Source organism: Haliotis rubra, unplaced genomic scaffold, assembly GCF_003918875.1.
Source record: "Haliotis rubra isolate DU_JTF1 unplaced genomic scaffold, ASM391887v1 Scf1522, whole genome shotgun sequence".
NCBI classification, from domain to species: Eukaryota; Metazoa; Mollusca; class Gastropoda; order Lepetellida; family Haliotidae; genus Haliotis; species Haliotis rubra.
Window position 1 is genome coordinate 36,802 of NW_025765473.1, and position 123,800 is coordinate 160,601.

General features: G+C 41.1%; 2 protein-coding genes and 1 long non-coding RNA gene across 5 annotated transcripts; 1 reads left to right on the plus strand and 2 right to left on the minus strand.

Moving 5' to 3' along the window:
• Nucleotides 1–37,609: 37,609 nt before the first annotated feature.
• LOC124270526 (cytochrome P450 2J4-like) lies at nucleotides 37,610–57,194 on the minus strand. 3 transcript variants are annotated; one of them, XM_046705546.1, is made up of 8 exons: nucleotides 56,630–57,194; nucleotides 50,869–51,094; nucleotides 48,348–48,474; nucleotides 45,918–46,080; nucleotides 45,600–45,736; nucleotides 44,538–44,634; nucleotides 42,867–42,969; nucleotides 37,610–38,207 (listed from the first exon to the last, which is right to left on the minus strand). In XM_046705546.1, the coding sequence occupies exons 1-8, from the start codon at nucleotides 56,964–56,966 to the stop codon at nucleotides 38,123–38,125; spliced, it is 1,275 nt and encodes a 424-aa protein (XP_046561502.1). In that variant the 5' UTR covers nucleotides 56,967–57,194; the 3' UTR covers nucleotides 37,610–38,122. The 3 variants fall into 3 exon arrangements, with proteins under 3 accessions (XP_046561502.1, XP_046561500.1, XP_046561501.1); XM_046705544.1 differs by having other exon boundaries at nucleotides 42,867–43,073; XM_046705545.1 differs by having other exon boundaries at nucleotides 42,867–43,098.
• A 13,104-nt stretch (nucleotides 57,195–70,298) lies between these two features.
• LOC124270524 lies at nucleotides 70,299–97,113 on the minus strand. The gene is made up of 11 exons (XM_046705543.1): nucleotides 97,003–97,113; nucleotides 95,883–96,018; nucleotides 95,093–95,204; nucleotides 93,832–94,029; nucleotides 91,248–91,360; nucleotides 89,312–89,435; nucleotides 84,863–84,957; nucleotides 84,484–84,560; nucleotides 77,093–77,251; nucleotides 74,015–74,158; nucleotides 70,299–71,671 (listed from the first exon to the last, which is right to left on the minus strand). The coding sequence occupies exons 1-11, from the start codon at nucleotides 97,073–97,075 to the stop codon at nucleotides 71,448–71,450; spliced, it is 1,455 nt and encodes a 484-aa protein (XP_046561499.1). The 5' UTR covers nucleotides 97,076–97,113; the 3' UTR covers nucleotides 70,299–71,447.
• Nucleotides 90,446–117,678, plus strand: LOC124270525. The gene is made up of 3 exons (XR_006896815.1): nucleotides 90,446–90,525; nucleotides 104,871–104,885; nucleotides 117,668–117,678. It is a non-coding gene; the product is annotated as an uncharacterized LOC124270525 (long non-coding RNA).
• The last annotated feature ends 6,122 nt before the right edge of the window (nucleotides 117,679–123,800 follow it).

Sequence of the window (123,800 nt, forward strand, 5' to 3'; positions counted from 1 at the left end):
TGAAGAGGTCATCATGCGACGATACTAAATATACTCGTGAATACCTCTTAAAAGGTGAATATCCTCCGTTTTGTATCCCTTGTGATGAAAGAATCACGGTCAAGCATACCCTGCTTGACTGTATTGAGTATTCCATCACAAGGGATAACTATTTCAAATCACTAACTATGAAGTATATTTTAATAATATCAGTTCTCATTTAGTTATTGCATTCTTAAAAGAAATAGATTTGTTTAATGATTTGTAAATTGATAAATATTTTATGACTGGAAGTTTAATTTAGTAACTCAGACTGTTGGCTGTATCCGCAAAGGGGGTTATAGTACTGTAAAATTATTGTCCTCCTGAGAGGGTACGTAAGTCCCAAAACATTCCAAGTAAATTAAAACAGTGGTTTTGAAACATATGTTTAACTACTCTTGCTCAGTTTCGGAAGAGAAGATGTTTTAAAAGATCAAGCATATGTTTTCTAAATATTTTCCACCATGGCTGCCGGCAGTCATATTTTGTTAACCACTGAAATGACTTAAACACAGAAATACATACAGTCACCGTCTCACCAACCAATATTCAGGCCTGTTATATTTTGGAAATGTGATATCTCTTTTCAAAAAGAAGATGGCTGCCTGGCTGCCATATTGAAACACCAATTTGAAGTCATGAACAAAGTCGAAGCCTTAACTCGATCTTTAACGACAGGAGCTGTTTTACCTTTGATGGAACGCGACCTTCCGAGAGGTATTGATCTCCTTTTTGAATCAATATCAGTGAGGTATATTGATTCAGTGTCGGACTGAGCAAGACATATAGATCGCCACAGGAAACATGGAAAGAGGGAGATTCCTCGTGTCCGTATAGCTTTGGGCGTTATTCTTCAGATTTACGAGAACAGGTGAGAATTGTCAGGGAAAACCTTGTACAAAAATACCATGTGATAGTACCCATGGATTTATGAAAATTTGGAATCGTTCAAGTTTCTTAGATTGGTGTCGCTGATTTGCGGAATGGTTTCGTATACTTCCTCATAACCTGGAGATTCAGAACCAACGTTATAAGGAAAGTAAAGAAAGCGTAGACCGATCTGCCCTTATATGCGATAAGTAGGGCAATATGTCTGTCGAATATGAATTTCATTTCATTTTGGGTTGTCTTTACGATAATATTATCAGAATATATATTCATTCCAAAACTTATGTCTTCAAAACATGTTGATATTTTGAAGGGACTCGCATTGTATTTGAAAAGAAATCTTTATGCAAAATGATCCCCATATTTTGCATTAACATGATTCCATGTGTTATATACCGGTAAACCGAATTTTAATTTCTTGTACGATATAAATATTTTTTACATGTGTTATCGTTGTACTTATCCCATATTTTGCACTAACATGATTCGATATGTTATATAAACCGAATTATCATTGCTTGTACAATATAACTATTTGTACATGAGTTATCAGTGTACTTATCAAAAATAACTTAGGTCCTCGGCCCAGTTTTCCAAAGCTCCCGTAGCGATACGGCTGTCGTAAATCTATGATAAAGTACAGTGGACTCTGCAAAATCCGATATCTGAATTCTCCGGCAATCTGTAAATTCCGACATATAGTTTGGCTCCCGGCAGCGTTCTTCTGTATTACCAGTATTTAAACATTGAATTATTGGACATCTGTACATTCCAAATTCCGACAGTTAGTTAGTTATTTACTTTATATAGCGTTGCACGCACAACTACACTTATTAAGAAATGAGGTGGAACAAAAAGAAAAATAAGAAGAAAAATGTGAAATAGGTCAAGAGTAATAGAGATTTGGAATTTAATATAGATGTAGTGTAATAAATGGTTATTGTTATTGTTTAAAAACATATTTATTAAGTGAATAATGATGAACATATAAAAGGTTAAAAAATGAAGTTGAAGTTGAAAAGTTAAATGAACATATATATACATATTTATAACAGTTAAAATACTAAAAAGTGAATTTTTATACCATTGTTTTGGTTACTAGATTGTTTGGTATAATTATGTATGAATGAGATAGTTCGTGAGTGGTTTAATTAATTTGGGATTTGTTAGAATGTGCCTGAGATCAGAAGAGTTGGCATTGTTGAGGTACTGTTTTAAAGCATTGGTAAATGTGTTTCTTTGTTCATTATATTTTGAGCAGTAAAAGATAGTGTGGGCTATTGTTTCAGGAATTTGGCAAGTGATACATTTGCCGTTTGGATGAAGGTTGATTTTGTGTAGATAGTGATCAAGACTGCAATTTGCTAATCTAAATCTGGTTATGGCAGCATCAATTCTCCGTGTTTGGTGATAATTTTTACATTTTGTATTTAGTGTTTGTTGGATTTGGTAGGGTGGATAAGTTTTTTTCCTATTATTTGCAAGTTAAAATTGAATTCATTTATTATTATATTGTTAACTTTATTTGTTAGGTCTGTTTTGGAGTGAGGTATTTTTATTTTGTTTTTTGAGTGAAGTCCAAGTTTGGTAGCTTGGTCTGCCATTTCGTTGCCATGGACTCCGATATGTCACTGGACCCAGATAAAATGTATTTGATTATTCTTATTTGGGTGGTATAGTATTCTTCTGTATATGTTATTTATTAGATCTGGTCTTTTTGTTGTAGAGTAATTTTTCAGAGCTTGTATGGAGCTTAAGGAATCCGTAAAAATGCAGATGGTAGTGTTTGTTTGGTCAGATGTTGTTTACAAGGCCTGAACTATGGCTGCAAGTTCTGCTGTGAAGATAATTGAAGTTTCCTGGGAGATTATAGGATTGTTGAAGGCTTTTTGGGGGGTATGTAGATACTAAAACCAGTATTACCATTTTGGTCCTTGAATCCGTCAGTATAAATGTGAAGATTATCTCGTGGAGTGTAATTTTGTTGTATGAATTCTTGCACTGTGAATTTATTAAGTATATTGTGTTCAGTAAGTTTTGTGTTGGCCAGGATTTTTGACAGTAATGCTGGAGGAAGAGATTTATAACATGGGTTTGTATTATATTCTGCATTATATAAATCAAGTTGTTTGATTTCCTGTATTTTTTGTCCAAAAGGTTTTGGGTATTTGTCTTTATTGATAATGATTTTAGTTATATTTTTCAGTTTTGTTTGTAATGGGGTTGTTAAGTGATCGAGTTACATATTTCATTGTACATCTTTCCCATTCGAGAGTGAGGTCTAGTTCCCCGCATTCTACCAATAATGCTTGGAGGGATGTTCCTGGGAAGGCTCCAGCTATACATTTAAGTGCTTGGAACTGGATGGAACTGAGTTTGTTTTTATGTGTTTGTGCCATATTTTGAAATATTTCGTAGCCACAGAGTAATTTAGATTTTATGAGTGATTTATATAGTAGCAGTAATGTTTGTTTGTTGCTACCCCATTTACTATGTGATATATAGGTATTTAATAATGTTGAGATCTGACTTGCATTTTTCTTGCATGAATTGAATGTGTTGTTTGTTCCATGTTAAGTGCATGTTAGATTAAACCTAGAAATTTTACTGTATCTGATTGCGGTAATTTTTGTTTGTTAATATAAAGATGTACGGGGTTTTTTCTTCGATGTTGTGCTTTGAATACTACAGTTGTTGTTATAGTGGTAGAGAGTTGGAACCCCCATGGGTTGGTCCAGTTTTCAATATGGTTATGTGCAGCGTGAATTTGTTTTTGTGCTTTGTGTATATTTCTTTCATTAACCTATATTGCTCCATAGTCGGCAAACTGGGATTTGTTTATGTTTTTACTGTTGATGAATATATCATCAACCATAACATTGAAGAGGGTGGGTGAGATGATACTTCCCTGGGGTGTGCCATTTTCTAGTGTATAGTTTTGGGAGATTTGATTGTCTATGGAGACCTTAAAGTCTCTGTCTGTTAGAAAGGCTGATACAAAATTTAGAAGTGCCCCTTTGAAACCTTGTTTGTAATTTTTTGATGACACCCGGTCTACAGGGCATATCAAAGGCCTTGGAGAAATCAAAAAAAGGCTGCAAGTGTGTATTTTTTGCATTTTTTGCAGTTCTGATTGAGTTGTGAATATGTGCTAGATGATCTATGGTAGAGAGATTTTTGCGAAAGCCTGATTGAGTTGAATTATATAGATTTTGCGTTTCAAGATAGTGTGTGATGCGGTTGTGAACCATACCCTCAATGGTTTTGCATATGTTAGATGGTAGAGATATTGGACGATATGATTCGGCTTTGTTTACGTCTTGGCCTTGTTTGTGTATGGGTATGATAAGGGAGAGTTTCCAGGCTTTTGGTATTTGACCGTTTATCCAAGCTGTATTATAAAGGTTTAGTAGTTGGTTTAGTAACATGACATAGCTGTCATTGTCTTGACCTGGGGCAGTACCTTTTTCGTGGTTGATTACGTTGTAAAGCTCCACTTCAGTTAAACTTTTATTGTAGGTTAGATGCGTTTGGGGTTTATGTGTGTTGCAGGCTGCTGCTTTTTGAGATTTGTTTTGAAATTGTTGACTGTAATTTGCAGTTCTGTTAACTGAAGCAAACTGGTTGACAACTAACATTCTGTTACTGGTAATCTCTTTGGTCCCAACACTTGCTCACAGGGAGGTATTTAGCAGTGTGAGTCCGTCTGTACCTTTGTTTTTACAAGGTGAGTGGTCAATGTGAGGACCTAGGTATGTTTTGTCAAGCATATGTTGAATGGGCTGTGAAAAGGGATCAATTAATTTGGTGAGAATAATATTCAAGCAAGGAGACATTGAATTATCCGACACTCTGTATAATTTTATTCCGGTCCTAGTGAGTTTCGGATTAAACAGAGTCCACTGTATGGGAGTTACGATCATTTAAAATTAGCCCTACGATCACTTTGTGAAAATGGGGCCCTTGGCCCAGGGCCAACTTGCACAAAGCGACCTCAGTCCTACGATGACCGCATGTCCCATGATCTAACGTAGTGAGTGAGTGAGTGTGTTTAGTTTTACCCACTCTCAGCAATATTCCAGCTATATGGCGGCGGTCTGTAAATAATCGAGTCTGGACCAGACAATCCAGTGATCAACAGCATGAGCATCAATCTGTCTAACGTAGACTTCAGAGAGATAACATAGAGCTTACAGAACGGCCCAATTGTCGTCAGTCAGTCCTAAGGAATACTAGTTACGATCAACTGATTGCTAAGATCGCTTTGGGGATTGGGAACCCGAAGTATGTTCAAAGTGTCTTCACATTCGAAACAACGGTATTAAAATGTGACATTTGCAGTTCGGCCATGCTCAGAAGTTACAGGTAAACAAACTTCATAATTCAATCCACTTCATGACCTTGTCAAGGTAATGCCCCAAGGAACGAGACTTATGTAACAGAAACTTCACATGCTCGTAACAGAAGGTGAGCTACAGAGGCGTGATACTAATTTATTTGTTAAAACAAAGCTAATTTGATAACAATAACATTTTTAGATTTTCTATCATTGTTTTGTTTGAGCTTCCACTCGTTCCGTTCTTCCAGAGTGCAGAAAGGTGACAAATGCTCCCCTACAGAGACGTTTAAGTTCTCACACAAAACTCACGAGTTCAGTATCTATATGGAAACAATGTCTGATGTCCATTCAGTACGTTTGTTCACAAATGTATTACACGACATTGACGATCTCTGTGTTTCATTGTCCACGGCATTGAAGATCACCAGGTTTGCTTTCCCACATGGGTACCCTGTGTGAAATCTGTTCGGTATACTTGAGTATTTCTGACTAATTACAGAAACAAATCTGGCCTTGAACAGGCCAACCTCAGTGAGTTCATCGTTCAGGAACAATAATGGGAGCACTGCTAATGATGGAAACAGCAACGGATACTTTGCCTCTGGAAGCTGTTTTGCCTCTGATGACTGGGACAGCGACCCCTGGTGGCAGGTTGACTTGCAGGCTAATTTCATTGTGAGGAAGATCGAAATCACAAACAGAGAGGATTGTTGTGGTGAGTTTACTAGATTAGAATGTGGAACATATTGACACTTTTGTTTCATTTCTTAGATATTGCATGAACAGACACATGATCTTTCGTGAGACATTATACGTATCTGCCAACTCTCACGCCAAACTGGGTTCAAATGAAAAATATAATTTTGACTACTTAATATCAGTGGTTGTCGCTCCAGCCCTATGGTGCAGTCCAAAGAATGTCTATCTCAGTAGAAGCCTGTGAGTCCCAACCTATGGTGTAGCTCAAAGAGCGTCTATCTCAGCAGAAGCCGGTATTTCCAACACTATGGTGTAGTCCAAAGAGGGTCTATCTCAGTAGAAGTCGTTGCTCCCGACCTATGGTGTAGTCCAAATTGGGTCTATCTCAGTAGAAGTCGTTGCTCCCGACCTATGGTGTAGTCCAAAGAGGGTCTATCTCAGTAGAAGCCGTTGTTTCCACCCTATGGTGTAGTCCAAAGAGGGTCTATCTCAGTAGAAGTCGTTGCTCCCACCCCATGGTGTATTCCAAAGAGGGTCTAGCTCAGAAGAAGCCGTTGTTCCCACCCTATGGTGTAGTCCAAAGAGGGTCTGTCTCAGTAGAAGTCGTTGCTCCCACCCCATGGTGTATTCCAAAGAGGGTCTAGCTCAGAAGAAGCCGTTGTTCCCATCCTATGGTGTAGTCCAAAGAGGGCCTGTCTCATTAGAAGCCGTTGCTTATCTAGTGAGAACTAGACGATCCAGTGATTGACATCATGAGCATCGATCTACACACTTGGATGTGTTATCCAAGACAACGAGCCTGACAACCCGATCCCTTTAGTCGTCATCGGTGTGACGAAAGAACGCATTAACCCCTAGGCCACCACACCGTCCCCGTAACAACACATTTTATGATATTCTATATTTAAACCTTTTATTGTAGGTGAGAGATTGCACGGTATGTCTCTGGAACTTTTTGACGAGGATCTGTCTGCTGAACCCTCGACCCTGGCCAAGCTTTGCTTCTTCATGTCGGACATCGTAACGCGGTCGACACTGACCATAAGATGTACAAGACCCGTGACTGGCAGGTATCTCCGTCTCACCAAGACAAAACAGATAGATCCGTACGATTTGCTGCAATTCTGCGAAGTGAAAGTGTATGGAGGGCTAACACATGGCAATTGTTTGTGTAAGTTTCCTTGTTGTAAAGTCTAGCGGTCAAAATGATGGGATGGCGTATATTACAAATGTGTGAAACTATATGAAACAAAACATGCCACCGTATCCCAGTTTGGTTCAAAATACACGAAAGCAGCCAATGCTTGTCGCGGAAGAGGTCACGAACAGGATTGGGACTTAGTTGGCACTTGTCATCGCATCCCAATTGCGTAGATCGGTACTCATGCTGTTGATCACTGGATTGTCTTGTCCAGTCTAGATTATTTACAGACCACCGCTATATAGCTGAAATATTCTTCAGTGCAGCGTTAAATAACACACATGAAATAAGACATAAATCAAGGCGAAGTGAAGTGTGTTCTATGTACACATAGTCATCCTCGTCAGTTGTATGCTTATTTAGGTTTATTGTATGTTTTCACGATAAAATCTTTATTTATCATCACAACTGTACATGATTCGCGTGTTTCATTTGCATTTTGACAGATGCATGAGATTGTACTTCTGTTACTTGAGGGGGGTGGGATAACCGAGTAGTTAAAGCGCTCGCTCGTCACGCCAAGAGCAGTTCGATTCACCACATGGCTACGATGTGTGAAGCCCAATTCTGGTGTCTCCCATCGTGATATTACTGGAATATTGCTAAAAGCGGCGTAAAACTAAAACCCACTCCCTCACTCTATTACCTGATGGTTAATATCCAGATGGTATTTTCAAAGACATTTAGCACACCCGTATCTAACAGAAAAAGTCAAACTTAAATGCATTGTGTTTACTAACATATTAGATATTGTCAAGTTAAAAAGGATATTATAGAATTGTGTAGACAATGTCTTTCAGATGGTATCATCGTATTTCAGGTGCATCATTTGTACAAACACAAGGATCTCGCTACGACGGTGCCTCCAACATTACCCAAGGGCCAGAGACTAATAGTGCGATATCATGCGCCGTCACCTGTGAACGAGTAGGGACCTGCTTCGGCTTCAACATCCGTTACAACCCGGAAGTCACATGCGTGCTCGTACAAAATCCGGATATGACTCTTGTTCAGGACGCTGCTTGGGACTTCTTTTTGTACAAATCCTGTGCAAGTCGAAGTAACAGTGACTAGCTTTTCAAGACTAAGGGACATTGTCCACTATGGTCGACAGTTTGGCAGACTGAGGCTCAACCTGTGGACGTGTAAGGAACTGCACCAGCTTCAACATCCGTTACATACCGGAAGTTACGTGCGAGTTTCTCCAGGACTGGCATCTGACTTCTGAGTTTTTCGAATTGTCTACGATTGCTCAATCTGTGAACGTGTAAGTAACTGCACTAGATTCAACATAGCGGAAGTTACGTGTGCGAGTTTTCCAGGATTGGGATCTGACTCTTGTACAGGACGCTTCTTGGGACTTCACAAATACTGTTGGAGTCCATGTGTCATTAGATAGCCTGTGAAGACTGAGGGACATTGTCTACCATTGGGGGTCGACAGCTTGGCAGCCTATGGCTCAACCTGTAAACGTGTAAAGACCTGCACTAGCTTGAACATCCGATACATACTGGAAGTTACCGGCGAGTTTCTCCAGGACTGGCATCTGACTTTTCTTGTTCATGACTCTACTTGGAACAACTATTTGTACAAATTGTTCAATTCCTTGTGTCATTATTGTTATTCATTTTTTTAATTTATTATTTTTCTTATTGACAGACAACTCCTGTTACAAAGAAGGAAATTACCGCCTGGGAAGGCAATCCCTTTGAAGTTATAACAGAAGAGAACTATCGTTTCTTCCAACTCGCACTGGCACAGTGACGCACTTTCCCATTGTCAACTGGATGGTAATGTCACAGGCTGATTTGTACATAAAGCACGGCACCCCCTGGCACATTTCACAAATATACATTTTTTCCCCTTACAGCCTGCCATACTGATAAAAGAAAATTGGTTTGATTGCGGTAAACATTATGTCAGAGATATTTGTAATGAAAATGGATTTCTCAGTTTTGAAGATCTAAAACTGAGGCACAAAATAAGAGGAACTTCCCTAGATTATCAACATTTATTAAATAACATTCCAGTGAACTGGAGACAACTTTTAGAAAACAGAATTCTCTGCTTAAATCAATTAAACAGTAATAGTGTTTACCAAGATATGATCTAAACAGTAAAATGTTCAAGGATATTTCTATGATAAATTGATGAAGAACAACATACCCCTAAGATACATGAGCATGGGAATACTATCTTTCAGCATGATGTGATTTGGAATTTGTCTTCAGATATAACAGGAAATGTTCAAATGATTGTAAGCTGTTAGACTTTCAGTACAGATATATTTACAAAATAGCATATACAAAGAAAGAACAATTAAGGATGAAGCTAGTTGATATTGATAATCTTTGTGAAAATACCTCAGAAGATATATTTCATGTATTTTTTGACTGTGGGATAGTTGAAAGCTGTAGGCATAAAGTAGAACAAGTTCTAAATACTCATCTCCAATCTAATGTCACATTTACAAATTTCATTATCGTTTTGGAGTGTGCTCAAACAATAAAATACTAAATCATATTATACTTCTAGCCAAAAGATTCATTTATGTTTCAAGTTTTAAACAATATGCTCTTTTTCTTGAGAGATTGTTTTAAAGTTATTAAGAGATATATATACAACTGAAAAATATATAGTGAGTGAGTGAGTTTGATTTTACGCCGCTTTTAGCAATATTCCAGCAATATCACGGCGGGGGACACCAGAAATGGGAAAAATATATAGCTATGAAATATAATCGCTCAGATCCTTTTATGAGGAAGTGGAAACATTAATCTGCCTTATTATGTATTGAGCATTGAAGCGCGCTTCAAACATCAATTTTCTAGTCTTCCCTCACTACAATCACTACTATAAAACCTTATTCCTTCAATCTTATCTACTAGGGGTGACTATTGAGGGGAAACAACTATTGCGATAGCGATAGTCTATTGCCACCAACTATTGCAATCCTATTGGAATATTTTTTTCTCTCCTTGAATTGTCTTATTTGAAGTCATTTCAGAAATCAGTGTATAGTTTATATGAAATAATATAAACCTGAAGAAGTTTTAGTCTCTTTAAATAACTGATAAGAAAATTGAAACCCAGATAAAGTTCGTTTACAAGGTAACAGGCGGATACTTATAACTGTAAATGAAAGTGAACCAATCTTGTACTTCCTGTATTTTGTACTGCGTACTTATCAAGGGAAGTCATTTACTAAAACTATCGATAGACACACATCGATTGCTTACAATATTTTGAATCGTATATTTCCTCGTCATTTGCTTCCTGTTCGGATTTTAATTAAAGCACTCTGCTATAAACTTCCAGTCTTTTGATCTGCTGATTAGCTTCAAACATGTCCTCCAAATAGCAATTCTGTCAGTGTTGTCAGGTATTTAATATTCATTGAATTTATTCATTACATGTAAACATAGGAAATTGATAAAAACACTCGCCGTACCTTCGGGTCTCGCATTATATTTACTTTCTGTTATTATGTCTTAGAACATGTACTTTACCTTCTCTGTTGAGAAGAATACTTTATGAGACTTCATAAGTAAAGCCATTCACTATACCTTACATCCTTCATTATAACTTAAACACTTAGCTTGGAACCCTTCACTAGACGTTTGAACATAAAGTAAACCTTAGAACACTTTATTTTTCAGAATACTTCTGTACGACATTGAATATGTGCTAGAAGTTAGAACCTCTGCTATATCACTTCAATATACCCTCGGACCTGCACTAAACTGGTCAGTACAACATGGGATGTTTGATATAACTTAGAACCTCTGCTGTATAGAGGAACAATTCAATGTACATTGGTACTATACACCGATATATCTTTTAACCTTGAAAATATGAGGCACTACACTGTACTTTAGAACCCTGCACTCTTCCTCAGAGCACTACACTGTACCTTAGAACCCTGCACTCTTCCTCAGAGCACTACACTGTACCTTAGAATCCTGCACTCTTCCTCAGAGCACTACACCGTACCTTTAGAACACTGCACTCTTCCTCAGAACACTATTGTTCCTTAGAACCCTGCACTCTTCCTCCGAGCACTACACTGTCCCTTAGAACCCTGCACTCTTCCTCAGAGAACTACACTGTACCTTGAGAATCCTGCACTTTTCCTCAGAGCACTACACTGTACCTTAGAATCCTGCACTCTTCCTCGGAGCACTACACTGTACCTTAGAAACCTGCACTCTTCCTCAGAGCACTATACTATACCTTAGAATCCTGCACCTTTCCTCGGAGCACTACACTGTACCTTAGAACCCTGCACTCTTCCTCAGAGCACTACACTGTACCTTAGAATTCCGCACTCTTCCTCAGAGCACTACACTGTACCTTAGAATCCTGCCCTCTTCCTCAGAGCACCACACTGTACCTTAGAACCCTGCACTCTTCCTCAGAACTCTACACTGTACCTTAGAATCCTGCACTCTTCCTCAGAGCACTACACTGTACCTTAGAACCCCGCACTCTTCCTCGGAGCACTACACTGTACCTTAGAACCCTGCACCTTTCCTCAGAGCACTACACTGTACCTTAGAATCCTGCACATTTCCTCAGAGCACTACACTGTACATTAGAATCCTGCACTCTTCCTCAGAACACTACACTGTACCTTAGAACCCTGCACTCTTCCTCAGAGAACTACACTGTACCTCTTTTGTGTGAAAATTTCCTCAGAGCACTACACTGTACCTTTAGAATCCTGCACTTTTCCTCGGAGCACTACACTGTACCTTAGAACCCTGCACTCTTCCTCAGAGCACTACACTGTACCTTAGAATCCTGCACTCTTCCTCAGAGCACTACACTGTACCTTAGAATCCTGCACATTTCCTCAGAGCACTACACTGTAGATTAGAATCAAACACTCTTCCTCAGAACCCTACACTGTACCTTAGAATCCTGCACTCTTCCTCAGTGCACTACACTGTCCCTTAGAACCCTGCACTCTTCCTCAGAGAACTACACTGTACCTCTTTTGTGTGAAAATTTCCTCAGAGCACTACACTGTACCTGTTTTAGAATCCCGCACTTTTCCTCGGAGCACTACACTGTACCTTCGAACCCTGCACTCTTCCTCAGAGCACTACACTGTACCTTAGAATCCTGCACTCTGCCTCAGAGCACTACACTGTACCTTAGAATCCTGCACATTTCCTCAGAGCACTACACTGTAGATTAGAATCCTGCACTCTTCCTCAGAACACTACACTGTACCTTAGAATCCTGCACTCTTCCTCAGAGCACTACACTGTCCCTTAGAACCCTGCACTCTTCCTCAGAGAACTACACTGTACCTCTTTTGTGTGAAAATTTCCTCAGAGCACTACACTGTACCTTTGGAATCCTGCACTTTTCCTCAGAGCACTACACTGTACCTTAGAATCCTGCACTCTTCCTCAGAGCACTACACTGTACCTTAGAACCCTGCACTCTTCCTCAGAGCACTACACTGTACCTTAGAATCCTGCACTCTTCCTCAGAGCACTACACTGTACCTTAGAACCCTGCACTCTTCCTCAGAGCACTACACTGTACCTTAGAACCCTGCACTCTTCCTCAGAGCACTACACTGTACCTTAGAATCCTGCACATTTCCTCAGAGCACTACACTGTACATTAGAATCCTGCACTCTTCCTCAGAACACTACACTGTACCTTAGAACCCTGCACTCTTCCTCAGAGCACTACACTGTCCCTTAGAACCCTGCACTCTTCCTCAGAGCACTACACTGTACCTTAGAACCCTGCGCTCTTCCTCAGAGCACTACACTGTACCTTAGAACCCTGCACTCTTCCTCAGAGCACTACACTGTACCTTAGAATCCTGCACTCTTCCTCAGAGCACTACACTGTACCTTAGAATCCTTCACTCTTCCTCAGAGCACTATACTGTACCTTAGAATCCTGCACCTTTCCTCAGAGCATTACACTGTACCTTAGAACCCTGCACTCTTCCTCAGAGCACTACACTGTACCTTAGAACCCTGCACTCTTCCTCAGAGCACTACACTGTACCTTAGAATCCTGCACTCTTCCTCAGAGCATTACACTGTACCTTAGAACCCTGCACTCTTCCTCAGAGCACCACACTGTACCTTTAGAACCCTGCACTCTTCCTCAGAACTCTAAACTGTACCTTAGAATCCTGCACTCTTCCTCAGAGCACTACACTGTACCTTAGAACCCCAATAATACGCTGTTTTATCTGCTCGGGTGATGAGAGGAGTATGTCGGTTCCGCTACATTTGATCGCAAGTGAGCTATTGAATTACGTTGTGTTCATTGGAATGTGTATCGTGATTAATGAAGTCAGTGGGGCGGTGGGGTAGCCTAGTGGTTAAAGCGTTCGCTCGTCACCCCGAAGACCCGGGTTCGATTCCCCACGTGGGTACAATGTGTGAAGCCCATTTCTGGTGTCCCCCGCCGTGATAGAGCTGTAATATGGTTAAAAGCGGCGTAAAACTGAACTCACTCTTTCACTAATCAAGTCAGTATTGTGTGTAACAAATCTGGATGTGATGTTTACCTGATATTCTTAGCATATGTGTACTTTGATAGCTGATTGTGAACATGTTGTAATAGTTTATTGTAAACATGTATATCATTAACTGATTATGTATTCATTCAGTGGCTGTGTAATAAACTCCTCGTTTATTTACTCAGGTGTTGTGTTGTTAGCCTTGGTCCAAGGCTGTACTGAATGCTGAGCCAATGGATGTATAGTAATTCTAGTGTAACCTGTTTTATCCTGGCGCGGTATGTATGTAAATATTGTTTCCGTATTTACCAATCCAGATTTCGTTTATGAAACAAAATTATGTCTAAACCATCTAATTAAGTCAAAATATACTGGTTTGCAATGTCCTTAAAGCATGTTTTGTGTGTAGTAAGGCATATTTGGTGTGTAGATCTGACATTGTACATGTTGTGTTTCTCTAGATAAGATAGATAGAACGCTATTCGGTTATGTATGAATGGCACAGGATATGTATTGTTCACAAACTTAGGACAATTCTGCCGACCTAATTAAAAAGGAATCTGTCAATCTCTGTGTAATCCGGTTTTCGCCATAATCCGGACTTCTCTCTGAGTCCCGGCAAAATTGTTCTTATTTTATCATTAAAGCTTGCTTTATAATCCGGACTCTCTCAATTACGGATTACGGACTAAAATAACAGTCCCGACAATCAACTTGCTATGAGAACAATGCTTGTAATCCGGACGAAGCTGACTAAAATAACAGTCCGTTGAGTAAACATCGCCGTAATTTCTGTTCACAATGGTTACGTAACACACATTAATTAATGTAGTTCTTGTCTCAATTATAAAGGTCAAGTGTGGAGACAAATCTGTGCCGATTATCGGCTGAAAGTCATTCCACTGGGCGTTAAACAATAAACATACAAACATACAAACAAACAAACAAACAAACACGTTGTTGGGAGTGAAAGATCCGGGTTAGGATAGATCTTCAGTAACCCATGCTTGTCGTACGACCGCCAACTGGATCGCTGACTTGGTAGACAAATGCCATCGTATCCCAATTGCGTAGATCGATGCTCATACGGTTGATCACTGGACTGCCTGATCCAGACTCCATTATTGACAGACTGTCGCAAAATAGCTGGAATATTGCTGAGTGCAGAGTTCAACAACAAACAAAAAATAAACAAAACCACCCAGAATCATTAAGTATATGTTGTTGCCAAATGTAACGGTATTCCTACCATACGAATGTGGCCTGTGACTATGTTTAATGTTAAAAATAAATGTTAATTTAAATTTAATTTGTAGTTTGTCCACATGTTTTTATATTCTCAATTTATGTGCCGTAAATGTATAACTTTTTTGTCATTATATGGCTGAAATCCCTTCCGATGTGACTAGAAATCTTAACTCATTCACTCACTCCAGCCAGATATTGATTAACTCGGTCAAAACACCCAGAGAATAGGTGCGAAGTCAGGAAAGAGACATGGAATTTTTACAACATGGATATATTTATGGTTTATATTTCCATTAATGGTAAAACATCTTTGAACTTTGAGTGTCAAAGTCACGGTTTGCCCAAACTATTCCCGGTTGTCTCGTATCTCGGATAACTCGTACGTATCCCGGATAACTCGTATTTTCCCTTCAACTTCAACAAAAGTTTGTTTGACGACCTATGAAAATACATTGAGTTATCTGAAGTTCGATACAACCGTAATAACGAACCAAGCTTTTACATCGGGCACGCATCAGGTCGGCACAGCAACATCGACACAACCATGTTTAACATAATGTGTTAGAATGAAAACTTACCAATAGAAAATAGAATAAAACATCGATTTCCTTGATTTTGCCATTTTCGTCCAAGAACCTCTCCGGTTTGAACTTGTCTATCTCTTCCCAGTACTTCGGATTCTTGTGGACAGACAAGAACGATAACTCCTGTTTGATTCCAGTTGTCCTTAATATCACTGAAGCACTCGCATATTGTCTATATAGGGTTTTAAGAATCACAAATGGCATCTGTTTGATTGAATATGCAAATACAATAATCTTTTTTTCCAGCTACATTAAATCCCAAAGCACATGCTCAAAAATGACTTCAAAATCTTCTCAAACCGAACATTTGTGTTACCTTGCTGCAATACCGATGGTGGAATTTTCAAATGAATACCTTGAAAAATTTCATGACCCCAGAAACCTCAAACTGAAAAATCCCAGAGATGTAAAATGTAAGCCCAATGTTAAATTTTTAAGTTGTTTATTCATATATAAATATATTGTTTTGAATCCAGCAGCTATTTATAACCTTTATGTCCTAAAAATGTTGGAAAGCGCTCGTACAATCTCCAAATCAAACCCGCAAAAGCGTCAGAAATACATTCAATTGGACCCATTAGCCGTTGTGTAAACAAGCATAAATATTTGAATCTCTCACCGTTCATGGCATTATCCTTATTTAAAACTTCACATTAGACGACACAAGTCTGTTAGCTTTGTTCTTTGTACTTTCACTACGACGATACATAGTTTTCATGATTTTTGAAGCAAACAAATAAATACATAAAATATATAAGTATTCAGGATTAGTTTCATCAAAGCACCGCACTCACTGCGCGCATTCTGGTTGGTTTATCGTGTACTGTATTTTCGTTCATAAGGCGCATCGAGATAGGGACGAGTGTCCTTGGAGGTTACGGGAAAGGGCGAGTGGTGACAAATACAGAATGTTGTGAAGGCTGCCATCTTGTTTCCTACAAAAATATGAACATATAGAAAATTGGAAATGGTAAGCGGAAAGTAAAAAGTAAAATAAGAGGGGAACAAATTAACCTATAAGTCTAATATCCTTCACAAACATCATCGCTATATTGTTTCAGCCGGACCGAACATTGTGGCCGAGATGATGTTGAGATTGTGGGAAAGAGATCGTATCATTTACAGGTGGGCATGCTTTACATACGACGAACAGTGAAGTTCTGGGGTGGTATTGTATTAGATATAGATGTACAAACATGTTCAGGCCGACAAAACTGTGTAAAGGAATTGACTGAAGTATTTATACGCTTTGAATCCATTCGTCACCACTCGCCCCTTTCCGTAACCTCCAAGAAGACTCGTCCCTGTCCCGATGCTTGTTATGTGCGAAAATGCGACAAACCAATCAGAACACGCGTAATGAGTGCGGTGCTTTGATAAAAATAATCCCCAGTACTTAAATCGTTTATGGCATTATGCCATCGTTTTAAAAATCATGAAAAATATATATCGTCATACTGAAAGTTCAAAGAACGTAGCTAACAGGATTTTGCTTCCTATTATGAAGTTTTTAATAAGAATCATGCGATTGACGGTGAGAGATTTAAATACACGTGCGTGCGTTTGTTGACCGCTCTCATGGGTCCAACTGAGTATATTTCTGACGATCATGCGGGCTTGTTATGGAGATTGAACGTGCGCTTCCAACAGTTTTAGGAAATGTAATTATTAATCGTTACGAGTTCCAAAACAATAATATTATATTTGTGTGTGACTAATGAACTTTAATCTTTAACATTAGGCTTATATTTCACATCTCTAGGGATATTTTAGCCTGACTTTTTTTTGTCATTCATATTTTATTTCAGCGAATTCATATAAAATCACACCAGGCTACACCAATGTTCAGTTTGAGATATATTTTATGTAATTTTTGAATATCTTCTTTGGGATTAAATGTAGCTGAAAAAAGATTATTTTATTTGTATATTAAATAAAGCAATTCCCATTTGTCATTCTTAAACCCTATTTAGAAAATTGATATAACTGGAAATATAAGTTGAACAGCTGGTAATAAGTACATGAGAACATGTCTTTAACAAATATGTTTTTCTCCTTCTTTTAGTTGTATCAAAGAGGGGTAAATTCTTTAAAACAAATAGGTAAAAAAGAACAAAACAAAAATAGCAAAACAATGTACGAGGGCTTCGGTGATATTAAAGGTCACATGCAACGCAAAACACAACTTTGCAGACTCTGATACCTTTCGGTATGGACTTGCATTATCAAAAATGCAAATTCAACTTATAATGTTGAAAAATAACGCGATGAAAAAACCCCCGGGAAATTAGAGTTCAAACGAATCACTAATTTCACCCCAGCGCTGGGGAAACACAGAAAAACATGTTGATTGTGATAAGCGGTCTCTGTCACAGACAAACTCAGTGTCTGTTTTATTGACGCCTATGTGTCTGCCTGCCTGTCTGCTAATGACAATATGCAAACACCTTAACTTAACACCTATCAGGCTATACACCATAAACAAAACACATTGATTTATGGCTCGTGTACCTCTGTTCTGTCTCTGTCACATTATGTAATTACACAGACAGGCAGGTGTGTTATTATGTCTGTGGGTTGCAAACAAACTGAATCCATTTTTCTCGGATGACTGGATCGGACGGAAACCGGTGCAAACTCAGATTGTCAGTTTCAAGTCCTGCTTTGTGCTTGGATGAACGACAGTTTCCAGCTACGCAGTAGTTCACCATCTCAGTATTTGTTGATTGGATCGAACGCAAATGAAGAGAGCATGTATTTACAAAACCCAACATCTCTATATACATTCTTTATGGATAACAACTTCTTTTATTGTATATGATGCGACGTTTCGGTATGGATTCTTATACCGCTGTCAAGCAAGAGTGACAACGGTATAAAAATCCATACCGAAACGTCGCATCATATACAATAAAAGAAGTTGCTATCCATAAAGCATCTTACTTTGTTATTACTCACCATACTTCTAAAATGCCAATCAAACATCATCTCTCTATATATATACACACACAATGAGCCCTCGGCGTATCGGCAAATGAACCAGTCAATGAAAAGATTTCGTTACACTTGAGTTCCACACCCACCCGCTCTGACTGGGTTCGGTCTCCCGGGTGCTTCGTTTCGAGGGAAGTAAACCCAAGTACAAACTATTGCACTTTTGATTCGCGATTGTACGCTTATAATTTCTTTAATGTCAAAATTTCAATATTTTATAATTTTCAGTATTACACCAAAGTCATTATTTCAATATTTCAAAGCCTCGGTGGGAATTGTCCTCATCATTATAGTGAAAATAACTGGGTGGGAATTGTCCTAGGTGGGAATTGTCCGGGTGGGAATTGTCCTAGACCCGTGACTAACATAGTGCCGATGCAACGTGAACTTTCCTCTCTCTCACTCACACACTCACCCACCCGACCGGCCATCCATTGGGATACGATGACATTTGTCAACCAAGTCTGAGGACCCGATCCTGTTAGTCGCCTCTTATGACTGGGTTTTACGGCTCATCGGAAACGACCGGAACAGAAAGATGTGACCTCCGCAAGTGTTATAAATACATCGGACTTTGTGAACTTTGTGTTTTGGAATATTGGTGGGATAACACACAAATTATCTGATAATGATTTTATTGATTATATCAAATCATTTCATGTCATTGGAATTAGTGAAACTTGGAGTAAAAATATAGATATTCATAATATTTTCCCAGATTTTGAGGTGATTGTAAATGCAGCAGATAAAATATCTACCTGTGGAAGACTTTCCGGTGGAATATTAGTCTTGATATGTCATCAGTTTTGTAAATATTTGAAACAGACAAAAACAACAGAAAATGCAGTTTTTCTATTATTTGACCGTGCATTATTTGGTATTGACAGAGTTATCCTCTACTCGTGTGTAAACATTCAAACAGAGGCTCGGCATGGTACGATAAACTATATCCACATTGTAAAAATGGAATAATTTTATCTCAAGATTCTTTATTAGATGTTATATCTCAAGTACCAAATGTTTATATTCTCTGTGGTGGTGATTTAAATGCTCGAACTGGCACAAACCCGGACTTTGTAGAGGATGATTTATTAGAATACACAGAAAATAAAAAAGAATCCTATTGGGACTTTTTAACTGACTTTATTAATCTAAAACGTTTTTCCGCCGACAGAACTCCTAAACAATTTTGGTAAAACCTTCCTAGATCTATGTTCTACCTTGAATATCCATATTATGAACGGGCGATGTGGCAGCGATCTAGAAACTAGGGATTTTACGTACATAGGCAATAATGGTACAAGCCTAATAGATTACATAATATCATCATCAATATTATTTGACCTTGTTGGTGCTTTTAGTATACAATCTCGTATCGAGTCAGAACATTTACCAATAACACTATCAGTAAAGACAGATCATGTTAGATATTCTGACGGGTGTGACTCAAATCCAAATAATGCTTATAAGTTTTTCTGGGAAAATGATAAAGCTGAACAATTTAGAGAGAATCTGTTTTCCGATCATGTTCAATCATTATTTGATAAATCAGTTGATAACGCATTCACAAATATTGATGACAGCATTAAACATGTCACTTATGTTCTCTGTTTAGCTGCGGAAAATATGAAAAGAAAAATGAGTACATCGAAGAAAATATTAAACAAATGGTATGATAGTGAATGTGAGAAACTTAAAACTAAACGTTGTAAGCTATTAAATAAGTTTAGAAAATCGAAAGATCAGAGGTCATTTGAAGAATATTGTCAGATAAGAAATGAATATAATGCAGTGTGTAAACAAAAGCGACTTGATTACTTTAAACAAAAGCGGTTAGACATAGAAAATAGCATATCGGACTCCAAAATGTTTTGGCTTAAAGTGAAAACTTTGAACACTTCTACCGTAGCAAAAACAAATATTAGTATGAATGAGTGGCATCGACATTTTAGAAATCTTTTCAACTTAGAAACGGATAATAATACTGATAACTTTGTTTGACGATGCAAATCCGTCAACGTCTCTTGTCTCTATTTTTTCGGTAACAGAGGATATGCTGGATTTTCCTATTAGTAGGGACGAGCTTTTAGACAGCATTACATGCTTAAAACCCAAATAAATCACCAGGCATTGATGACATAATACCCGAGTTAATTAATAATTCGGCTGATATTTTTTAGCACCATATTTAGAATTATTATTCAATATAATATTAGAAAATGGTATTTGTCCAACTAGTTGGACAATCGGTATTATTGTCCCACTCCATAAACAAGGCAGTATCGATAATCCAAATAATTACAGGGGCATTACTCTTTTAAGTATTTTTTTTTTCACTTCTATCATTAACAGAAGATTAGTAACTGTGGGAGAGGCATTGAATAAAATAAATGAATCCCAGGCAGGATTTAGACATGGATATACGACTTCTGACAATATGTTTATATTACAAAGTATTATACAGAGATATCTGAACACCCAAGGTGGTAAACTCTATACACTCTTCGTTGATTTCGAAAAAGCATTTGATTCAGTTGACAGACAAAAGCTATGGTCTAGTTTTAATACCCATGGTCTAAGTCCTAAAATGAAAACATTGATTCAGAATATGTATGAAAATGTTAAAGCTTGTGTTAAGAATAACATTGAATTCTCAGATTTGTTTAACTACAACTCGGAGTAAGACAAGGCTGTATACTTAGCCCATTTTTATTCTCATTTTCATAAATGAATGAGCAACCCAAATTGAAAGCAATTGTGAGCATGGAATACTGTTACACCCTGACCTATTACAAATTTTTCTTCTGCTCTTTGCAGACGATATAGTGCTATTCCCAAGCCCTGTTGCAGGTTTACAAAGACTTATACAAGAACTTGAGAGTTATTGTGACAAATACAAATTAACTGTAAATAGAAATAAAACTAAAGAAGTAGCTTTTAAAAAGGGGGGACATTTATCAAAAAACGAGAAATGGTTGTATAAAGGTAAAGAATTCGAATGCACCAGTTCGTACAAATATTTGGGAATGTTCTTCAGTAATTGTTTATCTTAGACAGCACATGTTAATTACGTTTGTTTGCAAGCACAAAAGGTCATGATAGGTATCTTTAAACAATTAAATGTACTTGGAGACATAGATATAAGTTCATACTTCAAAATATTCGATGCCAAAATTAAGCCAATTTTATTATATGGAGCCGACATATGGGGTCTGAACTATTACAATGATATCGAAAGAGTTCTATTGAAAGCATGTAAAAGATTTCTTGGTGTTAAATCCAATACGATGAATACAATGGTGTATGGAGAATGTGGTAAATACCCGATGCACTTGTTTTCAAATATCAGAGTTATAAAATACTGGTTAAAATTACTGAGGATGCCTTCCTATAGGCTACCAAAGAAATGTTACAATATGATGATGCTATCCGATAAAAATGTGCACACAAATTGGGTTTCTTCTGTTAGAAATGTTCTATTTTCGAAAGGGTTTGGTTTTGTATGGAACGATCAGTATGTTGATTCTGAGGGTAAGTTTCTTTCAGAACTAACACGCAGATTAAAAGATATCTATTTGCAAGAATGGTTTGAAAAGTTATCACTTTCCAGTAAATGTTTGTATTATAAGATGTTTAAATGTACTTTTGACGCCGAAATTTAACTTTCATGTCTAAACGTAAAAAGTATAGGATAGCGTTAAGCAGATTAAGATGTTCTTCACATGATTTATTTATCGAAAGTGTCAGATTTAAAAATGTCAAAATAGAAAATAGAACTTTCAAACTATGTGATCTTAACCAAATAGAAGATGAATATCATTTTCTTTTTAATTTGCCCTGCTTATAATTCCCTGAGAAAGTTGTTATTAAGAAATTAAGAAATGTTATTGTGCCCATCCAAACCTTTATAAATTTTCAGCATTGTTAAATAACAAAAACCATACTATACTTCAAAACTTGTCCATGTTTGCTTACTATGCCATGTTGTTTAGGACAGAATATATCTCAGAACACAATCTAACCTACAGTTGATTATTTTCTCTTCTTCATGTATATTACATGTGCGTGTGAATATAGATTTATAAATGTGTTGTACTACAGGCCTGTGGCCTTTCAGTACCGGAAATAAATATATATATGACAAGCATGGGTTACTGAAGACCAATTCTAACCCGGGTCTTCACGGGTACATGTATAGCATCGATCTACGCATTTGTGATTCGATGACATGCATCAACCCAATCTGACCACCACGGTCCTGTAAGTCGCCTCTTACGACAAGCATGGGTTGCTGAAGACCACTCTAAACCAGATCTTCACGGCTCTCCTCTCCAGGGAGCTTGTGAGGAGAGTTGTCCATATCCGTGGTAGACTCATTTACACGGGAAGAGTACTTGGTTCAGAGCAGATTTTAGCGTGGTGACAGCATAACAGCTGACAGCATAAATGTCAAGTGACGATTTATTGTTTCTGATGATAGGGCTTGCCGGTGGATGTATTTAAAAGTGATGATTAACTTAGCTGTCTCGTGGTCTACTGGACAATCAAAATATATAACAAAACAATAAATGCTAAAATACTGTGCACCGTTGCAGCAAGTAAACAAGACATTTCAATCATTGCTAGGAAATGGATTTCTTTGATCCAATGTTCACGGGACATGATAACACACTGGAACGGTTTTTAATAAAGCATTCATCATCTGCAGGAACTACTCATTAATCATACTTTGCTTTAAGTTATAGCTTATTTCATTCAGCTTTGTACACATTTACGAACTTATCAAAAGCTTTGATTTAAAAAAAGTAGTTTGAATTTTATTAGCCAGAAAGTTCATACAGAACTAATAATTGTGCGTAAGGCGGCCCGTTTTTCTGTCGTTATTCTTGAGTTTACGTGTGACGTGAGATTATAATAAGTTTTCTTATTTCAAATTTCCTCGCTGCTGTTGAAATTCCTTATGTGCTGAGGTGATACAAAAGTGAGTGAGTGAGTGAGTGAGTCAGCAATATTCCAACTGTATGGCGACGTTCTGGACCAGACAATCTAGTGATTAACAGCATGAGCACCAATCTGATGGGATACGATCACAAGTGTCAACCAAGACAGCGAGCCTGATCAAGCGATCCCGTTAGTCGCCTTACGACATGCATGGGTTACTGAAGACCAATTCTTACCATCAAGCAACTCTTACCCGGAACTTCAGAGGAGACAAGCATGGATCACTGAAGATCAATTCTTACCTGGATCTTCACGGATCTATGATACAAAGAATCTTTTACCGGTGCACTGGGATAAGAAACTTGCCATATAAGTAAGTGATAAATAAATCAAAATACAGATGACCTTATTTCATATTGGAAACAAGATTGCATCTTTAAGGCCCAATGACTATAACAATACCGCAATATCTTTGTACAAGTATTATATTATTTTAACTGACATTATCAATAAAGGGCTGCGCCATACTCAAATCAACAATTGCAAGTTATTATTGAAGGATTATTAATGACAGATCAATAAAAGATCAATAAAAGCATAACATTGAAGTAAATAGTGATGCTCACTTTCGATTGATATTAATCGAAAAGTACAAAATCTTCGTATTGTCCTTTGGCAAATCATTATGCTGCCACAGGTGAATGGGCTTAAAGCGGCATCCACAAATTGCAGCTACCACAATCATTATGCCAATAAATATCTAAACACTTGAGAAACAATGGAAAACATTTAGAAAACAACAACATACCAAGCTAATGAAAAACTATATGAACCAATTTAAACATGTTCAACCCTACTACACATGCAGGTTGAAAATAAACTTCAAACCTTGAATAATTACACTGGGATTTCACCATAGGTGGGGAAACATTGGTTTGAACACCTATGGCAAGATTCAGGTACTTTTATTCAGTTTTGGAAGAGACGATGTTTACAAAAGATTAAGTATATGTTTTCTAAATATTTTCCAAAATGGCTGCCGGGAGTTATATTGAGTTTTCTATTGATATGACTAAACACCTGGAAATACATACGGTAACCGTCTCACCATCCAATTATCAGGCCTGTTATGTTTTGGAATTTTTAAAGAGAACTTGACTGCCTACCTGCAATATTGAAACTTCAATATGAAGTCTTGAACAAACGCGAACCTTGGATTACCTTTAACTACATGAGGCATTGACGCAACGCGAGTTTCCGAGGAGTATCGATCTCCTTTGGAATCAATATCAATGGGTTGTATTGATTCAGAGTGTAACTGAGCAAGACATGTAGATTGCCACAGGAAGCATGGATACAGGCTGCAGAGTCCTAGTGTCCGCGTTTGTTTGGGCGTTATTCCTCTGCTTTACGAGAACAGGTAAGATTTAGTCAGGAAAACCTTGCGTATAAACACCATTTGATAGTATCCGTGGATTTATGGAAATCTGGAATCGTTCAAGTTTCTTTGATCGGTTTCCATGATTTCCAGAACGGTTTCCCCTCTTGTTCTGTAAGTGAATTGGCGCTGTATTCACACTGATAACTATTTGAGTATGACAATTTCGTGAACTCTGGTCACTGGGTGTTTTAGTCACTCCTTAGATCGATTTCGCTGATTTCCAGACACAAGCATATTTGTTTTAAAAAGAGAATGCTTTTGCACGTACTATATATGCTCAAATTCGAAATGCAATATAAATCATGGGCGTATTTTGTATTCATATTCATATCAACTACTTAGTATTTCTCAACCTGCGGACTATTGGATGGTGTAAATACTGCTTGGAAACCATGCAGGTCCTCTACACCCCCATGGTATATGGTGGTCTAACCCTTCTTGATAACTGACTATCTTGGCGTTGCTGTAATGCACATACATAATAAATAGAACATAGGAGCAAAGTTCTCACTGGCAACATATTTTCTCAAACACTAATTAAGTTAGAGAAGTTGAAATTTTCACAGTGATCTTAAATGATTTCATATTTAGTAATACACATACATAATGAATATTACATAGGAACAAAGTTCTCATTGGCGACACATGTTCCCAAACACTAATTAAGTTAGAGAAACTGAAATCTTTACAGTGATCTTAAATGATTTCATATTTAGTAATACACATACATAATGAATATTACATAGGAACAAAGTTCTCATTGACACATTTTCCCAAGCACTAATTAAGTTAGAGAAACTGAAAACATGATTTCATCATATTTAGTACACAACATAATGAATATTCATAAGTTTATATTACAGTTAGAGAAACTGGAGTGATCTTTAATGACGTTACACATACATAATGAATATTACATGGAACAAAGTTTTCATTGGCGACACATTTTCCCAAACACTAATTAAGTTAGAGAAACTGAAATCTTTACAGTGATCTTAAATGATTTCATATTTAGTAATACACATACTAATGAATATTACATAGGAACAAAGTTCTCATTGGCGACACATGTTCCCAAACACTAGTTAAGTCAGAGAAAATTTTCACACTGATCTTAAATGATTTCATTTGTAACACACATTCATAATTTATTTCATAGGAGCAACGTTCTCACTGGCAACGAAATTTCTCAAACCCTATAATTACGATGGAGAAATTGAAATTCACTGATTTACATGATTTCGTAAAGTGGTGTCTTTAGGAAATTCCTTTACAGAGTATTGGCTCTTTCTTTTCAACTCAGTGCTCAGCGGGAAGGAGTTTCGTGGATGAAAGTTGTCATTTGGAGAAACTGATCCAAAATTAGGTGCCGCATATTACATTTCTACACAATAACGGCTTTGATCCATGATAATGTAATAAGTGCCCGGTGCTATCAATGAAACACTTTGTAACTTTTTGGTGATACTCATTAAAGAGTATTCTACCTTACACTTTCTTAGGACGTTTTTACCATGTCAGTTATCACTTAATAACTGTTTTTCTTTAAAGAAATAGTATTGTTTACAAAAGTTTCAGTTATACGTCTTGTTGATGGATATCTTTTGCTAGATTTGTCTACAATTGCTAGCATCTGAAGTGATGTTGGTGTAAATTCAGCTAGGGTCCATGTAGGAAACAAAATTACTGTAAGTGCCTATGGTCCCTACAGGTTGTTCAGCTTGACCTGATCAAGTGAATACTAATGCATTGCGTGCCCGTGTCACAACTGGTTGGGTCTATTATTGTGAAGGGGTGCGCCTTTGTCAGCTGATTGTCAACATGTCCGAACAGCCGAGACAAGGTCGCCGTTTGACATCTCAGTGTCGGGAAATCGCCAGCAATGTCCTTACTTTCTTTACACGGTCACACAGGAATCAGGCTACCTCCATACCACGCAGATCTGAACCCAATCGAACTTATATGGGCCAATGTGAAAATTTTGTAGCTGCCAAAAATGTGAAGTGTACTATTACCGATGCTAGGAAATTCGCTGAGGCGAGGTGTCTTGAAATTGGTGTAAACGAGTGGACTGATTGTTGTGCCCATGTTGAAAAATTGGAAAGCGATTACTGGGACAGAAATATTGAACATGAAATAGAAAAAGTGATAATTGAACTGGGTGGAGAGAGTGATAGCGAGAGTGAATCGGATTCTGAAAGTAACTGACTTTACATTGTAAAGTTAGTTAACCAAACTATATAGCATGTGACTGAAAAAACAACTCAGTTAAAACATGAAATGATTGTTTTTTCAGAAGTGTTGTTTTCCGGGACAAGTTCTGTAACGAAGCCATGTATGCATGTTTCGCACGAACGCAACAATAATAACATTCTCTGCTCCCCTATTTAATGAAGTTAAATCGACCAACCGTTTGTGCCATTTGACCTCCCGGGTCATGCATATGTAGAGTAGCTCAGGTCAAGCTGAACAACCTGTAGTATGGTGATCTACCGTTAGTTGTTGGTTATCTTTAGCCTGTTTATATATTGTATAATCTTCAATAGTTAAACAGATTTACTTACTAGGTTTATATAAGATTGTGATATTCGAGTTTGTTTTATTGTCCTTCATGTAACTTCATGTATTATGGGGCGGTGGGGTAGCTTAGTGGTTAAGGCGTTCACTCGTCACGATTCCCCACATGGGCACAATGTGTTAAGCCCATTTCTGGTGTCCCCCGCCGTGATATTGCTGGAATATTGCTAAAAGTGGCGTAAAAACCAAACTCACTCACTCAATCATGTATTATGAGTGTATAACTTGTTTCAATCCGGATATGGCTGGAATACTGCCGATGTGACTTAAAATCGTATCTCACTCACTCATTCAGTTTTAGTAAAGTACAGATTCGTATACTTTGATTTCTTGGGTTTTTGTCCCATCAGGGATTTTAAAGAGATTTTCGTGTTGAATCCCTGATGCAAATCCCTGATAATACACCATGCAAAAACAGCCAGTATCTGCATATATTGCAAGTCTGAGTAAAATGACTAAAACTTGGATATCATCTTCTTGAAAGAAACCCGTCATAGCAGAATTACTTCTATAAAGGGAAATACCGCTATCCGCCCTATGTATCAAGCTGATGTTAATACTGCATCAGTCAATAGATTGATAGGTATAATTATTTATTACTTCTTTTTCACTACTTATTATAGATTATTAGATACTCTATATCAATACTCTACCATTTTCATGTTATTCTTAAAGAGATAGTTCAGGACTATTACTATCTTTAGCTCACCAGAATGAAAGCTTACTGATGGACTAAAGCATATGTCATTCATTGCCCGTTTGTCTATTGCTGTTACGATTGTTTCGAAGTAAAGCCTTGTCTTCTGTGTATGACTTATGTATCATCCTTTTGCGGTTGTCTCGAACTGCGGATAACCCGAAGTATGTTCAAATTCGACAGAACGGTGTTGAAATTATAAATTTGACATTTGCAGTTCGGCCATGCTCATAAGTTACAGGTAAACAACCTTCATAATTCAATCCATTTCATGACCCTGTCATGGTTTTCTGCCATTTTTCCGTTTGAACTTCCACTCGTTCCGTTCTTCCAGAATGCAGTAAGGTGATAAATGCTCACCTATAGACACGTTTACGGGGTTAAAGCATTCTCACATTCTTGCACACTACTCACGAGTTCATTGTCCATATGGCAAGAATACCTGAGGTCCACTTAGTGCATTGCTATATAAATGTATTACATGACATTGAAGATCTCTGGGGTTGATTTTCCAAATGGCAACAATGTCTGATGTCTGTTGAGTAAATTTGTATGTAAATGTATTACAGGACAATGATAATATCTGGGTTTGATTTTCCATATGGCAACAATGTCTGGGGTCCATTTATTGCATTTGAAAAATAACTCTTTAGCACGACATTGTAGACCTCCAGGTTTGAGATACCATATGTGAAATCTGTTTGCTATGTTTTAGTATTTCTGACTAATTACAGAAACCAATCTGGCCTTGAGCAGGCCAACCTCAGTGAGTTCATCGTATAGCAACAATGGTGGGAGCACTGGTAATGATGGGAACAGTAATGGACACTTTGGCTCTGGAAGCTGTTTTGCCTCTCAGGTCGCGGACAGCGACCCCTGGTGGCAGGTTGACTTGCAGGCTAATTTCGTTGTGAGGAAGATCGAAATCACAAACAGAGAGGATTGTTGTCGTGAGTTTACTAGATTAGAATGTGGAACATATTGACACTTTTGTTTCATTTCTTAGATATTGCATGAACAGACACATGATCTTTCGTGAGACATTATACGTATCTGCCAACTCTCACGCCAAACTGGGTTCAAATGAAAAATATAATTTTGACTACTTAATATCAGTGGTCGTCGCTCCAGCCCTATGGTGCAGTCCAAAGAATGTCTATCTCAGTAGAAGCCTGTGAGTCCCACCCTATGGTGTAGCCCAAAGAGCGTCTATCTCAGCAGAAGCCGGTATTTCCAACACTATGGTGTAGTCCAAAGAGGGTCTATCTCAGTAGAAGTCGTTGCTCCCGACCTATAGTGTAGTCCAAATTGGGTCTATCTCAGTAGAAGTCGTTGCTCCCGACCTATGATGTAGTCCAAAGAAGGTCTATCTCAGTAGAAGCCGTTGCTCGCACCCCATGGTGTAGTCCAGAGAGCGTCTATCTCAGTAGAAGCCGGTAGCTCCCAAACTATGTTGTAGTCCAAAGAAGGTCTATCTCAGTAGATGCGGGTGGTTCCCAACCCATGGTGTAGTTCATTGAGGCTCTGTCTCAGTCGAATCTAGTAGCTCTCAAGCGTCCCAATAACGACACATTTTCTGACGTATTATATATAAACATTTTTTGTAGCTGAGAGATTGCACAGTATTTCTCTGGAGCTTTTCGACGAGGATCCATCAGTTGAACCCTCGACCCCGGCCAAACTCTGCTACTTCATCTCGGACATCGTAACGTGGTCGACACTGACCATAAGATGTACAAGACCCGTGACTGGCAGGTATCTCCGTCTCACCAAGACAAGCCAGCTAAATCTTCAAGATTTGCTGCAATTCTGCGAAGTGAAAGTGTATGGAGGGCTAACAGATGCCAACAGTTTGTGTAAGTTTCCTTGTTGTAAACTCTAGTGGTCAGAATGATGGGTTGGTGTATATTACAAATGTGTGAAACTATATGAAATAAGACATGCCACCGTATCCCAATTGCATAGATCGATACTCATCTATGGGATATTGCTCATGGGATATTGCTGAGAGCGGCGTTAAACAACAAACATGAAATAACACATATATCAATGCGATGTGGCGTGTGTTCTATGTAGACAGTCATCCTCGTCAGTTATGTGTTCTGATGACACCGACGTGGAGGCTAATGAAGGATATACTCGATACTAAAATGTTATTTCCCATTACTTTTGAGCGACGTTAACAAATGTCGATGTTAACGTCTAACGACGTCTTATTTACATCATCACAAACACGGCCAGTTATGAATGACATTCATTTGTGTGTTTACTTTAGGTTGTTTTCTTTGCATGTTTTCATGATCAATTCTTTATTCATCATTATATCACAGCTGTACGTGATTTGCGTTTTTCTTATTTGCATTTTGACAGATGCATGAGATTGTACTCTGTTACTTGAGGGGGATGGGATAACCGAGTAGTTAAAGCGCTCGCTCGTCGCGCCAAGAGCGGTTCGATTTACCACATGCTTACGATTGACTAATGCTTGGTCTCTGAATATATATATAATAGTACCAAACAAGCCCATTTAAATTGAAAAGGAGCCCTAGGGAGACCAGAGATTCAGAACCTGAGGAATCTAGACTTGCTTTATTTAGGGCTTTAGCACTGCAGAGAGGGCTTGGTAGTAGGGGCAATAATGTGGTTCAGGGACTGTGAGACAGACTAGGCTATGATGTTTGAAGCCCATTTCAGGTGTCTCCCACCGTGATATTGCTTGAATATTGCTAAAAGCGGTGTAAAACTAAACCTCACTCATTCTCTCCATTACTTGATGGCCAATTTCCAGAAGGTAATTTCATGGACATTCTACACTCGTTATTTAACGGAAAAAGTCAAACTTAAACGTATTATGTTTGCTAACATGTTAAATATTACCAAGTTAAAAAAATATCATGTTGAATTGGGTAGGCCAAATTTGACAATGTTCTCTAGATGGTATCATTGTATTTCAGGTGCATCATTTGTACAAACACAAGGATCTCGCTACGACGGTACCTACAACATTACCCAAGGACCAGAGATTAATAGTGCAATAGCATGCGCCGTCACCTGTGAACGTGTAGAGACCTGCATCGGTTTCAATATCCGTTACAACCCGGAAGTCGCCTGCGTGCTCGTACAAAATCCGGATCTGACTCTTGTTCAGGACGCTGCTTGGGACTTCTATTTGTACAAATCCTGTGTAAGTCCATGTGTCAGTGACTAGCTGAGTCAGTGACTAAGACTAAGGGACATTGTCCACTATGGTCGACAGTTTGGGAGACTGTGGCTCAACCTGTGAACGTGTAAGGAACTGCACCAGTTTCAACATCCGTTACATACCGGAAGTTACGTGCGAGTTTTCTAGGATTTGGATCTTACTCTTGTTCAGGACGCTGCTATAATTGAGACTTTTATTTGTACAAATCCTGTGTCATTAGTTAGCCTGGGAAGACTGAGGGACATTGTCTACCATTGGGGGTCGACAGTTTGGCAACATATAAACGTGTAATGACCTGCACTCGCTTCAACATCCGGTACATACCGGAAGTTACGTGAGAGTTTCTCCAGAACTTCGATCTGACTTCTCTTGTTCATTACTCTACTTGGAACATCTATATGTGCAGATTGTTCAATTCCTTGTGTCATTAGTGTTATTCATTTTGTAAATGTATTTTTTCTTATTGACAGACAACGTACTCGCACTGGCACAGTAACGCACATGCCCATTGTCAACTAATACTATTGCAATAGCTCTGTTTTCTCCTTGAATTGTCTCATTTGAAGTCATTTCCCAAATAAATGTATAGTTTATACGAAATAAAATTAAGCTGAAGTAGTTTCTTTTAATAACTGATAAGAAACTTGAACCCAGATAAACTTTGTTTAAGAGGTAACAGGGGAGGATAACTGTAAATCAAAGTGAACCAATGTGGTACTTCCTGCATTTTGCGCTGCGCATTTATCAACGGAAATAATTTACTAAAACTATCGATAGTCACACATACTATCGAGCCATGGTTTAGTAACCATGAGCTTTGATAATCATGTAAACATGCATAAATGACACAATGCTTGTTTTGCTGTGTAACGTTCCTTCTGAATGTATATATAATGTATCACACACCATGCTGGCAGGGTCATGTAGTTTCCGTGTTACAGGTTAGTGGAACATTAATATTCTATTTCAATTCTCAAATAATTTACATATGACATAAAAGGCAAAATATATGACATCATCGGGGTTTTGTAGGATTATAACTGAAATAGGTGCATTAAATGTTAAAGTTTCTGTAGATATGATTGAAGGGATAAGGTTTTATAGTAGTGATTGTAGTGAGGGGAGACTAGAAATATCAATTGATGTTTTAAGCGCGCGTCAATGCTCAATACATAATAAGACACTTCCTCAAAAAAGGATCTAAGCGATTATTTTTCCTGGCTATTATTTTCAGTTGTACATATATCCTTCAATAACTTAACAAATCCCCCAAAAGAAAGAGAATGTTTTACACCCGAAACATAAATGCATCATTTGGCTAGAAGTATTAATATGACTTAGTATTTCATTGTTTGAGCACACTCCAAACATGATAATGGAATTAGGAGATAAACATCATGTGTTGGCCAATTTCCGGGTGTTATTGAGTATTTGAAGCACGGGAATTCATTTGGAACCGACGGCGTTAGCCGGAGGTTTCAAATGAAACATTCCCGTGCTTCAAATACTCAATAACACCCGAAATTGGCCAACACATGATGTTTATCGACATTGTAAACACAAAAGTAAACCAAAAGGTCCACACACGTTTTTGTGTCTGCACTCATTGACATAGAGTACGGGTACAGCAGTGCAATGTCATCAGCCGGCCGTTTCGGCTGTCTCCCATGGTAGCATCTGGAACTGCTCATTTGTGACGTCATTCGGACTTTACGTCACAATATGATTTGAATGACGTCATCTCTGCTGACGACGTAACTCTACAATGGTGTGAGTGATGTCTGTATGTATTAATACGCAGCGAATTTCCGGGAATCGAATACCATTTGATCATGTTTATCAACCAATCAGATTAAAGAACACAGTGACTTTTGGTTTACAATTCGAAATTGACATCACATTGGAGATGAGTATTTAGAAATTGTTCTACTATATGCCAAAAGCTTTCAACTGTCACAGTAAAAAAATACATGCAATATGTCTTCTGAGGAACTTTCACAAACAATATCGATATCAACTAGCTTCATCCTCAATAGTTCATTCTTTGTATATATTATTCTGCAAATAAATCTGTACTGAAAGTCTAACAGCTTACAATCATTTGTACATTTCCTGTAATATCACTCCAAATTTTATCATGCTTATTGACAGTATTCCAATACTCTAGTACCTTAGGGGTATTGTTGTTCTTAAGTAATTCACTATAGAATATTCTTGCAATTTTAACTTTTGAGATCATATCTTGGTAAACACTCTTAATGTTTAATTGATATAAGCGGAGAAAATTCTTTTCTGTTCACTAAAAGTTGTCTTCAGTTCACTGGAATGCTATTTAATAATTTTCTACCTCTGTTTTAGATCTTCAAAACTGAGAAATCCATTTTTATTACAATTATCTCTGACATAATGTATACCGCAATCAAACCATTTTTTATCATATATGAAGATTTAGAGAAATGATTTAACCGAAGTGGCTGAGCCAAGATTGGATCTTAGTCATCACTGTCAAAGGTGTGCTTTTCATAAAATATTCTCCAAGCAATAAACGTTTAAACACCAGCCCAATGGTCGAGTTTTAATCATGCGACAGTAATGACATGGCAAGGGTGGATAGAGTGAGTTCTTCATACCGTATAAATATTCTAAAAACGTATGCGACATAACCCATTTTATGTAAAACTCAATCAGCGTCATAATGCTGAAACATCGCCGCTCAAATTTCTTTTTAACGCCTGAAATGTTTGGTTACTTCCCTGACATGTGCATCAATACACAAAACAATTGGCCATTTTACCAGTAAAATACCAAAACCTTATTTGTCAGTATCACTATTACAGCCGAAAATAGTAGGAATACTCTGTTTGAAAATATGGTCATACTTTTCGATTAACCAAGTGCGTTGTTCCAAAAAGACTTAAAGGATAAAGTCAAATGATTAAGTATTCTTCTCCCGTACCAAGAAATGTACAAACACTGGCTTCTTTGTTTATTTTGTGGAGGAAGGAGTTGGTTGTTAAAATTCTATGTACAATTCTGTATTGGAGCCCTCTATGTTTGGTTTGTTTGCTGTTTAACGCCACACTCATCAATATTCCAGCTATATGGCAGCGGAATATAGTCGAGTCTGGACCAGACAAACCGGTGATCAACTGCATGATCATCTATCTACGCAATTAAGATACGATGTGTTAACCAAGTCAGCGAGACTGGCCACTATTACTCGCCTCTTACGACAAGGATGGGTTGTAGATAATCAAGTCTAGACCAGACAATCGGGTGATCAACATCATGATCATCGATCCACGTAACTGGGAGACGATGACATGCTGGTTGCTGAAGGCCAATCCTGAAAGTCAAGTGGGTGTATGTTATGGCCTATTTGTTATTCATCCGGAACATCTTCTGAGCCACCACCAGTCCAATGAAGCAGAAACTTTACATCCCGGTTGCCATCAGTGACAAACAACTTGGAGAATAGAATTCCGGATATGGCCGACAAGGCAGCCATATTGAAAAAACTTATTTATCGCCATTGCGCTGTCACTGTCTTCCTAAACGTAATGGGATTGTAATATATATGGTAATTAATTGGGTTAAAAACTATTTGGTTAAATATCATATTTTATGTTTTGAGCTTCTACCAAATGATCTCTTTGTTCCTAATCCCGTATCCATCAGTATCGTGGCACTGCCGCTGATAGTGTTGTTCATGTCTTTGTTTCAATGATAAAAGCTTGTTGTGCCACTCTGTTATATTCATTGTGTGCACTGTTCATATCTTCAGTGGCGATGGGGTAACATTATATTGTGGAGAGCAACAGTGCAGTAGTAAGGCGTCTGCCTATCACGATGAATGCCCGGGTTTGATCCCCGGTGGAGGCACCTAGGTTCGGGTCACGAAGTGGCCCATTTGCGCAGTATCCTTTGACAAGATACATAAATCCACATTGTCTCAGTTCATCCAGGTGCAAAATGGGTACCCGTGAGGATGTGCTGACAATGTGAGTGTTTTGTTCATTACTCCTAACAGGCAGCATGGCTGTATGATCCCCAGGTTGAAAAAGTATCGGAAAGTACGATTGTTGTCCTAAGACCGGGGATAGTAATGTACGTAGCGCCGTGAGTAGGCAATAGTTTAAACGTACGCTCGTCACACTGAACGACGTACCTCCATGGGTACAACGTGTGAAGCCAATACGGAGGTTTCGGATTACGTCCCTTTGTACGTGCTCTCTTTAGAAAAGGCGAAGAAAGGTCGTTAAAGCCAATTTCTGGTGTCCTCCGTCAAGATATATCTGGAATGTTGTTAAAAGTAGCGTAAAACTTCATTCACTCATATCAGATTCTTCAGACGCCTGTACGACTACTGTATTGAGTTAACCTCACAAATGTTCTGGCAGTTGAAAGAGGTCTTGATCATGCGTGATTTCATGTGCAAGCACCATGCGAACAATTGCGTAAATTATATTGGATCTTATATTTCCTCGTCATCTGCTTCCAAGGGAGATTTCAACTAAAACACTCTGCTATAAACTTCCAGTCTTTCGATCTGGTGATTGAGCAGGACAGAATTTCCGACCAAACCATCAGAAATCGAGTGAAGTAGGAATTCGAGCATAGTGACCAAAAATTGGCCCTGTCCTGACACGAGTACACAGACAACGACGCGTCTAATGGTTCAACAGGGTACAGGCATGGAGCCTGGGGAACGCATGGAAAGCGTTTGTTCAGCGATGACTCGCGTTTCCTCCTGCAACGACGGGATGGGAGACAACGTGTCCATCGACGTCAACAAGAACGTTTTCCACCGACATGCGTTGGACAGGTGGACAGCGTTCGAAATAATCGCCGGCCCGGAGGCCCAGCAACGGTTGATACTGTATCGGCCCGGCAGTTTCAAATATTTGCAGGCCCTTGAGGCCTTCAGTAAATTATCTGTCTTTTATTCAACTAGAATCTTTCAAATATTTGTTTCTCTTTATTAACGTTTGGGAATCATCCATGATCCATCAACTTACAGATTCACTTCCTGATATTTCAGCTCTTCGCGCATAAGAATGTCAACACCAGTCTTTAACAAATAAAAACTTCTTTCTTCACTACAGGCTTTGCTAACTGATTTTGTAGAAACAGTGTGAAACTGTGTACCGTGTAGTCTGTTTTGTTTTTATTGGTTTGACTTAAATATAATGCGTCTGCAGATTTCATTCAGGGCCTGTAGATTTTAAAGCCTGCAGGCGGCGGCAGGTCCTGATGGCCAACTGGCAAATTAAAGTATTTCAAACACTGCAGGCGGACAGATTTGGTGGCGAGAGCGTCATGGTGTGGGAGCCATGTCCCACACGTGTAGATCAGAGCTAAAGGCGATCTTGCAGCAGATCGCTGCATGGACCAAATCCTGCGACCTCACCACCTGCAACTTTGTAACCGCCAGAGGGTGTTGTTTGAACACGATAACGCTCGACCCCACACAGCTCGTGTAACTGGTGCTTGTCTCGCCAATGCAAACGTCAGTGTCCTTCCCTGGCCTTCCAAATCGCCTGATCTGAACCCGATCAAGAATCTATGGGACGAACTTGATCGGCGCGCCCTAAACGTCATCATCGTCTTCAGACACTTTCAGAACTTGCCAACGCGTTGTAGGAGGAAGAATTCTCCAAGCAAAAATCCGAGGACTTCGAGCAGTGCAAGGGGTTATGTTACAAGGTAGTGACCTGAACGAACCCTTGTGTTAATGCTGGCAATACCAGCAAAACATAATAATGTTCATCCGTGTATCGAAGCACAATGTCTGAAGCCCATTTCTGGTGTCCCCCGCCGTGATATTGCTGGAATATTGCTAAAAGCGGCGTAAAACTAAACTCAGTCAGTCATCTATGTTCAAGCTTATTCGACGTATGTCACTTAAATACGTTCAATATATTTCCGTATTTGGGACCTATGCGTTTCTACTTTTGAAGAGTGTGTTTCCATACTGAAACCTACTTCAGAAGTTTAGAACCCCTAACTACACGTATATATCGAAACACTTTAACTACGCTTTATCCCACACTATACCTAAGAATGCCCCACCCCTACCCCCACCTGAACAGTGGGGTAGCTTAGTGGTTAACGCGTCCGCTCGTCACGCCGAAGACCCGGGTTCTATTCCCCACATCAGTACAGTGTGTGAAGTTCATTTCTGGTGTCCTCTGCCGTGATATTGCTGGTATATTGCTAAAAGCGGCGTAAATCTGAACTCACTCACTCACTCATACTTTGTACATGAAATTGTATATGAAAAAATTGTCTTTATTGCGGTAGTTCAATTATAACATGCATTCTTCGATGCAGTTGTATACATACATGAGTATAATATGTGAAATGACATACTTGTAAAACCAATTGATTTACTGATTAAGGAGATAAAAAATGACCACTGTCCTTGTAGGGTAAGCTAGTGGTTAAAGCGTTCGCCTGTCACGCCAAATGTCCTGGTTCGACTCCCGATATGGGTAATATTTGTGATGCCCATTTCTGGAGTAACCCTTGTCATATGGCTATTTAACAATTATAAGTCAGTCAATCATTGTTCTGGAAGTGAGCGTATCCGGTGAGTTAAACAAACCTATCTCACATCGATATAACCCTAAAACATGTATTGAATTTTTGAATGATGTTCAAAGCATGGGGCTATTTACACCTATTCATGTTGTCTTCATCTTTTGTCAGCAATCAGTTCATAAGGCAATGGAAAATATGTAGCACCAATGAATCCGTTGAAGTTTAGCGTGGCACCCTCGGGCTTTCTAAAGGTGAAGTTCTGTAGCATATTGGCAAAGTACATCAGCACTTCCATTCTTGCCAAGGTTTCCCCAGCACAAACACGTGGCCCTAAAAAGAAACAATCACTTGTATACCAGGTCATATCTCAATATAATTTGTATAAAATATTGACTATGAGATGCTGCATTCCTAGACTTGCACAAGTCTCTAAGGTAATAAATAATTAAATGTAATTTCTAAAAAATATAAATTAAAAGAACATTTGTCCGTCCAACTGACTGGTGTCCTTAGACTGTCCGCTTATCTATAGGGATAGAATTACTATACATCCATGGGTTTAGCATTCAGTACAGCCTTGGAACAGGGCTACTAGTACAGCCTTGGAACAGGGCAACTAGTACAGCCTTGGAACAGGGCTACTAGTACAGCCTTGGAACAGGGTTACTGGTACAGCCTTGGAACAGGGCTACTGGTACAGCCTTGGAACAGGGCTACTGGTACAGCCTTGGAACAGGGCTACTAGTACAGCCTTGGAACAGGGCTACTAGTACAGCCTTGGAACAAGGCTACTAATACAGCCTTGGAACAGGGCTACTGGTACAGCCTTGGAACAGGGCTACTGGTACAGCCTTGGAACAGGGCTACTGGTACAGCCTTGGAACAGGGCTACTGGTACAGCCTTGGAACAGGGCTACTGGTACAGCCTGGAACAGGGCTACTGGTACAGCCTTGGAACAGGGCTACTGGTACAGCCTTGGAACAGGGCTACTGGTACAGCCTTGGAACAGGGCTACTGGTACAGCCTTGGAACAGGGCTACTGGTACAGCCTTGGAACAGGGCTACTGGTACAGCCTTGGAACAGGGCTACTGGTACAGCCTTGGAACAGGGCTACTGGTACAGCCTTGGAACAGGGCTACTGGTACAGCCTTGGAACAGGGCTACTGGTACAGCTTGGAACAGGGCTACTGGTACAGCCTTGGAACAGGGCTACTGGTACAGCCTTGGAACAGGGCTACTGGTACAGCCTTGGAACAGGGCTACTGGTACAGCCTTGGAACAGGGCTACTGGTACAGCCTTGGAACAGGGCTACTGGTACAGCCTTGGAACAGGGCTACTGGTACAGCTTGGAACAGGGCTACTGGTACAGCCTTGAACAGGGCTACTGGTACAGCCTTGGAACAGGGCTACTGGTACAGCCTTGGAACAGGGCTACTAGTACAGCCTTGGAACAGGGCTACTAGTACAGCCTTGGAACAGGGCTACTAATACAGCCTTGGAACAGGGCTACTGGTACAGCCTTGGAACAGGGCTACTGGTACAGCCTTGGAACAGGGCTACTGGTACAGCCTTGGAACAGGGCTACTGGTACAGCCTTGGAACAGGGCTACTGGTACAGCCTTGGAACAGGGCTACTGGTACAGCCTTGGAACAGGGCTACTGGTACAGCCTGGAACAGGGCTACTGGTACAGCCTTGGAACAGGGCTACTGGTACAGCCTTGGAACAGGGCTACTGGTACAGCCTTGGAACAGGGCTACTGGTACAGCCTTGGAACAGGGCTACTGGTACAGCCTTGGAACAGGGCTACTAGTACAGTCTTGGAACAGGGCTACTGGTACAGCCTTGGAACAGGGCTACTAGTACAGCCTTGGAACAGGGCTACTGCTACAGCCTTGGAACAGGGCTACTGGTACAGCCTTGGAACAGGGCTACTAGTACAGCCTTGGAACAGGGCTACTGGTACAGCCTTGGAACAGGGCTACTAATGCAGCCTTGGAACAGGGCTACTAGTACATCCTTGGAACAGGGCTACTAATACAGCCTTGGAACAGGGCTACTAGTACAGCCTTGGAACAGGGCTACTCATACAGCCTTGGAACAGGGCTACTGGTACAGCCTGGAACAGGGCTACTGGTACAGCCTTGGAACAGGGCTACTGGTACAGCCTTGGAACAGGGCTACTGGTACAGCCTTGGAACAGGGCTACTGGTACAGCCTTGGAACAGGGCTACTGGTACAACCTTGGAACAGGGCTACTAATACAGCCTGGAACAGGGCTACTGGTACAGCCTTGGAAGGGCTAGGGCTACTGGTACAGCCTGGAACAGGGCTACTAATACAGCCTTGGAACAGGGCTACTGGTACAGCCTTGGAACAGGGCTACTGGTACAGCCTTGGAACAGGGCTACTAGTACAGCCTTGGAACAGGGCTACTGGTACAGCCTTGGAACAGGGCTACTGGTACAACCTTGGAACAGGGCTACTAATACAGCCTTGGAACAGGGCTACTAGTACAGCCTTTGAACAGGGCTACTGGTACAGTCTTGGAACAGGGCTACTGGTACAGTCTTGGAACAGGGCTACTGGTACAGCCTTGGAACAGGGCTACTAGTACAGCCTGGAACAGGGCTACTAATACAGCCTTGGAACAGGGCTACTGGTACAGCCTTGGAACAGGGCTACTGGTACAGCCTTGGAACAGGGCTACTAATACAGCCTTGGAACAGGGCTACTAATACAGCCTTGGAACAGGGTTACTGGTACAGCCTTGGAACAGGGCTACTGGTACAGCCTTGGAACAGGGCTACTGGTACAGCCTTGGAACAGGGCTACTGCATACATTAACGCGGACAATCGCTCAACCCTACGGTTAAACATCAATTTGATGTATTGTATCTGCGTGTATACATACTACAGGAATATGTTTACATACAATTAATTAATGTAACCAGTTCTTCCTGGAGCGGTATGTCTGGCCTGTTTACCACTCCAGATTTCGTTTATGAAATTAAAATATACATCTGAACAATCTCATTGAGTCAAAGTACATTGGTTCGCTTTATTTGAAGATCTGACAGTGTGCATTCTGTTTTTATCGTGACCCGCTATATATATTTGGAATATTGCTGAGTGCGGCGTAAAACTCAACTGAATCACTGACTCATTTTATCGTGACAGTTAATATAATATACTCATGCCAATAATGGTTGTCACCCCTTCAATTTTGGAGAGGGGTGTGGGGTGTGCGGGTGTGGTGGGTGGGGGTGGGGTGTGGGGTGGGGGTGGGGTGTGGGGGTGATAACCATTATTGGCATGAGTATATATAAAACGTTGATCGAAATCTGGTCGTGTATGAATGGCACAGATACTACAGGTTCGGAATGTGTTTTGTTAATAAACTTGTAGTAGGTAGGATCATTGTCAGTGCTTCCGACATATTTAGTTGTCCAAATTAAAACAACCCGTGAAGATCCGGGTTAGAATTGATCTTCAGTAACCCATGCTTTGCCGTAAAAGGCTACTAACGGGATCGGGTGGTCAGGCTCGCTCATTGTATCCCAATTGCGTAGAACGAAGCCCATGCTGTTGATCACAGGATTGTCTGGCCCAGACTCGATTATTTACAGACCGCCGCCATATAGCTGGAATATTGCTAAGTGCGGTGTAAAACTAAACTCACTCACTCTGAATTGGAAATGTCAAGTGTGGAGACTAATCAGCCCCAATCATCGGCTGAAAGTCATTCCACTGGGTGTGAAACAATGAATAAACAAACACGTTGTTGGGGTGAGGTGGAATTGGGTTTAACGTTGTGCTGGAGAATATTTCGCTCATATGACGACGTGCATGCGTCTGTATGTGTAGGTGCGGCTGCGTGTACTAGCCCAGACTTAAGCTGTTTTTATAGTGCTAGGTCACTGAGATACCATGCCGCATGAATACCCTGAGTGACATATGCATTTTATTGATATATTTGAATTCCTTACACATTTTTACTATTTTACATAATTAAAAGCCTTAAATACTGTATTATATTATACTTTAGTTTCATTACACTGAACTTCAGGTGGTAAAATGACAAAAAATTGTAAATCTACGAAGAAAAACAATATGTCATTACTCCACATACCACACTGTTAAACATTTTGTTTTGTGAAATTACACATTTATCTTTCTTCTTTACATTGCAACCAGTTTGGGTGAAATACTGAGTATTTGTAGATGGGAAATGGCATTTAAAGGGATGCAGCAGTATACCTGAAAAAAATGCTGAGTCATCGCTTCAACGCCCCCTAGTGGGCTAAAGCCACAGCTTTGATTTGTAAGACTGAAATTTTTGGATTCGTGAGGCAATTTTACATCAGAATACATGTTCAAACCTTTTGGCCTCTCTCGGTACAAAAATCACCCCCGGGCTCTTGGACTACTACTCAGACACATGCTGACTCCGAGCCGACCAGTCCTTGTTGTACCCATTAATGACGAGCGCCAGGCAGGGACCATATTTTAACGTCTTTTCGTATGACGCGGTCGGGGATCGAACCCGCGACCTTCCGCTCTCCGGGCGGACGCTCTAACCACTACACCACGGAGGCGGTCTGTTGTTGGGAGTAAAATGAACAGACCCTTGACGATCCGGGTTAGAATTGATATTCAGTAACCCATGCTTGTAAGAGGCGAGTAACTGGATCGAGTGGTCAGACTCGCTGACTTGGTTGACACATGTCATCGTATCCTAGTTGCGTAGATTGATGCTCATGCTGTTGATCGCTGGATTGAAGGTTGAAAAATTAAAAGGCATCTCAGACAACTCAAATTTTCCCTTTGGCAAAACTTTGTTTGACAACCTACGAAAATACTTCGAGTTATCCGAAGTTCGTTACAACCACATACAACCACAATAGGGTGACGTAGTTTTTATATCGACACAACCATCAGTTCGACACAACCATGTTCAACAGCATCTGTTAAAATGAAAACTTACCAATAGAAAATGGAATAAAAGCATCTATTTTCTTGATTTTGCCATTTTCGTCCAAGAACCTCTCCGGTTTGAATTCGTCTACATCGTCCCAATACTTCGGATCCTTGTGGACAGAGAGCACGTTGACAAGGACGATGGTTTCTTTGGGGATGTTGTAACCACAAAGGGTGGTGTCGGCGTCTGTGCTGTGCGGGATGACGAACGGAACTGGAGAAAAGACAAACTTGCGTGCCTGAGTGGAGTGGAGTGGAGTGGAGTGAGTGGAGTGAGTGAGTGAGTGAGTGAGTGAGTGCGTGCGTGCGTGCGGTTTTACGCCGCGTTTAGCAATATTCCAGCAATAACACGGCGGAGGACACCAGAATTGGGCTTCACACTTTGCACCCATTTGGAGAATCGAACCCGGGTTTTCAGCGTGAGGAGCGAACGCTTTAACCACTAAACTACCCCACCGCCCCTACGTGAATGAGCAGGGTTTCCGAGCATTCTGATATCATATCAGTGTGATTCTTTACATATGTAACTCGTGAAAATCCGCGTTTGAATTGGTCTTCAGCAACCCATGCATGTACTAAGAGACGACTAACGGGATCGGGTGACCACACTCGCTTACATGGTTAACACATGTCAAGAATATCGATGATCATGATGTTGATGTTAATGACCGGATTGGCCGGTCAAGACGCGATGATTCACACTCCGTTGTCATATAGCTAGACAATTGTTTCGTTAAACAGCAAACCAACCAAACATAACAATTTTCATGATATATATAGGGCGGTGGGGTAGCCTAGTGGTTAAAGTGTTCGCTCTTCACGCCGAAGACCCGGGTTCGATTCCCCACATGGGTACAATGTGTGAAGCCCATTTCTGGTGTCCCCCGCCGTGATATTGCTGGAATATTGCTAAAAGCAGCGTAAAACCAAACTCACTCACTCATGATATATATAGATGGTGTCGTACAATGGACTGCTGTTTTTCAGGAGAGATTTCTCATGATTATGGACACGTTTTACTTAAAGATCGTTTTGAGGCGATGGAACAGCCTAGTCGTTAAAGCGTCCGCTCGTCACGCCTAAGAACTGGGTTCGATCCCCCACATAGGTACAATGTGTAAAGCCCATTTCGGGCGTCTCCTGCCGTGATGTTGATGGTATAGTACTTAGAGCGGCGTAAAAACCAAACTCACTCACTAAAGATCGTTTTGAACTTTTGAAGAAGGAAAGTAATGTAATTGTTTATCAACAAAACAAAATAAAACAAAACAAGGGAAAAACAGACCCTGTAATCGCTTTTGCGGATGTGGGATTCGATCCTGGGATGCTGGATGCCGTTTTACGAAACTGTCGTAAGTTTACGATATGGTATAGGACTTACGATCACCATAGCGCAATGATCGCATTGTACGACAACTAGCACACGTCAGGGACGTAACCTTTAAACTGCGATACCACGTGACACCACACTTGCTTCTTAATTCATGTACATGTGTATGTTTATAATCAAATTGAATTCAAATTTGAATAGTATAAATGTTCAAAAGAAAATTCCAAACAGTGTGTTTATCAGCTTTCGTTATATGACTACATCCGACATTTCATTCGCGTTACAAAATTACAGTGCCGTGTAAAAAGGTAACAACAGTCAACTTAAGCATGTATTTTATCTACATACCCACTGGAGAAAGTCTCAATACTTCATTAACGGTTGCTTCAACATAAGGCAGCTTGGCTCTGTCAGAGAAGGTGATCATCCTTCCACGGCCAATATTCTGAAACATAAGTGAATCGTACAATGCTGTGATCAGCTATTCTCTTGATCGTGGGGTAACTGTGTATTGAACGTTTGCCGACGACCCAGGTTCGATCGCATATTTGTAGAATATTTGAAACCCATTTCTGATGTCAACCGCTATGATATTGCTACAAAATTGCTAAAAGTGGCATAATTAAATAACGGGGAATGAGTGAAGTTCAGCACCACTTTCATGCACATTCCAGCAATATTACGACAAGGGACAACACAAATAGGCCTCACGTGTTTACTCGTATGGGAATCGAACCAAGGTCTTCGGCGTGGCGAGCGAACGCATTAACCAGTTGGCTACCCCACCGCCCTACAGTGTCTTAACCAAGTAGTTCAGTTATATGCAAGGTATTGACGTCAAGATAAACCATTTAGAAAAATGATGTTATGTCTCGCAATACAATTACTGTACAGCTTGTACAAATTGAACCAACATTCAGCGGATCCTGATACCTGAAAGAGACATAACACAGCATGGTGTTACCAAACGTGTCCACTTTAAACATGCCAGATATTGCCAGAACGAATTCATGTAGGTTACAACATGTGATATAGACCTTGATCCGCTTGTAATGATATTACCAAGTCCAGTAGGTTGGCTGCTTGGCTCGATGGTTGCTTGGTTGTTGTTTAACGCCGCACTCAGCAATATTCCAGCTATATGGCGGCGTTTCGGAAATAATCGAGTCTGGGCTAGACAATCCAGGGATCAACAGCATGAACATCGTTCTACGCAGTTGTCATACAATGACATGTGTCAACCCAGCCAGCGAGCCTGACCACCCGATCCCGTTAGTCTCCTCTTACCACAAGCATGGGTTACTGAAGATCAATTCTAACCCGGACCTTCACGGATGCTGGCATAACAAGATTGCGTTGAAATCGGCTTCCAACACTCGATACTTTATCTTGGGGCAATGTAACGCTTACGTTGTCAATTTCCTCTTGACATTTTTTCTGTATGTGTGGGTACTTCATCATGTACAGCAGTGCCCAGTTGACCGATGTCGACGATGTCTCAGTGCCAGCCAGGAACAGGTCGACGATGAGGCGCAAAAAGTTTTCCACTGCGAAACACATATCAAAATACTTTTATTAAATAGAATATATAGTCAAACACCGGCACTGATTTTATTGAAGGGGAATAAGCGTTATAATGGGTACCCGGGTCGGGTCGGGTAATAGGGGGTCGGGTACCGGGGTAGGAAATTTGGACCCGTCCCAGCCCCAATATAACATATGTCTTACAGTTGTAGGCTTTGTTGGCCTGTCCGTCGCCGTCACGCATCTGAATGTACAGATCCACAAAGTCCCGGATGTTGCTGGGGTCGTAGGACTGTTCGTGCTCGTCAACCACGCCTTTGACAAACTCACATAGTCGCTTCATGTGGCCGATAGCCACGCGGGCTTTCTGTAACAATCGATCCACGACATTTATCAATGACTCATTTGTTATTTCACAAAACCTTTCAAACCCGTGAATATCCTTGTTAAATTGATCTTCAGCAACTGAAGTTTGTTTTCCGTTTTGTTTAACGCCGCATACAACAATTGTTTTCTAGCTATATAACGACGGTCTGTACAATAATCGTCTCTGGGCCAGACAATCCAGTGATCAACAGCATGAGCATCAATCTACGCATTTGGGATACGGTGACATATGTCATCGAGCCTGACCATCCGTTAGTCGCCTCTTACAAGCATGAGGGACGGTGGGGTAGCCTTGTGGTTAAAGCGTCCGCTCGTCACGCCGAAGACCCGGGTTCGAATCCCCACATGGGTACAATGTGTGAAGCCCATTTCTGGTGTCCCCCGCCGTGATATTGCTGTAATATTGCTAAAAGCGGCGTAAAACCATACTCACTCACTCACTCTTACAAGCATGGGTTGCTGAAGACCAATTCTAACCCGGATCTTCACGGGTCCTTGTCTTAAGAGGAGACAAGCTACATCGGTGTTCAGGCTCGTTGACTTGGTTGACACAATGTCATCGTATCCCAGATCGAGAAATTCAGTATTTCCGAAACGAAACAGCAAAACAACACATGTAAGTAATGAATGGTTGCTGAAGACACTCAAAACCGGAATAGCGTAATTCAGTGTCCGCGCTATTTATTGTCCACGCTTTGTGTCACATTAATACTCATTGCTCGTCATACTACCTGAATGAACAATGGGTCGATTGTCTACAGTGATTTACGTAGGATGACCTATAGACTCGTGACTCAGAATAGCAGATACCTTTCCAATTTATGCATACATTTGTGATAAAGGCAACACGCCCTTTCTGCAGCCACAAAAAGTCTCTGAAAGCAGAGTCGATAACATGATTTTGATTATATCATTACCTTGTTGTAAAGAATCAATATTACTGTGTAATGATGTTTTATTTGCAATAAGCAATGGATATCCTCCCGTAACCACTGGCAACTATCACAAAACATGTCAAACACCAACCAGGATGTGTGTTTCGAACAATATCCTGAAGATAAAGTTATAAATTTATAAATTCGTATAGTATGACATTGTATTTACTTGTCGGATAGTTACACCCATAATGACGTCTGGGAAACAATAGCTATACCTTTTTAATAATCATTTGATCGACGAAAAATTGGCTTTAAATAATACATCCAAGATATGAATTTAAACCTAACCTTCTCCCTTCCTAATTGTTTGATGGGCATTGTAGAAGTTGGTGACTCAGAAATGAAACATACAACTTTATGGATGACAACTTCTTATTTATTGCATAAAGCGACGTTTCGATGTAGATTCTTACACCGTTATTAAGCTTGTTTTATCTTCCTCCCTTCCCTCGTGCACAACTCTATAACATTGACATGTCGGATTAATTCACCCATATATACTAACCGGCGAAAGAAACGATACCAAGTCGAAATCACTGATATTTAAAATCGGTACCCCCAACCCACCCCATTGTGAAAAAGGAAAAGTTTTGCCCATACATCTGTTATCATAATTCACTTTCCTTTTTCACAATGATGGTTTGTCGTTTTGTAAAATCGGTGATTTCGACTTTGTATCGTTTATTTTGCCCCTTAGTTTATTAACGAACCAGTTGGTAGTATTCCTTCATAGGTTGGGGCGGTGGGGTAGCCTAGTGGTTAAAGCGTTCGCTCGTCACGACGAAGACCCGGGTTCGATTCCCCACGTGGGTACAATGTGTGAAGCCCATTTCTGGTGTCACCCGCCGTGATATTGCTTGAATATTGCTAAAAGCGGCGTAAAACTAAACTCACTCACTCCTTCATAGTTTGTTTGGGTGAAAACGTACTAGGTCTTGCATGTGTATATGACAGGTGCCTTCAGTAGAGCACGATACGCTCACCTTTTCCGAAACACCTAGTTTCAGCACAAGCTGCTTGTGATTCTTAAGCACATGTTCATAATCATACAATGCACAGCGGGTATTTCTTATGAACATGGAAATTGTTTTGTCGCTTTTATTTGCATTTCAAATTCGAAATTTCGAATTTATGCAGGATGCTTTAAGTCACCTGTGGGCGAAGTGAATGCCTTGTGAACTGGGTCACCATGGGGGGGGGGAGTGAATGCAGTGTGAATTGGGTCACTACTGAGGCGTTAACTAAGATACCCCACCGCCCTTCCCCAATTTAATGAATCAGACGAATAACAGCAATATATACAATATACCTTTTGCGTTGATGGAAGCATCCTCAGTAACGGTATGGCATAATACGGATTGAGACTTCCAGGCGACTTGACCACGTCGTTAAGGAGACGCATCAGCTTGTGGAACTTCTCATCGTGGTAGTCGTATCTGTATAGTGCCACAAACAGAAGCACTTTTAGGTCGGTTGGTTTGTTGTTTAACGCCGCACTCAGCAATATTCCAGCTATATGGCGGGGGTCTGTAAATAATCGAGTCTGGACCAGACAATCCAGGGATCAACAACGTGAGCATCCTACGCAGTTAGGATACGATGCCATGTGTCAACCAAGTCAGCGAGCCTGATCACCCGATCCCGTTAGTCGCCTCTCACAACAAGCATGGGTTACTGAAAACCAATTCTAACCCGGATCTTCACGGGTTAATGTAAAATTTCTTACAATCAATGTGATGTGAGCAATCTCAACAAATGTCCAAACATTGTTAAAAATGAGAGAATGGTAATACGAAGAGCTGATGGAGTGAGTGAGTTGACTTTTACGCCGCACTCAGCAATATTCCAGCTGTATGGTGACGGTCTGTAAATAATCGAGTCTGGACCAGAAAATCCAGGGATCAACAGCATGAGCATCGATCTACGCAATTGGGATACGATGACAGGTGTCAACCAAGTCAGCGAGCCTGACCACCCGATCCCGTTAGTCGCCTCTCACGACAAGCATGGGTTACTGAAGACCAATTCTAACCTTTACGAGTGTCGAAATTCTTCAAAGGCATTTAGAAGTTGGTGTAGTAATACAAGACAAAGCTTATGGATAACAACTTCTTGATTTATTTTTCCACGCCGTGGATATCCACCTGAAGAAGGGGCAAGAACTAGCCCAGAAACGTTGTGAAAAGTAAATCAAGAAGTTGTTATCCATAAGATTTGTCTTGTATTTTACGAGTGTCACACTAAATGAGTCCCAATTCTTAACTATTACGTCATTAAGACTATAATTCAAACATGGCTGTCAGCATACAAAACGGTTGCAGTGACTCGGTGTTTATTGTGAAACGCAAGCAAACTAATTCTTGTTTGTAACAACTTTAGAGAGTGAGTGAGTGAGTTTACTTTTTATGCCGCTTTTAGCAATATTCTGGACAGCAATATCACGACAAAACCCCAGAACTGGAATTCACACATTGTACCCATGTGGGGAATCGAACCCGGGTCTGCAGCGTGATGAGCGAACGCTTTAACCACTTGGCTACCCCACCACCCGTAGCAAAAACACAGAGGGCATCCGTCCAACGTCTTAGTGTGAGTAGTCACGAGATTACGTGATTGAACGCAGTGTCTCTTATTGCTGTAGGGAAACTCGCCAGGCGTTAACGTGATATCGCATGATCCCCGAGCGGTAATAGCATGGACAAGGCATGATCCGATTGGACTCGCAGTCCGAATGTACCAGTCAGTATTACCGTACCTCTGCGGTGAAGATCATTGCGCAGTACAACCAAAATGGGCCACCCATCTCCCATAACAGTGAGTGAGAGAGTGAGTATAGTTTTACGCCGCTTTTAGCAGTATTCCAGCAATACCGCAGCGGGAAACACCAGAAATGGGCTTCACGAATTGTACCCATGCGGGGAATCGAACCCGGGTCTTCGGCGTGACGAGCGAACGCTTTGACCACTTGGCTACCCCACCGCCCTCAACTCTCATATCTATTACCACATTATTATTTATCATAGTTTTCATTGCATTAGCCAGAGTCAACGTTACACTATAGTCTGTTTGCTGTGAAAACATACCGATGAATTTCACTTTAAACAAAAAAGTAAATCAAATAAAGTGAAATTAAGATTGCGAATCCTCATAATTTTACCTTGCATTTGAAAATTTAAATCTCAGATTTTTGTTCAACTTAGGATAAAAGTTGTTTAACAAACGATCATAGTTTCAAATCGGTATTATTGGTTTGTATTACAAGGGGGTATGCACATTAAATGAAACACCGAGAACAAGGAGGGTTGGTCTAAGTTAACGCTCATCACGTACCGCACGTTCATTTGTTTCACTGTTCCAACTACTGCGCTTACCCCCTTGTAATACAAACCAATATAAGCGATATGATAACTCCTAAGTTGAATAAAAAGCGATATGTTTAAAGTGAAATTCACCTGTACGTTTTCACTGCAAACAGACTATAATGGATGTGTGTTTAGATGCTGTTGTACGAAATTGTGTGTGTGTTTCTTTACCATCGAAATAAGCATTATTCCAGCTGTATGAGGGAAGGGTATACATAATATGAACCAGACAATCAAGTGATTGCAATTATGAGCATTTATTCACGTAAATGTAATTCGATGACATGCATCGTCCATGTACCAGTTCCTGTTGGGCGTCTCTTACAAACCCATTTTGGGTGTCCCCGCCATGACATTGTTAGAATGTTGCTATAAAGCGTCAGAGGTCTAAGTACGATTCCCTACGTGTGTTCAATGTGGGAAGCCATTTTGGTGTCATTCTTACCAAATATTGACAATTCGACTCACCTCTCCCCGAATATGAGGCTGCAGATGATGTTGCCAGTAGCGACGTCCATGAAGTCGTGGAAATGAAACCGTTTACCCTCATTCTCTGAAAGAATGCTGAGGATGGCGTTGACTTCGTCCTTCACCTTGTCCTCCACACTGCTCTTCCCCATCCCGAAGTCCCTCATGGTCTGAAGACTGAACCTCCGTATCTCCTTCCATGTCTGGCCGCTGCTCATGAAGATACCTGTCGGTGATGCAGTTGATTGATTGTTGTTTAACGCCGCAATCAGCAATATTCCAGCTATATGGCGGCGGTCTGTGAATAATCGGGTCTGGACCAAACAATCCAGTGATTAACAGCATGAGCATCGCACTACGCAGCTAGGATACGATGACATGTGTCAACCAAGTCAGCGAACCTGACCACCCTATCACGTTAGTCACCTCTTGCGACAAGCATGGGTTACTGAAACCTTCAAATTCTATCTTCAAGGGTCTGCAGTAGAGTGAGTGGTTGAGTGGTTGGTTGTGGGGCTGAATGACAGAGTGCTTGAGTGGCTGAGTGGCTGAGTGGCTGAGCGGCTGGGTAGCTGTGCGGCTGAGCGGCTGAATGGTTGAATGGCCGAGTGACTGAGGGGTTGAGTGTTTGAATTAGTGGCCGAATGGCTGAGTGATTGAATGGTTGAGTGAGTGCCAGAATAGGTGTTTGAATGAATGGTTGAGTGGTTGAGTGAGTGGTTGAATGAGTCATTGATTGAATGGTTCAGTGGTTGATGAGTGAGTGGTTGAGTGGTGGATTGAGTGACTGACTGACTGAAGATACTTTCTATTCCACTTCACACATTGGACACATGTCGGGGATCGAACAAGGGCCATCTTGAGAGAGTGATTCAAGAAATCAGAAATTGCTTGAACCACAAGGCTACTCCACCACCCCTGAAGAGTAAATGTCTAATTATAAGGAATGAACACATTTGGATATTTAAACATGTTTCCCCACATAGGAAAATATTCATATTTTAAACCCTAGTATGCCTAGTGGGGATTCGGAAATTTCAGCACCTGTTACAATTAAAAGGAATGGATAGGAATTACGCCATGATCAAGCATTTACTTATCAACTTTTGAACGCATGCTTGGAATTCATTGCATCGTGAAAAGTGTGCTTTATACGGCAATATACGATGATCATATATACTAAGCAGCAAAAGAAACGTCAGTTTGGAATTTTTTATCTTCGCAGAAACGGATAACTGTAAACTCATTTGATGTTTTGATTGTATATTTTGGACAACATCTCCAACTTTACCTGAGCAAAGACATTCCTTCCCAAACTCAGAATGGAACCCAGGAAATGGTCTCAAATCGCAACCTGATCTCCGAGATGGTACGGTGTTCTCTATGTTTTTTCATGCAACTCATGCTGCACGTGCTGCTAACAAGGACCAACCCTATAATGCACCCCCAAACCAGAAGCGTGTTCAGAACTGCGAGTGCCCGCGAGCGCTCGATCTTGAGCGCCTATGCCCGTTCGAGCGCCCGCACGCGCACGCGAACCATCCTCACAGCTGCCTCGCCAAGCGAACCAAGATGGCGACCATGTTTAATGTCATTCGTCACCACTCGCCCCTTTCCGTAACCTCCAACAAGAAGACAAAAAGCTATTCGGCTTGTCCCGGAATAACACGGGTTGGTCACGAATGGTTTAATGTAACCAAGCGCTCGCGTCCGTTCAGGACCGATGCGAGCGCTCACTAGAGGCAATAGCGCGGGCGCTCGCGGTTCTGAACACGCCTCGGGTTGAAACATTCACATTACAACGTCAGTAGGATACCGCGACTCACGACAGCTCAGAGAAACCAGGCGCTAGGATGACTTGAAGCTGGCCACTGCACAAGCCGTTGCCAATCACTTCCAGGTCAACGTTCGGACCATCTACAGGTTGCAGCAACGTTTCCGGGCCACCAACACCACAAATGATCGCCCCCGTACTGGCAGACCTGTTGATGCAGGCATCCGAAACAGCACGCCAGACAGTGGGAACACACGGAAGACCAATCAGTATTGATTGTACAGTACGCCGACGTCTTAACAGCGGGAACCTCCATTGCCGTACACCTTACCGTTGACCTATCCTCACCCCTCGTCATCGGGGTGAACGTCTACAGTTTGCCCTACAACACCAAAACTGGCGATACAGGCAATGGAGATCTGTTCTGTTCACAGATGAGAGTCGGTACTGCGTATAAACTGCAGATGGCAGAACAAGAATATGGCGACGACGTGGCCAGCGTTACTCAGACCAAGGTGTTGTGGAAAGAGACTCATGGGGAGGTGCAAGCGTCATGGTATGGGGTGGAATAGGCCTGAACCAGAGAGTGGGTCCTGTGGTGTTCCAGAACCTTGGTCCGGGGAGAGGAGGCGGCATCACAGCGGTGCGCTACATCGACCAAAGCTCTCAGACCCCACGTCATACCACATTTCGCACATCACCGGAACAACATTTTCCAGCATGACAACTCCCATACTGCCAGAGCTACACGGGACTTCCTACAGCAGAACGGTGTCAACATTATGCAGTGGCCAGACCTTAGTCCTGATCTAAACCCAATTGAACATATACTGAGTCAAAAAAGAAACTTCACAAAATGTAATTTGAAAAATAATGAATAATTTTTCTCTGATGATACATCTATGCATCCGAAATGTGATCCCTATCTTTCGACTCTAGAAAAACGTTAGCAAAACCCACTCAAACCCATCCATTCGTCGTGCAAATGACGTTAGTGCCAAATCAGGTTTTGCACGTGCAGTCGATCACGTGATCTTCGCATCGAAGTTTTCTTCATATGCACGTGTTTGCATTGGCCTCAAGAATTGAAAAAAACACTTTTAAACCACAGTTCTAACGGTACTTGAAATGCCACGATTGTCAAATGTGCAACGTGAACGTGCCGTTGGCATGTTGCAAGCGGGAAGATTAGTTATTGACGTCGCAAGAGCAATGGGATGCAGCCGTTGTACAGTGTATGACTTGCGAGGTCGTCTACAACAAACTGGCACCACTTCTGATCGCCCAAGTTCGGGTCGTCCACGTGTGACGTCACGAGCAGAAGACCGTCAAATCGTCCTACGTCACCTACGTGACAGATTTCTGCCGGCTACACGAACCAGGGCTGAGATGTTTAGAGGTCGACTGTCCTCACAGACCATTCGAAATCGGTTGCGGGCTGCCAATCTCCATTATCGACGTCCATATCGTGTGCCAATATTGACGCCGTTTCATCAACGTCAACGTCTGCTGTGGGCCCAACGTCACCTCCGATGGACCCAGAGAGACTGGAAACGAGTCGTCTTTAGCGATGAATCCAGGTTTACCCTCAGAGTCGCGGCAGGCATAGAGTCTGGAGACGACGTCGTGAACGGTATGCCCAATGTTGTGTACAGGAAGTCGACAGATTCGGAGGCGGAAGTTGCATGGTGTTGGGTGCTTTCTGTGGGAACAACCGTTCCCGACTTCTGGTCATTCGTGGAAACCTCACAGCTGCTGCTTACCGCGACCAGGTGCTCACCCCTAAACTCGTTCCTTTCATGGCGGCTCATGGCCCAGGTCTACAGTTCCAGCATGATAATGCTCGGCCGCATAACGCGATGTTGACACGAAATTTCCTTCAAAACGCTGGAATCAACGTCATGGACTGGCCAGCGAGGTCCCCTGACCTTAATCCAATAGGGCACGTTTGGGATGCACTTGGGAGAAGGCTTCGTGGTCTTAGGAACCAACCTCAGAATTTGCAGGAATTTGGCGCTGCCTTGCAAGAGCAATAGAGCAGAATCCCCAACCACGTGTTCACAAGCATCAGGCAGTCGATGAGGAGACGGTGTTTGGCAGTGGTGAATGCGCGGGGCGGCCATACACGATATTGAACTGAGAAACTTCGCATTTTTATTCTTGTGACTTGACATTCTGTATACCCATGTTTTGGAACGGCGGTGTAGCCTAATGGAACTGATTATGGCACTGTCAGTGTATCGAGTACATCACACAGATCTCAGCAATGAAATAATAACAATTTAACCATCTCACCATCTCTTGTTCTTTTATAGTGCCCTGAAGAAAGAATGTGAAGTTTCTTTTTTGACTCAGTATATTTGGGATGAAATTCAGATGCCATACCAAGGCCGAACACAGCCGATTTATTGCGCCTGGGCTTTCTCAGAGTGTGGTTCCAGGTGCCAATGGCCTTCATCAATCGATTGGTGCACTCCTACATGACGCTGTGCTGCAGTTATTGCCGCTCGTGGTGGTCACACTAGATACTGAAGTCAAGAAGCTGAATGGACTGCAAACGCTCATGTAATGTCTTGAAATTCATTGATGTGTCAAGATATTGTACACAAAAATGTTTTTGATCCGCTTATTATGTCCATTTCTGTAATGATTTGATTACAGTGCCTATCTAATTTTAAATTTGTACTGACGTGGGTTTTTTTGCTGCTGAGTATATTTCAAAAGTGCAGGAAATTCAGGAAATATCGGGAAACGTGCGCAAATCCGGTCATAGCAAGTATGTCATACTGTATTTACGTATATTTCTATAGTGTACTATCCGGCTTTTCGTCCGGTGTTTAGAACCGGCAAATGTCCACGCATGCGTGTCGTTGTATAAGAGCAGCGTGACATTAAACAACATGTCTGATCTCACCACTACTTAGGTGATAACAGTCAATAAAGAGGCGAGTATTATCTCTGCTCTGATAAACTCAGCCATACATGTAAGCTGTATCTGCGAAGTAACATTGACGCTACACGTTAGTACATTTGGACTCCGGGATACATAATCTCGTGGTAACTTTGTACGAGTGAACTTACAGTAGTATGTCATACCGTAGATGATCAAGTGTGAGCTCATGGGCACACGTTTTTCAGAGGTCTGGGTAGCCACGTGGTTAAAGCGTTTTGAGGTGTCCCTGTTGGGATATCTCGGTTTTCTTTGTCTTTAGTCGCTTATTTAGTACATCTGAGGGCTAGACTCAGTCACGTGCATGGTTCCTTCTGTGTATTGTCATTTGGTTTTCTAACCCGTGAAGATCCGGGTTAGAATTGGTCTTTAGCTACCTATGCTTTTCGTAAGAGGCGACTAACGGGTTCGGCTGGTCGACCTCGCGGACATATTTCGGGGCACGTCATCGTATCCCAATTGCGTCGATTGATGCTCATGCTGTTGATCACTGGATTGTCTGGTCCAGACTCGATTATTGACAGACCTCCGCCATATAGCTGGAATATTGCTGAGTGTGGCGTAAAACAACAAGAAGCAAACACACATCCCGGTTAATATATAGTCAGCACGTTTGAGGTATCCATGTTGGGATATCTAGGATTTGTTTGTCTTTGGTTGCTGATATAGTATATCTGGGGGTCAATCTCGGTCAGGTGGTGAATTTGGTGTCCTGTCACTTGGGTTTCTGCACTTGACTCGATTAGGGGACTGGACAGGGCGTCGACCAACCAACAAAGGGTCTATCACGACGACATGAAAATAATGTACCTGATTTACCCACTGACCATCGTATGCGCTATTTACGACCAAGCCAGTCAAGCTGATGAAATCGTTGACGACACGGGTACTAAAAATACAGGGGCGGATCCACAGCGGGATGGGTGGGTGGGGAGGAGGAGGATGGGTCGGGGGTGGGTGTGGGTGTCTCGAAACATTTTCCCCTGAGGAGCATTTATGTATTACAACACCCTAGTCATAAAATATGCAAGACTTACCCTCCTTGATTTGACTGACCCACCACATAAAGTTGGGTCGATGACTGAAGCAGCTAGCTTGTGTGACGAAGGCGTCTCGAACCACGTCGAATCCACTGAGAACTACCACCAGGTACCCCCCGACGTACATGCGGAACACATTCCCGTACTGTTTGTGGTAGCGGCTGAACTGCTCCATCCGATTCCCTTTGACCAGAAAGTCCAGGCTGCCGAGGAACGGTATAACAGGAGGTCCGGGGGGAAGGTTTTTCGGCATTGAAACTACATAATACACTATGCAAAACACAATAATAAATACGAGCACAGTAGACAGGTCCATTCCAAGTAGGAGCGCCATGGCTGACGGGTAGAGGCGTACCTGGTAGGTCACTCCGTCTGAACAGCACAGCACTGCAGATCCGACAGGACAGTAACCTGCCTCTCGATATCACTTCACAGCTCAAATGTATGTCACGTGTGATATAAACTATGCTTAATCAGATTTAGTTTCAAGAGAGTTGTGCGACCTTCTACTTTTACAACTCTGCTTTCGTCCTGGTTAGAGACCTGGGCCCCGTTTCACAAAGCTATCGTAGCGCTACTACTAGTCCTAAGTCTATGTTACAATTTGAGGTCGCGGTCGTAGCGCCAAGATAGCTTCGTGGATCGGGGCCCTGACTGCAGCGTTGCAATGAGTTTCACGGAGGCTGTTACAATATTAATAAAATATCGTAACAAGAGACAAACAGCTACTTTAATATGAACAAAAGATTGTATTGTTTCACACATGTTAATTAATAGATGTGCAGGTGGAATGCATAAAGGGACCGCCCATAAAATAGAGTGGTCACAACCCCACAGGTAGATGGATACAGGATACAGGTGTGACCTGTTTCAGATCATGGTCTTTATATACTCATGCCAATAATGGGTTTATACAAATTACAATACAAATACAAATTCTTATCAAATTCGGAAAATAATATATTTCGTAATCCTGATTCACAAACATTTATAGCTAAAATACATGGAATAGACCGATCCAGTCCCGGCCGATAAGCCCCGCCCACTTCGTTTTTGACGTTAGGGGGGACAACCACTGGCAAATCACAATGGCGTCACCGCCGGCGAAACGTTACGTGATTGCGAACGTTGTTGGTGAATTCTGCTTGTGATACTTTGGCATCCGTCGTTTGTGAATGTTATTTAAAGAGGCAAGTTATACGTATGTGATTTTTAATATATTTTAGCTGGCAGATTACAACTGGCGAGTGAAAATGAGTTACATGCCCGATGAAAAAGCATCTCGACTAGCTGCTGAGACTGTAGGAAGCGTAATTTCTTTCGAATCAATTAATCTATCTGGCAATTATTCACCTCCGTCACAGATATTAGCAGGGGAAGGATAACTGAATTTTGTTGTTTGGGTTTAGAATTTTTTTAAAACTCGTGAACACAACCACATGTTCATGTTGCAGATCGTTTCTGTATCTATAAAAAGATTATCAACACTGCGCGTGGCGCCTTTACTTATCCGTTGGCGTTGTTCAAATTTAGTTCAATAATCTGAAAACATGGGTTTCTATCTTTTAATGAATTAAGCGAATGGTAAATAAAAAGCAGAAAATATTTCCCGTCTACTACTTCATGCACCTTATTTGTCTGTACAATTAATGTAAACAAATCAATCACAGCATAACCTATTTGATCTTATTTGGAAATCTGGAAAAGGTAATTGAGCTTGTAAACAATATGTTTCCATGGACGTATCTGGACATACCCAGAAGCAAATATTCAACAGCTGATCTGCAGCAACTCTCAGTAAAGTTTCTCTCTTCAAAATCTGTACACCATGATAAAATGACACTGAATATAAGGAAATCATTTTTTCAATCATCATTTCCATTTAATTTTTCTATATGTACTTTGTTGTGGAATCCTAATTTACATACAAACTTCCACAATACTGGACTTCATGAACTCTCAGCGTTTATGTACAGGTATGTCACAGCACCAGAACACAAAGAAGATCCAAGATACTGTCTGCACCTGTACACTAGCTGACCCATCTTCCAGAAATAGGAAACATGTGATGCAAAATTTTGGAACAGAGATCAACAGTTATCCGATCAATTAACTAGCATTGAAATAGAATGTTACACAAAATACAAATGTAGTCGAAAGTTGATTCAAAATTTGGTAAAAGTCATAACAAAGGTTTAGGAAAACAGACATGAAAATGCCCTGAAGCGTTCACCTCCTACAAACCAGTGTGCAATTTAATATGAAGCTCATTTTGCAAATAACCATCAACAAACCTTGAACAATTTGTTCAAATCCACCATCTTAATAAACACTAGCTTTGGCTCAGTCTTCAAATATTAGTAACCTCCTAAAAAACTTATGATTTATCAGAAGAATTGCATCAAATATGGGTTAAATATATGTTTCAATCTTTATTCCGTTACATGAAAAGTCACCTGAGATTTTTGTAAGTTATTCTGTTCGAGGACTCGATAATGCCTGACCAGGGTTTGACCAAAACGTAGCCTTTGCTTTTTCAATTTTTCTGGATGTTGAAATAACTTTAATGAGTTATGATACTAGCAATCACTTTCAGAATTATCTTTATTAGTAAATGTAGTATTTAAAAAACATCTAAAAGCAGGAGCCAAGAAACTAAGTTAATACCAAGTGATTGTCCTGCCATGATATGTATGGTGTTTGTTTGCCAAGTTCCGCCTTAAAATCTAAAAATCTGATATGTCAATCAATTGAATAATTATTTATTATTGATTAGATTATTATTAATTTTATTATTCTTCCACGTTTACTAAAACAGCAAGATTCTTAAAACATACCTTGCCATCATTTCCAGTGAATTAATCAAAATTACAGTTGTAATATTACTCCTAAAATGTACCATTATATGTGAATAATTTATGTGGTAACAAAACTTCAAATAATGTTCTCGTAATTAAGATATACACTTTATTTCACTCCGTCCAATACTCCAGAAAGTCGATCACTATTCTTCTCATATAGTTTTCGTATTCGATCAACATGGAGGAAGGTAATTCAGTTCAAAGTCCTTTCATGCAACTCTTTATAAAATTCGAAATATTTAAAGCATGGTTTTATAGGCACTCATATGAACTAATTTTGATACTTGATATTGCATGATAGGCAACTGCTGACACCGACAATATTTCCGTTTGAATAAAAAATATTACTCCTCGAATATTTTGCTCTGTTAACAAGATACTGTAGGCCTTCAGATTGTGCTTGTGAAACTTAAAACATCCTACAATGTGTGACAAATTGAAGAATATCTAAGAGCGAAGGGGACAATATCCGCCACATTGTTCTTTCATGTAACAAGTTTTGCTATTTCGGTTGACCGTAACCGAAATGAAGATTTGTTTACATTGTGTCACGGCTTTCTCGCCTGTCTCATTTTGTTTATGGCGTACCAACTCAATGCCTAGTAGTGACTAAAAACGTTAAGCAAAAACAATTTTGTAGTTACAAGAATTGTCCGTGTTTATAACACTTGCAAAGTCTAAACTGCTATTTGTTGTCATCAACTGGTAATGATTTTGCACATGCATGTGCAAAGTGTGGAAATTCGTGCAAATTCTCATCAGCAGGCAGACGTAGGTTTCCTGAACGATGGTGCAGACATTTAACTGATCGTTAGGCCTATCGCGTTTCTTGATCCGCCTCCATTTTTGTTGTCTTGGCCGTAATGGTTTTGTTAAGGTACACATCTAATCGCAGCAATATGTAATAAATATAGGGAGTGTAAATGGCATAATTCGAAGCACATCGCTTCGGATGCATCGTTTGACCCCGGAAATAAGTCTGACAAATCCACACAGCGCGCCCGGCCTGCTGATTGGCCAAAATTGACGCATGCGCCAGTTTTGATTGACAGACTGGATCGGTCTATTATCATGAAACGGCCATCCCATTATCAAAAATTTGCGGGCCGCTGCAAATGATATTGGACCGCTCAACCTTAACGACGGGCCACTATCAGATCTGTTGTCAAGTGACGTCATAGTGGGTGCGTGGGCTTACGGTTCATTCGACATAATAGACCGATCCAGTCTGTCAATCAAAACTGGCGCATGCGTCAAATTTGGCCAATCAGCAGGCCGGGCGCGCTGTGTGGATTTGTCGGACTTATTTCCGGGGTCAAACGATGCCTCCGAAGCGATGTGCTTCGAATTATGCCATTTACACTCGCTATATTTATTACATATTGCTGCGATTTGATGTGTACCTTTAACAAACCATTAAGGTCAAGACAACAAAAATGGAGGCGGATCAAGAAACGCGATAGGCCTAACGATCAGTTAAATGTCTGCACCATCGTTCAGGAAACCTACGTCTGCCTGCTGATGAGAATTTGCACGAATTTCCACACTTTTGCACATGTGCAAAATCATTACCAATTGATGACAACAATTCTCGTAACTGCAAAATTGTTTTTGCTTAACGTGTTTAGTCACTACTAGGCATTGAGTTGGTACGCCATAAATCTCAAATGAGACAGGCGAGAAAGCCGTGACACAATGTAAACAAATCTCCATTTCGGTTACGGTCAACCGAAATAGCAAAACTTGTTACATGAAAGAACAATGTGGCGGATATTGTTCCCTTCGCTCTTAGATATTCTTCAATTTGTCACATTTTAGGATGTTTTAAGTTTCATAAGCACAATCTGAAGGCCTACAGTATCTTGTTAACAGAGCAAAATATTCGAGGAGTAATATTTTTTATTCAAACGGAAATATTGTCAGTGTCAGCAGTTGCCTATCATGCAATATCCAAGTATCAAAATTAATTCATATGAGTGCCTATAAAACCATGCTTTAAATATTTCAGCTTTTTTATAAAGAGTTGCATGGGACTTTGGATTGAATTACCTTCCTCCATGTTGATCGAATACGAAAACTATGTGAGAAGAATAGTGATCGACTTTCTGGTGTATTGGACGGAGTGAAATAAAGTGTATATCTTAATTATGAGAACATTATTTGAAGTTTTGTTACCACATAAATTATTCACATATATTGGTACATTTTAGGAGTAATATTACAACTGTAATTTTGATTAATTCACTGGAAATGATAGCAAGGTATGTTTTAAGAATCTTGCTTTTTTTAGTAAACGTGGAAGGGTGATAAAATTAATAATAATCTAATCAATAATAAATAATTATTTAATTGATTGACATATCAGATTATTATGATTTTAAGGCAGAACTAGGCAAACAAACACCATACATATCATGGCAGGACAATCACTTGGTATTAACTTAGTTTCTTGGCTCCTGCTTTTAGATGTCTTTTTTAAATACTAAATTTACTAATAAGATAGTTCTGAAAGTGATTGCTAGTATCATAACTCATTAAAGTTATTTCAACATCCAGAGAATTTGAAAAAGCAAAGGCTACGTTTTGGTCAAACCCTGGTCATGCATTATCCAGTCCTGCAGGGCCTAGATTTTCGAAGCTCTCTTAGCGCTAAGATATTCGGAAGTGTCATGCATTAACATTAACTTACGACTATCTTAGCGCTAAGCGAGCTTCGAAAATCTAGGCCCTGGAACAGAATAACTTACAAAAATCTCAGTTGACTTTTCGTGGAACGGAATAAATATTGAAACATATATTTAACCCATATTTGATGTAATTCTTCTGATAAATCATCAGTTTTTTAGGAGGTTATCAATATTTGAAGACTGAGCCAAAGCTAGTGTTTATTAAGATGATGGATTTTGACAAATTGTTCAAGGTTTGTTGATGGTTATTTGGAAAATGAGCTTCATATTAAATTGCACACTGGTTTGTAGGAGGTGAATGCTTCAGGACATTTTCATGTCTGTTTTCCTAAACCTTTGTTATGACTTTTAACAAATTTTGAATCAACTTTACTATAATTGTTATGACACCAGTAAGTATCTCAGAAAAGGAAATAGATCAAAATCAGTGTTATGTCCTCTAGGGATATGGTCTCAGATCTAATAAAACAAAGATTATCATTGTTTAATTAAGAAGCAATAATGTCAATATGTAATTGTTTTGACAAAAAGCTTTGGACATAGGATATATTCTTTGCACCTTATTTACACTAGTAGTTAGCAGTTAAACGTCTCTGATGAAAAAACAATAGATCTACATTTGTATTTTGTGTAACATTCTATTTTAATGCTAGTTAATTGTTCGGATAACTGTGGATCCTCTGTTCCAAGCTTTTGCATCACATGTTTCCTATTTCTGGAAGATGGCTCAGCTAGTGTACAGGTGCAGACTGTATCTTGGATCTTTTTTGTGTTCTGGTACTGTGACATACCTGTACATAAACGCTGGCAGTTCATGAAGTCCAGTATTGTGGAAGTTTGTATGTAAATTAGGATTCAACAACAAAGTACATATAGAAAAGTAAAATGGAAATGATTAAAAAAATGATTTCCTTATATTCAGTGTCATTTTATCATTGTGTACAGATTTTGAAGAGAGAAACTTTACTGAGAATTGCTGCAGATCAGCTGTTGAATATTTGCTTCTGGGTATGTCCAGATCTAGATACATCCATGGAAACATACTGTTTACAAGCCCAATTACTTGTCCAGATTTCCAAATGTGATTGATTTGTTTATAAATTATATACAGAAAAATAAAGTGCATGAAGTAGTACACGGGATATATTTTCTGCTTTTTATTTACCATTCATTTAATTCATTAAAAGATAGAAACCCATGTTTTCAGATTATTGAACTAAATTTGAACAACGCCAACGGATAAGTAAAGGCGCCACGCGCAGTGTTGATAATCTATTTATAGATACCAAAACGATCTGCAACATGAACATGTGGTTGTGTTCACGAGTTTTATAAAATTATAAACTCAAACAACAATATTTCAGTTACCCTTCCCCTGCTAATATCTGTGACGGAGGTGAATTGCCAGATAGATTAATTGATTCGAAAGAAATTACGCTTCCTACAGTCTCAGCAGCTAGTCGAGACGATTTTTCATCGGGCATGTAACTCATTTTCACTCGCCAGTTGCAATCTTCCAGCTAATATATAATAAAAATCACATACGTATAACTTGCCTCTTTAAATAACATTCACAAACGACGGATACCAAAGTATCACAAGCAGAATTCATCAACAACGTTCGCAATCACGTGACGCCATTGTGATTTGTCAGTGGTTGTCCCCCCTAACGTCAAAAACGAAGTGGGCGGGGCTTATCGGCCGGGACTGGATCGGTCTATTGGCTTTCGACTGGCAGATATTCTGGGTCAAACAAGTCAAAGCAACCCGAATTCCCACCTTAAATAGCGGTAATATTGGCTTTCTTGTTGGCGCTAACCTTAAAGGTCACATGCAACGTAAAACACAATTTTTGCAGATTCTGATACCTTTCGGTGTGGACTTACCGAAACAAATCGTCAAAAATGCAAATTCAACTTATAAAGTTGAAAAATAACGCGATGAAAAAAAACCGCGCGAAATCGGAGTTCAAACGTTTCACTAATTTTCCCCCGACTTTTCGGGGGAAAACTGGTTTCAACTGCTGGGCTGCGCTCATAGCACGTGCGCAGTGAAATAGGTTCGCGCAGCTTGGAAGCGGGTTGTCCGGTGAATACTCGGTGAAGGCTTTGGTATGAGCTATTTTTCTAATGTTTTGTTGATATCTCACAGGCGCGAGCTTTTTATATGTTATGACAGTAAATTAACTGTTTATATAATTTCATTTGTCTATTTCACCACACGTTCTTCTTACCGAGTCACTTTCTCAGTTCGATACTTAAAAGCAATGTCATTATACAGAATTTCAAACTGTGATATAGATATGTAGTTGTCACAGGCAAAACTCAGTGTCTTGTTTTATTGACACCTGTGTGTCTGCCTGCCTGTCTGCTAATGACAATATTCAATACACAGCTGCTATCACTGACCACATGCAATTTGAACTAATCAGGCTACACACCATAAACAAAATGCATTGATTTATGGCCCGAGTTCGGTCTCTGTCACATTATGTAATTACACAGACAGGCAGGTGTGATACTTGAACACATGACATGTTATGATGTCTGTTGATTGCAAAATGTTATACACCAAAAATTAGCAGGTATTTACAAAACCCAACATCTCTATACATACACACACAATGAGCCGCGAGGGCATCTGCGAAAGAACCAGCCGTTACACTTGAGTGCACACCCACCCGCTCTGACTGGGTTCGGTATCCCGGCTGCTTCGTTTCTTTGGAAGTAAACCCAAGTACACAATATTGCACTTTTGATTTGCGATTGTACGCTTATAATTTTGTTTATATGTTTTTTCATAACCAGCAATGTATATTATATGTCATGAATAAGTGATAATTGTGTTTTAATTATGTTTGATTTCTTGGTTGCATGTGACCTTTAACAATTGCACTATTAAGGCTGTTGATGGACCAAAACCGAACACTGACATAGTTTGACATGTTGCAGGCTATGGTCTTGTCAAAGGCCATGGTCGAATATCGTCAAATTCTGTTGTGACGTCACTTGAATTGTTCGATGACGTAATTGCATTCGGGCAGTCAACCCCGTCAGAAGTTGATTGGGCTAAACATAGAGTCAAATTTCTTCATTGTTTCCTTTTTCTTTTTTAACACAAATTCCATGTATTTTAGCAATAACGGTAATGCTATTTTTGACGGCATTATCATTTGCAGAAGCCCTCGGTCTTTTTCAACTGTCCTCCTTCGTCGGGCAGTTAATGGAAGACCTCGGGCTTCTGCAAATGAAAATGCCCTCAAAAATAGCATTACCCTTATAATATCGTTCACATACTCGTTTATTACGTCTAGCAATGATTCAATGTCGACTGTTACACTGTTATCGAGCTGTATAGCACTGTAAGAATCGATCAAAACGTCGCAATTATTTTTCTATTTCTTGTAAATTGGACAGAACCCCAGTGGTCTTGGGTCCTGCAATTCGCATCCCTTCGGCACACCAGAATCCTTTAATTGTTCACATCAATTATTTGTAAGCACCATACCCGTGATGTGTGTGTGTGTGTGTGTTCCTATAAGGTATATAGAACACTTATCAGAGGGGTACACAAAGTCCGCAGTCTAGACTACCAGTTGTCCGACTTCCATTCTTGTGGAAGCCGCGGTGGCTGAGCGGTCTAGGCGTCTGACTTTGTGTGCTGGCGATTAGGTGCCTGACTCTGAGGGTGTGGGTTCGAATCCCGGATGGGACTCAACCCAAAAAGTACTTGAATCTGTACTTTACTGAGAAACTGTAATCCCAAATATAACATGTTATATAGAACTGGTCTTCAGCAACCCATGCTTGTCCTAAGAGGCGACTTAGGGGATCGTGTGGTCAGGATAACCAACTTGGTTGATGCACGTACCCAGTTGCGAAGATCAATGCTCATCATGTGAATCACTGGATTGTCTGGCCCAGACTCGTCGGAATATTGCCGAGTATGGCGTTAAACAACAAACAAAAGAAAAAGATAAAAAGATGTCAATCACTGTACTGTCTGGTCTAGACTAGATTATTTACAGGCACTCATTATTGCAGAAAAGTATTGTTGGGTGTTTTCCAAGTCTGAAGGAACATTTCATTAAGCATTCCTTTTCAAATCTCTTTGCACCTTTCGACCATTTACAGTAAAACTAAAGTGTATATGGCATGGGGCACTCAGTTACTTGCAAAACTAACATGGATGGACTCCATTCAATGAAAATGTAAACATATAAATATTTTAGAGTTTTATTGATGATGATCTGTAACAGATTAATACAAGTAATTGTATCGCCTGATATACCACATTTAACAGATTGTAAAGTTGTGGTATATTAACATATGTCATCTACAGACGAACTCCAAAACCTTCATGAATATTGGTGAATTTCCAACACTTATAACCCATAGAGATTCAATGACATACATAGTAGATAACCGTTAGTCATCATTGAGTTCATGTGGAAACGCTGGAAAATTACACTTGGATATGTCTGGGATGTACAAAGGGGAATGACTCCATGGCCCATATATCCAGAATTTGTTACCTGGACAATTTTGTCTGGTTGCATGTTGACTGATGGGATTGTTTCTGTAAACAAGTATATCAATATAACCATCAGTCACATCATCATCATCCTCAACACCATCATCATCTGTGTAAAACCCTGAACTATTCATCCAATCAACGGTCTACATGAGCACTAATATATTTGCATGATGTTAAGGGCTTGCCTAGCTAACATGTTATGAGATTCACTTTTACCATTTTAATATTTTTAAGGTGAATGATTTTGACATGAATCAAACAAGCTAAATGTAGAAAACAAAATTGGAGATAGAGAAGGTTTCGGTGTTGTAATGTTCCTTTTGAAGATAATATACAAGTGACGTGTTCATGAAATCAGTTATAATTACTGCATTAAATATTAAATCAATGCACACAACTCTAATGAGAAAAAAGGTCACTTGAAACAAAACTGTATAATGCTTATAGGCTTCCAAAAAGAGATACATTCTAAAAATGTGTGAAATGTTTCAGAGTCTCAGTGCATCTGTGACTGGGGTTACATTCCACAACAGCGGGTCTGCGAAATGAGTTAACATTATCTGTATAACTGTCATAACAACAAGTATCATTCTCATCATTGCAAAATTTCTGCAAAACAGCCTGCACAAAATCATATGTATATATTCTATTCCGCCAGTAGAAAATGGGTACCCGGTGGGATAAGTTATACGACTACATGTATAAACCTTACCCTTACATTGTATGTGCTTGGAGTGGAGTTCAGCGCTATATAATGGCCTTATTATTAACATGCACATAACCATCACCAATAATTACCACTGCAAATTATGAACATAATCATCATGATATACATGTGCTATATGTAATACTAGTATTATTATCATGAATACTATCACCTTCCATGTGTATAACTGCATATGATCATGGCAAAAGGACCATGGCTGTGCTATATGAGGTTGATAAGGTTATGTGCCCATTGTCACTCGTATATCTATCTTACTTCAACATCTACCGTATATCACCTTGAGTAAGGCAAAGTTATCATAACTTATCATTGAGCGTACAGTGTAACTACCAGTAGTACTTGACTGCTTAGTACATTCAGATATGTACATCTAAGTACAAGATCTCCTATTCATTAGATTGACAAGCATATCATAATACATTCCATTATCATCATCATCATCATCATCATCTCCATTCATCTATCAACAATCTTGTGAGAGATCAGCACCAGTTGGAGAGTAAAGCTCCTCAAAAAGATCCAAAACATGTATATTTAGACTATTGTAAAGACATCAAAATCATCAATAACAAAGTCAATACTTTCACAAATACATGTCAGCACTTTATCAATAACAAAAAACATGTTTACTTCAGTTTCAGTCTTTTTACTTTTTTCCCTATATTTGAACAAATATGTTGGAATTTGTTTCCTATATCATAATAAAGGCAAGCGAAAACGACATATAAGGCAAATAACATATTCATAACATGGACATAACAAGAAACTGGTAGATGACTTGAAATATTTCCATAATAAACAAGATTTCTGGTGAACAATTACATAAATATTAAACATTGATCAATTTATCCATTTAAATCTGCCTGTACCATATATTAAATACTTATAGTGAGTGAGTGAGGTTTTGTAACACTTTTAACAATATTCCCGCAAGATAACAACAGGAGTCACCAGAAATGGACTTCACACATTGTACCCATGTAGGAAATCGAACCTGAGTCTGTTATAGGACATATTGGATGGGAGTGTTAATCTCCTCAATGCTGCTGTTGAACCAATTAGACAGAAAAGTAGCATAATGACATCCCCATACATAACTTGCAATAACATTTTACCAAGGAGGATTTACGTGTCATTTGAATGATGTACAGAATGCATAAATACTGTTCGAAAACACTCAGCCTCTTTACAGCACCGCATGCTGAAATTAGTTCAGCAGGCTAAAGGTTAAAGGCTAAGTAAGGTGTTGAGGAAACCACAGTGTTCGGGAGGGGGGATGGTTCCAGCAGTGATACTTCGATGACAGAAGCCACCAGAGCAATGCGTCATCCCGCTATTGGGGACTAACAGATGTTTCCCATCCCAAGATGATCCCCGGGTCTTCAGGGTGGTGAGTGGATGCTTTAACCATAAGGCTACCCCATCGACCCTGGGAACATTAGAAACTTCACAGCAACAAGACAGATCTATGTATTCTCACAGCAACAGGATCTTCCAACATGTGTGACTTAAGGTCAACATCAGGTTCCTGCCAATGAACCTTCACCATCGCTCAAGTAAACTGCAGCAGCTTCAGAAGAGGAGGGAGGGGATTCGTCGAAGGGAGAAAAAAAAAGAAACGTCTGTCCAAGAAAGTGTCGGTCGTCCCCCTTCCTAAACCAAACTACAGTCTACATCAATCCCTGAAACAAAGGAGGAACTTGATGTCTCCTTTTCATCTCCCATGTTGGAAGATCTTCTTGTTGTGAGAATTCATAGATCTGTCTTGTTGCTGTGAAGTTTCTAATGTTCCCAGGGTCGATGGGGTAGCCTTATGGTTAAAGCATCCACTCACCACCCTGAAGACCCGGGGATCATCTTGGGGTGGGAAACATCTGTTTAGTTCCCACTGGTGGGATGACGCATTGCTTGGGTGACTTCTGTTATTGAGGTATCACTGCTGGAACCATCCCCCCTCCCCAACACTGTGGTTTCCTCAACACCTGACTTAGTCTTAAACCTTTAGCCTGCTGAACGAATTTCAGCATGTGGTGCTGTGAAAAGGCTGAGTGTTTTCAAACAGCTTTTACACATTCCATACATAATTTATCTGACATGTAAATCCTACTTGGTAAAAAGTTATTGCAAGTTATGCATGGGGATGTCATTATGCTACTCTCCTGTCCTGGTTCGACAGCAGCATTGAGAGGATTTACTTTCCCAACCAATATGTTCCATAACAAAGCCAGGCCCAACTTTCCATATAATGTAACTAGTGTGGTCTGGTGGCTTCTATCATTGAAGTATCACTCCTGCAACACTGAGGTTCACTGAACACTTGACTGATCTATAATATATGGTACACTGTTACTGGGTAAGCCTTTAACAGTCCCAACCAGTATCTTCCATAACGAAGCCAGGCACCAACTAATCCAAAGTCATCTGCCAATATCTTGAAGGTAATCACTGATTAAACAATTTATATGTAAATGTGGCTGTAGTGATTCTCTGATACCTGTGAGTCATCCATACACTGGTAAACTACCATCCTTTTGTGAGATTGCGCTATGTACAAATAGAACAGGAACTGATGGTCCTGATGGAACGGAATAGTGCCACTGGTGTATATTGAACATGAGGGCCTGGTAATACTGGATGTACCGATAGCATGTATAAGTCTTCAGTTTGGGTTGAAAACTCCTCAATCAGAAAGCTGTTGCACACATATTGTGTGACTGACTGACTGACTGAGTTTAGTTTTACGCCGCTTTTAGCAATATTCAAGCAATATCACGGCGGGGGATACCAGAAATGGGCTTCACACATTGTGCCCATGTGGGGAATCGAACCCGCGGGTCTTCGGTGTGACGAGCCAACGCTTTAACCACTAGGCTACCCCACCACCCCACATATTGTGTGAAGCTGTTCTGTCTCACAGATGGAAATGGACAAACGTATCAACACTTCTGAGAAAACATCCTGCGTACGTCAGTGATTTCATCATTCCTTTCTATCTGTTGCTGTGTAGTGACTTTGGGGTTATCAGTCTGTATCGTATCACGAGATATCAGGTGATACACAGCTCTACAGGCTAGCAAATGTAACCACAGATAAAAGTGTGAACCAGTAAATTGAATGATGTCACTAGTAATTACAACTTTAACACGGAAATTATAAGTTTCTTGTCCTATTGTAACTCATATGTTCTGAGGAAAAACATACATTAAAGACACAATTCATATCTTCATCCATAACATTCATTCACACAGTTCATCATTAAACGCTGAATATCTGAGCATGGTAATAAAATTCTCAATAAATCACCAATGATCATTCCTATGTATATCCTAAAATATTATCAAAGACGCATCACAGATCACTTCGTTCATATAAGAACAGTAAAAAATATATCTGTGTAACAATCAAATCAACAAATATAAAAAAATCATATCACAGTTTGAAGTCAATATCAAGTTCATAACCAAGTCTGTTAGGGGTGATCCTTTCTATCTCCAGGACAGCATTTAGTTAAACCTACATCAACCCCAGGATACAGTCCTGTGGTTCTTGCAATCACAAGTTACCTCCCTTGATTTCAATTTGCCAATTTGATTGGCTATGGTACAAGGTCTAATGTACCAATCAGTATGGAAGTTACAAAGTAGCCTCAATGTCGGGTTGGCAACATCAACAACATAGCAACCAGTCCAACTGATTATGATGGATTAGGGCGGAATTCAAAAATTTGGAAAATTTGACAAGCAAGAGAAACACCAAACAGACTCTTAGATGGAAAAGATGTCTTCATGCCCATTAACACTGGCGCTGGACTGGCTGTTTCTAAGCATTACGAAATTACCTCGTTTACACATTTCCCCATACTGACATTTTAATAACTGGTAGAATGTTGATGAAAATCAAAGGCTGGTAATTCACACTGCAAGAACAGCAGGAATGGATCCAGTGGCTGGTGCAGGTTTACCGAGATGCTAGTCCTGGAGACATGGAGAATGTCTGCAAGCTGTCTACCCAGAGTTCCCCAGGAAGCTGATGTTCTTGGAACTATCATGGGGAACGTGCTTGGAGAGCTTCTTCTTCAGGAAGGTCTGCTTGACCTTGAACGTCTTGTTGGTGCTCACGAGTTGTTCGGGGAAGTAGCCGTATGTCCTCCTCTTGATCAGCTTCCCCTTCTTGGTGTATCCATACACACGTCCGGCAACAGCAGATTCAGTCACATAGATCTTACGTCCTGAAATAGTCCAAATATAACATATCAGGAAAACTGGCAAGCTATTCACTTAATGATTGTTGGAACATGGGCTGAAACTGCCATTAGTCAGTTTGTCTTCTTCAAACAGGAAAATCTTCCTGTGACAACAGAAAAAAGGCGTCCGTGTCTCATAGAAAACTTAGCAAAATAGCAGCCGTGTCCAATAGTAAACTTAATAAACTGGCATCCTTGTCCGATAGTAAACTTAATCGTTTTGCTGAAATATTTAAACATAAGACAACACAGGTGAAAAAAATACAATCTACTTTGATAGTTGGGAATGTCATAGATTTACCACAGTTTGAGAGTGAAAATTCAGTTGAAAAATGAAACACCAGGGTACTATACTTTAACATAGACTTTCAGCAAAGCTTTATAAGTAAGGTGATTGTAACTCCTATACTTTAACATAGATTTACAGGTGATGAGGTGTAACTCCTATACTAACATAGATAAAATAGACTTACGACAGGTGATCGTAACTCTTATACTTTAAAATAGACTTACCACAGTCGTGCTACTATACAATAGACTTACCACAGTCGTAGCGCTAAGGTGATTGTAACTCTTATACTATAAAATGACTTAATAGCTTAAGGTGATCGTAACTCCTATACTATAAAATAGACTTACCACAGTAGTAGCTAAGGTGATTGTAACTCCTATACTATAAAATAGACTTACACAGTGTCTCTAATGGTAACTCCTATACTATAAAATAGACTTACCACAGTCTCTTAAGGTGAGCAACTCCTATACTATAACATAGACAGTCAACTTAAGGTGATCGTAACTCCTATAAAACAATAGTCGAAAGGCGCTAAGGTGATGCAACTCCTATATAACATATAGACCTTATACATCTTTGGTCAATATACTATAACATAGACTTACCACAGTGGGGTAAGGTGATCTAAATGGTATAAAATAGAAACAGTCGTAGCGTGATGCGCTATAATCAGTAACTCTTACACGAAGAATAGACTTACCACAGTCGTGAAGGCTAAGGTGATCGAATCCCACATGGGTACAATGTGTAACTCCTATACCCATTTCTAAGGTGATCCCCTATACTCACTTACCACAGCGATGTTGCTGGAATAGATTGCTAAAGATCGTAAAACCAAACTCAGTCAGTCAGTCATTGACCTTATACAGCTTTGGTCAATATTGTTTTCCTGAGTTCATAAGCACTGGTATTGAGCTTTTGTAAAGCACATGGTTGTATAAATAATACTGTTGATTCTATGAAAGATCTATTAATGCTGATGTAAATCAATGATCAGCTTTTCATTCATTCCCCTGTCTCAACTATCAAACACCATCCCACATCTCTTTATTGACATCAAATAGCTACTGATGAAGAAATCGCAATGTCACAATGATCCCTGTCTTCTCTCTTTATTGACAGAAATACACTGGATACATTGTCCAAAAACATTCATCTTTACATGAATCCAATTCATCAACAGCTTGTGTGAACTCAATATATTTTAATCTTTCAAACAAACTGTTCAATACCCTATTGAAGAGTTTGTTTGATAAAACAGAAAAGAAAATATATTGGGTCCTCCTCACAACCAATTCAGTCTGTAGTCTCCATCGTAGCAGAAGGTTGAGCACAGGAAGGTCCATGGGAGTGCCAGTTAGGGGTTCATCCCTTCCATGTCTTACCCAAAACTAAAAGGTAACTGTAGAGCTTGTTATTACCTTGTCTGGCTCTCAACATAAACATGGTAAAGCAAGGAATTGTAGGTTTCTGTCAGAATACTTTGTCTGAAGATATGAATGTTAGACCACTGTAACTCAGTGGATAAGTGTGCCGCTGTAACCTTAGCACTACAACAGTCGTAAGTGTATGTTAAGGTATGATAGTTACAATCACCTTAGTGCTAAGATCGTTTTGTACGCCGCCTAGACTGGTGCTTTGTCTCTGAATATACATAATTTTGATACAAACAAACAATTCCCTTCAAATTGAAAAAGAGTCCCAGTGAGATGGAGAGATTCAAAGGCTGAAACTCAGGAAATCTTGACATGCTTCATTTAGGGCTTTAGCAATCAGAAAGGGATGGGCGGAAGGTGAAATAATGGTGTTCAGGGACTGTGAGACAGACTAAATATCACCCGGCACTATAAAACTTAGACCAGTACAAGCAGCCAAACACATTCATGCATGTCGCCATACAAGAGCAGTACACTTGTACAAAATGCTAAAGCTCATACCACCTCCATCAGTTTACTTCTAATGAGCGATATAGGTTGTGGAGATCAGGGAATTGAATGTTAGCTTGATTGGCTTGTCTGACTAGACATACATACCTGCTTTGAATGAGATCTCATCTGTGGCACGAGCACTGAAGTCCTTGACGGCATACACCTTGACCTTCTGGCCTTGTGCGATGTTTCTAAAATCAGTAGTTTTGGGCTGCCCTTGTGACTGCTCCTCATCAGAGTCAGAATCCGCTGAAAAACAAATTGATTCATTTCATCTATTTTTATTTATTTATTTATTTATTTTTTTTTTTTATTTATTTATTTATTTATTTATTCCAGCAAATCAGGTTACAAGCAGGTCTGAAATCATTGACAATGGATACAAATGAGTAGCGAATGAGCATCAGTTCTGAGTTCAAACAATCACTGACAATGTTCACATACAAATGGGTGACAAATCATTGTCAAAGTGAATGAATAATGTTACAGGGTTATGGCAAATACATTCAAAGCGAAAGACAAATGCCAAAAATCTGTGAAATGCAAAAGGCACCACTTTAATGTCAGACACCATGGAAATGTGAAAGTGAAAGTTAAAAAAATAAAAAAGAAAAAAAATATAAAAATAAATGGATAAGAACTATACAGCCAAAGCATATAGACACAAAGCGTATTATAAGAATGATCAAACCGGGGTATAATGTTTTTGAAAGACATAAAGTCAGGTGACATCTTCATAGATGTCTGACAGAGGAAGCCATTTTTTACAATAAAATATATCTGTTTGAACATTTTTATTACTGTTTCAACTGAAAGGGTTGTACTTTTAAGACTACTTAAGAATACATGTCTTTTACATAACAAGAGTAAGTGGTTAATTAAATTAAATTTGGCTGGGAAACCAAAAAGAATAGCACAAAGTGTCACTTTTATTTCTTCATTGAGAAAAGAGTTCAAGTATAATTCCACACTCAACCAGATTTCTTTGACATGCTCGCATTCTAGAAAAACATGTGATGAGCTTTCACTGTTAGTTTTACAGAAGCAGCTAGTTTCATCTGTTTTAGTTCCTTTTTTGTGTAGATTATGCGATGTAAGAATATTAAAAATTGGAATTCTAGTAGTTTAACATCCTTGGTGCAATACCTATAATGAAGAAATATATCCTTCCAGGGAGGAAAAACCACATTGAAGTTTTCAACCCATTTGTTACACACAGGTGGAAACTCGTCACAAGCAATAATGTAATCGCAGAAAAATCTAGAACCCTTACCAGGTTTGAGAATGTCTGTTAGCTTACTACTAATACCACATTTGAATTATTGATACATGTTTGGTCATTGATACAATATTTTCAACTAGGAGGACTGACTGACTGAGTTTGGTTTTACGCCGCTTTTAGCAATATTCCAGCAACATCACGGCGGGGGACAACAGAAATGGGCTTCACACATTGTACCCGTGTGGGGTCAACTAGGAGGAATGCAGCATAGCAATTTATGATACTAGTAATCTAAACACGTACCGCTAATATCAAAAACATTCTTCAGTTCAGCAAAAGTCATTAGACCACTATTGCTACATATGTCTTTTACAAAATAAATTCCTTTACTATACCATTGTTTAATCAAAAAGGTTTTATATTTAAAATGATGATTGCGCCACAAGGGTTGGGACAAAATATCATTAATATTAGGAGAAATTTCTTTTTCTATTCTTACATAGTTTGCCCAAGCCTTCACACTTTGCCAATAAGGGTTCATACAGTGAATATGAGTATCAACAATGGCACTTAGTGTGAATATTTCATCTATATAGGAAAGTAACTTGGGTTCTTGAAATTAGGACTTTGAATACATCTTCTTAAATGTGATAACCTCAAGGCTTGAATAAATGCATTAATATCAATCATTCTAAGCCCGCCTACTTCATATTTCCTAACCATACAGGTTCTTTTTACCTTCCCATTCCATAATAATGTTCTTAATAAATGTTTGAGGGGGATTCAGAAGAGAAGAGAAAATATGTACTAAGGTAGAGAGGGCTAAAGTCTTAATCACAGTTAATTTTCCAATTAGAGTTAATGATCTATGCTTCCATGAAGCCAAGATTCTATTTATTGTTTCCATTCGCTTTTTGTATTTATCACCCAAAGGTCTTGCAAATTTGATTTTAGTGTAATGCCAAAGATTTCAAAGTTGCCAGAGTGCCAATCAAGGTCAAGGCGTTCACATAACTTTAACCTGTTACCTGCCATAGAGCCAATGCAGATAGCTTTAGTCTTTTCAATGTTCATTTTGAGTCCAGAGGTGAGGTGAGGTGAAATTGGGTTAACGTCGTGCTTGAGAATATTTCGCTCATATGACGACGTGCATGCGTGTGTATGTGTATGTTCGGCTGCTTGTACTAGCCCAGACTGAAGCTGGTTTAATAGTGCTAGCCCACTGAGATACCATGCTGCAGTGAAGCATGAATACCCCACCCAGACACATTATACAGACTCCGAGCCGACCAGTCCTTGTACCCATTAATGCTGAGCGCCAGGCAGGGACCAACAAGTACCATATTTTAATGTCTTTTGGTATGACGCGGTCGGGGATCGAACCCGCGACCTTCCGCTCTCCGGGCGGATGCTCTAACCACTACACCACGGAGGCGGTAATTTTTTTTTTGAGTCCAGACATTTGATAAAACATATTCAATGTTTCCATATCTGCCTACAGACTAGCCCCGGAGCCATCAAGAAAAAGTTGAGTATCATCGGCATATTGGCCTAGGTTATACTCTTGGCCATTCAGTAATATACCTTTGATGTCTTTATTTTGTCGGATCATATTACCAAGATTCATTTCATCTTTACTCATGTCACAGAAATAAAGGTGACGAGTGAGTGAGTTTTTATGTCACTCTTAGTCTTACCAATATCCAACAATATCACAGCAGGGGACATTCACACATTGTACCCATGTGGGGAATTGAACCCGGGTCTTCAGCGTGACAAGCAGATGCTGTAACCATCAGGCTACCCCACCACACCTCATCAATAACATTTTTTTAAAATGAACTTTATATTTGTGTTAAAGTCTCAGTGAAGTACAATTTGGGTACATGTTTAGGGTTTCCTCCCAGCTGGGGTTCACATAAAGTTGCTATTCTACTCATGACACAACAAACACTACTTACAGGAGTCTTTATCACTGTCCAGGACTGTCTCCTTCGTGATGGGAGCAGCTGTCTGTTTCCTGTCCGTCACAAAGTTGGGAATCTCTACTTCAGGCATTAAGCGGACATCTTTTCTAGTTGGTGTGCTATTTGTCACCAGACATGAATATCTTGTGGCTTCTGTAAGAATAACATTGTATTACAGACATATAACAACATCAAAGATTAATGTATTAGGTTTAAGAAATACAGTTCACTCTACCACCATGTATAGTGTAATAAACACACTTTCGCCCTGAACTATTATAGTTATGCTTTATAATAGTTCAGGGCGAAAGTGTGCTTTATTACACTATACATGGTGGTAGAACAAACTGTATTTCTTTTCTAAGATGCCAAATTTAATACTTTCTAAGCATAATTACGATTAATTTAAGGCAGAAAACAAACGACGGTGTTGGTGACCTAAATTAAGAATCCTCGCACAGGGCTAACTGGTGAGCTGTTCTATTGATGTGTCTGCCCCCTACGTTACGAAAGTTACCAGAAAAAACAAATGACAACAGTTTGATGACGGTTTACGTTTCGACTAAATATCTTCTCTGAATTATTTTAATTACATCTGTCATTAACGTAAACCATATGGGGCAATATGAACGTCGCATTTCTACTACCAATGTAAGTTTAGATCAGTACATCCAGATGAAGCTGAGTAGTCAGTACATTCCACGATTGCATTGTGGATGTAAACATTGCGAACGTGTCCGTGTCGCTGAAAACTTGTGAGTCGAATTGACACATTTTAACCGTCGTAAAACATAAACGTAATGTTTCCACCAGTGATGTTAGCTGCGTGAAGCAAGTGCAAACCAAGAAACGGGATGCAACGGAGTAGTTTACTGTAGGTGGTTGTACGAGGCGATGACAACTGACCTGCATCAACTGGCCTGCATCGTGACGTCGCTTACATTGTGACGTAATGTAAAATGGTTCGATTACGAGGAGGCACACTAGAATCTCGCAGTGACGGGATAACGTCATTCAATTGTTACGTCATCAAAAAACTATACCTTTATTGTCTGATAATGTTGTTGTTTTTCGATTGTTCTAACCGCTAGGCATCTTAGTATTGAAAATAATGCATGATGTGGATGTTTTCATGAACAAAGATATGGCCGTGATAAACCAAAGATCATTGTCAGGTTAAATCAGAGATTCAAACCCACAATCACCAGATCAGATGACTAAGGGAGGCAATTCTACAGTCAATTACAACCAGAAGTGTGGACAAATCCACAATTAATATGATGACTTATTTCAGTTTATTATGAATGCGCTGGACCTGTTAAAGACTATAGGTTTGTTATGACATCTTCAACAATGGTATCAGACAACGGCTACTTATGATACACATGATTTTGAAACAAAAATGATCCAGATCCTGATTCATAATGTGATACAAGAGAACTGTCCTCGACACAAAACCAGGACATGGCTGTAACTCAGTCTACCAAGGTAGTCTCCTATATGGGAACCATGACACGCACTACACCAGCACATGGCTGTAAGTCAGTCTACCAAGATGGTCTCCCATTTGGGTACCATGACACGCACTACACCAGCACATGGCTGTAAGTCAGTCTACCAAGATGGTCTCCCATCTGGGTACTGTGACACACACTACACCAGGACATGGCTGTAAGTCAGTCTACCAAGGTGGTCTCCCATCTGGGTACCATGACACGCACTACACCAGCACATGGCTGTAAGTCAGTCTACCAAGATGGTCTCCCATCTGGGTACCATGACACACACTACACCAGCACAAGGCTGTAAGTCAGTCTACCAAGACGGTCTCCCATCTGGGTACCATGACACACACTACACCAGCACAAGGCTGTAAGTCAGTCTACCAAGATGGTCTCCCATCTGGGTACCATGACACACACTACACCAGCACATGGCTGTAAGTCAGTCTACCAAGATGGTCTCCCATCTGGGTACTGTGACACACACTACACCAGGATATGGCTGTAAGTCAGTCTACCAAGGTGGTCTCCCATCTGGGTACCATGACACACACTACACCAGGACATGGCTGTAAGTCAGTCTACCAAGGTGGTCTCCCATCTGGGTACCATGACACACACTACACCAGCACAAGGCTGTAAGTCAGTCTATCAAGGTGGTCTCCCATCTGGGTACTGTGACACACACTACACCAGCACATGGCTGTAAGTCAGTCTACCAAGGTGGTCTCCCATCTGGGTACTGTGACACACACTACACCAGCACATGGCTGTAAGTCAGTCTACCAAGGTGGTCTCCCATCTGGGTACTGTGACACACACTACACCAGCACAAGGCTGTAAGTCAGTCTACCAAGGTGGTCTCCCATCTGGGTACCATGACACACACTACACCAGCACATGGCTGTAAGTCAGTCTACCAAGATGGTCTCCCATCTGGGTACTGTGACACACACTACACCAGCACATGGCTGTAAGTCAGTCTACCAAGGTGGTCTCCCATCTGGGTACCATGACACACACTACACCAGCACATGGCTGTAAGTCAGTCTACCAAGATGGTCTCCCATCTGGGTACTGTGACACACACTACACCAGCACATGGCTGTAAGTCAGTCTACCAAGGTGGTCTCCCATCTGGGTACTGTGACACACACTACACCAGCACATGGCTGTAAGTCAGTCACCAGGGTGGTCTCCCATCTGGGTACTGTGACACACACTACACCAGCACATGGCTGTAAGTCAGTGTACCAAGGTGGTCTCCCATCTGGGTACTGTGACACACACTACACCAGCACATGGCTGTAAGTCAGTCTACCAAGGTGGTCTCCCATCTGGGTATTGAGACACACACTACACCAGCACAAGGCTGTAAGTCAGTCTACCAAGACGGTCTCCCATCTGGGTACCATGACACACACTACACCAGCACAAGGCTGTAAGTCAGTCTACCAAGGTGGTCTCCCATCTGGGTACCATGACACACACTACACCAGCACATGGCTGTAAGTCAGTCTACCAAGGTGGTCTCCCATCTGGGTACTGTGACACACACTACACCAGCACATGGCTGCAAGTCAATCTACCAAGGTGGTCTCCCATCTGGGTACTGTGACACACACTACACCAGCACATGGCTGTAAGTCAGTCTACCAAGGTGGTCTCCCATCTGGGTACCGTGACACACACTACACCAGCACATGGCTGTAAGTCAGTCTACCAAGATGGTCTCCCATCTGGGTACTGTGACACACACTACACCAGCACATGGCTGTAAGTCAGTCTACCAAGGTGGTCTCCCATCTGGGTACTGTGACACACACTACACCAGCACATGGCTGTTAGTCAGTCTACCAAGATGGTCTCCCATCTGGGTACTGTGACACACACTACACCAGCACATGGCTGTAAGTCAGTCTACCAAGGTGGTCTCCCATCTGGGTACTGTGACACACAATACACCAGGACATGGCTGTAAGTCAGTCTACCAAGGTGGTCTCCCATCTGGGTACCATGACACACACTACACCAGGACATGGCTGTAAGTCAGTCTACCAAGGTGGTCTCCCATCTGGGTACTGTGACACACACTACACCAGGACATGGCTGCAAGTCAATCTACCAAGGTGGTCTCCCATCTGGGTACTGTGACACACACTACACCAGGACATGGCTGTAAGTCAGTCTACCAAGGTGGTCTCCCATCTGGGTACTGTGACACACACTACACCAGCACATGGCTGTAAGTCAGTCTACCAAGGTGGTCTCCCATCTGGGTACTGTGACACACACTACACCAGGACATGGCTGCAAGTCAATCTACCAAGGTGGTCTCCCATCTGGGTACTGTGACACACACTACACCAGGACATGGCTGTAAGTCAGTCTACCAAGGTGGTCTCCCATCTGGGTACTGTGACACACACTACACCAGCACATGGCTGTAAGTCAGTCTACCAAGGTGGTCTCCCATCTGGGTACTGTGACACACACTACACCAGGACATGGCTGCAAGTCAATCTACCAAGGTGGTCTCCCATCTGGGTACTGTGACACACACTACACCAGCATATGGCTGTAAGTTAGTCTACCAAGGTGGTCTCCCATCTGGGTACTGTGACACACACTACACCAGGACATGGCTGTAAGTCAGTCTACCAAGGTGGTCTCCCATCTGGGTACCATGACACACACTACACCAGGACATGGCTGTAAGTTAGTCTACCAAGGTGGTCTCCCATCTGGGTACTGTGACACACACTACACCAGGACATGGCTGCAAGTCAATCTACCAAGGTGGTCTCCCATCTGGGTACTGTGACACACACTACACCAGCACATGGCTGTAAGTCAGTCTACCAAGGTGGTCTCCCATCTGGGTACTGTGACACACACTACACCAGCACATGGCTGTAAGTCAGTCTACCAAGGTGGTCTCCCATCTGGGTACTGTGACACACACTACACCAGCACATGGCTGGAAGTCAGTCTACCAAGGTGGTCTCCCATCTGGGTACTGTGACACACACTACACCAGGACATGGCTGCAAGTCAATCTACCAAGGTGGTCTCCCATCTGGGTACTGTGACACACACTACACCAGCACATGGCTGGAAGTCAGTCCACCAAGGTGGTCTCCCATCTGGGTACTGTGACACACACTACACCAGCACATGGCTGTAAGTCAGTCTACCAAGGTGGTCTCCCATCTGGGTACTGTGACACACACTACACCAGCACATGGCTGTAAGACAGTCTACCAAGATGGTCTCCCATCTGGGTACTGTGACACACAGTACACCAGCACATGGCTGTAAGTCAGTCTACCAAGGTGGTCTCCCATCTGGGTACTGTGACACACACTACACCAGGACATGGCTGTAAGTCAATCTACCAAGGTGGTCTCCCATCTGGGTATTGTGACACACACTACACCAGGACATGGCTGTAAGTCAGTCTACCAAGGTGGTCTCCCATCTGGGTACTGTGACACACACTACACCAGCACATGGCTGTAAGTCAGTCTACCAAGGTGGTCTCCCATCTGGGTACTGTGACACACACTACACCAGGACATGGCTGTAAGTCAGTCTACCAAGGTGGTCTCCCATCTGGGTACCATGACACACACTACACCAGGACATTGCTGTAAGTTAGTCTACCAAGGTGGTCTCCCATCTGGGTACTGTGACACACACTACACCAGGACATGGCTGCAAGTCAATCTACCAAGGTGGTCTCCCATCTGGGTACTGTGACACACACTACACCAGCACATGGCTGTAAGTCAGTCTACCAAGGTGGTCTCCCATCTGGGTATTGTGACACACACTACACCAGCACATGGCTGTAAGTCAGTGTACCAAGGTGGTCTCCCATCTGGGTACTGTGACACACACTACACCAGCACATGGCTGTTAGTCAGTCTACTAAGATGGTCTCCCATCTGGGTACTGTGACACACACTACACCAGCATATGGCTGTAAGTCAGTCTACCAAGGTGGTCTCCCATCTGGGTACTGTGACACACACTACACCAGGACATGGCTGTAAGTCAGTCTACCAAGGTGGTCTCCCATCTGGGTACCATGACACACACTACACCAGGACATGGCTGTAAGTCAGTCTACCAAGGTGGTCTCCCATCTGGGTACCATGACACACACTACACCAGGACATGGCTGTAAGTTAGTCTACCAAGGTGGTCTCCCATCTGGGTACTGTGACACACACTACACCAGCACATGGCTGGAAGTCAGTCTACCAAGGTGGTCTCCCATCTGGGTACTGTGACACACACTACACCAGCACATGGCTGTAAGTCAGTGTACCAAGGTGGTCTCCCATCTGGGTACTGTGACACACACTACACCAGCACATGGCTGTAAGACAGTCTACCAAGATGGTCTCCCATCTGGGTACTGTGACACACAGTACACCAGCACATGGCTGTAAGTCAGTCTACCAAGGTGGTCTCCCATCTGGGTACTGTGACACACACTACACCAGGACATGGCTGTAAGTCAATCTACCAAGGTGGTCTCCCATCTGGGTATTGTGACACACACTACACCAGGACATGGCTGTAAGTCAGTCTACCAAGGTGGTCTCCCATCTGGGTACTGTGACACACACTACACCAGCACATGGCTGTAAGTCAGTCTACCAAGGTGGTCTCCCATCTGGGTACTGTGACACACACTACACCAGCACATGGCTGTAAGTCAGTCTACCAAGGTGGTCTCCCATCTGGGTACTGTGACACACACTACACCAGCACATGGCTGCAAGTCAGTCTACCAAGGTGGTCTCCCATCTGGGTACTGTGACACACACTACACCAGGACATGGCTGCAAGTCAATCTACCAAGGTGGTCTCCCATCTGGGTACTGTGACACACACTACACCAGGACATGGCTGTAAGTCAGTCTACCAAGGTGGTCTCCCATCTGGGTACTGTGACACACACTACACCAGGACATGGCTGTAAGTCAGTCTACCAAGGTGGTCTCCCATCTGGGTACTGTGACACACACTACACCAGCACATGGCTGTAAGTCAGTCTACCAAGGTGGTCTCCCATCTGGGTACTGTGACACACACTACACCAGCACATGGCTGTAAGTTACCACGAAGCTGACCTCCAATCACGGTACCATGGTACGAAACTCCAGCAAATTGCCATCTTTCTTATACTCATCCTCACACTTAATAAATATTTACACCTATAAGTTTACTGGTTACCCAATATTTTGTTATGACAATAATCTTAACCAACCAATTGATTCTGACGTCTTTGATAACTGAAAGTCCTTGTGGCCATCAAAAACATGTCCAGTTATCTAACCCTAACCCAGTTGGATATGAGCCGAGTGCGGATTCAATAAGCCACTCAATGCCATTGAGTATCTTTCCGCCAGACAGAGAGAACACGAGTTGTTGCGAATCGCTTTCTCAGCCAATCAGAATTATGGAACATCGGCATGTCAAGGTTACTTTGGTGACTTCTGTATATACATCAGAGGGATTTCCATTATCAATTTTTTTCCGTGGTGAAAAGACAACAAACGAGACCAAAAAGTCAGATGATTTTATTGCTCAGCATGTTTTTAACGTATGATTACCACCACTAGTCTAATAGCCAACTTAACTGTATATGATTTTTACCGCTACACTGAACCGACAGCGTTTGAAATTACCGGTACAGGGCATATTTATCGGTAAAATACCGGTAATTACCGGTAAACGGAAACACTGGCCATTGAGGATTCTTCTGGGAAAAAATAGTATAAATAAACTTCACGGACTGCTGTCTGCGATAGCAAGATCATTGCTGTGTAAGGCATAAACTGACAAACTACAGGTTGTAGAACTCACTTGGCTTCTCAGCATTTGGATCTACTGCTGTCTTTATAAACAGTCTGTCGGTCTTGTCTTTGGCTGGCAGGACTTGGCTGTAGCACAAAAATATTGCTGTTTAGACAACTCACAACACTCATAGTCACATGTAATACACATACCACTGTCTAGAGAACACAACATAACAGGCATAACTCTCCAACCTCCAAGTGTTAATGCTATTCTGTTTAAATACACCACTGACACTGTTCCTCTCTGTCTAAACTCTCTCTCTCTCCACTGCTTTCATGGCAAAGAAAATCCAAAGAGAATCTACTTACATTGTACGGATCAACTACTCGTCATCATTTTTTAAATATTATAACCATAAATATTATTAAACAGAGAAGGAACTTACACAATGTCAATCTCATCCGATTGCTCCTCTTGAGCTGTCCTCTGAAAAGACTCCCCATTGTCTGTCTTCTTGGCTGATGCTTCAGAAGGGTGAAGCTGATTAAAAAAATATATAGGCTAAAAGCAAATCACAGCATGATATTACATTTATGTCTTAAAAACACATACAGAAGTGATTTATGAACAGAAACTTATCTTTCATATTCAACTTTTAATTACAATTATTCGCACACAAACATTTTCCAAATTACTGTTACAGTGGTGGCCATTCCAGGCCGGGATGAACTGCTGATCTGCAGCCGTCCCTTTGATATGTTTTCTGATACACAGCACTCCAACCTGGTCATGGTCATGCTGGAATGTTTGCTCTGATACATAGTACTGTACTGCTGACTCCATCCCATCCAAGTCTCATCCTTGAACGTTCACTCTGATACACAGTACTCCTGAATACATCAAACCAACCCTCATCCTTGAACGTTCACTCTGATACACAGCACTCCAACCTGGTCATGGTCATGCTGGAACGTTTGCTCTGATACATAGTACTGTACTGCTGACTCCATCCCATCCAAGCCTCATCCTTGAACGCGTTCACTCTGATACACAGCACTCCAACCTGGTCATGGTCATGCTGGAGCGTTTGCTCTGATACATAGTACTGTACTGCTGACTCCATCCCATCCAAGCCTCATCCTTGAACGTTCACTCTGATACACAGCACTCCAACCTGGTCATGGTCATGCTGGAACGTTTGCTCTGATACATAGTACTGTACTGCTGACTCCATCCCATCCAAGTCTCATCCTTGAAGCGTTCACTCTGATACACAGCACTCCAACCTGGTCATGGTCATGCTGGAACGTTTGCTCTGATACATAGTACTGTACTGCTGACTACATCCCATCCAAGCCTCATCCTTGAGCGTTCACTCTGATACACAGCACTCCAACCTGGTCATGGTCATGCTGGAGCGTTTGCTCTGATACATAGTACTGTACTGCTGACTCCATCCCATCCAAGCCTCATCCTTGAACGTTCACTCTGATACACAGCACTCCAACCTGGTCATGGTCATGCTGGAACGTTTGCTCTGCTACATAGTACTGTACTGCTGACTCCATCCCATCCAAGCCTCATCCTTGAACGTTCACTCTGATACACAGCACTCCAACCTGGTATTGGTCATGCTGGAACGTTTGCTCTGATACATAGTACTGTACTGCTGACTCCATCCCATCCAAGCCTCATCCTTGAACGTTCACTCTGATACACAGCACTCCAACCTGGTCATGGTCATGCTGGAACGTTTGCTCTGATACATAGTACTGTACTGCTGACTCCATCCCAACCAAGCCTCATCCTTGAACGTTCACTCTGATACACAGCACTCCTGAATACATCTCACCCAAGCCTTTTCCTTGAACATTCACTCCGATACACAGTACTCCTGAATACATCTCACCCAATCCTCATCCTTGAACGTTCACTCCGATACACAGTACTCCTGAATACATCTCACCCAATCCTCATCCTTGAACGTTCACTCAGATACACAGTACTCCTGAATACATCTCACCCAACCCTTATCCTTAAACGTTCACTCAGATACAAAGTACTCCTGAATACATCAAACCAATCCTCATCCTTAAACGTTCACTCAGATACACAGTACTCATGAATACATCAAACCAACCCTTAAACATTCACTCAGATACACAGTACTCCTGAATACATCTCACCCAAGCCTTATCCTTAAACGTTCACTCAGATACACAATACTCCTGAATACATCAAACCAACCCTTATCCTTGAACATTCACTCAGATACAAAGTACTCCTGAATACATCTCACCCAATCCTTATCCTTAAACGTTCACTCAGATACAAAGTACTCCTGAATACATCTCACCCAATCCTTATCCTTGAACGTTCACTCCGATACACAGTACTCCTGAATACATCAAACCAATCCTCATCCTTAAACGTTCACTCAGATACACAGTACTCATGAATACATCAAACCAACCCTTAAACATTCACTCAGATACACAGTACTCCTGAATACATCTCACCCAATCCTTATCCTTAAACGTTCACTCAGATACACAATACTCCTGAATACATCAAACCAACCCTTATCCTTGAACATTCACTCAGATACAAAGTACTCCTGAATACATCTCACCCAATCCTTATCCTTAAAGCGTTCACTCAGATACAAAGTACTCCTGAATACATCTCACCCAATCCTTATCCTTGAACGTTCACTCAGATACACAGTACTCCTGAATACATCAAACCAACCCTTATCCTTAAACATTCACTCAGATACAAAGTACTCCTGAATACATCTCACCCAATCCTTATCCTTAAAGCGTTCACTCAGATACACAGTACTCCTGAAAACATTTCACCCAATCCTTAAACGTTCACTCAGATACACAGTACTCCTGAATACATCAAACCAACCCTAATTCTGAACATTCACTCAGATACACAGTACTCCTGAATACATCTCACCCAACCCTTATCCTTAAGCATTCACTCAGATACACAGTACTCCTGAATACATCTCACCCAACCCTCATCCTTGAACTTTCACTCTGATACACAGTACTCCTGAATACATCAAACCAACCCTTATCCTTGAACATTCACTCAGATACACAGTACTCCTGAATACATCTCACCCAACCCTCATCCTTGAACTTTCACTCTGATACACAGTACTCCTGAATACATCAAACCAACCCTTATCCTTAAACGTTCACTCCGATACACAGCACTCCAACCTGGTCATGGTCATGCTGGAACGTTTGCTCTGATACATAGTACTGTACTGCTGACTCCATCCCATCCAAGCCTCATCCTTGAACGTTCACTCTGATACACAGCACTCCAACCTGGTCATGGTCATGCTTGAACGTTTGCTCTGATACATAGTACTGTACTGCTGACTCCATCCCATCCAAGCCTCATCCTTGAACGTTCACTCTGATACACAGCACTCCTGAATACATCTCACCCAAGCCTTTTCCTTGAACATTCACTCCGATACACAGTACTCCTGAATACATCTCACCCAATCCTCATCCTTGAGCGTTCACTCCGATACACAGTACTCCTGAATACATCTCACCCAATCCTCATCCTTGAGCGTTCACTCTCAGATACACAGTACTCCTGAATACATCTCACCCAACCCTTATCCTTAAAGCGTTCACTCAGATACACAGTACTCCTGAATACATCAAACCAATCCTCATCCTTAAAGCGTTCACTCAGATACACAGTACTCATGAATACATCAAACCAACCCTTAAACATTCACTCAGATACACAGTACTCCTGAATACATCTCACCCAAGCCTTATCCTTAAAGCGTTCACTCAGATACACAATACTCCTGAATACATCAAACCAACCCTTATCCTTGAACATTCACTCAGATACAAAGTACTCCTGAATACATCTCACCCAATCCTTATCCTTAAACGTTCACTCAGATACAAAGTACTCCTGAATACATCTCACCCAATCCTTATCCTTGAACGTTCACTCAGATACACAGTACTCCTGAATACATCAAACCAATCCTCATCCTTAAACGTTCACTCAGATACACAGTACTCATGAATACATCAAACCAACCCTTAAACATTCACTCAGATACACAGTACTCCTGAATACATCTCACCCAATCCTTAAACGTTCACTCAGATACACAATACTCCTGAATACATCAAACCAACCCTTATCCTTGAACATTCACTCAGATACAAAGTACTCCTGAATACATCTCACCCAATCCTTATCCTTAAACGTTCACTCAGATACAAAGTACTCCTGAATACATCTCACCCATTCCTTATCCTTGAACGTTCACTCAGATACACAGTACTCCTGAATACATCAAACCAACCCTTATCCTTAAACATTCACTCAGATACAAAGTACTCCTGAATACATCTCACCCAATCCTTATCCTTAAGCGTTCACTCAGATACACAGTACTCCTGAAAACATTTCACCCAATCCTTAAACGTTCACTCAGATACACAGTACTCCTGAATACATCAAACCAACCCTAATTCTGAACATTCACTCAGATACACAGTACTCCTGAATACATCTCACCCAACCCTTATCCTTAAGCATTCACTCAGATACACAGTACTCCTGAATACATCTCACCCAACCCTCATCCTTGAACTTTCACTCTGATACACAGTACTCCTGAATACATCAAACTAACCCTTATCCTTGAACATTCACTCAGATACACAGTACTCCTGAATACATCTCACCCAACCCTCATCCTTGAACTTTCACTCTGATACACAGTACTCCTGAATACATCAAACCAACCCTTATCCTTAAACGTTCACTCCGATACACAGCACTCCTGACTCCATTCTTCACAAGACGACCATGTTGTTCTACTCACCTGCTCCTCGGGGAACTGATGTTGATACAGATAGAATGCATTGTAGCAGTCAACTTCTTTCTGTAGGTTGTACTGCTGAAGGCGAGAGCTTCCTTCTTCAAACAATAGCTTCAACACCTTGTATCTGGAGGTAGGAATGTTTTCACAATATGATCATGTGGGCAGTCACCATGATAAATGTGAACATGTTAGTCTTTGACAGAACCAACCACTGTATTCTAGTGCTTTAGGAGGCATATTTGTAAAACAATTGTGTAATAATAATGTTCATGGACTAAATCCATTGGGGTACTCTTTTCCCAAAGTGTGCACATAATTGTCTACATCTGTAATCACTAGTGTTGGGAATTGGTTGAAATCTCACAATTGATGATTGCTTTATTACCAACGAACAATCATTGATAAAAATTGGTTAGCGTCAATTTTCAGATTTTCCTATTCAGGTTGTTATTGCAGATATGTATAACATGATGCACCTTGCTACTTTAAAGTGATGTTGATTTATCATGAACATAAACCTTCTGGGGTCTTCAAGAAATATTCAGTCATGAGTTTTCTAAGAATTAAACAAGTTTTCAGGCCCTGACAACTTTCGAAGATATGTTCCATCATCAAGTGTTTCAAAGACTAAAACAGACTGTTCCAAAATCGTTTGTGTTCGATTATGAGAAAATGTGATCGATTGCTTGGTTGTTTGGTCACTTCGACCAATCTTCGATTATTTCAATTCAATTAATCGGAACACCACAAAAACATATTCAATGAGGGAGGTGGGTTTAATGCTGCCTTTCAACAGTATTCCACTTATACTGAGGTGTGTCAACTTATGTGGGAACATAACCAACTAAACTGCTGCCTATTTAAGAATTTATTTCAATATTTTAGTTTCATGGAGGTATCAAGTTAAACAAATGTGAAAACAAATCTACACTGTGTAAGCCCATTTAGGTATTTCTTTCCACAAAGTGTGCACTCCATAACAACAAAAAGATACTAAAAAGAGGTGTATCTGATGCTGCTTTGAATAGAAATATTCCACTAGAACTATGAGTGAGTTCAAGGACTGCTTCCAGCAACATTCAAGCAACATCACAGTGCTAGTAACATGTGCCAGCTATTAGTATTAATATCTAAATACATGACACTTTTAAGGATAACAACTTCTTTTTATTCATTACACGACGCTTCAGAGCTAGTTCTTGCTCCTTCATCAGGTGAATACTGAGTCCGTACAAAGATGTTAGATGTTAGTACAAGAACTTTATTACTATCTACCTCTTGACTTCTACAGCTTTAGATGACTAGAATAGTGCCAGCTACTGATATCTACTTCTTGACTTCTACAGCTTTAGATGACTAGTATAGTGCCAGCTACTGATATCTACCTCTTGACTTCTACAGCTTTAGATGACTAGTATAGTGCCAGCTACTGATATCTACCTCTTGACTTCTACAGCTTTGAGATGACTAGTATAGTGCCAGCTACTGATATCTACCTCTTGACTTCTACAGCTTTAGATGACTAGTATAGTGCCAGCTACTGATATCTACCTCTTGACTTCTACAGCTTTAGATGACTAGTATAGTGCCAGCTACTGATATCTACCTCTTGACTTCTACAGCTTTAGATGACTAGTATAGTGCCAGCTACTGATATCTACCTCTTGACTTCTACAGCTTTAGATGACTAGTATAGTGCCAGCTACTGATATCTACCTCTTGATTTCTACAGCATTAGATGACTAGTATAGTGCCAGCTACTGATATCTACCTCTTGACTTCTACAGCTTTAGATGACTTGTATAGTGCCAGCTACTGATATCTACCTCTTGACTTCTACAGCTTTAGATGACTAGTATAGTGCCAGCTACTGATGTCTACCTCTTGACTTCTACAGCTTTAGATGACTAGTATAGTGCCAGCTACTGATATCTACCTCTTGACTTCTACAGCTTTAGTGTTTCTCATCACTGAAGTCATAACATGGTGTAGATTTTGAAGACGAGCCCTCTCATAGGCGTCAGAATCACTCTGGAATCTTTTCATATCCTGAAATACAGACAAAGATTATTTGCTAGCAGGGTTAAAAACCTTATTAAACGCAAGCCTCAAAGGAATGATATTATATCATCCATATCAGGCTTCTACAGAAAATATCAACTGAGTTCTAAAAAGCATTCCCTCTTCACAAGGCAAGGGAGATAACTGACTCCTAAAGTGTCTTTCCTTGCATGCCAAAATGGAATGGAATTTTGGTGATATATTTTAGTTGTTATATTTTATATCTTTGGTGTTATATTAATTGTTTGAAGGCGTCTATGCATTGTCGAATCAAATTGCGTAATAATATCAACATCCTGTTTGTAAATATGTCCACTTCTGTGCAGATTTCAGTCCATTACCGAATTTGCAGGTATGAGTACTGTCAACTGGTACTATCACAGATATTTTCCAAATATTTGTTTTCATGTTTTAAGCATCATGCTCAGGTGCTGTGCTACAATCCCCATACTCCATGAATCAGGGCATGTGAACCTTTGCTTGAAATAAAAGCATGTCACAGGAGAGGTGGACTGGTCTGATTGTTTAATTAATAGGAGGGATATAAAAGGGACACAACTATAGACACTGGTTAGACTCCATTTGCACCATAAAATCCAGGAATTTGGGAAGAGTGGAAACAGACTTTCAAAGTAAGGATGGTAACTCCCTTGCCTCAGGAAGATGGATCACAACATGCGCAACAAAGAAAAAATGACCAGTGAAGGAACAGGGGAGTCAAATCTAAATATACTTGTTGAATCACATATCCGCCATATTGAATACTAGCGGAGTTACCTCCCTTGCTTCATTCACCCACTACGCCCGATGTGCTTTTTGTAGAATAAATGATACGGAAATTCTAATACTAAAGACGGCAGATAAGAAAAGTAATCTCCAACTGCTTTTTATGGTGAAATTAGGCAATATATTTCTTTTTTAATTTCTGCTTATTCTAGTTCCTAGAATCACTCCGTTGAACCAGAAGCCTGCAGGCGTAATGGAGGTGAAGAACGACTTGACATGCCACGAGTGGAGGTAAATATGTTGAATTAATTATATTGTACAGGAGTAATTACTAATTATGAGGTTGGAAATCTGAGAGCACAATCCTGCTAGGAAATGGGTGTCTACCTTTGATGGTGGCAATATTTTATTTTGATATTAAAAATATTTTTCAAACAGAAGCGAGTGAAGCACATTGCCAGCCTTCGCACGCATATAGAAAGACATTTTTCTCCCTGTAGCACAGCCCTATTTGCGCTACAGTTTGCCTGTGGATGGATCAAGTGGGTCCTTCAAGAAGATTTTGCCACAATGATTCAGATTATCTCTCTAACTGAAGCTTCCTAGCTGTATATTTGTCTGCTCAAGAGAACTGAGACTGAGGGGGCAATTATAAGAAGGAGTGATTTTTTTTCAAATACAGGGAACTCATGAGGGAGTTTTAGTCTTACACCGCTTTAAGCAATATTTTAACAATATCATGGCGGGGAACACCAGAAATGGGCTTCATACATTGTACCCATGTGGGAATCAAACTCAGGGCCTTTGGCATGACAAGCAAAGCGCTTTAACCCGCAGAGGCTACCCCACAGCCCCCTGCTTCATGTAACAACTAGTGTTGGGGATTGGTTATAATCTCATAATTGATGACTGGTTCATTACAACCCGATCTATCATCGAAAAAAAATTGGTTAGCGTCATTTATCAAGTTTCCTGGTTGTCTTTGTTCCTGCACAAAAATAAAGAAAAAACATGTAGTTCTCTCGGGGTTTTTTCTTCAAATTGCACAAAATGCTTTTGCAAATTTCACATCTTTAAAGGCTGACTAGTATGTTAGGAACATGAATTTCCTGGAGTCTTTAAGATAAATTCAGTGATGACTGGGAACGAGGTTGTAGTGCTTATGAAATGTAACAGACAAAACCAACCTTGTTTAAAATATTGTTAATGCAAACAAGTGCTCAAAAATTGTTTGTGTTTGATTATGAGGAAACATGATCGATTGCTTGGTTATTTAGTCACTGCGACCAATCTTCGATTGTTTCAATTAATCGGACCACCACTACTAACAACTATTGTCATAAGGTACTGTTGGTTATAAAACATTATTTCTGAGCATGCCATTCAAGCACTGAGGATCTAGTTTAATTGTTAAGAAGATTTAAAGCGAACAGCAAATACAAAGTGAGTGAGTGAGTTTAGTTTTACGCCGCTTTTAGCAATATTCCAGCAATATCACGGCAGGGGACAACAGAAATGGGCTTCACGCATTGTGCCTATGTGGGGAATCGAACCCAGGTCTTTTGCGTGAAGAGCAAACGCTTTAACCACTATGCTACCCCACCGCCCCCTAAATACAAAGGAATTTCAAACCCTTTTAATAATATATTGCAGATACAACTTTCTGTCTTAGATCATTTAGACCATGTATAAATACTGTGTTGGGACTGTTTTATATTAGAACAAGTTCCTACTTCTATGAACGTCGGTCGTGTAGATTTTTCCTCTTGCACTTTTTGTCTGTAAGACGTCTTGGCCACTGCAGCATCTGATTCCAGTTTCCGCCAGTGAGCCAAGAGTTCCTGAAAGTTGGTGCGACCCTCCTGGCTAGTTTGTGCTGCATCCATCTCAGGCTTGAACTGAACCATCTGGTCCTTAGCCTTGAAAGAGTCCTGGAAAAAGAAGGGAGTGAGTGAGTGGGTTTAGCCTGACCATCCGATCCCGTTAGTTGCTTCTTACAACAAGCATGGGTTACTGAAGATCAAATCTAACCCAGATCTTCACGGGTAAAAAAGAAGAGAGAGAACATTGAGGAATGAACATTTCATAACAGAAACTGTTAAACAAAAGGATAATCGATAGTGTTCAGCAGCTGGAGTTTCTAGGGCCCACACTGAACCCATCTTATATGTACTGTCTGCTTTTGTTTGTCTCTTTTCGCCCTGTAGTGCTTGTGTCCTCAGCAGGATGCGGTAGTAATGTATCTGTTAAACATTCTATCAAATCTGGGGCGGTGGGGTAGCCTAGTGGTTAAAGCGTTCGTTCGTCACGCCGAAGGCCCAGGTTCGATTCCCCACATGGGTACAACTTGTGAAGCCCATTTCTGGTGTCCCCCGCCGTGGTATTGCTGGAATATTGCTAAAAACGGCGCAAAACCATACTCAGTTAGATAGTGTAGTGCTTGGTGTTAAGGATCTAAAACAACGACTAGTTAGGACAAAGTCTAACAGAGGGTATCCTGATTAGCAGCAGCTCAGAACCACAGTGAATTGGCACTAAAAAACTGGCATGACCTTGAACAAGTAAAACCCGTGAAGGTCCGGCTTAGAATGAACCTTCAGTAACCCATGCTTGTCGAAAAGAGGCAACTAACGGGATCGGGTGGTCAGGCTCGCTGGCTTAGTTGACACATATCATCGGTTCCTAATTGCGCAGATCAATGCTCATGCTGTTGATCCCTGGATTGTCTGGTCCAGACTCGATTATTTACAGACCGACGCCATATAGCTGGAATATTGCCGAGTACGGTGTAAAACTAACCTCTCTCACTCTCTCTTGAACAAATACAAGTAGCCAGACTAGTACATCTCCCAACCCCTAGACCCAACTAACACACAAATGCACACACAGTCACACCCACGCACATGCATGCAATCACCAGGCAAAAGAACTGGGATATTATATCACTTATCAATTATTACGAATACACAGTAACTGTTCCGGTGCAATAATCACCTCTTTCAGCTGGCCAATCTCCTTCTCCAGCTTCACCTGTCTCTTGTTTGTCCTTTCATAGAGGGACTGAGTGGCCTTCCTAGTAGCCTGAACATCCTCCGAGTCAACGTAGCTATGATGAAGGTGAAATCCAGGGATAAATAACCATCTGAATATCTTCCAAACCATTACAGCTTATCACATATACTTTAACTGACTGACTGACTGATTTTGGTTTTACGCCGCTTTTAGCAATAATCCAGCAACATCACGGCGGGGGACACCAGAAATGGGCTTCACACATTGTACCCATGTGGGGATTCGAACCCGGGTCTTCGGCGTGACGAGCCAACGCTTTAACCATTAGGCTACCACACCGCCCCCACATATACTTTAAACATTATGCTTATGGTTAAAATGACTGCAAAGGGACCACAAATCTGTTCTGATTGTAGTTTCTTATGTGTATTTTCACTTTAAATATGTAGCAAACAGTTGGGACAATCAATGAAACAGTTGGTCATACATGTTAGTTTGATACAAGTGTTTTAATAGTGTACAGTAAATGGGTTTCACTTCAGTTAGAAATATATCAGCAATATTACATAGGATAACATCAGGCAGTCCCCATTTGGCTCATTGTTAAACATGTTAAAGCTTTAATCCTCCAACAGAAGTTAGAAGTTATCCCACATTCTTAAGTCTTGCCATAAGACAAAAAGTTGAAATTTTCCTCAATCATAGCATAACTGGTTGGCTTGACAATGATCAAGCATTGAGCAAATAAAGTACAATTATTGATGATACTTACTCTTGGAGGCTCCTGATGGGACCCTTCTTGGCATACAAGCAGTTGACTGATTTGTTCTGTAGGTCAAGCTGTTCCCTGTAAGTTGCCATCAAGATCTTCATAATGGCTTTGATTTCATCATAGGCCAAGTTGCTACCTGTATTTTCACACAAACAAGCATATACATTCACATGTGAGCATTCACCAGATTGTTATATGTCCGTCTATGTTGCTTTTAGGTTTTTTCAGTTGGTTTGCATTTTGGCCTTTAAAAAACAATAACAGTATTGGTTCTTCATTTCTGGTGTCCCTCACGGTGATACTGAATGACCAAAACAAAACCCTTGTAGGTCACACCATCCCAGAAGTAACATTGGAAAAAACGGTAGAATGTCTGCCAGGAGAGCAGACTGGCAGTGGAACAAACGCCACCCAGGTCACTGCGAAAGATGGTAAAACATGGTCCGCTTGTCTCCATGTCTTGTTGTCACAAGAAGGGGACAGTCCTATCGATATACAACTTCTTGATAGATACTAACACTGTTATCAAGCTCGGAGCTTCAAAGAAGTTGGGTGCTTAAAGATTCAAAGAAGTTGGTTGTCACAAGTTTATATATATCAAGCATATTACAGATCAAATGAAAACCCTGGCATGCCAAAACTAAAACATATGAGGGCACCTGACCCTAAAAACATAACTTATTGAGGTGAGGTGAGGTGAAATTGGGTTTAACGTCGTGCTTGAGAATATTTCGCTCATATGACGACTTGCATGTGTGTGTATGTGTATGTGCGGCTGCTTGTACTAGCCCAGATTGAAGCTGGTTTTATAGTGCTAGCCCACTGAGATACCATGCCGCAGTGAAGCATGAATACTTCACTCAGCCACATTATACTGACTCCGAGCCAACCAGTCCTTGATGTACCCATTAATGCGAGCCCCAGGCAGGGACCAACAAGTACCATATTTTAACGTCTTTTGGTATGACGCGGCCGGGGATCGAACCCGTGACCTTCCGCTCTCCAGGCTTACGCTCTATACCACTACACCACGGAGGCGGTCCATAACTTATTGAAGTCACATCATTAGTATATACATCCATGTAAGTTAAATGTAATGTCAGCATACAGCAAGGCTTACCAACTTGAGTACGGCTTTTCTCTTCCCACTTTTGCAGATACTCATCGTAGATTTGGCAGATTTTCTGCTCCATTTTCCCATAATCCTTCAGAACTTTAACAAGAGTAACCATTGAACTGAAAACAGGAAAAATCTCTTGACTTATAGCTGATAGTTTGACATAACATATTAAATATATACTACAGAACATATTAAATATGTAATTCAGAAATCAGATGCACAATCTGTAAGTAAGGTGAGACAGCTAACTGGAATATAGATGTCTTGTGTGTCCTAAATTAAATAATTAATCCCCAGATCTTAGTGATATTCATCATAACTTAAGAAAGTTGTTCAATGATATGTTAAGCTTAAGGTTCTTTTAAGACTGGTCAAAGATCATATTAATATTTCCATCATATACTAACACACAGCAGTCAGTGACTTTAATTATGGAGTATTCAAGTCTGAACAGTTCAACTGACAGGTTCTTATAAGATTGGTCAAAGATCATATCAATATGTATGTTCATCATATATACTACTCACATTTTGCTAAGGATCACAAAAATTTATACAAACCTGTAGAGGTTATGAATTCTTTGAAGAAAGTCCTCCTTGGGGTACATATAAGCATTTAAATGTCCATTTAAATCCTACGACAGTTGTAACAATATTTTTTAATAAAATATTTACAAAACAAAAAACTCTTTTTGTCTTGTGAGACCACCCCTACAGGGCCCCACCTGACCCCCTACAGCCAAGAGCAGGTAACTCTCGCCGTTTACCTCGTACCTCACATTTCATGCTGAACGTGTCACACAGAATGAACGGAGGCTGGTGGCCGTACCCCAAGGTCTTTCGTCAAAGAATTCATAACCTCTACAGGTTTGTATAATTCTTTTTCAGAAGAAATCCTCCTTGGGGTACATATAAGCATATGACTGTAAGCGTACAAAAATCCCCTGAACAGCGAAAAGCGTAACTGAACATGTGTTGGCTCACCATTACACTAACCTGGTCACGTGACATGCGGCTCGAAGAGAGGCATACCAAACCGTGCCCCGTGGCAGGTTCCGTACCCAATTCCGTCGCAAGACGGGTTAATAGCATATGATTGGTTAAAGTTAAAGCGTTCAAAACGGACCCCGCCCTCTTGAAGAGGACGTAAGGGACGTATGTACACCCAAACCCGACCCAACCCGGAAGGGTGGTAAGGCTAATACGATGTAGTGATATGATATATATCGACATTGAACACAGAACCGATACCAATGACCAGTTACTAATATAACTTGGTCAGGGTGGCAGGACACACTCTCCACTGGAGAGAACCGAAAGACCGAACCGAGCACAATCCTTAGAATGCGTGTCAAGTCGGTAATGGCGAATGAAGGTGTTCTGCCGGCTCCAAAGAGCGACAGAACCGATCTCTTCATTGAGCAGTGCCGCTGTGTATTGCCAACAAAGCGGCATCTGCCCTACCCAGTCTGCCTTCAACCCCTCGGGGGAAGGTAAACCTTAGCATTGTAACCGAACAATTACGGAAACAAGCCAACGAGATAAAGTTCGCTTGCTAGCAGACTCCCCAGTCTTCCCGCCACCAAACAGAACACATGGGTGCCCGTACGGATCCCTTTTGTTAGTTCGTTAGGCTGGGTAAGGGGTGGAAGTGCGATATGATCAGTCACGTGGCAAGCAATATCGAACTGAGAGTGGTAGGTATCCGGGAGGCGAATACGGACATGATCAGTATAAAATACCGTCAGTGTCAGGTCAGTGGGTATCGCATGGATGTACCCGACCCTTCTACTAGAGCTCACCAAAACAAGTAAAGCCGTCTTCCACGTCAACAAGTGAAGTGAGAGAGACAATATACTTGAAAAGGTGGGCTGGGTCGCCGCCGAGGCAGTCGAACCCTGTTCATGACAGCTACGAAGCGATGTACGAGAGGGTGCTGCCTAGGCAGAGCACCATCGAACGAGGTGTGAAACGTGGAAATAGCCATGGAGTACCCATGAATGGTGGAGGTCATAAGGCTCTCAACCAAAACGAGGTTATAGTAACTCCAATATCCGAACTAAATCCGCAGAATAGAGATTATGAAATCCCCCTATCTGCACACCAGCGCGCCCCACCTATCAACACACTGAACGGGTGTCGAATCCCGCCTCGAAGCCAGAATTGTGTCTGCAATGGTTGCAGGAATTCCGCGTGTCTGGGCGTTAGACCCGACAGAGGCCAAGCCACCCAGTGAATCCGAGGACCGGGTGTGGCGCCCGTTCAAGTGAGAATGTCTGGCCGGAAAGGTAATTCGAATCCCGGCGTGCGGGATCGAACACCAACCTGACTGATGTCAATTCCAGCACATTGATGTGCAGGTTGTGATTTCGTCGTCAAGAGACTGCAGGTCGCCCAGAACATCACCCTATCCTGGTAGGGATGTATCTGGCTGGACCGAGAGCGGCGGTGTCTCCAGGGGAACCCTCGGAGCATACGCCTGGCGTCTGTCCATCTGACTGTGTGAGGTTGACAATTCCGCCCAGTTTCGTAAGATTGACCAACACTGATCGTGAGGTCCCCAGACTCAACAGTTATTCTAAAACCACGATGAGCCAGTCGCCTAGGTACGGGTGACAACACCGGCATTGCGATCTGGCTATCTGAGCTGTAATAAACTTCAATTTGGTGAACACACTTGGCGCAGTAATGTAGCCTAAGGGGAGCACACGAAACTCGTAGCACGTCCCGTCAAACAAGAACCGAAATCATGAAATCAGGGTGCAATGGAACAAAGAGGTATGCGACCTCGAGGTCGATTGACGTGCGCCAATCCCGTCTCGACAGATGAGATCACCGAGTGCGGTGTCTCCATCTTGAAGGACAGTACCTCTATTAACTTGTTCAGCTCTTAGATGAGAATGGGTCTGAACATTCCGTTCTTAATGGCAACGAGGAAATAAATGGAGTCGAACCCCACATTTTCCTGACCATTGGAAACCACCACGCTGGTTGCCCTGCCCAGCAGAGACTGGATCTCGGCACGGAGTATTTTTGCCGTCTCCCGGGAAGCCGCCACTGGTGTAATGGCTCCGACCGGGGTTTTGCGGCAGAATACATATGTAAACCCCAGCAGTCGGCAACTTAGCGTTTGCGGTGCCTGGGCACCTGAAATTGCGAAGCTTCGACAGACTTCCGTATTCCTCGAAAACAGTCCAGGTGTCATAACATAGGCCCATAACCGCACTCATCATTTGGCTGGCACAGCTACAATGCAGTTCCTAGCCAGATAAGAGGTGACATCCGTCAGATGCCGCCCAGAGTCGCCGACGGAAAAAAACACCGGTGCTCTCTCCCCTTTCCACCAGCTCCCTCAGCAGAGCTGAGAGATGCGCCGAGTGGAGCATACAGCGTTGAGCTGTTAAGGGGAAAAGAAGCGGCGAACAGGCGGTAGAGTGTGAGGCCTTGTCCCAAAAGCCTTGCTGGAAGCAGGCTTCCCTCCGAGAGGCGAACTCTAACGGTTCGGGTATTCAACGTGGACAACACCTGAGGCAACACAGCCGCGATTCTATCTCGCACTTGCCTCAGGGACGAACCTACTCAGTGGTAAGTTCAAAGTAGCGAAATGAGCCGAAGCTCAAATCGACTTGTCCACAGTACGAGCCTGAACCCCGGTTCCGAGGCACATGTGAGAAGCCTGACAAATTAAGGTTTCCCAAGCACTCAGACACACCCGGCACACTCGATAGCATCCTGGTCAAGATGTCGATAGACATCAGGTCGAGACCTGAACTACTGGGGCCGGGAATCTGCACACTACCAGTGCCGAAGCCTAGGTCGGTGCTACTCACTGGGTTCAGAGTATCCGTGGAGCCAAAGCTCGGCGGTTCTAGACCGAACCCCGATCCCGAGACACGTAGGAGTAGCCTGATAAATCAGGGTTCCCCAAGTACTCTCCAAAAGCGCACTGAGCATATAGTCAAACATAGCTTATAGCGCTATATAAATACCCATATATACACACACATATATATATGTATGTAAGTGCTCAGGTCGGCGGTTCGGGTTTGAACCCCGATCCCGAAACACCTGGGAGTAGCCTGACAATGCAGGGTTCCCCTGGTGTACACGGGTAGACCTCGGTGCGTCGAGGTGATCGGTAGCTCCGTCACACTCAACGGCCTCTTGGCCAGAGCATCGATAGACATCAGGCCGAGACCTGAGCTAACAGCGCCGGGGATATGCTCCGTACCGGGGCCGAAGCCCACGTCGGTGCTAGTCCGATCTGCGGTCCCGAGACACATGGGAGTAGCCTGGCAATGCAGGGTTGCCCTGGTGTACACGGGTAGACCTAGGAGTGTCGAGGTGATCGGCAGCTCAGTGGAACCCAGACCCGAGCGAGAGGAACCTGCCCATACAGCTTTCGGGCAACCCCAGCTGACCACTAGAGGCGCCGAGGTGTCCCTAGGCTGAGTGAAGCCAAAGGCGACCGCCAGTCAGGGCACCAGGCGAAGACAGGGCAAACCCTGCATCGCCGGCGCCAGGCGCCCGTGACGAACCTGAGCCCGAAGCTAGGTGCGCCACAAAGGCGCCGAGGCACCTATCACCAGAGCGAAGCCAGGATCAAGCTGCCCGAGGAGGCCGGCGTTCTCGAGCGGGCTTCGGGCGCAATAACCCCAAGATGCGTCCGATCCACCCCTGACGACAGGCGTGCTGAGCTCCTTGCGGAACCCAGACAGCGCCGTGTCAATCAGGGATTTCACAGACGACGCCTGGACCATCGAGATAAACATGTTGCGAGCCGACCTCCTTACGGAGCCCGGACATCGCACTATCAATCATCGACTTCACAGTAGTCATCTGCTGCAGCATATGTTGCTGAAATAGTTTGCGGGGGAACGATAAAGGGATTTCCTTAGAAACCTTTCATCAAATATTATCCCCCGCCTGAAGCAGATTAGTGAAAAACAAAAAATATGCGTGCCTGAAAGAATGCGCGTGACAAAAAACACAACTTCGGCCACTATGAGCCACGTTGTGTGTAAACGTATGAAATATGTATATGTGTAACATAACACAACATGTAACAGGAATATTGACGCAAGGGCGTTTATTATGAACATCCTTGATGTCGTGAGCGTCCTCGGCTAAACACCGGAGGCACACTTTATGACCATCCTGTGACGGTAGTGTGCACGGCACAATGCACAGGGCTTAAACTGCAACAAACAGAATCATGCCAGTGTTATTAGCAAGAACTGTGAAGCAGCAAATGGTACAAGCTACAGCCATTTTAAATACTAAACATACAATGCAAAGCAGGAAAAGGCTAGCCACACCTGCTTGTACATACTAGTGATAGAGTAAAGTTGGTGATCTGAAGCGAACACTATCAAAATTACTCAACAACGACTTACCACAAATTCGCTGAAAGAAAGAGAATTTAGGCAAGCCTACCATATAATATGCAAACATAATATATGAACTCCCTACTACAAGCTGCCAAGAACATATAGCAAAGGAAACCACGCTGTAGCGGTCCGCCATTTTGCCTGCCACAAGGCTGGGAAACAGAGAACCCTGGCAAAGTTACAACAAAGATGAATGAGAATATCAACATATGAAGTCCATATAGCCCGTGCGTAAAGAAAGGAACCATACATACAGATTGAGACTCTTTTACACTCATGCATTATCGGTGGGAGAGCAAACTTGAAGCGAACACCCGCGCCGTCTATTCAACAGAGCGACAGCATGAAAAAAGTGAGGTCACGAGGGTAAGCGGCGGGGTTACCTGCTCTTGGCTGTAGGGGTGGTCTCACAAGACAAAACAAGTTTTTTTGTTTTATTAAAAATATTGTTACAACTGTCGTGGGATTTAAAGGTCTGACTTAAATGCTTATATATGTACCCCAAGGAGGACTTCTTCTGAAAAAGAATCACAACTTACTTAAACATAGATTCATAATTTGAAATTCTATCCATTTTAAAACTGGATAAATAATAATATGGGTCATTGACAAATTACACAACACCTGTCAAAATGCGGGTATGGGATCCACAAGATGAAATGACACTGAAACCTAGGATCCATGCTTACAATAAGATTAAATATTGACATCCAGTTCGACCCACATCATAGTTTTCTGTTGAATTCATGATTTGATCCTCAGCAGAGTGTGAATAGTATATCATGTATACTAAAACACAGCAGTCACTGGCCTTAACTGTGGATTTCACAAGTCTGAACTGATCAACTGACAAAATATTGTAGTGTTAACATTGAGACAGTCATCAATGAGTGCACTAAACAAAGTTTGTAGCGTTACTAGCTACAAATAGAAACTGTACATTGTTAAAATTCTTTCTAAATTTGAAAATATGGCAACTATTAAAAGGTTCAAGTAAATGTTACAGGGCTCCCAAACAATTCGGGCTGAAAGACTCTATCTGCCTGAATAACATTCTGAAAAAGCTATGACGCTGGATAACCGGGTAACGAAGGCCAGCGTCGAGCTTCGCTTTCGCCCAGGGCAGGCAGACCGGCGCTGGGCACTGGACGATGGGCTGGCATCGGCCTCGACCATCCGGCCAATTCTCATCTCCGTGTGCGTGAACGCAGTAATGAATCGCTGGAGCTATCCGGGCTGCGGCATGGAAGGCAACTATCTGGAGACGATGGGGCGACCCTCGCGGATGGCTATCACTGGCATCATCGACCATGGCGGCAGCGAACTGAACAACTAAACCGGTTTGGCGTGGCCGCGCTGGCGGCGCTGCGGCAAAGCCATGCATGGAATAGTGATCATGAAACAAAGAACTGTTTGGAAACTTCCGCGCAAATAACCAAACCGTAGAAACAAGCGTTCAGGGCTGTTCAAAACCCTCGCCAATGCCGACGGGACTGGGCTGATGATCGCGAAACAAACAATAACGCTGAAACTTCAGGCGGCGCGGAAAACTCTTTCCGCCGCCGGAGAAATACTCAACTCCTCGATAACCGCTGGATTAAATGTGAATGGCAGAAGCGGTTTGCAGATGCGGCGATCGAAGCAGACTCGGCGGATCGCGTTGAATGCGGGGCGGCGACTGGACGCTGGCGCAACGGAACATGGGCGCAACCGTGAAGCGGCATTCGTCCAGCAGCACTGGCGGCACGGTCGGTTTTCAGGCAGAAGAATCGGGATATCGCCACTCCGCTGGGCGTGAACGCGCTGCAAAACCATGCGATAAACAACTATTCCATAATATCTGGGTGCGGGCGGCGAAATCATTATAACGGAACGAACGCCGATAAAGCCAGCTTCCGGTGGCGGCGACAGCTACTGGGACTTCATGGCGGCCGGTGATGAAACTTTCAGGCGATGGAACTGGCGAACCATGCTGTCGGGATGGGGCAAAGGATTCTGCGAAACCTTATCCGAAAGATGCGAAATGTAGCGAAACAAAGGGCGACTGGAAACAAACCGATAGGCGAACTGATAAAATGGCGATTTCAACTCGCCGAATCGGTAATCGTTTCTTCGATGCCGGGGTTGATGCGCCAAAACCAGATCCGGAACGGTGCGGAACCTTTCGCCAACTTCGAAGCAATCTTCGAAACAATTCGCTTTCAAAGGGCGTGGCTCAAACATTCGAACGGTATGAACAAATGGGATGGCAGGGCTGAAACCAGCGGTATCATGGGCAGCGATTCATAACGTTCCGGAAAAATTGCTCCGGAATGAACGGCGCAATCGATGATGAACCAAAATCGTTGCCTCGAAGCATATTGAACCAATGGGCGCTGGAAGATATGCTGGAATCAGGCGAAGGAACAAATGGATGACTGATAAATCCTCTATCGATGCGGATGCGGGTGGATGGGCGTTATCGCGGGAGCATGGGAAGGTTATGCCTCATTCAGTGCTGGTTTCGTACCGAACCATTTTCAGGGCTTAGAGATCAGCCCTGTAAAAGTCATGGTGTCTTTCAATCTGCCATCACTTCAGAATCGGCTGTGTTCTGAGCTGGTGTCCGCTTGAGCTATGTTCAATCTGAGGTCGATAATTCTCTCAGCCTTTTCCAAGGCATATTCGAGGAAGGCATTCCGAATGCCTTCAACTGTGGCCATTTTGAGTCGTAGATTATATCTAAACGACCGCTGGTTTGCTCTACGTGCCTGTGTGTAGCGTGTCTCCAATCCATCGAGTTTGTCGTTGAGCAGGACCACTTGATCGCAGGCCCTTTTATACTTCATCTCAGCGACGTACAGATCAGAGAGAAGAGTTTCCATTTCGAGATGAGTTGTGTTGAGTTGGGCTTTACGTCACAATGATGGCCAGAAGAAAGTGTTTACGGCCTTATATTACAGCACTTGACACCAGTTTGCCAAGCATAATACCCATCTCCCTGACACGGCCATTATCTCAGTTGTATATTCAGTCATGTGATTCAAGGGGCAATGAGAGGCAGACACTCCTACTGATTACTGTAACCACAGAGGCTGTAAGCCCATCGTATCTTGGCAGCCCACCCCAAAATCCCGCACGCTCAGGTGGTATCCTCTTTGCCAGTTGGGCAAGTTGTTTTATTTAAAGAGTAAGAGGATTATGAGGCTTGGTTGACTGGTTTCTTGTTTGTTTAAGTAATCACCCACGTCTGGTGGGTTGGTGGGGGGTGACGGAGGAGATGACCAAGCCAAGAAAGACACGTGTGATGTTTGTTCAGTTATTACATTTCTGTTCTGCATACATCTCCATGTTCTCCACACAGAGAGAAGAGGATCGCGGGCAGTATCAAAGTTAAGCCGGCACAGTACCAGTGGCGCACAGAGCAAGAACACACTTCTGATGCTGAACATGGGTGATATTGGTGTAAAGTATTCATATTATCATTGCAGAGTGGAGTTTATGTGAAAGGAGATTGATATGAAAAAGATATTAATGCTAAATGTTGCCACTTGAAACTAATGAATGCAAGTTGAGTTGAGATGGATTTTACGTCACTTCGGTATCATCTTAGCCATATAGTGACAAGATCAACACATATGTATTCAGCAAACTATTTTTGCTGAATTTTGCAGAAAACATCATGGCACTAAATTCAAAAAGAAGGCAATTTGTCATTCACACTAGGCACTTAGAATTTATGCAGTAATAATTGCAATCGCTATGTTAAACTGCTTACAAGATCTATTTTGGAAAATGCAAACACGAATGCATTTTAAAAGAGAACAAACTGAGTTGATGTATAGATGTATACCACAAGAGAATGTGAATATTATCATTTCAAACAACTGAAAAGTATAAATTTTCTAAACTATTTAGAAGATCTGCCTACAGAAAATCTAGCTGGAATGTAACTTCCAACTGAAGACGCTAATCTGACAAAATATACAGATATATACTACAGGAGACATTCATTAGCGTTAAATGTTGTTTGAAATTGACGAACAGCATCAATTTCCTACTATACTTAAAACATCTACCTACAGATAAAACAAACAGGAACGCATATTCCAACATAAGAAACAGATAAAACCAAACAGGAACGCATATTCCAACATAAGAAACTAATTTGGCAAAATATACAGATATATACTACAGGAGACATTCATTAGCGTTAAATGTTGTTTGAAATTGACGAACAGCATCAATTTCCTAGACTACTTAAAACATCTACCTACAGATAAAGCAAACAGGAACGCATATTCCAACATAAGAAACTAATTTGGCAAAATATACAGATATATACTACAGGAGACATTCATTAGCGTTAAATGTTGTTTGAAAGTGACGAACAGCATCAATTTCCATTAGCGTTAAATGTTATTTGAAATTGACGAACAGCATCAATTTCCTACACTACTTAAAACATCTACCTACAGATAAAACAAACAGGAACGCATATTCCAACATAAGAAACTAATTTGGCAAAATATACAGATATATACTACAGGAGACATTCATTAGCGTTAAATGTTGTTTGAAATTGACGAACAGCATCAATTTCCTAGACTACTTAAAACATCTACCTACAGATAAAGCAAACAGGAACGCATATTCCAACATAAGAAACTAATTTGGCAAAATATACAGATATATACTACAGGAGACATTCATTAGCGTTAAATGTTGTTTGAAATTGACGAACAGCATCAATTTCCTAGACTACTTAAAACATCTACCTACAGATAAAACAAACAGGAATGCATATTCCAACATAAGAAACTAATTTGGCAAAATATACAGATATATACTACAGGAGACATTCATTAGCGTTAAATGTTGTTTGAAATTGAAAAACAAACTGGAATGCATCTGCAAACAGACGACACTAATCATTTCAGATATACGGAATTGTCTGATGGGCATTTAGAGTGAGTGAGATAGAATTTAACGTCACCTCGGCAATATTTCAGCCATAAAGTGAAGAGACATGGTTTACATAAACAATAAATTTACGTTGCTAAATAATCAGTCATCGAAGAAATCATCTGGAGAAGAGATGGTAGTAGCGGTTGTAGTTGTGGAGGTGGAGGTGGAGGTGGAAGTGGAAGTGGAAGTGGAGGTTGAAGTGGAGGGTTGAGTTACAGCAGTAGTGAGTGGCTGGGAGATGTCCTCCATTGACATGGCAAGCAGAGCCATGTCATCAGCCTCGTCTGATTTTTTTTTGTCAAGTTGCTCCCTGAGATAGGACTGCGTCCTCTCCAGGTTAACAATTCTCTGCGAGAGAATGTCGTTTCTCGCCTGCATGTTACCAACTTGATTTTGGATGGTGGCCATTTCATTGTCAAACTGCATTTTGAAATTCGCAACATCCGTACAGCACCTCTGCAGATGGTGGTGCGCTCCATCGTGGTTGTGCTGTGAAAATTTGTACAGCGCAGCACTCATGGACGTGTCCATGTTCTCAAGGAAACCTGATACGTTCGACCTGACATGTTGAAGCATTTGCGGCAGTCTAGGCGTGCTTGGAGGGAGCGACGTTGGGGATGTTTTCAGAACTTTAGGGGGAGTAACAGAAGGGGCTTGTGAAGATCTTTTAGTTGGGGTGTTTTGAGAGGACATTCTTGGAACAGAGAAAAAAATGACAGACAAGTGAAGTAACGGTAGAAAGTGATAAGACTCGAATCTCACCTGATTAAAATTTTGGCACTGGAATTGATACTACAAACCCAAATATTTTCTATTGCTAATTAATATACAAAAAATACTCCCAGCTAACCAGCTTGAAAATTAATTAAAGACTAGCCAATAAAATTAACTATTAAGGACAATGAAAATACTACTACTAAGGACTATAGAAAATTCAACTTAATCCAACACTCACAACAATTAAATAAGTTGTGATTCAATTAACTACACCGCAGAAAATGACTACAAAGCGAACGTATTACTAAGAGAGAGAAAAACTACAACGTGAACATAACTAAATACTAACAAGCTAGAGACGTAATCAAACACTAGCTAAGACAGGTAAATACTATGGCGATGTTAACTGGTACACACCCAGTAACTTCACCGCAGAAATGCAACTACAGAGCGAGCGTAACAAAATACCTAACAAGCTGCAAAACTACTAATACACTAGCTAATACACCGCAGTTCCAACAAATTCTATCTGAGCAGGCGACGTGCAATTAACTACACCGCAGAAAATGACTACAAAGCGAACGTATTACTAAGAGAGAGAAAAACTACAACGTGAACATAACTAAATACTAACAAGCTAGAGACGTAATCAAACACTAGCTAAGACAGGTAAATACTATGGCGATGTTAACTGGTACACACCCAGTAACTTCACCGCAGAAATGCAACTACAGAGCGAGCGTAACAAAATACCTAACCAGCTGCAAAACTACTAATACACTAGCTAATACACCGCAGTTCCAACAAATTCTATCTGAGCAGGCGACGTGCACTCAAGCTAGCTGATTTCTGGAAAGGACAGCGCGAATGGACTCAGTGGTATTTATATGCACCGCAAATATATCCGCGAAGCGGTGTGTGTTTGCGCGAAATTCCGTGAACATTCAGCAAGAACCAACTAAAGTTCACAGAAATACACGAGCGTTCGCTCAAACACACACCGCTTGACGGATGATAGGAACCCTCCCCGCCCAACCCCCTTGCAGCCAGACCAAATTCAGCTCACTTGCGTTTTATTACGTAACATTTTCTGCTGGGCCAGTGACCATGGCCATGCGCGTGCCAGAGAGAGAGAGGTGGGTGGGTGTGCTGCCTTTTAGTGTGGTTTGCCATCATAAAATGCTGCCCTCAATTCCACAGCGTTAATAGAACTCGAGATTCTTTTCAACTGTGCTTTGCCGGATAGGCACTAAATGTGAACAGTAATAAACGAGCGTTACCCAAACGCACAACGCATCGCAAATGAAAGGACAAACACACATACACCCTTCCCCCTCCCCCCACTCCCAAACTCCGCACTCCGGGCGGACGCTCTATGTCCATTATTACACCACGGAGGCGGTAAACTTGATGCTTTTCAGTTGTTTGAAATGATGACATTCACTAGTAATGTCTCTTGTGGTATATATCTGTTAATTAATGAAAATTGAAAATGATACTAGGCTGAAAACGTTGTCGGTACGGGTACTACAGATATGTACCTTCTGTATACGGATATGTACCTGGCCTTAATGGGAATACAGAAACGTACCCTAGGACGATTCTCTGCCCATTGTGTCGTATTCTTGATCGGAACTGTCATGCTGTTGTATTAGATACGTTTGATTGCGTTATGTAAGTAATACACAGTAACGGATATTTCGCGATGTATATGAATACCACACCCAATCAGATGGACGGGAACAACTACATGCGGTTTCGGTTTTGAATTGCGGAATATTGACTCGTCTGCCTTTGAGGGTACCGGGTACGTTTCTGTAGTTTGTCTTTGTTTAAGGTACATATCTGTCTATGGAAACGTACCTGGGGTACGTATTTGAAATTGAAAAGAACGCAATTGAAAAGAAATTCGAGTTCTAACAAGACTGTGCCATCCGAGTGTTAAAATAGAAATTCCTTTGTCCGTGGCGCTTATATAACGCGAGGGCAACATTTTATTAGAACTTGAGTTGATTCTTGCTGAATCAGTGTAGGCGCCTTGTTTCTCTCGCTTAGTATCATTTTGAATTTTGATTACTTAGCAATAGAGCGCACTTTTATGTTTTAATCGTGTTCGTATTTATTTAAGCAGATTGGTCGGTTATATACAGATTGACTATCAGGTTCTTATAGTTAATTAAATCACAACTTAGTGACTACTTGTTGTGAGTCTTGCATTGAGATGTGATTTATTATCTAAACAGGAACCATGTAATTTGGTTAGTCCGTTCAAACTGCGGTGTGTAGCTGTTATCATTTTCTTTAGTAGTGAATTGTATTGGCTACGTTTCAATTACTTTTCCAGCTGGTTAGCTGGAAGTATTTAGTTACGTTCACGTTGTAGGTGGCTTGTTTCTCTCGCTTAGTATCGATGAAGGGATCGTTGTCGGCAGCGCGGGTACTACGAATCGCATTACCCCAGGTGATGCTTTCCGCGATACAGTGATGTACCTTAAACAAAGACAAACTACAGAAATGTACCTGGTACCCTAAAGGGAGGACGAGTTTATATTCCGCAATCCAAAACCGAAACCGCATGATGTTGTTCCCGTTCATCTGATTGCGAGTGGTATTCATATGCATCGCGAAATATCCGTTACGTATCTAATACAACAGCATGACAGTTCCGATCAAGAATACGACACAATGGGAATGGAATGGTCCTAGGGTACGTTTCTGTATTCTCATTATGGCCAGGGTACATGCATATCTGTATACGGAAACGTACCTGAGGTAATGCGATTATCTGCAGTATACCGATGCGACAACGACCCCTTCAGCCTAAGTATCATTTTTTCTTTTGATTAATTAGCAGATATACACTACAAGAGACATTACTAGTGAATGTTATCATTTCAAACAACTGAAAAGCATCAATTTTCTATTTAGAACATCTGCCTACAGAAACTGCCTAATGCAACTTCCAACTGAAGACGCTAATCTGACAAAATATACAGATATATACGACAAGAGATATCAATTAAGGGTAAATGTTGTTTGAAATTGAGGAACAGCATCAATTTCATTAATATGTTTTTTTTAAATGAAACTTATTCCGAGTATGTGATTGCATTCTTTATGAATGCAACTTGTTATCATATCTATATGGCTGGAATAATGCCGATGTGACGTAAAACCCAACTCAACTTAATTCAACTAAAACATCTACCTACAGATAGAACAAACAGGAATGCATCTTGTGGGGTGTGTGGGGATGTAACGGGGTTCCTATTTGGAGTAGCGCTTCGATATCCATCCCACCCTCCTCCCGTCTCTGACGACTGCCAGCACATGGCCACTGTCCACAGTCACTGCGTCGCGGTTTGAAGGTGAGGAATGATATTCGGGATCAAAGTAACGCCACAACACCAGTATCACAGAGAGCCAACATATTTTGATGCTGAAAATGGGTGGTAATTCATTTTAAATCCAGTAAAACACAGTTGAAAAGAAGTTCTAGTCCAAGACTGTGGCATTGCAGTGTTAAATAGATTTTTTTTGCTGGTGCGGTTACATAAGCGAAGACAGCATTTGCTGTATCAGCGAGGAAAATGTTACGTAATAAAGGCAAAATTGAGCTGAATTTGACCTGGCGGCCAGTTGGGCTTGGAGGAGGGGAGGGGTGAGTGAGGGTTCCTGTATTTCCTGTCAGCCTTGGCGTGTGTGTGTTTAAGCGAGGCAGCTGGGTGTATTTCTAATGAACTTGGTTGATTCTTAAGTGAACACAAGACGAGATCAACACAAATGCAATCACTATGTTAAACTACTTAGAAGATCTACCTCTGAATAAGCAAACAGGAATGCATTAAATGAGAACAAACTAAGTTGATATACAGATATATACCACAAGAGACAGTTGAGTTGAGTTGGGCTTTACGTCACATCGGGATTATTCAAGCCATATAGTGACGAGAACAAATCTGCGTTAAAATACATTGTAAGTACAAAGTCAAAAATGGTTTTGTACATTATAAGCGAATGTTATTATTTCAAACAACTGAAAAGCATCAATTTACCAAACTATTTACAACATCTGCCTATAGAAAATCTAGCTGGAATGCAACTTCCAACTGAAGACGCTAATCTGGCAAAATATACAGATACATAACGCGATGCGCTGTGGGCTTGGGTAACGCTCGTGTATTTTTGTCAACATTTAGTGCCTATCCGGTGAAACACAGTTGAAAAGAAATTCGAGTTCTAATAAAGCTGTGAAATTGTAGGTAGCATTGTTTGTGATGGCAAACCACATCAAATCATACCGCATAAGTCCCCTCTCTCCCCTCTCCCCTCTCTCTCTCTCTCTCTCTCTGGGACTGGCACATGGCACGGCCACTGTCTCGGCAGAAAATGTTACATAATAAAAGCGCCAAGTAAGCTGAATTTGACCTGGCCGCCAGTTGGGCTGGGGGTGGGGGTGAGGTGGGGGTGGGGGTTTCTACATCATCTGCGAAGCGGTGTGGGTTGAGGTGGCAGCTCTTGTATTTCTGTGGAGCATTTAGTGCCTATCGGTAAAACACAGTTGAATTGAGAAATTGGAGTTCTAATAAGGCTGTGGAATTGAGGGGGCAGCATTGTTTGTGATTGTGATGGCAAGCCACATCAAATCGCTGACTTGCGCTCTCTAACAAGACACATCCCCAACCCCCACCCCCATCTTTCTCCCTCCCTCTGCGCGCACATGGCCATGGTCACCGACTTCGGCAGAGAATGTTACGTAATGTGCCGCCAAGTGAGCTGAATTTTATCTGGCTGCCAGGGGCTTGGGTGGGAGGATAGGAGGTGAGGGAGGGTCCTATCATCCCGGGAAGTTGTGTGTGTGTTTGAAGCCGAGCTGCCGTGTATTTCTGTGAACTTGAGTTGGTTCTTGTGAATGTTCCACGAGATTTCACGTTAAAGCACACCGCTTCAGCGGATATATTCGGTGCGCCTCATCTGACTGGGTCCATTGGCCGTCATTTCCAGTAATGAGCTAGCTTGAGTCGCGAGGGTGGCCTGCTCAGAGAACTTGTTGGAATTGCGGTGTGCAGCTGTCATTGCCTGTAGTGTATTGACTGGTGTGTTAGTACCTTTGCAGCTGGTTAGCTCAGGAGTATTTTGTTACCGATGTTGTAGTTGCTTTGCTGTGGTGTAGTTGAAACTGGGTGTGCACCAGTTATCACGCCACAACAATGACTGCCTTCTACTTTATATTATATTGGTTAGTGTTTTATTACGTGTCCAGCTGGTTAGCTGGAGGGTATGTAGTTATTTAGTTGGTGCGCTCGTGGCCTTCTTTGATATAACTGGTTCCAGTGCGGTGTGTGTAGCAATTGTGACTGCTTTTACTATATATTATATTGGTTGAGTGTTTTATAGCGTTTCCAGCTGGGAGTATTTAGTTCGCGTAGTAGGTGCCTTGTTTCTGTTGCATAAATCGGATTGATATGTGATTTCTGATCAACGCTGGAACAATGTAATGAAGTTAGTTCATTCTCGCTGTGTTGTTTTCGTCACCTGCTGTTTTACTGTTTAACTTTCGCTTTGCGTAGTTTAATTAAATTTAGTATCATACCGAGTGTTTGAATTTATAACCGATTTGGATGTCGGTGTTGTAGCAATAATAATTTTCTATAGTACCAACTAATATTGGTTATTTTTGTATCCATCTTGAGGCTGAGGGGCGGGGAAAGTTATTTCACGTTCAGCTTGTGGGTGCCTTGTGGGTGCCTTTCCGTATTACTATTAGTTTGAAGAATGATTATGTAGGTATTAAAATTATGTTGTATTAATCATGGCCCTGTGATCATTACCATATTAGTTACTTTGTATTCTCCGGCTTTGTGGTGAAATGAGAGCGATACATATTGATTTACCATCTGCTTGGTTTTATGTCACTTGAGCATAACTTACTGAGTAGTTGCTGTGAGTGTCGGATTGAGATGTGATTCTTAGCGTAGCTGGGACTTGTGAATTATTCTTATAGTTGTTGAGGCAAATATGATGTGTTGGCCTTGAGGCATGCCATTCTCAAGGTAGCTGAAATATTTCCACAGAGTAGTATTGAAATAATTGTCAAATTGGGAGTGCAACTATTCAGATCGCATTCATATTGAGCAGTATTTGATTTTTGTGAAGTGCTAGCACAGAAGGAATCAGTTGAATAATTATTTTAATTTGTTGGGGGCAAGCTTACTGTTGGGCCTGAGACATCATTTTCAAGACTGCTGAAATATTTTCACATCCTGATATTGAAGGAATTTTGTGAGTGCATCTTTATAGATCGCATTCAAATTGTATGGTGTATTAATTTGAATTTGTTAACAGCATTAGCAAAGAGAGGATTGGGTGAATTATATTGCTTAATTCTTTTGACAACTTTGCTTGTTGGCTATGACACGTCATATTTAAGGTTAAAGTAAAATATTTTCACATAGCGACATTTGAAAGAATTTACATAGGGATTTGTCAAATACTATTGGCGTGTGGTTTAGCAAGAATTTTATTTTGTTATTGTCGTTTGGCAAAATTCCACCCCATTTGGTGATTTTGGCGACAAATGTGAGAGGATCAAATTATATTGTACAAACTAACATTGACTAGCTTTGGCTAGAATACAAACAATTTTGAATTGTTCTTTGTGTAACTCATTGATTTAACACTCATCAACACTCAACTCATTGTTTTGACACATTTAGTTTTCAATTGTCATTGTGTTGATTTGTGTGATTATCAGTTAACAACCATTAACAATGCCACGGAAGAAATACTGGAAGAAGTCTCAGGCTAGAGGCAGTGAAAAGAGGAAGTAAATCCTACTTCAGATGGCATAGCAATAGATGATCCTAGTGACATGAACAGGTCTGTAGATGGTGACTGTAATGTTATAGCCATGGACCTCGTTGATACTGACGAGTGAGCGGAAAAATCAATTTTTTATCAGATAAAGCTGAAGTCGTTTTCATCAAAGGGGATGGCTTTATGCCAAACTCTGCACAGTAGTCAGTGCGCTTTGTTGTGCACTGATGTTTCACTAATACAATGCACAGATAAAAACATTATATAACTGGACAGTGGATGATCTAGACAAAGTCGTTGTTAGCGGAGATGAGCTGTATGGCCACATCCAAAGATCTTCCACCATATCGGCAGAACATCTGTTAATCAATGAGCTGCGGAATGTATTTCTGCTTCTGATGATAGCACTTTCAGACTAACGAGGCATGAACCAAGCTCTGGGTTGTTATGGCCTGCAGAAGGCATGGGCGATTTTGGAGGTTTTGTTGGCCTTGAAGTTGCATTAGAAAGGGATTATCAGATCACAGCTCATGTTTGTGAACTTTTGTGAGGCGGTATTTGCCGTTGACACAGCGTGGTGGCTCATACTTTGTGTTTGATTCACATTCTAGGAATGGCCGAGGGTACATTAGCTTGTGATGGTGCAAGTGTTCTCATTTCGTACAGCTCTGTTCATGGCGTTTATGGACATTGTATGCGTTTGGCATCGTCTATGAATGCTAATGTAAACACCATGTTTGAACTTACTCCTGTGTCTATTCATACATTGATCATGAAATGGAAAGTGCAATACCAACACTGATTCAAAAACCAGTCAAACTTTTCAAGATGCATATGAAACTGAATGTGTTGAAATGGTTTTCTCAGACAGTGAAAACTCTTGAAACATCAGAGATAGAAAGCGTTGTTGATGAAAATGTGTCCAGGTGTAGAAAGAAACACAAAGGAAACAGATGCGATCAAGAAAATGCATAAGCGTAACATCAGAAGAGAAATGAGAAAAGTCAACCAAATGGCAGACACAAAATGCATCTAAAACGACCAAGGAACAAAGAAAAGAAACGGCTAAACAGAAATACAAATCAAATGAAGAATATCGTTCTAAATTGAGAAGAAAAAGTATTGAAAAGTATTCTCAGAATGAGAAATTCAGAGAGCATGTCAAAGCTTCCAGTGCCGAAAAGTACAAAACCAAAAAGAATTTTAGGGAATCGGTGAAATGTGCCAGCACTGCGAAATATGAGAAAAATAAACAGTTCAGAGAAGCAGCGAAATGTGCCAGCACTGCAAAATATAAAAAAAATGAACAGTTCAGAGAAGCAGTGAAATGTGCAAGCACTGCAAAATATAAAGCAAACGAGAGGTTCAGAGAAGCAGTGAAATGTGCAAATACTGCAAAATACCAGGGATCTGAACAGTTTAGGGAAGCTGCGAAAAAAGCAAAAACTGTCAAATACAAGACTAATCCAGCGTTCAGACAACAGGTGCGAAAACAAAACATGTTCAAAAGAAATAGCAAAACTGCTTTTAACAGTAAAATGCAGAATGTTATGACAGGTTTCAGGAAACTTATTGCAGAAGGCCCAGAATATGTTTGTTCAGTGTGCCATCGCCGACTTTTTGAAAATCAAGTTGTTACATGTTTGAAAACTAGTTATGGTAAAGCTCAAGAACTGGCTGGTCATTGTATTACAGAAACATTTCTTCATAAATGTACTGGCACTTGTATGCAGCCCTTATTGTAATGCGATTGACAGGCCCAAGTGGGAAGTTATGGATATGCCATACCTGTCACAGAAAGTTAAAGTCTGGCAGGAAACCAGCTGAAGCTGTAAAAGTGAACAATCTTCAGTTACATGATATCCCAAAACAACTGAGTTGTTTGAACGAAGTTTGGAACAAACATCTTGTTGCTGTCAACATTCCGTTCATGAAACTTATGTCTTTGCCAAAGGCCAGCAGAATGCTGTGCATGGACCAACTGTGGCGTTCCATCCAGCTATCAAACAGACAACAACTGTTCTGCCTCGAGGTTGAAACTTCTGACCAGATGATCCCAGTAAAGCTGAAGAGGAAATTGGCTTACAAGGGTCATTATCAATATCAGTCACGTTAACAGAAAGCATTGAGCAGCTTTATGCGATATTTGAAACAAAAATAACATTTATTACAGGGACATAGATTTCAACAATGACTGGATCAACCCTCATGATATTGATAAAGAGGATGATGAATTACTAAATATTGACAATGATGTTCCTGTTGAAATGTTGAAGATGCTTGCGCAGAGCGTCTCATTCTGATAATGCAAGTGCTCCAGAGTCAGAAGTCACCTTCAACTTCAAGGGTATATCTGAAGTTGAAGGTGACGAAAATGGATTGATATTGGATACATGTCTTCAACCAGTTGACATTGGGCAAGATATTTTGGACAATAATTATGAGAATATCATAAACATTTCACCATGTGAAAATAACATGCGGTTGCAATTTCGGTGACAAAAAGCAATGAAGCTAAATGTTTCCAGCTTTATTTCCAAAGGGACACCTACATTTCATGATGAAAGGAGACGAAAGGCTGACATTAGGTAGATACCTGAACACCAGATTAGTGAATGCAGATGGAAGATTTGCTAAATTACTGATTACATATTTTATGCTCAGTATCTTTCTGAACTAGAGCAGGTCAAATCTAATGTCCAAATTTCCATTCATAAAGGAACTGCTTCACAAAGCAACAGAAAAATTGTAGCCAGTAATCTTGCAGACAAAGAATCTCTCTCACAAATTTTAAAGCATGATGAAGGTTTACAAATTTTTGAAACCAGTGGGGGTACACCTCCCTTTTGGCAGTCAGTTCAAAAGGACCTTTTGGCGATGATCAGGCAGTTGGGAATACCTACATGGTTTTGTTCATTTTCCTCTGCAGAACTGAGAGATGGACTGAGATCATTGAGTTGCATCCTGCGTGAAACATCTGACACGAGGAAGCAGAAGACCATGATTGGGTCGAAATGTTCAGCACTGAGAAGAAATCCAGTAACAGCTGCCAGAATGTTCGATCAAAAGGTTCCATGCTTTCCTCAGAGATGTAATCATGTCTCCTCACGGCACCAATTGAGAAAAGTCATTGACTACTTTTACCCGAGTTGAGTTTCAGCAAAGAGGTTCACCACATACTCATTGCCTTTTCTGGATAGAAAATGCAATCGAAAATAAGCATCTGACTCTGATGAAGCTGTTGTAAACTTTGTTGACATGAATATGTTTCATGTGAACTGCCTGAAGATGATGAAGACCTCGCTTAGCATAGTTGATCCCAGGTGTTCAGACACACAGCAAAGCGTCATACAAAAGTCCTGTCGTAAAAGGTGGTAAAACCTGTAGATTCAACTTTCCCAAGGCCTCCATCATGCAAAACCTTCACTTCACTCACCCTGAATCAAACAATGAAACCAAAACTGTGGATCGATTTGCCCCTAAGGATGCCTATGGCAATCCACAGATATCGCGATTCCTTGGCGAGAAATATTAAAGACAAAATGTGCGCTTCAAAACAGCGGAAGCTATATTGAACAGAATTTGGAAAGCAATAAATGAAGACAATCAATTTGATTCAGCTGACTCACTGCTCCAGGCAACAGGTGTCACACAAGAAGAGTTAGAAACTGCATGTGCTGCGCTAGGTAAAGAACCAGCATTTTACTGCAGAAGCTGACCCACTGATGTATGCGTTAAATCAGTATAATCCTGCTCTGTTTAAAATGCTGGAATGCCAACATGGATATTCAATATGTCATTGATGCATATTCATGTATTGTGGTGTGCATCATATCATACATCAGCAAAGAGACTGAGCGTGAAATGGGTTTACTTCTTTGCCCAGACAGAAAAAGAAGTCAAAGAGTGAAGACAATATCAATGCCAAAGAGCCACTAGAAAAGGTCAAGGCACACATATGCTACTGCCACAGAAGTAAGTGCTCAAGAAGCTGTGTATAGAGTATGCAATATGCATTTTGAAAGAGAGCTCACGTTTGGTGCAGTTTATGCCTGTAGGCATGAACACAGCTCGACTAAGTTTGCCTCTTGAGGCGATCAAAAAAAAATGTTCTTCTTGGAGATTCGAAGAAAGAGGACATGTGGGCGACAAGTTTAATTGATGCGTTACACCTCACAGACCAACTGGCGGAAATGGATACTGTGTGTTTGGCTCAATTTTTGCTCCGATTCTGGGATAGTTTCACATTCAGAAATGTCTCTGTCGGCAATGACAAGCGCCAGAACCCCTGGGTAACTAACTTCCTCCAAAAGGCAGCGGGTTCATGCTGAAAAGAACAAACAGCAAACCTGCAGTTATCCTCGTTATCCTAGATTCTCCCAGATGAAGGGATTCAGAGAAGTACTTTCATTCACTGCTACAACTATTTCTGCCATAAGCAGAGTCAATGCACAAACTGTTCCACCTGCTTTTCAATCACGCGAAGGTTTTATCATGAGGGCAGTGTAAATTGGCACTTCTATACAGTTCGTGAAAACCATTGTTGATGAAAACAAGAAGTTGTTTGAAAAAAAGAGCGGATGAATTAGACAGAGCTGAAGAAATTCGGGAGATGCTGGTTCTTTTTTAGAAGGCGATGGTCCCAAATTTGTCCTGAAACTGAAATGGATAGACAAGAGTCACGTAAGGCTCATGGCTGACAAAACATTGATGACCAAGAAGATTTTGACTCCACTATCCCAGACTTACAGGGCCATGACCATTAGAACCCATGAAACTATTGCCTGTTTCAACAGCTGCTGTCCAGAACCCGTGCCCAAAAGATTCTGCAGTCACTCCAACTCCAGAACAAAGTGCCATCTTCTCTGGCTAGTAACGTCAATGGGCTCTTGAAAGAAAGAAATGGTCTGGAACCAAACCCTTTCTATCTGTGTGTTCATAGCCCTGGTTTACAGGCAAGTCTCTGCTCATCAAAGTAAATGAAGCTGTGATTGCAGCAGACTTCTGGCTAGAAATACCCAGAATAATCCAGATGACATTTCTGTCTTACTTACTGCACCAACTGGGGTGGCATTCCAACATTGATGCTCAGACAATTCACAGTAGAATTCTCAGGTGGTATTGATGCACACTTGCCTATACTGTTACCTCAGTGAAGAGAAGATCAATACCCTTAAATCACAAATAATATCAGAGCCGTTCAATTGTTGATTATTGGATGAAATATCAATGGTGGACCACAAATTGTTTGTCTTTCTTACATTCATGGCCGACTGGAGCAAATAAAGCAGACTCCAAAATGGCGTGCGGTTTAGGAATGTGTGTCCATGCCTTGCTGTTGGTGATTTTACCAGCTACCACCTGTTAAAGGGGAGACCACTGCCTTGCAGAAAACTTTTAAAGCGTTGATTATTGGAATGACATTTTTGTTAAAGCTGAGATGACACAAATCATCGTCAAAGAAACCTAATGTTTGCTGAAATGTTAGACGGAGCTTCGAAGTTAGCGGATGCATTGAAATCCCACTACAGCCAGAAGACATTACCACAACTCTAGAAGGTCGAAACTGGAGAAAGTCTGGATTGTATACATATCTTTCCCAAGAAATAACCAGACGGGTTCCAAGTTGAAGAAGAAATGCTGAGCGCCAAATGTCCTAACATTATTACTTCGTGCTTGCTGAAGATGTTTTAAAACAGCGTCAGACAAATGTGCAGCTGAGAAAGAAAATGTGTGGCTCATTTGCTTTTGCCCCAAAATCAAACTCTAGGTATTGGTGCCAGAGTAATGCTGACAAGAAATATTGATACAGCTGATGATCTGTGAAATGCATGCGTGTTTGGTACTGTTTCCCATTTGCTAATGAGGAGACAATGAAGAAAACCAATCAAAATTTTCATTGAACAGTGATAAGTGTAAGGTTGGGTGCAGAACTGAGAAGAAGAAAGCATTCTGGCCATGTATGTTTCAGTCAATAGCACGCCAATTGAGGATGCAGGGAAGAGACAGTAAGAAAATGGCGGCTGGCGTTCGGCCGGCAATTTTTGTAAAACTTGTAATGAAGCGTTAATACGGTACACAAAACGCGAAGGGTCTGGCGTTTGATCAGATTTCGAAGTATCTTTTGATGGAATCAGAACTCCAGGACAGGCATATGTTGCTCTTAGCCGTTAATGACCTCATTAGAAGGTTTGATTGTGCAAAGGCACTGATCCAGCCAAAATATACTGCAATGATCAAGTGACAAATGCATTTCGGTCAAAAAATGAAAAGCTTTGATGCAGAGGTTTGCACTAATTAGCGTACTTTTGATTTGACAGTTGTGTTGCACAACATACAAAGATCTGGGCGCACATTTTTCATTGTTTGAGAAAAGAATGACAAAGCGATTCATGAAAGGCTTATATCATATGCCTTACTGAAACATGGATAACATCTCCAAATGTGTCCAAACATGCTTTTACCATCTTGCAAAGTTTTACCACCAAACAGGGTCTTCATACGACCATTCGAACACTATGTTTTCGAATTTCAAATCTACAGACTCATGGTGGTGTGAGCATGTTTTGTGAAAGAAAATCTGTATGTTGAACAGCTAAAACAAAACTGCAACATAGAACATCTATGCATGGTACTAACGCACCATAGATATTGTTCTTGTTTTGATATACAGGCCCCTAGAAGCTATCAAATGACAGCTGTTCAAGAATAGTTTGAGAATTATTTGGTGGAAAGACTGGAGTGGAAACTTTCAGTTGTGGGATGATGATCGTCGGTGACTTCAATGACAACATCAGAACGTCAGTCATCTAATGAAAATTTCCTTAGACATTTTGGTTTTGTTCAGAATGTAACAACAGAAGCCACAACTGAAGACAATACCATAATTGACCATGCTTTACACGAGACATCCCAGACATTTCAGTTAAGATCCTACCAACGTACTTCAGTTTTCCACGAGAAAGGGTTGGAAATAAAGGTTTCCAAACATTACTGAAGTGGATTGATGTTTGACTGGCACCTGATCAGCTGTCTCTAAAAACATTAGCTGAAGTGGATTTTCTCGATGTTTGGACTGGCACCTGACTGTGTCTATGTATTAACGTTGCGCTCCTTTGGCATAGACTTATGTGCATATACTGCATTTATGGAAACAACCATACACTTATGTGTATATATTACTTGCATTTATAGAAAAAACCCTAGACGCATTATTATATATTGCATTTGTGAATCAACCCTTCTAGACTTGTGTGTATATATTGCATTTTGTGAAACAACCCTACACTTATGCATAGCATACTTTGTTTGTGAAACATTCATGGAGCTTATGTGTAGATTGCATGTGAGAAACAGCCATGAACTTATGTGTATATCTTGCTTTTGTCAAACAACCCTAAACTTGTATGTGTAGACATTTCATTTTGTGAAACAAGCCTGAACTTAATATTATTTATATATTGCATTTTGTCAAACAGCCATTCAAAAATTCTGTGAATTACCCAGTTATTTAGTTTTATGCTTACATATATGTTCTGTATCCAATGGTTACAGTTTTAGAGCGTTTGCATATATGTGGTGTATCAATGTGTTGGGAAATTGTGCATTTATTTGGTTGATTCCGACAGTCAAAAAATGACAGTTACAAATTGTTACCACTTAGACTTATGTATATATGGCATTTTGTGTAACAGCCATTTACCTACCTGTGTATATATTGGCATTTGTGAAACAGCCACAGCCATTCCTAATATTTCTGTGGTGCAGTTATGATCACTTCAAAGTACGCCTGTCATGGCTGCCAGTGGCACCCCTTGAAAAGAGCAACCTCTCATTAATTGGGTGCTGGAGTCAACATAATGGCTCTTCTCGCTTTAAATTCTATATAGCTCTTGATGTTCTGAAGTAATTTTACTATTTCTGTGGGCACTGGAATACTCAGGAAACGGCGATTGTTGCTAAGATTTTACAGGTCTCCCCATCAATTGGTTATTCCTACAGCTGACAAAATGCGAAAAATCCTTTCGTCTGCAAAGAGACTCACATTATGATGCAACAAAACCTAAAAGATCTGTTCTCCCGCTGACTCATACGCCATGATGAACTACCTGAGGGAGATTTGGTCTGCAAAATAACTTGAATTTGAGACTTCGAAATGTAACAACCATGAAATGTGTAACTATGAAACAGAGACTAACAAAATGTCCTAGCTGAGTAAAACTCATTCCGGTATCACCCCCTGTGGCTACCGCTTCACTTGTACGCACCTTTGGGACTCTAGCTGGACATGGGTTTGCTCTCAGGGTTACGGTGTTTGGAGACATGATGAAGTGTATTCCCTGGCACTTCCAGGACACTAATTGTTTTGACTGTAGACCCACAGAACAGAAGCTGTAAAAGAGGGAACTGGCTGCAGGCACTGGCTTCCCTGAAAACAGCGACTTGGCTAGGGGTACACTGGCTTCCTGTGATGCATGAGATAACTGGCTGAAGGAAGCGACAATTAAAATCTTCTTCTCTTCCCGCTTCCAGCTACTTGGTGCTCTCAAGCACGGTAGATGGTAGGTCTCGTATACCACTGTTTGGGAGGCGAGGTGGCTAGTAACTATTGACTTTTACATAATAATAATGAAGCAAAATTGTTCCATTTCATTGTCTACAAGTTTGGTACCTTCAAAAAGGACATCCATTGTGTTTTTCTATAGAGCTGTGAACCCTATAAAAATGCGTTTCATAAAAATTATTGCTTCAGGGCATTACTCCGACACTGTTAGAGAATATCAGGCATACATTGAACAACCACAAGTGAAAGTCGGTGCTGGGCTTTTGAAACTGATGGGCAATGGCTAAGCACTGTGCCGTTCAGGGCGGTTATTCAAACACGGGCGTCAAAAGAGTGCGGAAATAAATGCAAAATCAGAAGGCCATA

Excerpts from the sequence above, each read along its gene's own strand:
- LOC124270526 (XM_046705544.1), bottom strand. The coding sequence starts at position 56,966 with ATGGCGCTCCTACTTGGAATGGACCTGTCTACTGTGCTCGTATTTATT. Across the intron at positions 51,095-56,629 it reads GGTCAGTCAAATCAAGGAGG|GTATCTTCATGAGCAGCGGC; the intron begins GTAAGTCTTGCA and ends CATCACCGACAG. Across the intron at positions 43,074-44,537 it reads ATTGAGACTTTCTCCAGTGG|TTCCGTTCGTCATCCCGCAC; the intron begins GTATGTAGATAA and ends TCTTTTCTCCAG.
- LOC124270524 (XM_046705543.1), bottom strand. The coding sequence starts at position 97,075 with ATGGAGCAGAAAATCTGCCAAATCTACGATGAGTATCTGCAAAAGTGG. Across the intron at positions 95,205-95,882 it reads CCCATCAGGAGCCTCCAAGA|CTACGTTGACTCGGAGGATG; the intron begins GTAAGTATCATC and ends CCTTCATCATAG. Across the intron at positions 77,252-84,483 it reads TCCAAATGCTGAGAAGCCAA|AAGCCACAAGATATTCATGT; the intron begins GTGAGTTCTACA and ends TTATTCTTACAG.